This window comes from Trichosurus vulpecula, chromosome 3 (genome assembly GCF_011100635.1).
Source record: "Trichosurus vulpecula isolate mTriVul1 chromosome 3, mTriVul1.pri, whole genome shotgun sequence".
Taxonomy (NCBI): Eukaryota; Metazoa; Chordata; class Mammalia; order Diprotodontia; family Phalangeridae; genus Trichosurus; species Trichosurus vulpecula.
The window spans coordinates 434,843,016-434,987,194 of record NC_050575.1 but is presented as its reverse complement, the minus strand read 5'-3'; the positions used below and the strand labels follow the sequence as shown (position 1 = coordinate 434,987,194).

The window sequence follows — 144,179 nt, the reverse complement described above, 5'->3', positions numbered from 1 at the left end:
ATCCTTTGTTTTTGAAGAGGACCATGACATCAGGGAAGTGATGACATGACTGGCAGTTGACCTTGATTTGAGTGAGGGAGCTGTGCAAGGTCACCAGCCTCACTTTCTCCTCCAGAGCCATCTGGGTCCAGTGACCTAATATTCATCAGGATGACTGGAGATGACCCAGGATGCAGCGGGCCCTTTTAGGCTCTTTTAGGCTTAGGCCTTTTCGTGTACTCACTTAGAGTGAGGTAACAGCCACTAAGTTGAGCTTGGGCAGGGACCTATTGTGGTCCAATCTATGAGCTTCAGAGTGAACTGGGTTTAAGGTTGTGAGAGAGAAAGAAAGAAAGAAAGAAAGGAGGGAGGGAGGAAGAAAGAAAGAGAGAAACAAAGAAACAAAGGAGAGAGAAAGAAAGAGAGACAGAGACAGAGAGAGAGAGAGAGAGAAAGAAAGAGAGAGAGGAAGGGAAGAAGGGAGGAAGGGAGGGAGGAAGCAGCTAGGTGCAAAGTAGATAGGGCCCTGGGCCTGAAATCAGGAAGGCCTGAGTTCAATTCCTGCCTTAGACATTTTTTTGGCCGTGTGATCTTGGGTAAGCCACTTAACCTCTGCCACAGTTTCCCCATAACAGTAAGATAATAATAGCTCCTACAACCCAGAATTGTTGTAAGGATCAAATGAGCTAATATTTGTAAAGTGCTTATCACAGTCTGGCATATAGTAGGTACTATATAAATGCTAGCTTTTATCATCATCATTATCATCATTGTCTATGGATAGGGAGAGAGTTCATGACTAAGCAAGTGATAGAGGATGACAGAAGAAAAAAATGGGCAATTGTGATTATATAAAGTTAAAAAGTTTGCAAACAAATATAATGTAGCAAAAACTAAAAAGACAACAGGTGACTGGGGGAGAAATCTTTCTTTTTCTGATTAAGATCTCATTTCTAGGATACAGAAGGAATTTAACCAGAGTTCTATGACAAAGAACCATTCCCCACTAGATAGATGGCCAAAAGATATGAACAGTTTTTTAAAAAAGAAACCAGACTCTCTGAAGCCATATTTTTAAATGTTCTAAAAGACTAACAGAGAAATGCAAATTAAAGAAATTTTGAGGTTCTATCTCACAGACAGGTAAATGTGACAAATGCTGAAGGAGCTGTGGGTAAGCAGGCACATCAATGCAGTGTTGGTGTGGTTGTAAATTGGTCCAGCCATTCTGGAAATCAATTGGGAACTATGATCTTGAAGTTAACAAAACTGTACATACCCTTTGACCCAGCGATACCACCAGTAAGCACAGACTCCGCCAAGCATATCGAAGAAAGAGGAAGAGAATCTGAAAAGAAGCTGTATAAAAAATATTTATAATAGCTCTTTTCATGCTAGCCAAAAATGATAAACTAAATCTGTGTCCTCATATTGGAGGAGGGCCAAAGAAATTGTGTTATGTGAATGTTGTGGAATGTCACCACAAGAAATTAAGAAATGGACAGTTGCAGAAGAAACTATGAAGACTTTTATGAACTGATACAGAATGAAATGAGTAGAGCATTGAGAATAATTTATATTTTAAAAACAATATTATAGAGAAAAGCAATTCGTTCAGTCAATGCAGTGATAAACGATGATTCCAAAAATGTAAAGATGAAACACCGCTCATCTCCTGACAAAGAGCTGATAAACTTAAAGAAGCAGAGACATATTTTTCAGACATGGTTAATGGGGATTTGTTTTGCTGGACTACATTGCTGTGAGCAATTTAATTTTCTCAGTGGGGCAGGGGTTTGTGAGAGGATAGATTGATTTTTTAAATGTTAATTACTTGAAAAATAACAAACTCTATAAAAATTTTGTAGAGTTAATGGTTTTCTTTTAAAGAAGAGCCTCTTTTAACTACATAATTTGCATGCTAAAAGTTCAACAATTTTTCCCCTTTTGTAACTTCTCTAAGAAACCTTATTGGGCATCCCCATCCATTCTCCTTCATTCTAAGTTAATTATAACTACTTCCAAGGTCATTCTTAGGTTAATTATTAGTAAGCAAACTGGGAAGATTGCCCACCTTTAGATTACAGCTGCCTCATAAAGTTACCAAATATGGGTCATCCTTACACCCCATCCTTTTTTTAATGCTCAATAAACATTTATTGAACTGAGTCATCATATGCATAATTAGAAAATGATGGCACCTTCCTCAGTGGGTGTGACAGTGCAGGTGGCAAAATGGAGTGATTCCATTACATAAACATCCTGTGCTGTCAACTAGGCTGATTGACAAGAAATATACACGGACTTGTAAAGCCTGAGGTATTAGTGACTAAGTGAATAGGGAAGAGCAACTTCTCCAGATCGGCTAAAACATCACTAATATGTGCATTGCGATCTTGCTCTTTGCGTTTGATAGGTGACTCTGTGCAGGTTGAGAACCTCTTCTCCAAGTTCAGTGACGATATAATGCTGCACATAACAAGCCCCAACCAACGAAAAAAGGTAGATTAGATGAATAGGTGTGGGACAGAATAGCTGAATGTTTCTATGCCTAGCTACACTGGCCAAGGAGAATCTGTTTACTCAAATAGGATGAGATTGGCTAGAGACCAGACAGTGGAGCTGGTGTCTGACTGCAAACAGGAAATTGGAGCCTCCTAGTACTATGTCCCCCCAGTTAAAGGAAATGACAGACGTTTAGCAAAATAAATAGTGAGGCTGACTCTAGCTCAGTATCAGTCAGTACCTGTAGAACAGGGATTCTCACTATAAAACCCAGCAACCGCTGTAACCCTGTAACCCTTTAAAGTTCTCCATATCAGTCACTCTTTTTTACCTCTTGTATATATTGTGCAGTCTTTTGAGGTATCTCCTTTACCTCTTGAGAATACTGTTATGTTTTTTGATACGCTGATTTTATAGCTTCTCTTTCCAGCATCACATGTTGTTTAATCACATCTAAGTGTTCACTCTCTCTTCTTGTATCCTTTGTTGCAAATTTTGATCCGTTTCTTTAATGTCTCTGATCATGTCACACACGCACACATTTTGGTTTTCTCCTCGTGGATCTTGTTGAAGGTTTTGCACTTTGTACTCAGTCTCTGCTTTAAACGTCTTGGTTGCTATAGTTACCTTATATCCACTGATATCTTTTGCAGACAAACTGCTGCCTAACCATGTTCCTTATCCTGTATTGTAAAGATGATTTTTTGAACCCAGGTATGAGACTTGACATTTATGCTTATTATATTTCAGCTTATTAGATTCAGCCCATACTTCTAGCCTGCCTAGACTTTATAACTTCCAATTCTGACACCCAAGGTGTTCTTTATCCCTCCCATAAATTTAGGTCTGCCAGAAACTTTAGAAATCTCTAGTACAATATCTTCATTTTACATACGAGGAAACTAAGGCACAAGAGGGGTAAAATAAATTGCCTAAGATCAGGCTATAATTAGCAGAGTTGGAATTTGAACCCAGGTCTTCTGACTCCAGATATGGCGCACTTTCTTCTGCATCACACTGACCACTCAAAACAAATGCAGAGACTAGAGATTGCACTCCGGACCTAAGACACGTAAAAGCCGTGCTCCACCTTTGGGCTACAACTCCAAGGTAAAAGAAAGCAATGAGAGTTCCACAGAGGAATCCACAGCTTTATGTCCTCTGCAAATCTGACAAATATCTCACCTCTCTGTCTTTATCTAAATCCTTGACTTGACTGTTAAACCACATAAAGTCAAGGACAGGTTACTGAACGCTCCAGTAGAAAGCTCCCTATAAGTTGACATCAGTACAGGGGAGGACCGGCACCTCTGGCGTGAGGGCTGCTGAGCCCTTTCCAGGGCTTCTCATCCACTGTTGGTGTCCTGTTCCCCCCGCCCCCCGGGCTATCTAATTCTCACCTGTGGTTCCAAGAAGCTATAGCATGTGCAGGGTAAAACCAACTCAAAGTGGGGCTAACCAACGGGCCTCAAACCCATCAGTGAGTGAGGGAGATGTCTGCTCCAAGCAAACAAAGAGTTTCCCCCAGTAGAATGGGCAGATGAGAATGATTCATTCCAATGGCCATGAAGGTGGCTGAAGCTTAGAGTGTTTAGAGTACTTGGAGCTTGGTCAGATGTCAAAGAAGTGAAGGCCATCCGCTGTATTCAGGTTGTCTTGGCTCTTGTCCTGCAACCGAACTTCGATGACTCAGGAAGAGGAAGTGAGGTTGATGACTTTGCACAGCTCTGCCTCCTCTAAATCCAATTCATCACAAGTCAAGACATCACCCCATGACGTCATTGGTCCTCTTCATAAATGGATAAATAATTATTCTCTTTCAGATCCTATCATTCCAAACCTAGTTTTCTAAATCCAACTCTATAATGAGCTAGCTCAAAACTTTCCATTGTGGTACAGAGCACTGAGTCTGCAGTAAGGAAGATCTGAGTTCAAATCCAGCCCCAGATACTAGCTGTATGACTCTGGACAAGTCACTTAACCTCTGTCTCAACTGTAAAATGAGGATCATCATAGCACCTACCTCCCAGGGCTGTTGTGAGGATGAAATTAGACAATATTTGTAAAAGCCCTTGACATACTGAATATATTGTATAAATACTGAATTCCTTCCTTTCCCCACAAGATTCATACACAAGATTTGGTTTTTAAAAAGTACTTTGCTGTATCTAAGGAAACCACAGGAAATAGCCAACACGTTACCACTTTCCCATTCAGTAACTATGCAAAAAAAAAAAAAAAGGAAATAAGATGAAACTTCTTCTTACTGGAGCCAAACTGGCTTTTTGTGATCAGCACCCACTTTTCGAAACAGTCACTGGCTGTTTCTAGGGAGTGTGGTTCTTCAGTTGCAGGGGGAAGCTGGAGAAAAGGTCATCAGCCCTGCTCAGTCTTCTGTACCACACAGTTGTGTATAAACCACAACTGGCATCATGAGAAAGCTAAGGAAATGAAAGAAGCTAAAACAGATTTAATTAAAAGAGGAAACTATGGAAATTACGCTATGTATCACCAACATTATTTAATATTGTTTTAAACCACTTAAAATAGCTAGATGGTATAAAATATCTGGCAAAAAAGGCACAGGAACCACATGAATATAAACATAAAATACTTTTTATACAAAGTCAGATTCAAATAATTGGAGAAATATTCATTATTCATGAATAGATAAAGCCGATATAATAAAAAATGACAATTTACCTAATTAATGTGCTTATTCAATGCCATCCCAATTAAACTACTAAAAAATGGTCTTATAGAGTTAGAAAAAATAATAACAAAATTCCTTTGAAAGCACTAAAGGTCAAGAATTTCCAAGAAACTAAGGGAGAAAATGTAGAGGAAAGAGATTCAGCAGTATCAGACCTTAAACAATATTATAAAGTGAGAGTGTTGTTGAAGTATAAAATGAATAATTTCAATTATTTTAAATTAAATTTTTCTTGTAAAAATAAAACCAATCTAACCAAGACTAGAAGGAAGACAAAAAATGGGGGAACTTTCATAGACAATCTCTCAGATAAGCTTGTGATGGAATACTGCTGTTGTAGAAGAAAGGATGAGCTGGTTGCTTTCGAAATACATGAAAAGATTTGGACCTATGAAGGAAAGTGCTGTCCACCTCCAGAGAAAGAGATGACAAATAGAAATATGCATAGTATGGTCTTATATACATCATATGTGGGGGGTATATGTACATATGTGTGTGTATATTATAGATATGTATACATATATATATTCATGTTTAATTGAAGCCTTGGTGGGGGGGTGGAAGAGGGAGAAAAAAATAAAATACAAAGTGCACAGCAGAGAACAAAAGAAAACCTAGAAGGAAGCTGTTAACGGTAATTAGGATAAGACTTTATTTTACTGTTTTCTCTTTTGGAATACTGAGTAATCAAGTACCTTTGATGAGTTTTGCTTTTCAAATGTAGTGGCAAGCAAAGTGGGCTTTTGTTGTCTTTGCTTTGGAGTGCCACTCAGTACTAAGGAATCTTTGATTGAATCAGGAGTCTTTGATGACCTGCCTATGTCAAGGAAAGGCCTAGTTCACATGGATTTGAGTCTCATGGCTGTGATGCCCTTTGACCCTGAAGAAATGTATATAAACTCAGAGGTTAGCATTTTGCCTTTGGGGCATACTCATTGGAAGAATGTTGGTGCGGACACTCTGGGTAGCCATTAAGGAGCCCCCCAGCTTTGAAAAACCCAGATGGTGCTTCTCTGGTAACTGTGTATTGAGATGTTGAACAGACAGCTAGAAGCCAGTCTGCTGGTTTGTGTTATCTGGTCTGTTTATATAATCTCTGCTTGAAATTTCTGTTTATATTCTCTCTGAAGTTCAGGGTGCTGGCTTTTCCCCCTGAACTAAGTGAATGATATATGTGTGTTTAATTAAAGTGAGACTGTTAACCCCTTAAAGTTGCTTTCCTTAGAAAAGCAGATCAAAGAACCTGTGCTAGCAGCCCTCCTGTGTGCTCTTGTGGTTGATCTTTCACCCCCCACAACAGCTGCTAGCAACATTGTTGTTATGGAAGCACAGAAAAGCAGAGTTGCTTTGAAAACAATGGGTAGGATTTATTACATAGTTTTTCATGAAATGGAAATTTATTGTTTTATGCTGAATCCTCTCTTATATTCTCCTGTGTATACGGAAATGGTTTTTTTTCTTTTCTCATTTTGTATTTAAGTTTAAAATGAATAAAAGTGTAAAAAAAGAAAAGGAAATGAAGGGAATTTTCTGGCTTCAAGTCAAATAAAAGTTTAGCCTGAAAGAGTCCAAAAGACAGTCCTAAAGGCCTCAGGGCTTCCATAGAGAAGCTGACTATATAGAGCTTACCAAAGTCTGATTTTTTTTTAAGAGTTAAAATAACCCTTTGGTTATAGGCTAAAAGAATTGGCAATACCCATTCTTCTATAGTATAAATCCTTAAACTGGGGGCCATTAACTGTTTTAAAAAAAACTTTTTGAAAACTATATTTCAATATAATTGGTTTCCTTTGTAATCCCTTCTATCTTTGAGAACAAAGGACAAACAGCAGTCCTTATGTAGTTAATTTGTTGAGGAAACTGAGGCCCAGAGAAACTATATTATTTCCTCAAGGTCGAATAGGAAGTAAGTAAAATATCAAGAGGTCTATGATAAAAAAAATGGTTAAGAATCCCCACTTTGGGGGAAAGAAGACATCTGTAGCAGATGACCAGGAGTTGGAAGCAAATAGCACCAGCTGCTAAACAGAAATGGCCAGCAGAGGGCAGCAGAGAACAGAGCAATTTCAGAATGTCTGCAGAGTAGAAGCTAAGAATTACTTCCACAGTGTCTAGAGACACACATGCTCTGGCCACATATTTATTCTTCAAGCCTCCCCTCTCCAACTGCTGGTGTGATCAGTTGTGGAAGAGCACAGCCCTGTGTATATGGGGGGATTTTTCTAGTCAAATATCTTGCTTTGCTATAGGAGTAAAAGTCTTTGGCTTTAAACTTGTGTGTCAAGCAAAAGAAGCCCAGCCATGGAAGCTTCTGAGCCATGGTTCTGAATAGATATTGACCTGCCCAGGGCCTCAGGTCAGGGGAGGCTTTTTGGGTTGGCAAGCCCCAGGCACTGTATATGCCCTTAACAAGCATTCAAGAATATCATGGAGAATCAAAGTCAAACATCTGGAGACTTCATTGTCTTCCTTTTCTTGACAATCAGTATAGTATTTAACCAAGGGTGTATAGGGTATTCAGGAAGGACTGGTGTGAGGGCTTGCCAAGCCCTTTTCAGGGCTGCTCGTCCACCTTTGGTGTCCACCTGATTCACCCAACTCTCACCTATGGTTCCAAGAAGCTGTAGCACGCAGAGCATCCACACACCCAGGTAAATCATCTCAGCAGAGGGGCTAAACCAGGTTGAGGACAAGCAACAGGACTCAAAACCCATCAGCAAGTTGCAGGGGATATCTACCGCAAGCATGTGAAGACTTTCCCCAGAGGATTTTTCCAACGGCCATAAAGACGGCTGAAGCAGGCGCTGTGGAGAGCTTACAGCTTGAACAGACATCAAAGCTGTAGAGGCCATTCACTGCATCCCAAGCCATCACCAATCATCCTGACTTTCGTCTTGCCACTGGACTTCTAGGACTCTGGAAGAGAGAGTAAGGCTTTGTACAAGTCCGCCTCACTGATATCCAATTCTCTCAAAGTCAAGACATGACCCCATGATGCCATTGGTCCTCTTTGAAAATGAAGGACGAACAACCATATTTAACCATCCTCAGTCCTGCCTCAGCCCTTCCTTCCTCTGCTGTCCTTCAAAGATCACTGACCTTGGCTCAGCAATCCCATGCCTTGGTTCTTTTCATTAACCTGGATTTTAGCTAGTCTGGGCCTGGTGCTCCCATATCTCATTTTATCACCTAAGATTCAGTCTCTGGGAAACAGTGTAAGGAGAGCCACACGCAAGAGAAAATGGCAGGTTTCAAGCTCCTTAAGAGCAGTAAGTGCTCTCTTGCTGTATGGTACCTTGAATGGTATAAAGAGATACATTTGGAACCAGACGACCTGGGTTTGGGGTTCAAATCTCCCTCTGCCACCCAGTTACTATGGGACCCTGAGAAAGTTACTGAGCCTTTCTCGGCCTCGGTTTCTTGAGTGAAAAAAACAAGGATTTGGACTAGATGGTGCCAAAGGTTCCTACCTTCCTCTAAAAATCAAGCTGTTGGACTCAATTAAAATTTCTTACATTTATTTAAAACTTGTAAGTTTATTTTTAAAAGTATATTTTCACAATAACTCACCGACCACCCACATTTCACTAGCAAGGGAATGGAAATTTAGAAGTGAACTGATCTGCCTTCAGTCATGGAGCTGATAAATGCCAGAGCTTTATTTTGAATTCAATTCCCCCCCACACACACACCCCATTTTAAATTCGAACCTCTTTCTGTCATATGGCCTGTAAATAAGCATTCTCAGCTCTAAAATGCTACAATACTGTCTTTCTTCTATTATTGTACTTCTGTCTTTCTTGATCCCTTTGAGAACACCCCTGAGATTAATGTGTCTCTTTTCTCTAAGTTACCTGACCAGGCTGGTGCACTGGACACAGGGTAAGCCTGCTTGCTGAAAGGAGCCAATAGGGAGCCTGCAGGGAGCCAAAGTCTTGCTCACTCCCACACACCTTTGCTGGTGGTCACTGGCTGACCTTGACAAGCTGTGCACCACAGCCTAAAGCATCCTTAAAGTCCTTGCTGTTCCTACAAATCATCCCGCTTCTGTGTCCCACCTGTTCCTAGGAAAGACTGTCCATTCTTTACCCTAACCTCTCCCCAAACCTCCCCTTTGTGCTTTTCAAGCATAAATTGCCCCTGCCTACCCTAGGCCGTGAGCTCCCCAGCATGTGTCTGATTTTCTTTTTCATTGTTTATTTTTGTTTTTCCAGTTAATAGTGTCTTATTTTTCCAATAACACGTAAAGATAGTTTTCAACATTCACTTTTATAAGATTTTGAGTTCCATACTTTTTTTCTCCCTCTGTCCCTTCCCTCCCCCCTCCCCAAGGTGGCAAGAGATCTGATATAGGTTATAATCATATTAAACATATTTCCACATTAGTCATGTGGTGAAAGAAGAATCTGATTTTCCTCCTAATAAAATTTTTCTGCTTCCAACTCACCTTGGACTCCCCTGCATTTGAGGGGTGGCCTTGCTTTGACATCCCACATATCCTGTCACCAGGGATCATTCAGTCCCTAGATAATGTCACAATAAGGGCCATGTGCAAGAGAAAATGGCAGTTTCAAGGTCCCTAGACACAAAAGACAGAGGTGATAAGGAAAAATAGAATAAAAGAACCACAGACTTGGAGCCAGAAATAGAGAGGTCGTCTAGTCCAATCTCCTCATCTTTCCACTGAGAACACCAAGTCCTAGAGAGATGAATTTGCCCGAAGTCTCACAGGTCACAGAGTCAGAATTTGAACCCAAGTCTTTGGACTCCAAAGCCAGTAACCCTTCCACTACACCCCATCTTCTAAACCACCCAAATTACACCTGACTCAAAGCCCAGCCCTAGACCTGGCCCTCATTTGAGGACAATGATTCTAGTCAGTGGTGGGATTCAGCCCATTAGCACCAGTTTGGTAGAACCAGTACCTAATTTTCGGTTTAGTTTTGTGAACCAGTTGTTAGTAGGGGCAGGGCCTGCACCTGCCACGTTAGCGGCAGGGGCTGCGCCTCGGCTCGGTTCTGTGGAGAACCAGTTGTTAATTCATTTGAATCCCACCACTGATCCTCCTAACCCCTCCCTAAGATAAAGGCAACAAGAGAGACTCAAATCTGTGGAGGCATTTTCTATTGGTGAGGCAACATTGACCTAGTTGGCCAGCAGGTGGCAGCATAAGGCTGTATCCCTGAGTGTATTAATGGCGAGCTCAATTCCAGCCACCGTCCAGACCTCCCCTGGGCTTAGAAAGGGAGGGCCCCTGCCCAGAGCAGTGTGCTATGGGAATTGATATCCCTGGATTAATCCACGGAACAAGCCCAGAATAATTCTGATGCTAATCCTTTGTAAACAACCTGCGGTTTGTTTTTCCTCCCAGCTCTTTTCCAGCTCTTCTCTCCTCTCACTCTGGAAAGATAGTCAAGTAGGGCGCTGGCATATGGTCCATTTGTGAGCTCTTCTGAGTGGGTGCCATGAGTGCACATAGCACACATAGTGGGTGTGCCCATAGGTCTTGGCAAAACTATGGCACCCAATCACTCAAAGACAAGTCTTTGTTAAGTACCAACGACCCTATATCATCAGCATTATCAAAAGTCACTTATTAAATACTTAATATGTGCCCTAAAGCTTTCTCTCCTCTCAAATCCCCCAGTCTCATAGGTTTAAATATGAATGAATGTGATTGATAAAACAATGCATTAACGGTGTAACAAACAGTTGCAAAGACACTTAAATACTAGCATCTAGGTGGTGCAATAGGCGGGGAAGACCTGACTTTAAATCTTATCTTTGACACTGGTGTGACCCTGGGCAAGCCATGTCCAACTCTTTGGGACCCCATTTGGGGTTTTTTTTTGGCAGAGAAACAAGTGGTTTGCCATTTCCTTCTCTAGCTCACTTTACTGAAGAAATTGAGGCAAACAGGGTCAAGTGACTTGCCCAAGGTAACACAGGTACTAAGTATCTGAGGCCAGATGTGAATTCAGAAAGATGAGTCTTCCTGATTCCAAGCTCACTGATCTATCTATTTTGCCACCTAGCTGCCCATAAAAGCATTTCTAATAGCTCTTTTTATGATGGCAAAGAACTGAAAACTCAAGGAGTGCCCACCAACTGGGAAAAAACTAAACAAATTGTGTCTTACGAATGCAATGGAATGTTACTATGCTCTAAGAAATGGTGGAAGCGATGCATTCAGAGAAACCTGGGGAAACTTGGGAAGTTAGCAAAACCAGGAGAGCGATGTGTGCAATAACACCACCACTGATTTAAGAACCCTGATCAGTGAAATGACCAACCACAGTCCCAAAGGACCCGTGATGAAGCGAGCTCTCCACTTCTGACAGAGGTCCAGGAATGAAATTAAAATATAGGATGAGACATGTATTCCAACATGGCCAATGTAGGAGATTGATTTTGCTTCACTATATGCGGTTTAAGAATTTTTTTCTTTTAGATTGATTGGAGATGAGTGAGAGGTAAAAAAACAAATAAATAAAAACTGAAAAGTAAAAGAGAAAATAAGTAGGGACTATTTCATCTTTGTCTACATATGCCTAGCACCTCCTACAATACCTGACATAGAGTGGTGAATAATAAATAATTCTTAAATGATTGATTGATTGCACACAGACTATGAGAAGGTGAGTAGTATGAGAAAAGCAATGCCAGGCAGACTGGAGCCAAGATGGTGGGTAACCTAGAAATCCATGATCAGGAGTTCAAAGCTTATTCGGTAAGCCAGAGGGAGCTACTGAAGCTTTTGGGGGGTAGAGGGACCGATCGTAGTGATGCATTAAGATAATTCAGGGAACAGTGTGGAGGATAGATTATAAAGCAGGAAGACAAGAAATGAGATGCACAATTAGGGGTCTACTACATTGGTCTAGGTGAGAAGAGGTGAGGGTCTGAACTAGAGTGACTGCATTGGGAGTGGAGAAGGGAAACTGAGTTCAAGAGCAGCTAAAAAGATAGAAATAATAGGACTTAGTAAACTGGGTGGGTGGAGGGTGGGTGGGGCAGAGCACAGGGAAGAGTGTATGGGTTATTTTAATTATGTGATTACATACATATATCTGTGTCTATGTGCAATGTTTAATAGTTGTGTAGACGTGGGCATGTCACAGATTATCTGAACGTCGATTACCTAATGTATATGTACCAGCCACCCCCATCCCCCAATGCTGCGTCCAGGGCTTCAGGACCCAGTGTGGGGTTCATATTAATGTTCCTAGTTCCTATTATTTTCATCTCTGAATCTCTTCCCTACAGCGATATTAATCATTATGTATATGTGTATGTAATGCATAATACACACACACACACACACACACACACACACACACATATATACCATTGCAACATAAAAAGATGATTTTCTTAAAAATTTAAAAACAGGGTACGTAACAGAAAGATGAGAGTAGTAGGAAATTCTTGCAGTTCTCCCAGAATACTCCTTCCAGCCTCTAGGTGGGGAACTTGCAGCCTCAAGGCCACATGTGGCCCTCTAGGTCCTCAAGTACAGCCCTTTGACTGAATCCAAACTTCACAGAACAAATCCCATTAATAAAAGAATTTGTTCTGTGAAACCTGGACTCAGCCAAAAGGCAGCACCCAAGAACCTAGAAGGCCACATGTGGCTTCAAGGCCGAAGGTTCCCCACTCCTGCTGTAGGTTGTTAATCCCATCCACCTCCTCTTCTCTACCACCATTTTCAACACATGAAAAGGACCCAGACAGTCTCTCTACCCCTTCTGTCTATTCCCAATATGGTAAAAGAGGGAATAGCTCAGTTACTGAGGGGAGGAGCCAGAGACCTCAATTGCTGCTCTTGGCTCCATGCTCACTGTGGGCAATCACAGAGACCTAAGATGCTCCACACATCCCATTCTACCTACCTATGCTTTCTGCCCCAAGGCAGTCCCATCTTTTCCCTCATACCTTTGTCATTCTACCACTTCAAAAAATGGGAATCATTGTACAGGTGGTATGTACTTCACAAACATCATGGTCTAGTGTATAGAGAGCCTAGGCTCCTGCCCTGACTCTGACACCTGCTGGCTGTGGGGCTGTGGGTAAGTTTTTTATCTCTCAATGCCCCAGGCAACTTTCTAAGACTGTAAGTTACAGACAACATGCCAATATGCAGTGACAAAAGCAGTTTCCTCAGTGAGGGGTCCTTGTGCCAAAGAAATCACGATCATTGTATCTCACATGGTTTAAGCCTTTGATGAGACAGTGATGTCAATAAATTCTTTGTAAATCTAAAAGAGCCATGTAAATGTCAGCCATTGATATCATTATTGGGTACATCAAGCAATGTATTCTCCTACACACCCATCTGTGTTCTTAGATCCTTCCTTCAGAAAGATGGTACATCAGATCCATTGGCAATCAAATATTAGTCCAACAGCTCCGCCTGTGGAGTGGCCCCTTCTGCCAGGCAGATTGTCTCTGATGGGGCTGAAATGAATGAAGGGCAGGAGGGAAGAAATAAGCATTTTTTAAACACCTACTCTATGCTAAGCACTTTACAAGTATTATCTCATTTGATCCTCAAAACTACTCTGGAAAATAGGTATTATTATTATTATTCCATTTTACAGATGAGGAAAGTGGGGCACATAGCCATCAAGTGACTTGCCCAGGGTCACACAGCTGGTAAATGTCTGAGTCCAGATTTGAACTCAGGTTTTCTCGACTTCAGGACCAGCACTCTATCCACTGTGCCACCTAGTTGTCTTTAAGGTAAAAGACAGTTTTGGATGTGGCCACCCTCCTCACCATCCACCTTAAGAGTTTTATAGAAATTGATCTTTCATCAGAGGAAACCTGCCCCTGCTGGGTGGCCAAGAGGATAGAGTATTGAACCCGGAGTCGGAAAGTCCTGAGTTCAAATCCAACCTCAGACACTTAGCAGCTGTGTGACTCTAAGCAAGACACTTAAACTCTCTATCTTTTGGTTTCCTCATCTGTAAACTGAAAATAATAGTACCTACTTCTCAGGGTCTTGTGAGCATGATAAGATAATATTTGTAAAGTATTTTGCAAACCCTAAAGTGCTATATAAATATGACTGAGGAGGAGGAGAGAGATTAGTAGGATGAGGAAGACAAAAAAGGGAAAGGACAAGGAGAAGAAATTGGAATCAGAAAGTCATTGCCCAAATATAAATGATAAAAGGATATGAAAAAAAGAAATCAAAAACCAAAAGAAAAAATGTTCCAAATTACTAATAGAGAAATACACACTAAAGCAAGTTTGAGGTTCCACTTAACACTTCCCATCATATTGGCAAAGATGCTAAAGGAGGAAAATGACAAATGTTGGAGGGACTGCCGAAAAACAGGCACACCTGTGCACTGTTGGTGGAACTGTGATTTTGTGCAGTCATTCTGTCTTGGCTCCACCCCTGGAAGTCCCTGGAAAACAATTTCTAAACCCATAAAGTTGCCAAACTGTGCATACCCTTTGACCCGGCTATACCACTAGTAGGCCTATGCCCCAAAAAGATCAAAGAAGGAGGAAAAGGACCCACATGTACCAAAAATATGTATAGCAGCACCTTTAATGGTAGCCAAACACTGGAAACTAAGGGGATGCCAATCAATTGGAGCTGTTTTCTCATTGGGATCACAAGGGGGTTGGACGAGACTGCTTTTAAGGTCCCTTTTACCTCTGATATTCCATGTTCTGAGTTTCCCAATAGCTCTAGGTCTGTATTTAAGGTCCCTTCCATCTCTGACATTCTTTGGTCTAAGGCCTCTTCCAGCTTTGATAGTCTGTGTTCTAAGATTTCTCCCAATTCTGACATCCTATACTCCAAAGCTGTGCCATTCTGTGACGAAGACTCTTCCCTTCTCTGATGTTCTATGTTCTAAGATTTCCCTCAACTCTGACATTCTATATCCCAAGGCACCTCTCAGTTCTGTAAAATGGGTACAAAACTAGCACCTACCTTAGAGGGTAATTTATCTGGCGCTGCCCTCCCCCCATGCCCGTAATGCACTGCTTCCTTATCTCTATGGCTCAGAATCTCTAGTTTCTTTCAAGACTACACTCAAGCTTTACCTTCTACCTAAAACTGTTCCTGATCTCACCCTGCCCAAAAGGGCTATTGCCTTGATTCCAAGGTTACTTTGTATCCATTTTGAATATTTGTGTATATAGCTATGTACCAAATACTCTATAGGGTTGATTGTTGTTCAGTCACATCCAACTCGATTTTCTTGGCAAAGGCACTGAAGTGGTTTGTCATCTCCTTCCCCAGCTCATTTTACAGATGAGGAAACTGAGACAAACAGGGTTAAGTGACTTGCCCAGAGTCATACAGCTAGTCTGAGGCCAGATTTGAACTCAGGAAGATAAGTCTTCCTAACTCCAGGCCAGATGCTCTATCCACTGTGCCACCTAACTGCCCTATAAGGATAACAACCTCTATGCATTTCCCATGTGCAAGAGCTATACTGTGTACCATTTGATAACTAAACTAACCGTCATTCAATTCTAAGCGCTACTGGTTTATTTCCTTATTAATTCTTTATCCAGTCTCTAAGGCAATCAAGGGGTATGTCCTGATGTTTTTCTTATCAATTAATAGAAATGCACAGTCTTTCTTGTTAATCAATTAGCTCTAAGCCTTCTCCCTAGTTTACAAATAAGTCAGAGAAGCCTCTTTTCCCATAAGCTTTCACCTCTCTCTCCCCTTCTTTCTGTCTCTCCATATCTCTTTCTCTCCCCCTCTCTCTGTCTATCTCTCTGTCTCTCCCTCCCTTTCTCTCTGTCTGTCTCTGTCTCTCTGTCTCTCCCTCCCTTTCTCTCTGTCTGTTTCTGTCTCTCTGTCTCTCCCTGTCTCTCTGTCTCTCCCTCCCTTTCTCTCTGTCTGTCTCTGTCTCTCTGTCTCTCCCTCCCTTTCTCTCTGTCTGTCTCTGTCTCTCTGTCTCTCCCTCCCTTTCTCTCTGTCTGTCTCTGCCTCTCTCTGTTTCTCCCTCCCTTTCTCTCTGTCTCTCTCTCTCTCTCTCTCTCTCCCTCTCTCTCTCTCTCTCTCTTTTACAACGTGTTATACAGCAAGATGTTATTTCTCATATAATTTATTAGAGTAGCAAATGACAATACAAATTAAAATAATCATTCACAACTTAACAGCAAAGAGAAAAATTCAAAGCCTGGGCCGTTTCTGTGCTCCTCAAATGCAGCGAAAGAGGTATGAAATGGAACATTCTCACCAGTTGAATCCCCTTAACCCTACAAATAGCGTTCTATCAGGATGATAATTCAAGTCTCAAGGAATCCTCTTCAGAATATCTCTTCAGGTTCTTTCAAATAGCTAGCTTTCAGAGTTCTCTTATGGACTCCTCACAGATGATGGTCAACTCAGTATTTTCCTCAGGAAATGACAGCTTAAACACAATTCTCTCACTGTACCTGTCATGGGCTCCTTCTGCACCACAGTTAAGTATCATTTCTCCCAAGACTTTTCCCCTCTTAAAGACCCAGTAACAGTAACCACAGTCTCAGAGCTAGACGCTATTAAAGTTGGTGCTCCACCCACATGTGCACATGGTGTCTCCCTACAAACTCCTCAGAGGCAAGGACTCTGTTTTTGTCTTTGTACACCCATCATCTAGCACAAAACCTGGTACATATTATGTGCTTTATGAATTCTTATCGTTTTGTGGAAAGCAAACAGAACCAATTAAATGCATTTCAAAATGAAAATATAAGTTTTAGCTAGGAGGGATGTCATTAGTCCAACCACCCTTCATTTTACAGACTAGGAAACTGAGGCCCAAGGAGATAAAGTAGCTTTAAACTTGAAACTGTACTTGCAGGAATGCAGCAAATTCCTATTTATGTATATAAAAATTTTCCTGTCAAGGAATCTTGCGCAGGGTCACACAGGTAGTGAGTAGTAGGGCTGAGATTCGAAACCATCTTTTGACTTGAAATTTTGTTCTCTTTTCACTACACAACATTTATCTTTCTATATACCATGGTTTAGATTTAGCATAAAGTATGCTTTGTTTTATTTTTTATAAACCAGAGTCTTGGGCAAATCAAAAGCCAGTGATAGACGAGGCAGGTCATTGAGCATGCTTTCATGAGGGTGAGAGCAGCATAGTGCACAGAGCGCTGGGCCTGGAGGCAGGAAGACTCATCCTCTGGAGTTCAAATATGACCTCAGACACTTTCTAGCTGTGTGATCCTGTGCAAGTCACTTAACCCTGTTTGCCTCAGTTTCTTCATCTGTCAAATGAGCTGGAGAAGAAAATGGCAAACCATTCCAACATCTCTACCAAGAAAACCCCAAATGGGGTTATGAAGTCAGACTGAAATGACTGCACCACAATAATGAATTATGAGAATGAGGTTTGCGTGTATCCCTAAATTACTCTAACAAATTATATGAAGATATGTGGCTCACTTGAAATTATTTCTTTAATTTTTTTAAGTTAAATTGGTTAGTCCAAAATGCTGTCATTTCTACCGATGATAAATGTCAGGGATTCTAAAAAGCTTTTAGCTCTTGAAGGGATTCTCTTCCCTCTCCTCCTTCTTCCTCTCTCCCAAACAATTTTTCTAATTGGGTGTTCATCCAGTTGGCAACATATTTCTGATGGCTATTTCCTCAAACCCAGCTCCTAAGGACAGAGGAAACATCTTAGAGGTTTTCCTCCTGTCCTGCCCTGGATTGGATGCTCCAGTCTATTCTAAGCCTGGTCTTCTGAGCACTGTTGACCTCCCACATGGATCCCTTTCTTCCTTCTAAAGCCAGATATGCTTTGCAAACCAGCTCACTGGTTAGCTCCATTCTAACTGTAAGTTGCTTCTGAGTGTGTCCTATAGTTATTAATTATAAAGGCCACTCAATCCATGCTGCCCAAATGCAAATGGGAAATTGTTATATACTATTAGTTACAGGTCTAAAGCTGCTTTATTTTCAAGAGAAAGCATAGCATAGTGTACGTGTGTATTTGTATGTGTTTGTGTGTACTATGTGCATGTATACACAAGTATTTATGCATGTGTATGTATATCCATGTGTATATATGCATTGTGTATTGTGTATGTGTCCTGTTATATGTATTGTGTATAAGTGTATGTTGTTACTGTTTAGTCTTTTCCAGTCATGTCCGACTATTCCTGACCCCATTGGGGTTTTCGTGGCAAAGACACTGGAGTGGTTTGCCATTTCCTTCTCCAACTCATTTTATAGATTTTATAGACTGAAGTAAACAGTTAAGTGACTTGCCAGGATCACACAGCTAGTAAGTGTCTGAGGCCAGATTTGAACTCAGGAACCAAGTTCTAACTTCAGGCTTGGCACTCTAACCACTGGACCACTTTGCTGCCCCATATATGTGTGTATATATGTATACATGCGTATGTATCTGTACATGTATGTTTATGTGTGTATATATGTGTAAAGCCAGTTCTCACTTAATGGACCATTCTTCAGACCTCTCCCTCCACTCTGTGCCCCTCCAACCCCATGGAGTGAAGGACCTGACATTAGCACCCCTGCCAAGAGCCAGTGCCCAGGCCGGTGCAAGGTCCTGCCACCAGCCAGCCAGGGAGTCTGTAAACTTACATAAAGCAAGAACTGTGTGTGTGTATATATGTATGTATGTATGTACATATGTGTGTATATGTGTATGTGTATTGTGTATATATGTATGTGTACTGTTGTGAAAGGAGTCAGCAGTTTTGATTTAGGAGAAAGAACCCTGGCCCTTATTCGTCTCCATCACGTTGTGTAGGTCACTCCAGCCTCTCTGATCCTCAGTTTCTTCACCAGTACAATGGGAGTAAATAACTGTACTACCAACCTCACGGGCTGTCATTAGGAAAGGGCTCTACAAAATGAGATCATTTGTATGTAATCATTTGTTCAGTCAACTAACATTTATGAAGTATCGATTGTGTGAGGCAGCTCAGTGGTTAGGTGGACAGAGCACTGCACCTGGAGTCAAATACAGCCTCAGTTACCGTCTAACTGTGTGACCCTGGACAAGTCACTTCACCTGTTTGCCTCCATTTTCCCAACTGTAAAATGGGGGTGATAATTATAACACCTACCTCACAAGGGTTGTTATGAGAATAAAATGAGATAATATTTGCAAAGTGCTTTAAAAGCCTTAAAGCATTGCATCCTTGTCAGTCACTCTTACTACTGTTACAGCTGTTGTCGTTGTTATAACACTGTGCCTAAGGCTGCAAAGTTTAAATAGAATCCAACCTCTAGCTTCCCAGGGCTCACGATCTAAAGGGGGGATGAGTCAGAGCGCTATAGAATGGGATGGAACCCGACTTGGGAATCTCCTAGTTTAAGGAACTCCAATCAGGAAACGACCCCTACAAATGCAAATAGATGCCTTCTGAGCATTTTAGTTTGAGAGAGTTACCTGGGGAATTGAATGGTAGAGGAATTCACCCAGGGGCACACAGACAGTATGGGTAAGGACTTAAACCCAAAGATTTCCTACTAAAAGGTAGGCTCTCTTTCCACTACATCCCATGCCTCTCTACAGATAACTTAGACTGCACGGTATGACACGTACATAACTTCACCAGACAGAATAAAGAATTTTGGTCCTGGAGAACAGAGGATATAACAAATGCCTCCTGTTGGTAGAGAAGTGGGGGTCTACAAGTGTGGAACGTAGCATACACTGCCAGACGCGGTTTCTTAGTCAGTTGCCCTTAACTAGTTTCCTCTGTTACAAAGGAGGGTTCATTTGGGGACAGGGTACAGAATAATTGGAAATGAGTGGGAAAATACTATTGTGGGTTTTTTTTAATATACCAATTTTAAAATATTTTAAAGTACATTAAAGAGAGTGTGTTGCAATGTGAAATGCAGCTACAGTGGTGGGGGTTTAGGCACTTTAAGGGGTCATGAGGCTGGGTGACCTAGAGCTGGAAGGGACCTCAGAGGCAATCTGGTCCAACCGCACATTTTACAGAGGAAAGAAGCAACAAGATGTTGCGTTTGGATTAGGAGTCCCCAGTTCCTCCTCACACCCTTACTACCGCATGACCCAAGGCAAATCACTGATCCTGTCAGAACCTCCATTTCTTCACCTATAAAATAGTGATAGGAGTGCCTATTTCACAGAGTTGTTGGGAGTCTCAAATGAGATCATCTATGTACAGTGCTTTGCAAATCTAAATTTTCTATATAGATGTAAGCTGTTTATGAAAAAAACCAAGGCCCTGGAAGGCTATGACTTGTCTAAAGACACACAAGTGATAGTGAATTTCAGAGGTAGAATGTGAAGCCAAATCTGCCAGCTTTTTCTTGGAGGAAGAAGAGGCACCTTCCTAGTGGCACCTATGTGTAGGGAAAACTCTGTGTCTTGTCTTGTTCGGGGGCAAAAGAAGTTGTGTCAAGATCCCAGGATCCCCTACTATGGCACAGCCTATCCATGCCAACCCTTCCTTTTAATGGAATGATAACTAACTAACCCTGGCTGCTCTTTCCTTCTCTGGATTCAAGAGATTAGAATGTAGGTGACTGCTCCTATTGGCACCACCACCAACCTCCAACCTGTGATGGGCATTAGGAGAGTAATGGAGGGGAGGGGAGGTAATGAATCATTTGGTGGGACATGTGAAGATTTCCCTCAACAATTGCCACTCCCAGGTTATTGAGGGTAGGGAAGGCTTCCTAGATCAGTCTTGTTTCTTTGTTGGAACCCCAGCCACAGTCCCAGAATTGCAAACTCCCCCCACCCTTGCCTCCACCTGGCAGAGAGAGGATTAGAGGAAATAGTCTCCTATCACATCAGAAGGTCTGGTTCTGCTTTGTCTAAGGTCACTGAATCCTTCTTGACTTCCTAGGAGACTTTCATCTCAGGTTCCCTCCCTTCCCCATCTTCTTTCCTTCTCAATGTCACTCCTTCCCTTTTCCCTCTCTCCTTCCTCAAAATATTGTCTTTTTTCTCTTCCCTTATTTCACCTTTTTCTCATTGTCTCTTTTTGTCTTCTCTCTCTCTCTCTCTCTCTCTCTCTCTCTCTCTCTCTCTCTCTCTCTCTCTCTCTCTCTCTCCCTCCTGCCCTCCATCCCCCCTCCCTCCCTCTCCTCTTTCCCTCTCTCTCTGTCTCTCTCTCTCCCTCCCTCCCTCTCTCTCCCTTTCTCTCTCTCTCCATTCTGTCTCATTTTCTCCCTCTCTACCTGGCCATCTCTATCTCTTTTCTCTATCTCTCTGTATTCCATTTTCTTCTTCCTTCCTTCCCACCATATGCCCTCTCACTCTGTTTATCTTGGGTCTTTTTCTCCTTTTTGTCTCAGAATGTCTTTCAGTGTCCTTTTCCTCTTTTTTTTCTGGGTATTTTCCTATTCCTTTCTCCTCCCTCTCTGTTTCTGTGCTTTTTTGTCCGTGTCTGTTTCTGTTCTCAATCGCCTTCTCCTGGTCTGTTTCTTTCATTCCTCTCTTTCTCCTTACCAAAGTACAAAGTATCTCCCTCTCTGTCTCTGTGTGTCTTTCAGCCTCTTTTCTCTGTTGCTTTCTAATCAGGTATTTCTAATTCTCTGAAATTTTTTTAAAAATATTTTGATAACTCCAATTTAATATAACTGATTTCTTTTGTAATGCCTTCTATTTTATGCATTTAAAAAACATTTTGAGAAGGTAACATCATCAGACTGCCTTTAGGGGTCCAGAGCACACATAAAAAAAATATTTAAAATCCCTACTTAACTCTATCCGCTCACCCTCTGTCTCTGTGTACTTAAGCCTTTTTCTCTATCTGCCTCCTCTCAGTCTCTCTTTGCTCCTTTCTCTCCCCCCTCTCTCCTCCCTTGCTCTGTCTCCGTATCTATCTTTCCTTTCTCTCGGTCTATGTGCTTTTTCTCCCCTTCTTTCTGGGTGTCTTTCATTCTTTCACTCCCCCCTCCCATCTGTTTCTTGAGATGTGTCTGTTTCTGTCTGTCTTTGTCTCTTTTTCTCAATTCCAACCTCCTTCTGCCTTCTTACCTCTCTCTTCTCACAACCTGACACACCTCTCTCCCTCTATTTCTTTATTTCTCTTCCCCCTCCCTTCTCTCCCAATACCTTCCTCCACCTCCACTTTTCAATTTCCCAAGTGTTTGCAAACACCATTATCACAAGAGGGCTCCAGCCAACCCTACATTTGAACTCCTCTTGGTCCCTTGGGGGGGAAAATAACCTAACAACTTTCCAGGCCTTGTCGCAGTTTTCCGGAGCATCTTACCACCTCACCACCTCCCCCGCCCGCCCCCCTCATGGGGAGTTAACCGATTCCACGTGTGTCTTCTCTTTGGCCTGAGCAGCCACCATCTCCTCCGCCCAGCCGCCTGCAAATGCTGGAGGATGGTGGAGAGAGAGCAAAGCTGGGGACCGCGCTGATTTGACTCAGCTCCTTTCTCAATCATTGTCCTCTGGAAAGAAATTGGGAAAGAGGGTCTTTAGCCCCAAAGAGACTCTGAGGCCAGCAAAGAATGTAAGATTCCCTCGTTGTTGGTTTGGGGATTTTTCTCCCCTTCCAATTCCTTTACAATCACCTTTCGATTGAAAAAATGCTTCGTTTTTTTTTTTTTGCTTTCTGATTCTCTAAGAATTCTTGGAAAAAAATCCTTCCCACGTAGCTCCGGGCAGATAGATGTCTTCTGCATGTCGGTCTGAAAGGCACTAGAACTCCATTTGGAACCTCCAGATCAGATCCAGTCTAAAATGATAATCGCTTCTGTTTGGATTGAAGCGCCTAGCTCCTTCTAACAGGAAGCTGAATGAGTAGAAATCTCTGAAAAGGCAGACGTTTCCAACCTCAGAGCACACTTTAGAATTCTGAGGCTTTTTTACAAATTCTCGGGCCCATTAGAACTTTTAAACTCCCCTTGGAATTCTGAAATCCCTTTTCGAACTCTTGGGCCCATTTAGAATTCTGAGGCTCCTTTGGGAATTCTCGGGCCCATTTGAGACTTTCGAACTCCGTTTCGATTTCTGAAACTCCTTTTAGAATCCTCTTGCAGTTCAGAAGCCTCTCGACCCAATTTAGAATGCTTGATCCCGTTTAAAATTTCGGGGCTGCTTTTAAACCCTCGGCCCAGTCTAGATCTCCCCTGACCCCATTTAGAACTCTCCGACTCCCCATTTTGAAGTCTCTGATTCGATTTAGAACCCTGACCCCGTCTAGACCTCACCGACTTGCTTTAGCTCTCCCTGACCTGTTTTTGAACTCTCTAATCCCGTTTCGAACCCTAACCCTCGCTCCGATCCCTCTAATCCCGTTTCAAGCTCTCTTAATTCCTTTTGACCCGACAGCGCCAAAACTGCCTTTCTGCGTCAAATCGGTTTTGAAAAGGTGGCGGGTGATTCCTGTTTTTAGAATGAGAGTGTGAAACGCGGAGCCCAAGACACCGCCCCCGGCACAGTCCCCTTGCCCAGCACACACGGAAGGCTGAGGAAGAAGCTTGTTTTCCAAATTCTCTCCTCTTCCATTCTTCTTCTTCCCTTTTTTCTACTTTTTTCTGTGTTTTGGTTAATTTCTTTGTTTAAAGGCACAAGCAAGCACACGCACGCAAGCATGTCTTTTTACACAAAGGAAAAGATACGAGTATATGCCCCCATACTACGCACACACTGACTGTGTGCGTACATTCGCTTAACAAATGCATACTTTCACAGATAATCAAACGTACAGGCATAGTACACACTCATAACCGTACACCACATGCCAGGTGCAAGAATGAGTGAAGCTGTTGTTGGAAGCAAACAGACTGGCATTTACCCATTCAGCCCAGCTTTATCAGTGTTAAAGCCCGGTCCTCGACCCTGTGTCCATGTCTTAAAACATCGCCGAGACTCCTCCGGAAGGCTAGCTTTCAAAACCATGAGAAAGTCGCCTCGCTACTCGACAGCCCTGACTTCGTTCGGGACCTTCTTCAGAGCTAGCAGCTCCGAAGCTTGGCCAATTTACCAGGCTTGGCCATCCACTTTGGCCACTTTCCGAAAATTAAATCCTTCCTCCGCCTTTGGGGCTCTGAACCCCCTTGGAAACTCCAAAAGAAAGTTTCGCGGGTTCTAAAGGCCATTATCCTGGTGCTAGAAATTTACTAGGCTAGGTGTCTGGGAGAAGTTCCCAAGGATCCCAAGATGTCTCAGCCTTTGTTTGGGCTCAGAGACATTCGGGTTATCTCGTTGGCCCTACCTTGGTATAGTTCGTTCATATACACACACTATAGACACAGATATGTGTGTATAAAACATACACATATATGCATATGCATACATATACACGCATATATACACACATAGAAGGGCATTCTAAGGATCCTGAATTCGAGTCGAAAGAAACATCCGAGACCTAATCCAACTCCTGATTTTACAGAAGAAGAAACTGAGGTCCAGAAAGGCTTGGGGTTACATAGGCAGAGCCTGCAACTGAACGTAAGCGTTCTGACCCCGATACCAGGGCTCTTTCCCTTCCACCTTCCACTCCAAAATACAGCCGCCTCTAAAGTACAGTTAGTTGCCTGCGTTCATCCAGGCCAACTCATGTTCAGTCAATTTCCCTATAAGTGTCTTCTACTATGTCTCTGAATCGACAAGTGGGAAGATCTATCTCTAAGCGCGAGTGAAGCTGCACCCAGCCTGCTCCCTTGCCCCGAAGCCAGGAACTGGGAGGCCCTGAGACACCCACCTAGAGCTACCTTCTTGAAGTTAGGGAGCAGCGAAATGAAGAGAAGGAAAGCTGGGGACTAGGAGATCCCTCCTGCCACGGGCTGGCCGAGGGAAACCTTTCTGGTAGACCAGGCGGTCCCGGGAGCCATCGGGAGGAGAGTTTCAGGGGCCCGAGTGACAACAAAGCTAGGAACCCAAGGAGAATTGTCCTCTGGGTGTGTCTTCTCACCACTGGCCCTCAGCCCCCACTCTTCTCCCATCCTCAACCAGCCCCAGCTCTCAGTAAATTTCTGCGACTGGTGATATTGGTTACAGATGATTTTATCTTCGGGTTAATAGATAAAAGGTGACCATTCGAATCCTGGTTGTCATTTTCTCCCGGATTCCGGGTCCCTGGAGATGTTAGATTGCGAGGTTAAATCTGGTGTGATGTCCCTCCGAGACTGGACCTTGGGGACTAACGTGTCTAAACACAGTCCGGGCAGGCTGAGGCTGGTTTCTCACCGGTGAAGCGTAAGATCTATTCCAGCTTTTCTTCCACCTCTGTTTGGGGTCTGGGGTCTTAGGCCTAGAGAATCCGCTCCGGTCTAGAGAAAACTCGAGAAAATCGAGCAGCCGCAGAAGAAACATTGTAACGGCCAGAGGAATCTCTGTAATCGCTTGAGACAAAATGGAAACCCTGCCCTTTCCGTGCTAAAAAACTAGCGCGGGAAACAGTCGTTAGGGGAAACCTTATTACAAACCACACATTAAAAGGCACAGGTTTCAGCCACCATAAAAATCAAAATAGGAAAAAATCCTGTCTTTCTTGGTCCAGACAGCGAGACCGCGAGACAGCTCGGAGAGCAGGGCTCCCTGGCTCTGGCACGCTGGCAGTAAAGGGCCCAAAACAATCGGCATTTCCTCGCGTTTCCATCTCCCTTCTGTCCTTCCTTGGAGTGTGGACTTTGGCTGTTTCCTTCGATCTCCTTTTATTTCTCTCAGCCTCTTCCTGTTGCCCTTTCTCTGCTTGCTTTGTGATGCTTATCTGTCTCCATTTCTGTTGGTCTCTTTTCCTCTCTGGCTTTTTGTCTGTCTCCCTCTGTCATTTATTTTATGTTTGTTATTTACTATATCTATCTCTCTTCCAGCGTCTCATTCCTACCACTCTGTGTTTGGCTGTTCGCCTGTCTCTGTTTCTGGCTTTTTTTCTCAGAGACTGAGATCTGTCTTTCTCTTCACCCCCTCTTTGGATCCTTGGTTCCACTCACACACACTCCCCCACGCCCCACCAGACTTTACCCTCTTGTCTAGGCACCTGGGCCCCGCTATTTTGGAGAAGAGTAGTAACTCTGGATCTTTGGAAGGGTACAGAGTTGGGAGGGGACAGGTCCATGGGGAGTCAGCTTGAGAAGGGTTTTTTCAAGTGTTTAGGGGTTTTTGGAGGAGGAAAGAGGCAAGGAGAGTAAAGATTGAGGAGGAGGCTCGCGATTAGAATAAGTGGAACGAAATTTTTATTTTTGATCATTCTACCGAGAATAACAAAAGGGGGGCAGAAAATGACTCTGGGTCATTTCTAACAGAATGTTAAACAGGCATCTTCACGCCCCACAGACTAGGCTTAGATTTTGTTGCCCCTGTAGGACAGGAAGCTCGAGAGACTCGAGATAGTTGGACTCAAGGGGCGCGTATTCGATAGTCGGCTCCGATATTACCTAGCTCTGAGACCCTGGCCAAGTCATTTTTTTACCTGAACCTTCCTCCTCCTTCAAATGGGAATGATCCGTGCCCTCCAGCCTTCCTAAAAAGGGAAAAGGGCTTGTGAAATTCACCATACTTTCATTTTTGGTATTAATAAAGAACCAGAGTGGGTTACTGTAAAATTGATCGGAGTTGGGGAGCTAGGGGACTGGGGAAGGAAATCCTAGTGTCTACTTCCTTATATCACAGAGCAGTCCTTGTCCCTCTACAGAAGCGCCCAGTCGCTCTCCGGGACCTGCTTGGATGAAAACGGAAACGCACGACGGAGAGCCAACCAGACAGGCTGCACCAAATGGCCAGGGGCCGCCTTCGGCCCACGCCGCCCTCTGCATCCTTGCTGGACTTGGGTAAGGCGTGCCGCCGTAATGTGGAAGAGCCCCCGCGCCCTAGCTCGCTCTCTACCTTCCTTCCGCCATCTCTTTTGGGTCTTGTAGCCTCTGTTCCCCGGCCGAAGGAAGTGAGAGAACAGGACCCTGGGGGACTTTGGTTGGCACTCCTGTTCTCAGGCTCCCAAACCAATTCTACGTAGTCAAAAGTCAGTATGGAATATTAGAATGGGGGCGGCCCCAAGGGTTATCTTGTTCGACCTCCCTCGTCTAATGCATCTGAATAATTCGATTTTAAAATTCGACACTGGTTTTGGCCTGCTTTCTCTCACCATCTGTGAATGAGGGTGATCTCGGGTCATTGCCGGGATCCGTCCTTTTTTCCCTTTGGGGTATAGACGCAGCCACTAAAGCTGCAAGATTTGGGGGAGGCATGAGCCTGGGGCTTGTGTGGGTCCTGGGTTCTTTCTTCGCACTCATGCACAGCTCAACCACGGAAGTTTAGGAAAGTCGGTTGGCAGAGGTCTGGGGGCGACAGTTTGGTCTTCTGCGGGGGACAAGGGGAAGTTTGAACAGGCTTAGCCCTCATCAGCGGTACTTCAGGGTGCTGGGAGAGAAGCCTCATCATGATCTCCTTGCTTCCGCACCTGAGGCCCCCCTCTCACGGAGCAAGTGGGGTAGAGGAGTAGGGGTGCCGTATGGGAAGGCGTTCTAGGAACAAGACAGGCGCCTTATTCATTCTCATAATCAGAATCCCAACATGTCAGCTTGGAGTTAACGTACTCCAGTCCCCCCCACCCCAAGATATCAGGAAACTGAAGCCCAGAGATATGGGCTGACTGGTCCCGCTCTCGGCTGGAGACCTAGCGTACTTACTACATTACTTATTTCCACTAAAGCTCTAGGCAAATTTTGAGTCGCACTTTCTTTTTTTCCCTAAGCGGCAGTGTGTGGTGAATAGAGCGCTGCTCTTAGAGTGAGGAAAACCTGGGTTCGAATCCTGTCTGCAGCACTGTGTGAAGGGGAACAAGAGATTTGCCCTATTGGAACCTTAGCTTCCTCGTCTGTAATAAGAGCTTTGGACTCGATGATTTCTAAGGTCTCTTCTAGCTCCCAAGGCTCATGGACCTGGTCATTCTCTGGTCCGCCTCTCTTTGTCAGGTCTGTCTCTATTTTGTCTTGTCCCTCTCTTGTGTCTTCCTCTCCTTTCTGCCTTGTTGTTCTCTTCCTCACTCTTGTCCTTCTGCCTTGTCTGTCTGTCCGTCCCCAACTGTCCTGGCCTCCGTTCTGTCTGCCCATCCTGTCGGTCTGTTTCCTTTGTCTCTACTCTCTGGCTTCTTCTCTTTGTCTTGTTTCTGGTCTCTTAGGTAATTCCCTCGATCCGTCCACTCCCTTCATCTCTTCGGGCTCTTCTTAGCCCTTCTCTTAGTCTCTTCCACACTTAGTTGGGCCCTGTCTATGGATGGGGGAAATTCTCGGCTCCAGATTAGCAGCGTCCGACCTTGATTCCTTGATTTGGGGCGCCCTGGGCAAGGCCTGCTCCCGCCTGCATTCCCAGCCCTTGGCCTGGGGATGGCTCACCGTCAGCCCTCCCGGTCTCCGCCCCCAAGCTTTTCCTCCCTCTCCTCCATCGCAGATTTCCCTTCTCTGGGCTCCGGAGTCACTACTCTGCAGTAGCAGTGGGAGGCTGGAAGCCTGTGGTGGAGGGGGGAGAACCGGAGAAGACTGATAGGTGAGGAGGGTGGGTATTTTTAGTGACTGAAATTGAGTGTGTACCCCCACACACACACACTCCAAAGCAATGGGGAAAGCGAAAAGGCAGGAGCGTGGTGCCCGCTGGTTATACCGGACTTAGTCTTTCGTGTGGTCGCAGCTGGCCTTGGTGTGGCTGGGTCTTCGCTGCCCACAATAAACCGGTAGGTCTGAAATAGCTAATTCCTACTGATTCCGTTAAGGGGGCGGGGGCATCCTATACTCTCTGCCAAGATCGCCGCCATTCGGGTCAAAGGGAAGCACGCATTTCACCGCCGCCGCCGCCACCACCACCCCCTCTCCGCCTTACACTCGCTGGCTAGTGGAGACTGGGACTGAGTTATCCGGGCAGTTCAATGATCGTTTTCGTCTCTAAGCTTCCCCTCATCAATTCAATTCAAATGAATATGTTTCCACAAACACTTTCGAAGTCCCGAAGTCACCGATTGAAAACTACAATGCGAGGTACCGGAGAGGAGAGAGTTCGTAGATAAGACGGTCTCTGTCCTCATGTAACTTCGGTCTAACAAGGGAACACGACATGCGGGTGGTTGGTTTTGCTAAAAACGGCCCCCTTTTCTTTTAAATCCTTGTTGCAAGTGTAACAACAGCTTCAATTGTCCCCCTCTTAAAGATATAATGAAAGCAAGTAAGCCGGGGTTACTCAGAGAATGACTGGCTAATTGGAAGGCAGATATTCACAAATGAAGACGCAAAGCCAAAAAATGCAAATATAACACACACACACACACACTTAAAAGACACATTGGCATGGCTTTAAAACACATTATTGAATGGGAGATGCATTAGAGAAGTGTGCACAGTGCTAAGTGAGCTAGAAGACCTGAGTTCAAATCCTGCCAATCCTGCCACAGACACTTATGTGTGACCCTCGGTAATTCATCTAATTTCTTTGAGTCTCAGGTTCCTCAACTACAAAATAAGGGATTTGGCCTTGATGGCGCCTAAGGTCCCTTCCAGCCCTGCATCTGGGATCTCATATCCTATGGGTTACTACCAACAGTGGGGAAGGCTTCCCAGAGAAAGTGGTGTTTGAATCAAGATTGAAAAGTTGAACAGAAATCTGTCAGAGGGAGAGAAAAAAGGATGGACGCTCCCACCCCAGTAACCAATGAAAGCGAAGGTTGGAGGCAGCCCCAGGGTTGACCAGCATGCACTGAATAGTCTCTACCCTCAAGGAGTCTATATTCTAGTTGAGGAGAAATTTTACTTTTCCTTTTTAAACTTTGCTCTGGAGCTGCATAGTTGACCCCCCCCCAAAAAAAAAAACTAACAAACTTGGAGTCAGAAAGACCTAGATTCAACCTGCCTGGAAAACTGGCTAGCTATGTGACCCTAGACAAGCCATGATCTGCTAAATCTTTAGATAGGCTCTGATCTGCCTCAATACAAGGAATTCCCACAAATATAAATGGAAATCACTGCATTTTGTGAGAAGAGGGGGAAGATCTCGGATTGGAACCTTGAAACTAGAGAAGAGTCTCTACCTCTAGAGAGAAAAGGAGAATTGATACAGTCATCCAGGTCTTTTAGAGAATTGTTTTGGTGGATGGGCTTTTTTGGTTGTTTGGAGAATTTAGATCACAGATTAAGAGTTGCAAAAGGCTTCAGAGGGCATCTAGTCCAACTCTCTCTTTTTTTACAGATGGAGAAACTGAGGCCCAAAAAGGTCAAGTGACTTACCCAAAGTCACACAACTAGTAAGCAGCAGAGATAAGACTCAAACCCAGGTCCTCTGACTCTTTCCACTGCACCAAGAGAGAAAAACTGCTCAGATAATTCCTGATTCTACATTTTCCAAAACCCAGTCCCAAACACTCAAACTTCAGCCCAGACGCAAAGTTTGACTAACAGGTGAAATACACTCCAAATAAGAATCCCCAAAAGGAGATGCTTCAAGAGCATCTGTTGGCAAGGCCTACTGATTTCACCCTTGCAACATCTCTCCAATACAGCGTGCTTCCCTCCTCTGACACAGTCACTACTTTGGGGCAGGCCCTCATCATCTCAAGCTTGAACTATTGTAAGAGTTTTCTGGGGCTCTCCTTGCCTGGAGTCTCTCCCCACTATAATCCACCCTCCATTCTGTAGCCAAAGTGATTTCCCTAAAATGTAGGTTCAACCAAGGCATTCCCCGACTCAGTAAGTTCAAGTGGATTCCTATCACCTCCAGGACCAAATACGAAATCTTCTATTGTTCAAAGCTCTTCATAACATTTTTTTCAGTCATGTCTAACTCCTTATGACCCCATCTGGGGTTTTCTTGGCAGAGATACTGGAGTGGTTTGCCATTTCCTTCTTTAGCTCATTTACAGATAAGGAAGCTGAGGCAAACACATAGCCCCCTCCTACCTTTCCAGTCATCTTATACCTTACTCCCTGTCATATACTCATTGATGTCATAACACTGGCCTCCTTAATGTTCAGGGAACAAGATTTTTTTTCTCTGGTTGTGTCCCAAGCCTGGAATGCCTACTGACTTTCCTGGTTCCCTTTAAGTCCCATTTAAAATCCAGCTAGTGGGTGCTGCATTGGATAGAGCACTTGGCCTGGAGGCCAGAAGATTCATCTTCCTGAGTTCAAATCTGGCCTCAGACACTAACTGTGTGGCCCTGGCAAGGAATTTAACCCTGCTTGCCTCGGTTCCTCATCTGCTAAATGAGGTGAGATATGTAAGGAAAAGCATAAAAGAGGGAAAATGAAAAGAGGAGAATAGGAAATAGAATAATGCAAAAGGGGGGATAATTAATATAAAAATCAACAAGGACAGAAAAAGAAAGAAAAAAGGAGAATTAAGAAATACAGAAAATTTAGTAAAGAGAAATATAAATGCAAAACAGAAAGAAAATATAAGATTGAGAGAGGAAAAAGGAAGAAAGAATAAAAACAAAATCAATGGAAGAAAAGAATGCTGGAAAAGAGGCAAGATCGAGAGGATGGAGACTTGCTCCCCCCTCCAATAATATAAAGAGGCTCCATCCTTTCATCTCTACCCCTCCCATCCACCTCAACTACCATCATGTTTGCTACCGTGTATCTCCATCATCCTCCATTGGGGGGGGGGGGGGACTGTTACTTCCTAATTCGTTTGTGGCTGCTCCCATTTTGAGATGTTATAACCAAAGACCAGGCAATGGACCACAGGTGTCCCTCCGTGTGGCTCAATGATGGCCCTGACTTTCAAGAGCTCCTCAGGTCTCCTTTGTTTGCTTTCCTTTCCAGGCTAAGGCCAGCTGCCCAACCAACTCCTTTTCTATTCTTAGGCACTAGGTTACCCTGGGCCACCCAAAGGCTGAGAAAATAGAGTCAGCAGAAAGGCAGATCTCATGAGAGGCCTGTGTGAATGTCTGTATAATTCAGTGTGTTGGTGTGTTTGGATTTATAGATGTGTGTATGCACCTGTGAACTATATATGAGTGCTCTTCCATGCAGATATGAATGCCTCAGCACATGTGGGGTGTTTGTATATGTATGTGCATGTATATGCTTCAGTCGGCTTATCTGTGAATGTGAGTGTTTTTCTGTCTATGATTGTGTCTCTGTGGGATGAAATCTGACCACAAGCATTTATTAAGTTCTAACTATGTGTTGATGATACAAAGAAAACTACCTTCTCCCCCACCACCATTCCCCGCCAAAAAAGCAATCCCTGCTTTCAATGACTATATTCTAACTTGGAGACAACCTAGGTATTCACAACATATACATAGTATGTCTCTGTGTGAATCCTCTCCGTGTATGTGTGTCCCTACACCTCATAGGATCCTAGATATAGAGGTGGAAGGGACCTCAGAGGCCTCATGACTGGGCCAAGGCCACTCAGATTTTAAGTGATAGACTGAGGATTCAAACTCAGGTTCTCTGATTCCAAAACTAATGTTCTTTCCACCCTTCCATACTGCCTCCTTCATCCACCCCAATCCCCATGTGTCTGGCCTGTTGCCCTAACCAAAACCCAATCATCACACAGAGAAACTCCCCTGGATCTGTTTCCTGATTTGAAAAATGAGGGTTTTGGACTAGAAAGCCTCAATCTGCCTGTTTGGGGAGTGAAGCCAGAGAACAAGAGGACCTGAGGACTCCAGGAATGGGGAGGGGGATCCAGAATATCCTTTACCACTCAGCAGCCAAATTTCCCTGAAATGAGGAAAGAGAAGCTCTTCAGTTCAGGGTAGAAACCCCAGGTTCTGTCCTGGCCTGGGGGACTGGTAAAATTCCAAAAAGAGTCTAGAACATATGATTGTTCAATTCCAATTCAGAAAGCATTTATTGAGTACATACTGTGAACCTGACTCAGCCCTGGGAGATGAGAGAACAAATGTCTTTCTGTTGAGAAGCTCACTGTCACCTTGGAGAGACAAATATGAAACAGCCAGATAACCATACAAGTCAGTGTTGCCAAATGTCAAATGAATGAATCAGACAGTAAGAGAGGCAGCTATTTAGAGGAGAGGAGGAAGAGGAAAAGAGAGACAGAGACAGAGAAAGACACAGAACCAGAGAGACAGAGAAGTAGTGAGAAGGAAGAGAGGGAGAGGAAGAAGAGAAAGAGATGGGGGCCAGGGTAGGGGAAGCTGAGGGTGGTCAGGGATGGCTTCCTGAAAGAGACAAGAATCAAACTGGGCTGGAAGAATAGAGGGAGGAAAAGCACAAGAAGGCATTTCAGACAGTGGAAACAGACTGAAAAGAGGTGGGAATTCCCATGGGTAGTAGGAGTGTAGTATGTGGGAAATAACACTGGATTTGTGTTAGAGGTCTGGCTGAAATCTCACTCATTCCCTTACCACCTTTATCACCTTGGACAGCTCACAGAAGTCCTCTGGGCCTCACTCTTCTCATCTTTAAAAGGAAAGGATCCCATTCTCGGACTTTTTTGGTCTCTTCCAAGTCTGAATTTCTAATCCCGTGAGTAGAACACTGTAGCTGGAAGCAGGGGCTCCTGGAGCAAAATAGTGAGATAGGGAATTGGGGGAATAGGTAGAATCGAGGTGATGGAATGCCATGAATCCATCAAATATCAAGCATTTATTAAGTGCCAACTGTTTGTCCAAAGTGTGCTGAGAAATAGAGATGCAAAGACAAAAATGCAACAGCCCCGCTCGAAGAGAGTTTTCTAACAGGAAAGACAACGTGTTCCTAGGAAAAGGAACTGGACACATGGTTTCACTGGAAATGCTTTACGCGGATCCTTTACTGCTGCAGAGTAGCACCTTCTTTGCAATTTATAGCCTTCAAACTGTTTACAGCAGGGGTGGGGAAACTTCCGCCTCATGACCACACATGGCCTTCTAGGTCCTTGGGTGCAGCCTTTTGACTGAGTCCTGGTTTTATAGAACAAATCCTTTTATTAAGAGGATTTGTTCTGTGAAGTTTGAATTCAGTCAAAGGACTGCACTTGAGGACCTAGAGGGCCACAGGTTTCCCACCCCTGGCCTAGAGCAATGAGAGATTAAGTGACTCCTGGACCCCACAGTCAGTACATATCAGGTGTTATGGTCAGATCTGTACTCTAGGAGAATCATTTGGCTGCTGTTTGGAAGAGGAAGTGGAATGGGGAAAGACTTGAGGCAGGGAGACTGAAAAGGAGGCTATTTAAATAGTCCAGGCAAAAGGTGATGAGACCCTGAACTAGGATGGGGAGTGTCTGAGTGGAGATATGGTGAAGTATTCAAAAGGTGGCCTGGAAGTAGAAAGGGCAAGATTTGGAGGAAATTAGTCTGCATTTGGTGAGCATTTGGGAATGGGCACTTGAATACTTTTGTGTCTATAGGGGACCAACCTTTGCTGGAATAATGGATGGGTAGAATGTGAGGGCACCCCTACCTAAAATGATCTGGTCAATCACTCTGCCTAAAATTCTCCCATTAGCCTTTTACTCCTTTGGGTTAAACATTGCCCTCTTTCTATTAAAATGGCAAACCCCAGGGTGGGGAAAGACCCCTTTCGTATGAGTAATTTTTTTGTCACACACTTCAATAAGAAAAAAATGTTTGAGAGCCAGAAAGGACTGCAGAGGTCATCTGGCCCAACTTAGTCCCTTTGGAGATTCAAATCAATTCAACAAGCATTTATTAAGCTACTACTGTGTGCCATGTATTGAGACAGATGCTGAGAATACAAAAACTAAATTAAAATATGTCCTGCCCTCAAGGGCTTACATTCTACAGAAGAAAAGCAACATGTACAGATGTACAGGGGATGGGCATCCATAGCAAAGTGGCAGGTGGGTGGAGAACAGAGTGCATAGAACTCCCAGCCTGGAGTCAGGAAGACTCATCTTCCTGAGTTCAAATCTGGCCTCAGACACTTATTAGCTGTATGACCCTGGACAAGTCACTTAAAGTCATCTGTAACATGAACTGGTGGAGGAAATGGCTTGACAACAATCCACAGAGAAGAGAAGGAGAAAAAGCCTTCATTAAATGCCTATTATTTGCCAGCACTGGCCAAGAATTTAACAAATATTATCTCATCTGACCTTCACAACTACCCTGGGAGGTAGGTGCTGTTATTATCCTCATTTTAAGGCAGAGGAAAATGAGCCAGACAGAGTGAAGTGACTTGCCCAGATCCCACAGCTAGTAAATGTCTGAGGTCAGATTTTAACTCATCTTCTTGACCCCAGGCCCAGTGCTCTACCCACTGAACCACCTAACTGTCTCTAAGAGGAACCAATGAGGTTATCCTAGATGTCCTCTCGAAGGGATCAAGTTTGTTCTGCCAAGCCCCAGAAAGCAGAACAAGGAAGTTGGGGGGAAAAATGAAAGTTGGAAGGAAAAAAGGTCATACTTGCCCTCCAATGCAAGAAGAAGCTATCCAACAAATGAGCTGCTCCAAAGTAGAATTAGGCACCTTGATTTACTGAGTTCCACAAGTGGCACTTGGATGCCAGTTGGAAGGTTGTAGAGGAGTTCCTGTTCAGTCAATAAGCATTGATTAAGCTCCTACTGTGTGCTAGGTACCATACTAAGCGCTGCTCAAGTCTGAGGTTGGACTGCCTGGTCTCAGAGTTCCCTACCTTCTCCAAGTCTGTCTGTGCTTCCCCACAGGAGATAGCTGGTGTAGGGCAGGGGGAAAGCACCATGGGAAGAAGACACTTTAGAGAGGGAAAGGAAGATAAGGACAGACTATGGATAAGAATAAAATCCTAGAAGCCCAGGTTATCAGAGCAGTATGGGACCTTTGAGAATCTAAGCTACTGTACAACTATGGACCTTGAAAAAGGCATTCAGGATCTATGTGTGAATGTAAATGAACTCTGGGAAGACTGGCAGACACTGAAAGACACTGAGCCACTGGGACAAGATGAAGCTGCTTCTGGAGACCAGGTGAACCTGAGAAGGAAGCTGAAAAGAGGAGCCTATTTCCTGGTCTGGAGTAGCAGACAAGCAGAGGGGATATAAAACAAATGCAGGACAGAGACAACAAGATGGTGGCATGTGCGATGAATGTGAAAAAGAGTGGATCCCGTAAAGGGAAAGAGGAAGAAGAGACATGGATAGATGGATAAATCCTGAAGACAGAGAGCCAGGTAACAGATGGCCAGTTAAATGCATAGCTGGCTGTCTAACTAGCTGGGTAGTGGATGAATGGTAAGCAGAGGGAAGCATTGGAAGCTGGCGCTTGAAGTTGGGGTGGGGGATGCTGAAAGGCAGCCATCAACACAGAGAAAACTGGTTAAGCTGATGTTTTTTGTGGAGCAGATAGATTTTGAGATGAAATTCCTGAGCTGCAAAAGCTGGGGGTAGAGATGGGCAGGTGGAGATCTCAGGTTTTACAGACTGGGCCAGAGGGTCAGAGTATCCCTATCCCTCCTTCTCCACACATTTACAAACCCATACCATATACCAACATGCACACACAGGCTGCCCATCCTTCTGTGACCCAGAGACAGGAAAAGACCAGGCAGACTATTGCACAAAGCAGGTACTCTTAGCCATCCAGGCACCAAAGCAAGTAGCCAGGCACCACACGTATGGCACAACCATGGGTACACACACACACACACACACACACACACACAATCACAGGATTGCTCTCTACAACCACAGGCACCTACTTTTTCAACACTTTTTCAATGGGTTTCTCTAGTTTTTCTTAGTCTAATAGTTTCATCCAAGCCTAGAAATTAGTGTTTCTGTGACTTTGTTCATCAGTGTCTGTGGTTGGAAAAATTCATTCTCCCTCATCCTCTGACAACCCGATGATGAGCCTCTCAGAACAGCACCTACCTCCCACATTTTTGTGGGGATCAATAATATGTGTAAAGCACGTAACACATAGCAGATGCTTAATAAATGTTTGTTTCCTTTCCTCCTTTTCATTTTTTGAATCTTTTCCAACACACGATCCTAGAATAGAAGGTGGAAAGGGCTGTCCAATGCCTTCATTTTACAGAAGAGGAGACTGAGAATTAAAGGAAGAAAATTACTTGCCCAAAGTCACACTGGAAGCAAGTGGCACAGCTGTGATTTGAAGCCAGGTCCTCTCCATCCAAAGCTAATGAATGTTTCTATTTTCCTATTCCACCCCAGGAAAGAGACCCAATAATACAAGTCAAAATTCCCCAGTGTCCAGGCACACTGTCAGAAAGCTTATGATCACCTCCAAGCTATGGCATGGCATCGTAGGAAGACCTGAGTGGAGGCCTACCCAAAGGAAAAAATAGCTGACCACTCATATAGTCAGATATAAGCCCCACACACACACACACATAGGCATCACATATGCAAATACACCAACAGTATACTCCAGACAAGAAAAGGCCCAAGCTCAAGCCCAACACTCTCTCTCTTTTTCACACACACACATACACACACACAAACACACACACGCCAGACAAGAAAAGGCCCAAGCTCAAGCCCAACACTCTCCCTCTTTCACACACACGCACACACACACACACACAATATTCACCACACACTGAGACATACCAGTATATAGGCCCACAAATATCACATGCACAAGGCTAATCATGTACAACCACAGGCATGGCCAGTGCACAACCACAGCCCTAAAGGGGTCTACCCCAGATAAATATGAGAACCAGCCAAGTCCTTGGAGCTGTTTCAAAACCATCAGCTATCAGAATAGGAACATGTGTTCCTCTGAGAGACATTCCAGGTCACAATGACACTGCGATGTACCTACCTAACCCTGACTCACACACAAACCCATGTGCACACAATACAGAGACTCCCATGCACTACGCACTGTCCCAGGCCCTGTGCGGGTGGAAGTGGGGGTAGGTTGGAAGGCAGAGCTTAATGAATAATCTAAGGCTAACAGTTCTCTGGAGTGTGAACCCCTGGAAGCTGGGTGGGGAGAAGTGTGGAAATGAAGGTGACCACCCTGGTCAGGGGCACACATCCAGAATGGCAGCAGAGTAGGAACAGAGGGCAGCACAGGGTCGTGGGCATGGAGGGCCAAGCTTGGAGCTTACAAAGTGAGGGTGAGAATGGAGAGGAAGACCCAGCATAGTCCCCCAAACCCTGGGCACTAAGGAGGAGGAGCCCTCAGGGAAGGGGGAAAGGGCCACGAAGAGAATCACTCTCAGGGATGACTCTTCTTTCCCCAGCAAGCCGTGAGAGCGGAGGACTCCTCCTCCTGCCCACACCGCTTACCTCCCTCTAGAGAACCGAGCATAGAAAGAGAATCGCGGAAATGGAGGGCTGAGGGAAATCCCTGTGGACGGTGGACCTCTCGACTGTCACCGAAGGATGTTCGGAACATGTGAGATCGGTCCTTGCCCTGCGAGCGAGTAGTAAGGGAGACCAGGGCCTTGTCCAAACCACAGCTTCAGGGAGCCCCGTAAAGAGGCTTGGATGTGGATTCGGGGGACCTGGACTCGACCATCGGCTTCCCGACCGCGGTGGGAGGCGGGGAGGGAGAGAGAGAGGGATTTGGACAAGTCTTCTCGCTCTCTGGGCCTCAGTTTTCCCAGCTAAAAAATGAAGGGACTGTTTTCTTGGAGAGGGGAGATCATGGATGCAGAACGTTGCATTCGCCGTCCAGCAGAGCGGCTACGTCGATTGGTTTTACTTACACTGTTCTTTGCCACAGAGAAAGTTCCCTGGGTGGGGTGATGTAACCGGAAATGACTATGATATCGACAAAAGGTATCAATAAGACGCTAATGAAAAATAAAATAAACTGGAGGAGTTGGAGGAGACCATTCCTAAGCTCTCTTCACGCTCTAAATCCCAAGATTCGATCTAAGGATCTCTGCCGCAGCGGTCTGGGATCCAGGACTGGAGAGAGCTGGGGTGGTCCCTGAGCGACGTTCGGGTTTTGTCCATATTCTTAACGAATACTTCACATCCAGAGACTTTGGCATAAGTGGAGCTGTTTTCTTGTGCTGTGGGGCAAGTTTCCGCGCTCAGAGGCAAATAAATCCACGGAGAAAAACTGCGTCTACACAGGCAAAGCGAAGCTGAACAAGAAAACGGGTCTTCTATAATCCGAATGAGAGAAATCCCCAAACCTTGGAATGATGAAAAAAAAAGATCATCTGTGGAGGCTGTAAACCCGGAGACCTCGCGCGAGCGCAAACACAGACACAACATCCTCACTCCAAATGCCTATCTATGTACATGTATTTACTTAGCCGAGACCAAGTTTGTCGCTCCATTTCCACTCCAGTAGGATATAAGCTCCTGGAGGGCCGCACGAGGTTTTTTATTCGGTCTTTGTATCCCTAGGACCTAACTCAGTACTGTTTCTGCATAACAGCTGCCAGCCATTTCATAGATGAGGGGAAAGGCCCAGAGAGTTTAATCGCCTCGTCCAAAGTCGCCGGATAGGGAGAGTTCCTGGACCTGAAAGACAGAGCTCCTGGCCTTTGGTTTGGGTATGTTTATCCTCACGCATGCACGCGCGCGCACGCGAACTCTCTCTCTCTCTCTCTCTCACATACACACACACACACACACACACACACACACACACACACTCTTACACCAGCAGCAAGCCGAACTGTACACAAGTACACACTTGGCTACAGCCAGCCCCTGGCCAAAGCACCAAGTTCTCAGTCGAATTCGTCCGACTCGGACTCATCCAAATCCGCCCTCCTTGAACTCACAGGACGCCTCTGGGGCCTAGCGCAGCAAGGGGCTGAGCTTCCCGGGAGATTTGAGAAGGAAAACTAGACAGGATCAAACCGAAAGGAATTGGTTAGCTGGGCCCCTACAACACACACACACACACACACACACACACACACACACACACACACCAGTCATGAAACTTTTCTGTTGCTCAGAGACAGATCCAGGGAGAGACATAATCACAGAGAGAAAGAAACAAATCGGAGAGAGATTAGATCGGCCGAGAGATAATTCGTATAACTTTTTTTATATTTATTTCTCCGTGTGCCTCCCCAGTAAAACATAAGCTCCCTGAGGGCAGGCATTATTTCTTTTGGTTTTGTATCCCCAGAGCCTACCAACATAGTGCCTGGCACAGAGTACGTACTTAATAAATACCGGCTGAACTGAACTGAATAGAGGCGGAAGTAGGAGATTCAGTTTGAAACGCTGAGAGTCCAGGCCAGGGAAGACAGAGGGGACGACGGACAGGCAAAGAGGCTCTAAGCAGAGGTATACACAAACATGGGACAGAAATGCAGGTTTCACGTGCTGTTTTCATTTGATTACTACAATCAATTCCTCTCTAGGTGAAGGATAGCACAGTGGATATATTAGGAATGTAGATATAAAAACAAAAGCAGTATTTTTAGAAATACATATTAGGAAGATGGTAATTCTCTGTCCTTTGGTAGTGGTAGATACTGATTCCTAACAACTTGAACATCCACCTACCCAACCATCTGCCTGTCTATGGAACGACTCTATTATGTAAAGCAATTTTCCCAAATTTGTCTGTAGAGTCCCCCAAGCTATCCCCTAGAATTTAAGTCTCTTGGAAGATAAATGACTGATCTAACTCAGGAGCCCTGGAACCTGTGTGTTCAATCTGCTCTCCTGTCACACGTTAGATAGGATCCCAAACTGCACAGAATTTTCTAGGTCTCTCTATTTCTGTCTGCACTTCTGTCTCTGTTTCCTTGCGTCTCTGCTCTTCCTTCTTCACCTTTCTGTTTTTGGGGGGAGGGGGGAGTAATCTCTCTTTGTATCTCTGTTTCTCTCTCTGGTTTCAGGAGAACAACTATATCTATTCCCGCTTGGGGCGAAGTAGCGAAGGGAATTAATGAGAGCTAAAGGGAGCCTGAAAGAGGTCGGAGCTGGGGGAACTGGGGTAAGGGGGCGGGGAAAGGGCAGCCCCCAAACGTCCATTCTCTTTTATTGCCAAAGACACTAGAGTTCATTTCCCATTCTTCACGCCCATCTCCCATTTTCGGCCTCACTCGCCTAGACCCTAGATACGTTTAAAAAGTCCACCTTGCATCCTCCAGAAAGGACCAGATTCCACTAACAAGAGCCAGGAAAAACAGCAAAAAACCGGATGCTAGGGGAGGGGAAGGACCCCCAGACGTTGTCTTTTTCCTCTCTCCTCCTCCTCCCTTAAAACCTGGGAAAGCATTTCTGGCTAGGATTCCTTAGAACTTGACCTCATTCTTTTTGTTCTGTTTGCCGTCTTTCCTCCCTCTAGTCAGCCCCAAAGGAGCTCCATAGTGTGAGGCTGAAACCAGAGCCTTCGAAGGATACTGGCTCTGGAGACCCTTCCCACCTCACCCTATGCCACATCTTTCTATTTCACTGTTTTCTATCTCTGAGAGTGGCTGGGTAGAAGGGAATTCTTTGCTTAACCCCAGAACTAACGCCTACCCCCCCCCCAACTATTTCTGTCTTCTCCAATTCAAATCTGAGATGGAAACTTTATTTTCAGAATCTCTAGTGTTTCCAAACTTTTCCTTCAAATAGAATGGATACTAACAATTAACAATAAAGCCAAATTCCCTTGAGATGGTGGGATATAGGTGTCTTTCTGCCAAGAAAATCAGGTCAAAGTGAAGGTGCCCCTCACTGGCGTCAAGGCTAAATGAAACAACTTTTCTCCTCTCTGTTTTTCCTTTGATTAACTGCTCTATCCTCCAACCACCCCCCCCCTACCCCAAAGCTAAGAGCTTGAGGAAGACATACCAGCTCACTTTTTAAAGCTGATAAGTTCAAGGCAGGAGTCCATGGAGATAGGGGCTAGGGGATTAAATGCCCGTGGGGAGGGTCTAGGGGCCTCATTGTCTCTGTAGAAGCTAGGGCTAGGGGGCTGACATCTGAAGGAATTAGAAAATGGAAAGACTGGAGATTGTAAAGGCTGAGAGACTGAGAAAAGAATGGATAGTTTAGGGAGCTGATAGATAACTGAAGATTTAGAGGGTTGGAGGACCAAGGGGCTGGGCACTGAAGGCCTATGGATTGGGGTTGGGGACCAAGCAACTGAGCTACTAGAAGACATGTTGCCTGAGGGTTTAGGAAGCTGAGAGATTGGGAAATGGGGCGGGGGTGCAGTGCTGAGGGCCTGAAAGTTTCGGAGAGAGACTGAAGGTCTACAGGCCTGGGAGACTGTCTAGAGGCTGTGAGAAAAGTACATTGTAAACTGTTACTATTATAATTATAATTAGTATTATTATTAGACTGAAGGGTTTGAGGGCTAAAGTTCTAAGCAGCTGAGGGCCAAAGAATAAGCCCAGTCCCCTCCCCACCCCTACCCCACCCCACCCCCAAGAGGCCTGTTCTGAGAGGAGGAAAATTCCAGGGCCTTTCCCCCAAAATTGGAGGAGAGAGGGCAGGAATAGAAGAAGAAAAATTGTCACTTACCTCTTTTAATTTAGGAAAGTCAAACGCCTTGAGTGCCAGAGGAAGTGATGGGGACGAGAGAGTCCCAGGAGTCCTGGGGAGTCTGCTTCCAAATCCTCAGTGTTATGGAAGGGGGTGGGGTGGAGGGGAGGGGAGAAGATCCACACGTAAAGAACACCCACAATAAAATCCGTACAAACACACAAAGGACACTCAGACATGCCCATACAGTCCACCCACGAGTCTTAACATCCCCACAGTTATACAACTACACAAACCCCACGTTCACACCCTCCAATGGCTCACAGAGAATAACCCCCCCCCCCCTGCCCAACTAGCTCTGAAGCTCATATCGGCACACATACACACAGAGCCAGGAGACTCAGTCCCAGTGCTTACCAAATAGCCTTCTCCTAAGCTGATTAGGAAAGAGTGAGTCCGGAGGCCGATGCCCCCACCACCACCACCACCCCCACTCAAGAAGAGAAAGCATCCTTCCCCTCTCTTCTTTTCTTCCTTTCTTCTCTATTTGCTCGGGTTTCTTCAATAGGCGCTCCAACCGGGCAGCCCCCAGCCCGCGCAGCCCCCCACACTGCCAGACGGGCTGTGGCCAGACGTCAATCACGCAATTAAGGAACGAGGGTTTGCAGATCCCCTCCCCTTCACGCCGACCCCTCGGCCTCGGTGTGTGCAGATCTGGGAGTTCATAGCACTCCCCCACCCCAAGAACCTGCAACTTAGAAACTAGACCGTGAGGATCCAAGCCTTCCGGACCGCTTATATTCGCCCTTTGGAGCTGAGCAGGGGCGGGGACCAGGCAGGGGCCTGGGATAGGGGCTAGAGAGAGGGAAAGAGAAAGGGGGGGGGGGTTGGGCCTAGGGAGCCTTTGCGCCAGGGGTAGAGGTGGCCAAGAGTTATCTCCCCCTCCCCTAAGAGTTTGATAAGTGGGAGAGGGGGGGCCCACAGGTCTAGGGAGTGGTGGTACTGAATGAAGTACAACAGATTTGCTGTCTACAGGAACCAAATTCTCCTGATTCTCAGCCACCCCAGGCCCCTTCCAGACGCATATATACCGCTTTGTGTGTGTTTATAAGTCTAAAGCACGAGGGCAGAGGTAAAGGAAACCAGGCAGCTGGAGGCTCAACATTCATGAATACCTCCTTTTCTTTTCTTTCCTTTTCTTTTCTTCACCCCCATCTCCTTTTCTCCAAGGGGGAGGGGGGAGGCAAGGAGTGACACCTTTTATTACTACTAAGATTTCTTTTTTTCTTCTTCTCTTTGTCCCTTCTTCTCTTTTGTCCCTGCTCTTTGTCCCCTTTTCCTCTCCCCCTCTACCTTTTTCCCCCTCTCTATTCACCCTTTCTCCGGAACTCTGTCTTATGGACCCAACTTATGTTCGTTCCTTCCCATTCTTTTCCCTCCCTTCCTGTTCCTGCACACACACACACACACACACACACACACGGCATCTCTCTGTATCTCTGATGGGCTGTGTGTGTCTCTCTCCTCCCCCACCTCTGCCCTCCCCCCAACATTCAAGCTCTTGATCTTGGACCGGACCAAACCCAACGCCTCTGTGAGGCCCTAGGGATGGCACTGGCGGGCTCCAGGCCCAAAGTGGGCAGCTTGAGCCCCTTAGTTGGACGGTGGAGATCAAAACAAAACAAAACAAAAAAACACCATTACGGGAGGGTGAGGCGAACTTGCAAAGTGCAGGCTGTCTCCGAAATCTCAGACTTCTCGAGGGTAGAGGAGTATTCCATCCCCCTAAATGTTTACTTTTCCTCTTGCAGAGGCTGGACTCCACCTTCTTGGGAAAGAAAGGCCGTGGCTTGGGGTGGAGAGGCCTCTTACCATCCCCCTACTTTTTTAAAATTAAATAACACTCTCCCACTCCTGGACCATTCCCTGCTCCGGTGCTTGACCTCCAGCCCTATCTCCGGTGCCTAGCGTCCCCGTCTCCCCTCCCGGTTTCGCCGCCCTATGTCCTCGCCCCCCGCCCCGGTCTGATCTCCATTTTCCCACCATACTTTCCCCAGACTTCTCCTCCGGTCCCTCCGTCCCCGGCTCCCCCCTCCCCAGCTTCAAATGCGCCTGCCAGACCCCTCCCACCCGGTCCGGGAGCAGAACGGCGGGCGCTCTAAGAGCGAAGACCGGAGTCTCTGGGCTTGTCAGCAGCCCCTCCCTCCTGGATCTGCTAGTGGGGAGAGAGGCGGAGGAGGAGCCGAGGGGAGGTGCCGGCGGGGGTGGGGAGGAAGAGGGGGCGGGGATCTTCTCTCGCTGTATGCTAGCACCAGCTGCGGCGGCTGCTGCCGTCGGCATGGGCGATGGAGGAGCTGAGCAGGGATGCGGCCCCATTGGGTTGGCGGCAGCCGAGCGAATGCGGGAGCTGGGGAACCGGGCGGAGCTGGGGAGCTCAGGACGCGCCGGAGACTGGGCCTGTGGCGGGTCAGGAGGAGGAGGAGGAGGAGGAGGAGAAGGCGGTAGCCGCGGGCTCAAGGACGTAGCGGGAACCTCGGCCACCAGCCCTCCAGCCGGATCTAAGGCAACCTGCACTGAGAGCGAGCGCCAGGCGGGAGCCAACGAAGCGGATTATTGTCGCCGGATCCTTGTCCGAGGTAAGAGGAGAGATAGATTCACAGCTCCCCTGCTCCCAAACCCTCTACGTTCTCTCCTCATCCCATGCAGTCCCCGCTCTCAACCCCTTCTACTGATTAATAACCTTGAACCTCTGAAGCCCCTCCACCTCAACTCTTTCTCCTATCCCCACATTATCGACCCTTCCCATAACACCCTCTAATCTACTCTAACTCTCCTCAAATTTGCCACTTTCTTTCCCCACCTCTCATCACCCCAAGTCTAGAAAGCCGGCGCACCCTATAACTCTCTGACCCGGAGGCGTTCTCTTGGTCCAACCCAGACCAGCCTTTTCACCTTCTTTAATCCCCTAACCCTACCCAACCCTCCACCGCCTCTCCTCGCTTTGGTTACACTAGCCCCTAAAGGTTTCTCCTGCCAACCGTCTCTCATCTGCTCACCCCCTCGCCATCCTACCAACCTTCTCACCCTCCCCAAACTCTACATGGTCTTTTTCAAATTCACCCAGGCCTTCTGGCTCTTCCCACTAACCCTCTAAACCTCTCCCGGCTAACCCTGTAAGCCTCTCTAAACCCGGCCCGGTCTCTCCTCATCCCTTATCATCACAGCTCTTCTGACCCTGCCTCCAAAGCCCTCTGATATGCCCCACAAATCCCTCTCAGCCCCACTGCCTCGATACTGAGGTCGCTCCAGGATCAGATAGAGGGGAGTCTAACAAGAAGTGGATGTCCAGGGCCCCCCCAATCCCTAGTTTGCCCCCCGTCTTCTCTGCTCTCCCTGGAGTGTCGGGGTACGAGGGCTAGCGGTTGAGAGCTTTCAGAGATGCTGACTGTTTCCTCCCACTGTCAAAGTCCACCCCCTCCCCTGGCCCTGAGCTCACTGCTTAGGAAGCTGGGAGACCCAGACTGCTGGGGTTATTGTGACGGAGGAATCTTTACTCTCTTCTCCTCTCTCTCTTTCTCACACACACACACACACACACACACGCACGCACGCACACACGCGCACACACACAAACACACAGGCGCGCACACACGCACACGCACCCCGCCGGGGTTGTCGCGGAGGAAGAGCGTCACGCAAGCATCACTAGAGGGGTTTGGAGCCGTGGGGAGAGAGGAAGGGACTGCAGCTACTTAGATTGAGAAAGGGGAAAAAATGTGCACTAAACCCCCCTCCCCCGCCCAACACACATACTCCACCCCATTCCCCAACCCACAGCCTCCCTCCTCTCCCAGGCCTGCCGGGTCTTAAATCTACAGTGGCTGGGACCCCAGCTCGGGTAGAGGCTTGGGCTCGGCTTCCAGAGCCCAGGCCCACTCAGTCCTCAGGCCGCGGGGGATTTTGGTTGTAGCTAGAGGTACCAACTTGAGCAAAAATAAAACAACTCAAAAAACCACTCTCATTCTTCCCTTTCCGATTGACTCCTCCTGGCTCGCTCTCTTCAGCCGCTCTTTCTCCCACTTTTAATTCTTCTTTGCGCCTCTTCTCTCTTTCCTTCCTTTTTTTCTTTCTTTCTTTCGGTCTCCTTCCTCCTTGTCTTCATCTCACATCTCCTCGATTCCCTGTTTCTTTTCCTTTCCTCTCCCCTCCTTCCCCACTGTATCTCGGTCTCTGTCTCTCCATCCTTTCCCACTCTTTCTCTCTTTCTCTGGCCCTTCCTCTTATCCCCCAATCCGGGGTCGAAAGCGAAAAAGTCCATGCAATGGCCCAAACCCTCCCCCCAACATTTTTGGGCGAATCTCACCCTCCCACTCCCTCCGAGCCCAGCAATGGAAGCCGCTCGGGTGCTCCTCCCAGGCGGGGGTGGGGGGTGGGAGAAGCACAGTTAGCTTAAGAGCCGAAGGTGGGAGAAGTAGAGCCGAGCAGAAACAAGTGTAAAGACCTTTTCTCACCCCTTTTAACACCTGATGAAGTCCTATCGGCCAGACCCTTCTTTATTCGACTAAGAAAAAAAAAACCCTCCCAAACAACCGTTTCCGAATGAAATTTCGGCTCTTACGGACCCTGTCTCTTATCTGCACCATCTGTGCCAGACCTGACTGTCTTTTCTCTCTGTCTCTTTTCTGTTGGACTTTTCCGCTCTCTCTTTCTAATCATTTCCTTCCTTCCATTCCTTTTTTCCTTCTATTTTCTCTTCTCTGCTGTTTCTTTACTTTTTCTCTTCTCTTTAATTTCCTCCACTCTTGTTTTTATTTTCTCTTTCTCTTCTCCCTCTTTATCTTCTATTCATATTTCTACTCTTCATCCTCTCCCTCCCTGATGAAGTGCTAGCTCCTGATCTCGGATGCCTGGATTTCCCTGGAAGGCTCCAGGGCCTCTTCTGAACATCCGTCCCTGACTGTTTATTTTCTTGCTTCTCCTTTCCCCCAACTGACCCTAACTCCTTGAGGCCTATCCGTGCCTAGGCTGTGAGTCTCACAAGTAGGATAGGTTAAGGGGACGGGTGGAGAATTGGGAGTGGCTTGGACCGAATTGTGTGCAGGTTGAAGCCCTAGGGAGAAAACCATGCCAGCCTGCCCTACGATGTTTGCCCCAAACGGGACGTGGACTGCTTAAATGAAATCCTCGGCCACCTACATATTTGCACAAACAGACCTGGGGATCTGGAGAAGGGGGCGGCGAGAAGGCGGGTGGGGAAGAAATAAGATGCGTGGGGATGTGTACCTCAGAATCTGCGTGTCTAGCCTAAATTTAGATACAATGCCTGAATTTACTCAGAGGTAGGAAAGAGTTGCTCTCTTTTAGATCTTAGAGGAAATGCGCCTAGCGATAGTTTACATTCATATTTATTTTAAAATAATGAAATGCATCCTATACATGGGATTTTCCTAAATTTTCTACTCATACTTAGTATTAACACATCCCATTTCGGAAAATGCGGGAAAAGCCCCAATGATCAATTCTCCGACAACTAACAAAGCTGCAATCTCCCCAATCTGCTGCTACCTGCTGCCTTTGATATGGGAGCCAGGGAGATTAGACTGGAGATAAAGATGGAGAGATGGGTGGACAGAAAGATAATCTGGAGAGAGTAATAAGTTGGTTGGTTGTAATAAGAAAACTAAAATGGGTGGGTAGATAAATAAAGATGGATGGCTCCATAGCCATAGGCCAGGTGAATGGATTGATAGATAGGGGGGGAGAGAGAGAGAAAGAGATAGAGAGAAAGAGATAGAGAGAGAGAGAGAGAGAGAGAGATGGATTTGTGGATAGGTGGACAAATAGCTAGATGGATGGATAGACATAAAAGGCCTTACTCGTGGGGAGTGCAAGGGAAGGAGGGAGATATAGTGTGACCCAAAGACCATAGAGGAAATGATAGGTGGATAGAAATAAGACAGCCCCAGAATCAGGTAATCCTTAAATATCTCTCTTTCTCCCTTACTGTCCTCCCACAAACAAAATCTCAATGGAGAAAGCCTAGAGTTCAGCCAGTCTTACTCCAAGGGGCTGTTGTTTCTGTGGCCAGAGGTACCTGCTGAGGTGGGTGGCAAAAGTTTCATTCCTTCAGCTCAGGACTGCAGATTACCAGCATTGAGCCCCAGGGTAATAGGGTGGGGTTAGATCTGGTTCAATTCTGGGAGGCTGATGCATAAACCTCAAATGGACCCAAGCTGCCTTCTTAAGCAATTGCATTTCACAGGCTTCACGGCAATTCACAGGCCTTCATGCCTTCGCAGGCACCCACAGACATGTTGCTTGTGGGCAGTCACATGTGAGTGAATGTGGCCCTTCGTAAACATGAGTTAGTGTGGGTTCATCCAGAGGGACAAAGGCAGCAAGAAGAAAGAGAGGAGCTGTCCTTTGGAAGAATTCAGGTCTTTTCCCAGAAATAAGCAGCAGAAGATGAATATTAACGAGACAATCAGAATTCCATTGAGCTGTGTAGGGGCCCCACAAACCCTGGAGAGTACATAGAAAGACAGATAGGGCACATATCTAAACAATATTCCTGTGTACAGAGATGCATGCTTTAATGTGTCTATGCACAATATTTACAAGTATACAAACACCACAGTGCATCTAGAGATCTAAATATATATATGTGTGTATATATGTGTGTGTGTATTCACATATCAAGAACACAGAGCTCTAAGAAAGCATCGTGTATATGATATTTTTGTTTGTTATTTCATTAGTATAGGAATTTCCTGGTAAGAAAGGTCTTACCAATTATAAATCAACACCTGCTCTACAATTTATCTTAGAGTTGCATGGGGTGACTTTATTATCTTAAATTGTGCTGCTGCTCTGGAAGCACAATGGATAGCACACCTGCCTAGAATCAAGAGGAGCTGAGTTCAAATTTAGCTGCAAACTTACTAGCAGTGTGACCTTGGGAAAATCACTTAACCTGCTTTCTGGTCTGAAAAATAGAGATGATCATAACAGCCCCTCCCTCTCATGGTTGTTGTAAGGATCAAATGAGATGGCATTTGCAAAGTCCACAGCACAGTACCTAGCTAGTTGTTGCTGTATAAATGCTAGCTGTTGTTATTATTATAAAAAGATCTGAAACATATGTTATTAAAGTTGCCTGATTAAGTGACTTGCCCAGGGTCCCATACCCAATATTTATCAAATGCACATTTAGGCTCTGTGGGTAGTTCTCTGTCCATTACAAAATGATGTAAATATGCATGTCTATATAGCACAATTAAATATATACCCATCAAGATATCTGAGCACATATTACATTCAGTAACTGGATCTGTGGTGGGTCAGCACTTTCTCTACAATTTAAAGTCTTAGAAAGTTATGTGAGCTATGAGAGTTAAGTGACTTGCCCAGGGTCATACAGCCAGCATCAGCTTCTGAGGCCACTTCTCTCTCCTCTATGCCATATTGCCATCGTGTCTCTAAAGACACATATAGTTATGTGTCATATAATTTATATTATGGGAAATAAAGACAGGAAAATAGGAGACATTTATATAGTGCCTTAAATTTTTATAAAGTGCTTACGTCCATTCACTTCCTCCTCCAATGACCTCCAGTGGCCTCAAGGAGAGGAGAGGTGTTTTGAGATAGCTGTGCCAGCAAAGAAGTAGTTCAGGGATGTTATACCAGGCTGGAAGCCTTCATTTGAGTAGGGACCTAGTGATGGACTGTGTCTATTATCAGGGCATCAAACTGGCTAAACTCAAGAATAGATAGATCAAGGTGGATTACCCAGGAGGATCACCTGGATGCATGAAAGGATGACCTACATGGATTAAATTAGGGATCTTTGAAAAAAGACATCTACATGTCTGCCAGGATCCTTAGAAGGATCTCTGATTTTATCCGTGGAGTACTCTCTCCATAATCCATATACTCCTTCACTTAAAAAATTATTAAGTGCCTACTATGTAGAAAATCATCTCATTCTACTCAGATCCCTCTTCTAAAAATCCTTAAAAAGATAGCTATGATTTCCTCAGGTTGGGGACCTCTCCATGGGAGAACTCCCTCCATCAAACCAGACAGTGACATCACAGGTTGATAAATCTAGGACTGGAATCAAACAACCAAAAAGATGTATTAAGCTGCTACTGGGTGCCAGGCAGTGTGCTAAGTACTGGAGCTAGAGATAACCCCCAAAAAGGGGGGGGTGAAAACAGTTCATTTCCTCCAAAAGCTTATATTCCTGGGGAGAGGGGAAATACGACATAAACCTACAAATAAATATAAACAATAAACAAAGTAAATACAAGTTAAAACCAAGTAAATACAAGATGGGGAAGGTACTAGTAAATGGGGGAGGGAGAGGGATGGGAAGAGATCAGGAAAGACTCCATGAAGGAAGTGAAGCTGAAGTTGGGCTTTGAAGGAAACTTGTGGTTCTAAGAGGCAGAATTGAGAACTGAGCACTTTCTAGATACAGGAAATGTGTGCGTGTGTATGTGCGTATGTGAGAGAGAGGCAGGGGGGAGGAGAGAGAGAGAAAAAAAAAGAAGGAGAAAGAAAGAAGAGGGGAGAGAGAGAGAAAGAGAGAGGGGGAGGGAGGGAGAGGGGGGAGAGAGGGAGAGGGAGAGGGAGAGAGAGATGGCTGGGAGATGGGATTCCTATGAGAGGAATGCCAATCCTCAGTTTGAGGATTTATTTGGTAATAAACCAGGAAAGGCAGACTATAACCTATCGAGCAGGGGAATGCCATGGTCCGACCAGTGCATTAGGAAAATCATTTTGGCAGTTGTGTGGAGGATGGCTCAGAGTAGGGAGAGACTGGAAGCAGAGTCTGATTAGGAAGCTATTGCAGTAATCCAGACCATAGGTACTTTTGGCCTGAGAGTGTTGACCTGAGTGAGGGGACATAAGGTGATGGAAGAGAGGAGCATCAGAATGATAGAATTAACAAGACTTGGCTAATGGTTAGATGAATGGGACAAGGAAGAAGGAAGAATTGAGCTTGACTTGTGGGTTGAGAGCCTGGGTGGATGATTGGAAGGATGGTGGTGCCCTAGACAGAAATGGGAAAATTAGGAAGATTAGGTTTTGGCAGTCTTGGGACTGAGTTTGGCAGTCTGGTGAAGCCTATGGACCCCTTCTTAGAAGATGGTTTTTAAATACATAAAATAAAGTATACAGGATTAGAATGGAAACTAATTTATTGAAATGAAAATGTATTTTTTTTCCCAGTCAAGTTCACAGATCCCCAGAAATCTAGTCACAGGCTTTAGGTTAAAACCCTTTCATACAATGCCTTCTTTTCTCGGATTGCCTTCCTTCAATTCTGTTTATATCATGTCATGTGCCTACTTGTTTACATGTTGTTTACATGTTCATTAGAGTGTATTATGATCTTTGAAATTGGAAACTGCTCTTGTCTTTTTTGGCACCCCCAGCATTTTGCACCTCACCTGGACCTTTATACATGCTTGATTGGCTGGTAATATATTTAGTAATCTGTGCATATAACATGGTCTTATCTTAACAAGGACCTTATCCTTATTTTTTTAATAATTTTTTGTTATTCTGCACTTGACAAACACTAATATCACTCATCCACATTTGCCCCAAATTCCCTCAATGTCAAAAAAACATTCTTTGGTGTCAAATAAGCATATTTAAGTAAAACAAATTTACACAATGACAAATGTGTATGTGTGTGTATGAAATTCCATACCTCGTGACTATCATCTCTATCTCTAGGTGGGTAGTTTGCCTCATCATCAGTCTTCTGAGTCTTTAGTCATCGAATTAATCACAAACTTTAGACTCCAGTGGCTTTCAAAGTTGTTTTTCTTTACAATATTGTAGTCACTATACACATTGTTCTACTGGTTCTGTTTACTTCACTCTGCATCCATTTATACATAATCATTCATAAATCTTCAAATTTCTCTTAAGCCACTCTTTTCTTCATTTCTTATGGCACAATAATATTCCATCATATTCCTACATTCTATCTTATTTGTACAGCTGTTCTAAAATTAACAAGCCCTGCCTTAGTTTCCAGTTTCTTGCTACAATGAAAAGTGTTGGTATAAATATGTTTGTGCATGTGAGTCCTTTCCCTTTGCCTTCTCTCTCTCTTTGGGGTCTATGTCTACTAGTGGTATTGATAATATGGTCAACAGGTCTGAACAGTTTAGTGACTTCTTGGGTAGAGTACCAAATTGCTTTCTAGACTACCTGGACCACTGCCCTCTTGAAGCCTCTCTAATATATTATTTCCCTTTATCATAATCTTTGATGATCTAATAGGTACTACGTGGAACCTCAAATTTGTTTTAATTTGCAAGTTCCTTATTAGTAGTGATTAGTTGCTAAGATCCTACTGCATGATTATATTATCGAGATTTGGATAGAAATCTACTACACCTTACACTAAAAGCGATTCCTCAGACTGGAGACAGACAGATCCATTACAGGCTGTCTAACTATACTCTTATTATTTCATATCCTGGGACAATGGGGGAGTGGGGCTTCCATAGAGATTGTAAATTCTGCACTGGGCTCAGCAGGACAAAAGGCAGTGTTTGGGGTGAAAGGAAGTTAGGTTCTCGAAACTTGCTCTTCTCAGGGCTGTTTCTTTCACAACTTATACCTAAGTACTGCCGTTTGGAAGGCGAGACATCATTGGTTTTTAAAACAACCCAAGGACTCTGGGAGGACCATGGATTAGTCAGCATCCTAGACCTTCCAAAGGTGTGCACATTCCCATGATTGACCAGTTCGCAATACAGAAAGTCTCAGACCTGGTTTAGCTTAGGAACTATTCTGCATGTATCTTTGGATTCTTCAAAGCCTTGGCAGGATTCTAAAGGAATGAAGTCTAGATGAGGCATAACAGCACTCTGGTACTATTCCCCTGAGCACCTCATTCTCTAAAGTTACTGTGGAGTCTTTTAAACCAGTCCCAAGCTCACTCTTTACCATCAGGCCTGTATCAGGGAAAGTGCCATCCCCTGGCAATCCTCCAGATGCTCTAGGGCGAACTGAGCCTACTGGAGAGAAGGGGCTGCATGGGACATCCCCACTCCTCTCTAGGAGGGCTCCTCCAAAGCCTAGAGGGTGGGTAAAGGGGTCTGAGACCCTTCATTTTCCCAAGAAATTAGCACATAAGGGCATTTTAGGTCAGTAAGTGTGCCCCCAGAAACTCACCCAAATATTCTGCCCCTCCCTCCCCTCACTTCTTAACACACACACACACACACACACACACACACACACACACCCTCAGAGACTAAGATTGACTCTTGTAGAGAAGAGGCAAGATGAGGCCGAGGCCCAAGGAGAAGAGCTAAGATTGGAAAGATCATTCTTGGTCTCCTCCCAGCAGATCTTCAAATAAGGCAAATGGGCCACAGGAACGGCAAGCTCAGAGGAAAAAAGGGGACACCATTTTGCTGCATCTCTCCCCTCCCCCAACAAAATGGTGGTGCACAGAGAGAACACACACATGCACATCACCCATATCTCACCCTCACACACACAGCACCCAGTTACACGTACTCACATAATGCCTACAAATCACAAATTTCACAGATTCATATCAGACATGCACATCACACCCCCCCACCCTTTTCCAGGGAAGGTGGGGGGGGATGGGAAGGAAGATTTGTTTATTTTTAAATGATCCTAAATCCACAGCCAATCCTTGATTGTGCACCTTCCCCCAAGCTGCCCAGATACTGGATTTTTTTTTTAAAGGAAAAATAGGTAATTTACAGAGAGTTTAAGAGTTGGGGAGGGGAAGCCTCAGAGAAAGTCCTGCTGCCAAGTAAGGAGTGAGGACTTGGAGGGGCTATAATGATCAGTCGCCTTTCTGTGGCAGAAAGCACCTCCCCACCCCCAAATCTGGCTCCATTTCTCAGTCCCTGCAGCCACATGGTAGAATAGCACCTCTAAAAGTTGGTAGAGTACCCCTCTTACCTGAGCTCCTCCCCACTCCCAATGGTTCTCCTGTCCCCCAGCTCTGGCATCTAGAGACAATAGGCATGAATTTGATCCTTGGATTCCCCTCATTGGGGTGAGAGGGGGGAATTAGAAATTAGGGAGCTTTAATTTTTAGGAGGAGGAGGAGGAGGATGGTGGTGGTGGAGATGATGATGATGATGATCCCAGCAGTCTTCCAGGAGGTAGCTGGGAAAGAAGGAGGCCTCCCAGCCACTTAGATCTAACCTTTTGGTTACTAATGCCATTGGAGCTGAGAGTTGGGCTATTGGAGGGCCAAACAAACAGAACCTCTATTTGGATAGAGATAGGGGCCCCATCATGTCACACACCCTCATGAAATCGTTACATTCTCAAACTCAAATACAAATACCCACAGAGTGTTCTCACATATGTAATCAAATGCATATTCCCACCCACACTAACGGGCAGACATTCACGCATACACCTATCCACAGAATATATTCTCCTACATAAACACAGACACATATAAACACTAGCAGAAACACATTTGAACATGCCTTCGGGCACTCACAGCATAGCCTCATCATACAACATACACAGTCAAATACACCCCCGTACTCAAGCACGTACAATCTTGGACAAAGCTAAGTCCACATACACTCACCCACAGAATATCCTCTCAGAACCTAAACACAAACATACGTACACAAAAGCGGGCAGACATATAGCCCACCCTCTTACATGCATATTCAAATTCACACAAAATACACATTAAATGCCCTCACATACAAACGTCTCACTTGCACATGCACACAATCACACACAAAGGAATCCCCGCGGCTCCCCACCCCCTCCCCCCATCCCCTCAATAAATGCAGGCTCGGTTTGTAGATTCCTTTTGTTTTTGTTTTCTATTGTTTTATGGGAGGGGGGCGGGGGTGGAGGGCGGGGTATTTGTTTATTTGTTTTGCCTTAAATCCGTAGCAGCTGCTGGGCAGCCTCCGGATATCGGGTGATATTTGTTGACGTCAAAGCGTCTCTTAAGAACGCAAGCCTAGGACTACCGACCTTCAGCTTCTCTGTCTCGGCCCTCTTTCCTCATTCTTTGTCTTTTTATCTGTCTCTTTCTCTGTGGCTGTGAATGTGCTTGTATGTGTGAGTGTGTGCGTGTGTGCATGTGTGCGTGTGTGTGTGTGTATGGGTGTATGTGCGTGCGCCCTAATTTTTTTTTTAACGGAATCCTACTTAGCGTCCTCCCCCACCCCCCCCACCCCTTCCCAGCCTCTAGCCTAAAGCGTCCCTAAGGACAGTGTGTCCCGCTCGCTGGTCCAGGCACGTCGGCTGTTCTCCGTAGGTTCATCTGCCCAGAGCCCCCTCAGCAGCCCGGCTAAAGGTGGCCACAGACCTCAGTTTTTATCTCCAGTGACAATCTGACGTCTGCCCCGGCTGTGTCTTCTCTCCCGCCGCCTCTTGCTTTCCTGAGAGATACACAAATATACACAAACACACTTATGCTCGCGCGTCGCACAAGTACACACTTGCATAACACGTGTTAAACACACACCTGCACAACACATGCCAAGCCCCGCAAATAGCGCACGCATGCACGTTTGCCTCACACTAATCTACGGATCACAAGAGCACACGCCATGCACACCCGTACCACACACATCATACATACACATACGATTCAAGCGTGCACGCACACAAGCCTCTCAAACACTCACGCACACATACACCCCATCTCACTGCCACGGGCATACGCGTGTGTCTGGTCCCGCATCACCCATGCCTCATGGTTGTGCATTGTATCGGATAACAAGCATCCGGGTAATCTATAACAGCCCCGGGGGATGTGAGGCAGAGGAGGCCTCGGCTCGTGCCCCAGTTCGGCCCAGCTGGGCGCTCCTGGGCCGGAGGCCAGGGCTGACTGGGCCAGGCTAGGTCTGCTCCCCTCTCCCCTCCTCCGCCTCCGCCGAGCTCCGGCTGCTGGCGGGGAGGGGTGGCGCGGGCGGGGCGGATAATGCCAGGCTCACGCGCGTAATAATGACACGCTGTCTCCCGAGCGGGAAACATGTTTACTGAGCCTCTTGACAGGTATGGAAACGGCGGCGCCCGCGGCGGCGGCGGGAGGGGGAGTCTGGCTGGCACAGCCCGCGACCGTGCCAGTCCGAAGGAGCTGGGCCCCGGAAGCGGCCCGCAGATGGGCCCGGGGTTCGAGGGGGACAGCAGTGGGCTCCCCCGCTGTCCTCCTGGGCTCGGGAGGGTTCCATAACCACCACCCGACCCGCCTGCCCACAGAGACCACCCACCCGCGCGGCCTTAACCGCGTGCTTGCTGAGCTGGTGCCCACACGTCGTGGGGCTGTCATTGCCTGCCTTATCCTTCCCTGGCCAAGTCTCTAGAAGTCACTGACTAGAAGAGGAGGCGCTTGTAGGTCTCTGTTAGATGCCTTGAGTACCCAGTGTCTAGGGAGCGGTGTTTGAGCATCACCCCTCCCCGTAGCGAGAGTGGGGAACCGGCAGTCAGACTACACCTATGTGCGTATCCTGCAGCTAACGTTTATAGCTAAATAGTGTGACCCTGAGCAACGTTTCACCTTCGGAGACTCAGCTGCCTCACCCGTGAAATGGTGATCATAAAGGGAGTCCGATAGGCTGATGTAACGCTTGGTAAACCTCCCAGGTCTCTCTGTAGCCCGGTAGATGTGTAGAACCTACCACACAGCCCCCTGTTCTCGTCCGGGTGGACCCGCCCTCCCGCAGTAGAGCTAGCAAGCTCTCTGCCCATGACCCTCAAACGATCTTCGAGGGAGATCTCCGCCCTCCAGCCCAAGCCCTGGAAGCGTGGCACCTGCCCCTAGCTGCCCATTCCACGTCCTTGTCCTTACCCCAGGACCGCTGCCTTCCTGTCCTTATCAAATATGCCTTCGGTGAAGCTTTCTCACACCATTCAGAGTCGGCCAAGTCTGCCTTGCCCTTTAAGCGCCCCCAAAATGTGATTCTTCGGACATCATTTGGGATTCCGTCATGCGTGTGGCCTCAAGGAGAGAATCCTGTCAAAGATGTGGGGCAGCCACTGCCATACAGTCCTGGGCATATCTGTGTCCTATGTGTAATACATACACCATACAGGAATAATAATACAGATGTAATAAGCTGCTATAATGTGTTAAAGTATGCCTATGTGACATACATAGTATATGTAATTATATATGCTATACCATAGGCTCCTGCACACTTTTGTATATGTGAGTTGTGCATATGTGTGTTTATTATTGCACTTAGAGAAAATAAATTATTTTAGCAAATGCCCAACCTGTGTGATGTTGGGCAAATGGCTTCATTTCCCTGGGCCTGAGTTTCTTTATCTGTAATGTCAAAGGAGTTGGATTAGAAGACCCTTCCCGCTCTAGATCTATGATATAATTTTTAGAAATGGTGAAGCTAAAGACATGTTTATCTCCTGTACCCTGATGGAAGACTTCCCCAGCAGGGGCAGTGAAAAGTTAAATGCTTTGCAGGCCATATTGCCAGTACCAGGATTTGAACCTAAGTCTCTCTCTTACTGGGGGAGTGTCGAAGTGAAAAGAGCACAGGACCTGGAGTCAAAAAGACCTGAGTTTGAATGTGGCCTCAGAAACTCACTAACTGTGTGACCCTGGACAAGTCACTTAACCATCTTTGCTTCAGTTTTCTCATCTGTAAAACGAGCTGGAAAAGGAAATGGCAAACCATGCCACTATCTTTGCCAAGAAAACCCAAACGGAATGCCAAAGAGACAGTCACAACAATAACAATTCTCTTACTGATTGAGACCAACCCTCTGTCTGCTGAGCCACAGTTCCTTCTTCCCAGCTGACCTCTTCCTCTCCCTTGTTATGCCGTGGTAGAGGTAAGCCTGGGTTATGGATGGCTGCACCGTGGAGTCCAGTCCTTCACAGGAAAGCTGGAAAGGCTTAGGATGGAAGGGCATGATGGGCCGTGCATCTGTTGTCTCAGGATCATCCAACTAAAGGTGGAGAGGCTCTTCCCAGGTTGAGTGCAAGCTAGTGGATTTTTTGTTGGGGGACGAGGGCAGGGGGAGGGCTCACTGCTGTTCTGGAAGGCAAAAGTATGTTGGGCTGCTCTTCAAACTGTGTGGGGGAAGGAGGACCTATGAGGACAAAAGCTGGGATCCTTCTTAAAGAGTTGAAAATATGTAATAATCGATGACTCAGTCAACAAGGATTGATTAAGCCCCTGCTGTAGGTCTAGAACTGTGTTCAACTCTGGAGTATACAGACTGTCCTTCCTCCAATGGAGTTTATATTTAGTTGGAGCTTTTATCCAAGTAGATGCTTGGTTTCACTGATGTGGGTAATCCCATTAATGAAGCAGATGACAGACCATTCTTGACCTCATCAGGTTGGACTGTTGTCTGTACCCTCCCATAAATCATCCACCTTTGAGGTGGATCCATGGTGGGTCAGAGCGAGTTGTAGACCTAGATCCTGCTCGCTTCTATCACCTCTAGAGTCCAATTTAATCGATCTCCTCAGTTTGGCATTCCTGTCTCCCTATCTTTGTACAGGCTGTCCCCTGTTCCTGAAATGTACTCACTCCTCTTAGCATCTCTATCTTCCTTCGAAACTCAGCTCAAGCACCACCAGCTCCTCCTGCCCCAAGTTGCTACAGTCCCCATCCAAATTACTTTGTTTCTATTTCATATTTAATTAACTTTTCTTTTAAAAATTTTAGATGCTATAGGTTTTGGTGTGTATAGGTTCAGTGTGCATTTGGAGGGGTGTAGAAGTCTTCTGAACTTGTATTTAATTAAATGTGTTGACAGTTCTTAACACTATGACAAGTTCCGTTAGGATGAGGACACTTTCTTTTTTTGGCTTTGTTTTCCCTAGGAGGAAGTAGAAGCTTAATAAATGCTTGTTGGTTGATGGATATTAGCATGTAGAAAGAGAAAGTTATGGCTTTACATCTGTGCATATAGAAAAGGCTATACATATCTGGATACAGTGATAATAGCTAGTATTTCCATAGCTGAAGCATTTTACAAAAATCACCTCAATTCATCCTCAAAACAACACTGAGAATTGGTACTATTTTTAACTCCATTTTACAGATGAGAAAACAGAGGCAGACAGAGGTGAAGATATTTGCCCAAGGTCCTACAGCTAGTAAATGACTAAGGCTATATTTGAATTCAGATCTGCCTAACTCCAGGGACAGCACCCTATCCACCTTGTATGTAGCCGCCTTGTATAATAGAGGGAGATCTGTAAGTCTATCAGTGTAGGAATTCTCTCCATAGAAACCCTAAACTCCTTTCAGACTTTATTAAATAATTTCTGAGACCGACCCATTGACCAGAGACTTGGACCAGAGAGTCTTTATTGGCAGCTTTAAAGGAGGACCTGCCACCCATGGCCCTTCTCTGGAATCTCCTTCAGGAGCCCAGGGAGCCCCGAGTCAGCTCCAAGTCTCAATGAGGACTTGAGCAAAGAAAAGAGTGATGTGGAGGTCGTGCAGAAGAGAGAGCTGTCCCCCAGAGTTTGGGGAGCCGGGAGAGAAGACCCAAGTATAACTTACTAAAGGGATAGGGACCAGACCCATGACATCACTGATATAGGAAACTTCCAGGCAAGGAAATTCCCCGTAGCAAAGCATGTTGGTACCTTTTCTGAAACCTACTAAAAGGTTAAGTGACTTGACTAGGGTCACACAGCCAGTATGTGTCAGAGGGGACCTGAGGTCAGTTCTCTTTCTACCTCCCAAACTGCCTTTCCTAACGATATAGAAAATTGATCCCTTTTATTATGGTTGTTTTACGCATAGATCAGACCCTCTGCAACTGGAATGGAGAAGAGTCTGAATCTGTGATTTCACACACGTGGGGATCTCTTGGTACAGAAACCCCCTCCGTAGAGGCAGGCTGGCCACTGTCCTTATCTTAACGTTCCATAGAGTTGCCTGGGGACACTGAGGTTCTCAGTGACTCTCCCAGGCTTCCAATGAGTATGTGTCAGTGGCAGGATTGGAACCTGAACCGGAATGTGAATCTGGGCCTCCTAGCTGCTCTTTTCTATGATGCTTCATTTCCTCTCAGTCACTGTTAATTATCATTATTATTTTAGTTTCTATAAGGTTATTACAAAAAATAGAAAATCCCCCGATGTGCCATGAAAGCAGGCAAAAACCATTTTATCTGGCAGTGAAATACAAAAGAGGGGTTGGGGTTCAGAAGGGGCCCTGGGCTCCAAAGCCAGAACCTTAATTCTTGACTTGGTATAAAAATGGCATATTTGAATATGGGCAGCAATCTGAATAGAGATCCAAATAGCTCTTGTGGAAGCACAGTGTTTGACTGGCAAGCAAAACAAAAAAGCACCAGATTTGGCATTCTAAGCACTGCCTCCCATTCGGGGATGAGAGAGAAAGGGGGGAGGAGTGGAGGAGAGAGGTGGGTACGTGGGTTAGGTAGGTAGGTACAGACACGCGCCCCAAATGAAGTGCTCCTGTTTTATAGGGCTATAGAGAAAGGTGCGACTCCGAGGCAGCCTGGCAGCCTGTTTCATAGAGAACCGGCCTTGGGTTTCGGAGGACCTGGGTTCACATTCGACTTCTGACATGCTGTGCAGCCCTGTTCTAATCATTTAAAGTCTCGGTTCCTCCAGGCAACTAAATTTATCAATTGTAGATGAGGTGCTGCTCTGCACCCGCGGAAGGCTTTTTCTCACTGCAAGTTTTCCGCACGGGTGAAGCACAGGTTCGGCCTGAGAGAGGCACAGAGAAATGATAGATATTGACGCGCGGCCAGAGACATGGGGATGCATTTCTGCCATCTTGTACCTACCCAGAGGGTCTGGATAGTCAGTGAGGGAGAAGGTCCTCTCGCACTAGGCCAGACACTTGCTTCCCCGGGAGCTCGAGGACTTTTCTCGGGGTGTCCTAATCGATCTTTATTCTTTCCTTGGACTGCAGTGCCCAATCGGATGGAGTGGCGTGGGTGGGAGACACCAGGGTTCCGTGTCGGGTCGCGGGGGAGGCCGGGTCTCCTTTCACCCTTGCCGAAAAAATAGTCCCAAGAGGAGATTACGAGGTGTCAGCTAGAGACAGAGAAGCAAGAAAAAAAACATCACCTGATTTCAGCGGCTCCAGGCAGAGGTGGGAGTCGTTGGAGCATGGGTGCGAAGTCCCGCACTCCGAATGCACTTGTTCACCAGGGCTCAGAGCCCCGGGCTGTGCGATTGGATCTCCTTTCTTTTCCGATCTCCCAATAAAGAGTTCGCTGGCGGGGGCGGGGCGCGGGCAGAGGATTCCTCACCTTCCTCTCTCCCCATTTGCCAACACAGTGCTCCGCTAACTCCCCGGGTCAGACGAGCGTTTCCCAGTCTGCCTCACCCCCCGCCCTTCATAGATCTCCTTTCTCCTCGCCCTCCTTCCCACCACCGACGGGTGGCACACTGGAGGCTTTCGGGGTACCCTAAAATTCAGCGTGAAATCGCTTTGGAAGGTTGGTTTGGGAGAGCGAAGCGACGCCCTGACTTTTCGGCCGCTTTAGTCGGTGTTCTCCATCTACACCAGCTGGTAATCCTCCCAGCAAATCACAGCGAGGGAGGAAAAGATGTGATTGGAATAAGAGAAAGTGTGCCCTGCCAGAATTCTCACTACCGCAGAGGCGCAGAGCAAACCCTGAGCGGGAGGGAGTGCTCTCGGGCCCTTTTCTTCTAGTGACTCAAAATTGGGGGCCGGGGTGGGGAGGGGAGAAGCGAGTAGCCAACCCCCTGCTGGAAAAACAAGCAAAAATCCATTTTAAGTTCTTCGCAGTACATCTCGATCCCAGCCTAGGTGAGATGTCCACGGAAATGTGTCAGTTTTCAAACATTTATCAAGCACTTATTATATGCCTGGCACTGTGCCAAGCTGAGGATATAAAGAGCGGCAAAAAGACGGTCCCTGCCCTCAGAAAGCTCGCGTTCTACTGGGGGAAATCACTGGGGGAACAGCTACGTTGGTGCAGCATACAGAAGGTGTAAATGGCGGCTAATCTCCGAACCCGGAGTCAAAGGAGCTGAGTTCAAGTGCAGATTCTACTACTGTGTGATGTTGGACAAATCAACAAATCCCTCTAGACCTGTTTCCTTTTCTGTCAAATAAGATTAGATAGAAGGCCTCTCAGGCGCCTTCCAGCTCTATAGGAGAGATGTGGAGCATAATGGACACAGGACCAACCAACCTGGAAGTCAGAAAGAATTCTCAAGAAGCTGTAGAGTCTTGTGGGAAGAGACCTGATCTAGAACTCAATAGATTCGTGTTCTAGGCCTGCCTGTGCTGTTAACTAGGCTCAATCAACCACTCATAAATTTAGAGCTAGAAGGAGCCTTGGAGGTCACTTAGCCTAGTGACCACTGTTCCCACAGTTCCTCCCCCTTTGAAGTGACTTATTTTTTAAAGGTGTTATTGGATGCCTTTTTTTTTTACATGACTTCCCAATGACATCGAGATTTCAAAAGTGTAAAGAGTACTGGGCCTGGAGTCAGAAAAATCTGAGTTCAAATCCAACCTCAGATTTTTACTAGCTGTTGATCTTGGGCAAGTCACTCAACCTCTTTCACCTCAGTTTCCTCAACTGTAAAATAGGGATCATAACAGCATGGTTAGCTCACAATGCTTAGCACAGTGCCTGTCACATAATAGGCACTTAGTAAATGTTTACTGATTGACTGGTTTTGTCAAGATCAAATAAGATAATATTTGTAAAACACTTAGCACAGTGCCTGACATGTGGTAGGCACTACATAAATGCTCATTCCCCAATGATTTCCCAAATCATCGCCCCCCTAGTAGAGATAACAAGTAACAAAGAGATATAGAGACCCCCAACACACTGATCATAGCCCACAGGGCATGCTTCATTCCACACCCTGAGCACCTCTGTCTGATAAGAGGAGGAGGCCTGCTTCCTCATTAGTCAACTGACCACAGTGACCGCTGTGTTGGCCAGACTTCTGGCGTCTTTTTGAAGCTTTTTCCCTTTGCATTATTATGCTCATTGTGTAACTTGTTCTCTAATTTTCCTTATTTTGTGCTATGTCTTACATACGTATCTTCCAAAGTTTCTCTAAATGTTTCATGTTCATCATTTCTCGTGACACAATTTTCCATTATATTCACATACCATAATTTATTCAATCATTCCCCAATCACTGGCACCCATTTTTTATCCAGTTCTCTGCTATCACAAAAGCTGCTACAACTATTTTTGAATAGGATATCTTTATTTCACTTTAATTTATTTTACTTTATAAATTACAATAATTTAATTTTTAATTTGAATTTTTTCAATTAGCAATTGTCTCTCTCTTCCACCACCACCCACCCGCCCCACACACATCCATTGGGGAAAAAAGAAAAACAGACTCCTTGTAGCACATATGCATAGTCCCAAAATGTTCAATATGCAGCTTGACTCCATTTACCTCTCTGTCAAGAGGTATGTTGTATGCTTCATCATCAATCCTACAGGGGAATATTCCAATTAGATGATTTCCCAAGGCTTTTCCAGCTCTGGCATTTTAAGGAATCTTTTTAAATTTGGATTTGGTCATCTAATGAATTAGCTAACTTTTTCTGGTTTTCTGTAATCTGAGGAATCAATAAATGAACTTTCTATTTCATCATCCAAATAATTCATAAACATATTAAACAGGATTGGGCTAAGGACAGAATCTGGGGTATGCATCTTGAGACTGTCCCACTGGGCCAGACATTTTCTTCACCATTTACTGGCTGGCAAATGATTCAGTAATGAGCACTCTTTAGGCATAGGGTGGCTCACATGGTATCTGCTCCCTCTTAGACTGTAATCCTCATGAGGGGAGGAAGTGTATAAGTTTTCATCGTTTTCATCAGGTCTTCATCCATCATCCCAGAGGCTTGCAGTGCTGTGTATAGTTCAGAGTTCATAATACCTATGAATCTAATTGAATCGAGAGGCTTTGTGGCATAGGGAAGAGTATGGATTCTAAGAGTCAGAGGATCTGGATTCAAATTCTAACTATGAGACTTACTATCTATGTGACCTTGGACAAGTTCACTTAACAACTCTGGGTCTCAATTTCTTCATCTGTAAAAGAAGGAAGTTGTACTAAAAGGCCTCTGGAATTTCTTCCAGCTTTAGATCTATGATATTATGAATTGAATTGAATTAAATTGAACTGGAGCAGTCAATTGACCGACTATGAATCCACTTAATCTGTACTACCATCAAGCCTGCTCAAATCCATTTTGTCCAAAAGGACCTTGGAAGAGAGCCTCTGGGGGGTGTACAGGAAATAGCATTGTTCTTGGGTTAGAACACCTGGGTTTGTGTCCCCTCTTTATGCCTTCTAAGATGTAGGACTTTTGGCCAGTCACTCAAGTTCTCCAAGCCTCAATTCCTTCATCTGTAAAATGGAGACAATACACAATCATAAGATTCTAAGAAAGAAGGGCCTTTCATGGTATTTGCATCACATTGCAGAGTGTTGGCTGGAAAGTGCTTTGGAAAATGGAAATGCTCTTGTGAGCTTATGATTGTCACATGCCTTGTTGAAATGCAGTTATTCTAAGTTTACCAGCCAAGAAGCCCTATGAAAAATAGAGCACAGATTTAAAGCAGGAAGGGAGCTTAGTAACACCATCTAAGTACAACTCCCTCATTTCACAGATGAGGAAACTGAGGCCCATAGAGGTTGAGTGACTTGTCCAGAATCATCTAGGTAGTTAAGTGTCAGATCAGAATTCAAACCCAGGACTTCAGACTCTAAAATCCGTTATTTTCCCACCATACTATACTTCCTGCCAAAGAAATTGTTATTCTGGAATGGCTTCGGGTTTTTCTTGCTTGTTTTGTCTTGTGGCTGCTACTGCTGCTGTTTAGCGAAATCGAGGCGCTGACTCTCATCCCTGGTTACCTCCTGACTCCTGGTCCAGTCCCATAAAGTATGGGATTGGAATGAAAGAGATTCCATTACCTAGTGCTAGGGGATATCTGCCTGGCAACCCATGCATAAATCTGTCCCTTTGGGTTAGAATGGGGCAGGCAGCTACTCAGCTATATCACTAACCTCACCCCCCTACTGATATTGTGGAGATCCAGTCGGTCATCATATAGAAATTTAGACTCAGGCAGGAATTTAAAGCTTATCCAGTAAGAGGGTAATAACCAGGGTGGAGCGAAGAGAGCTTTGTCCCAAGGTGTCAACTTTAATGGGTATAAAACTTAGAAGGCATTCCCCCAGGCAGGGAAACTTTGCAACAGCCTCAAACTAGCTGCCTCCACCCCTCAACTGGGGATAGTTTGTGGTACTCAAGCCCAGAGCCAAAATTCCTGCTTCTGGCCCTGCATCGTCAACCCATCCACTCATCCAGGACTGTTCTTCAGCATGCTAAGTTCATAAGACCTTATTTGTAGAGCTAAAAGGCACCTTTGAGGTCATTTAGTCCAATATTTTAGAGCTTAGGGATCTAATACAGAATCACAATGACTTGTCCAAAGTCCCACAAGTAGCAGGAGAATTCTCACACAAAGTGGTCATTCATCCTCTACTAGCACACTCCTTAAGAGTTCTTCCAGATGTTTGGCCCAAATGAAAGGTGTGTTGGGAATTTCCCCTCCCCCTTTCTCCCCCCTCCCACCCTCCTGAGAGCTTCTGTTTCCTCTTTGTCATTTTGACTCCCATGTCAAGCTCTCTGCCACCCTGGTCTTAGACCTCCTACCTTGGGTTCCTATCCATGAACCAGATGGTCTTCAAACATACCTGTCAACTAATTAACCTGCCTTCCTTCATGCTTCCTGCAGATGCCAAGGGAACTATCCGGGAAATTGTCCTCCCCAAGGGTCTAGACCTGGATCGACCAAAGAGGACTAGAACATCCTTCACAGCCGAGCAGCTGTACCGTTTGGAGATGGAGTTCCAGAGGTGTCAGTATGTGGTGGGGAGAGAACGAACTGAGCTGGCCCGCCAACTGAACCTCTCAGAAACCCAGGTAAGAGTCCCTAAGGAATACTCTCTTTCTTCATCCTCCTTTGGTCCCATCACCCAATATTCTGAATACACATTCTGCCTTACTCTTCTGGAAGCTCCTAGTCTGATGAGAAAGTTCCAGAGATGTAAATGAACAAGAATCTTGTGGATAATATTCCAACAAGTGGTCATCCTTGCTTTGTTTAAAACTATCCAATAACAGGGAACCCACTACTTTGGAGGTGGCCCATTAGACTTTGGGACGACTTGGATTGTTAGGAAGCTTTCCTAACCTAAATCTCCCTCTCCATAACTTCTACCCATTGCTCCTTGTTCTGACCTCTGCAGTCAAGCAAAATAAGGGATTTCCCTTTCCATATGACTTCCACAATTCCTTCACCTAGTGCTCTATTACATAGTCACCAACTCCTTTACTTTCCTTATTACTCACTTTGGCATGTTTTCTACCTTATCCATATTATTCCCAAAAAATGGTCCCCAGAGCTAAATATAAGGTTCCAAGTCTGGTTTCCCTGAGTGATGAAGTGTCAGCCTTTATCCCTAAAGAGCCTCCAGTTGGGAAGAGGACCCTAGATCTCAGAGCCACAACTAAGGTTGGGTGTTCAGAGCTTTGACTCAGGATACCAAAAAATAGTGCTTCAGATTTAAAAGGCACTGAGTCCTCTAGAAGTGGAGTGGATTCAAACCCCTGTCTGGCTCTTAATTCAAGGCACTTTCCATTTTATCACATTGCCTTCTCCAGGGGACAAATCACAAGAAGTCAATACTATAGATTCAGTAGGAGAAGAAGGAAAAGGAAAGGAAGAGGAATAAAGGGAAGAGGAAGAGAGAGGAAAGAAAAAGAGTAGGAAGCAAAATCAGAAAGGGGAAATGAGAGGCAAAGAGGGGGCATAAAGAAGAAGGAGAGAGGAAGAGATAGGAAGGAGATGACTCAGTCCACTTGGAAAGCTATTTTCCTTCTTCAGAATGGCTGTCACTGATCAGTCTTCAGAAGTGATGGTTTGTTTTCCCTGACTGCTCCCATAGAGCCTAAAATAATCCACACAGATGTACCTGGGCTCATGAGTCTCCACTGTTCTCCTATTGGCTGGCCCAGCCTTAGCAGCTAAGAAGCCAGCCCCAACCTATGGGCGCTAAAGGATACCAGAGGTGGGAGGGCAGAGTTACTTGAGGGCCAAGGTCCTCCAATCCACCACCATGGGGATTGTTAGTGCAGGTAAGCAACCTTAGGACTTGAATACTCAGAATTTCCCTTTTTCAATTCTGCTTCCACGATATTACTCAAACTGCCTTCTAGAAGGAGGCAGATAGCATTGATTGTCCAAACTGCAAGGCATCCTCAGAGATCATGTTTTTTAGAGGGGAGAAAATCAGGCCAAAAGAGGGGAAATGATTTGCCCCATGTCAGATGGAGAATCAGTAGCAGATCCAGGTTTCCTGACTCCTGCTTCTACTCAGCTCCAAAGCTGCTCCTCACAGTGGTTGAATCACTAAGTCCAATGACCTCTTCTTAGTCCTTATCATATTGCTCTCCAGCCAGCCAAGGGAGATCAAATCCTCCCCTTCTCCTGGGAACTTTCTCTGATCATGACAGCCCACATGTATGCAGCCTTTCTCCAAAATCCTGTAGAAAACTTCACATATTCCTGGACTTAGAGTCAGGAAGACCTGAGTTCAAATACTGCCTCAGACATTGGCAAGATGTGAGACCCTCACCAAGTCACTTAACCTCCCTTGGTCTCACTTTCTTCATCTGTAAAATGAGGATAATAACAGCATCTACTCCCAGCATTGTTGTGAAGAGCAAAGGGAAACGTGCGTGTGTGTGTGTGTGCATGTACATAAAGCATTTTTCAAACCTTTAAGTACTATTCAAATTTTAACTATCACCATCATCATCATCATCACCACCATTCTTCTGCACTATTTTGTTCTGTCCTCTACTTCCTCCATATGCACATGTCTTCAGAAGGCTAGGGACTGTGTCTCTTCCTATCTCTCCTACCACACACAGCACCAGGCTGGGCACATAGGAGATCCTGGATAAATCTTCACTGACTTATTGATTCATCCTCACAATCATTGCATTGTTATTACTAATTATTACATGGTAGGCACTTAATAAATACTGATTGGTTGCTAATGTAAGGATATTAACATGCTGAACTGAATTCATCACCATCCCCCTGTCTTTGCTCATATAGGGCAGGAGGAAGGAAGGATGAGAGAGGCCAGGGCAGGCGTGAAGTTGCTCTCACTTTGTTCATTCCTTGTGTTTCCCACCCTCACCCCCATCATCTCCCCCTGCTGATGACATCCAAAGCGGCTGTCCAGGAAACACTTGTTGCTTCTAGCCTAGCACTTCTCCCATTCTCCCATATCCAGTGTGAATGAAAGATAGATGCTTTCTCTTCCCACACATTAGCCTTTGGACAGCTGGCTGAAGGGAAGTGTAAGCTGAAGGCTGTGTAGGAAGGTCTTTTATTAAGTAATTGATTTCAGCCCTGCCCCTTCTACCTTGAGTGAAAACAGAAAACAAAGGGCAGATAAAACAGAGATCATGAGGTGTTTAACTGAAAGCAGGCAACCATAGCCTGTGAAGCTTTATGAAGTTTGAACAAGTTCTTTGATTGAATTGAATGGAGAGCTTTGGATTGACTGGGTGGAAATTGGCCATGACCACTAAAGACCTTCAATAGTGAAGCCTGCCAGTCCTATGCTCAGTCAGTTCCAGTCAGTCCAGGTTGTGAGCAGCTTTATGGAAGGTGACCCCTACACTGGCAGACTATGGCATTGGGGGGAATTCGTGCGGCTATAGCAACTAATGTGCCACAGGGCTGTAGGACCGGTTGTGTCCTCACTGAATCAGCAGCTTTCTCCTGCTCTTGCCTGGGCATCTCTAGTTGCTTCTTGGCATCTATACTGCTGCTCTCTGCTAAAATCCACTGGTATTTGACGGCTCTGTGACTATTTAGCTATTATGGCACTCCTTTCCTATAGAGGAAAGAACTACCAGCTCCTTAATGTAGGGAAATATTTCAGTTCTTTGGAGTGTAGACCCCAGCCAGCAGAATGCAGCCAGCTAGCTACTTGGAAAAATCCTTGTTGTTTTTTGGTTTTTTGCTTATTTGGGGGTGGGGGTGGGGTTCGAGACTATCCTTTAAACTTGAAAGATAGTGAGTACAATGGAAAAGACAGTGGGTTAGAAATCGGGAAATGTCACTTTGAAGCCACCTGCCTGACTTTGGGAGCTTTTGTAAGCCTTAGTTGCTTCATATGTAAAATGTGAGAATTACTCTGACGTCCCTTCCAGTTCCAAATATACACTTCTTTTTTACATACAAATTATTTATTTTTAGTTTTCAACATTCACTTCTATAAGTTTTAAATTTTCTCTACCTCCCTCCTCTCCCCACCCCCAAGACGCATGCAATCCGATATAGGTTCTAGTCTTACTAAACATCAAATAAACTCTTGTCCCAGTTAGGGTCCAAAATTCCTTTTTCATTGCTATCATATCTCTGTGTCTGAATCCTGGGACTCCACTTAGCAAAACTGATAAGGAACTGAGTAAAGCTGAGGTGAAGGACATTTTTTCTATCCTCCATAATGCCTCTGGTTGCCATACAAATTAATTCCTGTAGAAGGGTGCAATGGAACTGGAGAGCTTTGTTCAATTTCCCAGCAGCAGGCCAAATTATTGTACTCCACACATGTCATTATTTATGTCCCGTGCTTGCATCACCATCATCACCATCAGAATTCACACTTGTATACCATCTTCAGATTTATGAATAATAACTCACTTTAAGGAATACAAAATGCTTCCCTCACAACAGCCCCAGAAGGCGGCTATAGAGCAAACTGGACCTGGAATCAGGAAGACGAGTTCAAGTCCAGTCTTAGACACTTACAAGTGACCCTCAGCAAGTCACAATCTTCCTAAATGTAACGTTCCCCAACTATAAGATGGGTGTGATGATAATAGCCCCCACCTCTCAAGACTGTTTTGAGAATAAAAAAATATTTGTAAACTGCTTTGCAAGGCAAAGAGAGATACATAAATGCTAGCAATTCTTAATTAACATCATTCTCATTTTACACATGAAGAAGCTAAAATGCAGAGAAATGAAGGGTCTGGTGTTGTGAGGACTCTAATCCTGGCTTCTGACCCAAGGGTTCTTTGTTTAAAAAAATTATTTTTAAAAACTCTGAACCTAACAAATATAAACAAATGTGAACATTTCTGTTATGCAAAGAAGAACATAAAAAGGGGATTATGTGGGAATCCTCAGACCTATATTACATTCACTTAGGTTTTTTTTTTAAAGTATGTATTAAATTTAACACTAAAGCATCGACCCTGCTCTCTGTGTTTGTACTCCATTCTGAACTCTCTTATGCTCATGTCTGTGTATTTTTAATGTTTTATTGAAGCCCTTTTATTTTTTTTCTTCCTGTTTTTTTTAAACATCAAATACTACTCATCTCCCCCACCCCCAACATCTTTTCTCTCCTCCCTAAATGTAAAAGCCTCACCTGGTAACAAATAGTCAAGCAAAAAATCTGCACATTGGCTAAGTCTCAGAATGTATGTCTCTTTTAGCACCTACAATCCACCATTTCTCTGTGGAGAGGGAGGTGCTCTGGAGTTATGGTTGGTCAAAGTCATTTGTCTTTACAATGTTGAGACTATATTAGTTGCTTTCCTGGTTCTGCTCACTTCACTCCACATTAGTTCATACTAGTCTTCCCAGGTTTCTTTGGTCATCTTCTTTGTCGTTTTTTAAAAATAGTGCAGTAATATTCCATTGGGGAGCTAGGTAGCACAGTGGATGGAGCATCCAGCCTGAAATTAGGAAGACCTGAGTTCAAATCAGGCCTCAGACACTTACTAGTTGTGTGACACTGAGCAAGTCATTTAATCCTGTTTGCCTCAATTTCCTCATCTTTAAAATGAGCTGGAGAAGGAAATGGCAAACTGCTCCAGTATCTTTGCCAAGAAAACCCCAAATGGAATCACAGAGTCAGATACAACTGAAACAACAGAACAAGCATGACAAAAATGCTCCATTACATTTAGATTCCATAATTTGTTCAGCTATTTCCCACTCGATAGAAATCCCCTTTGTTTCCAGTTCCTTGCTACAATAAAAAGGGCTGCTATAAATATTTGGGGTCTTTATTTTTTAGCAGTTCTTTGATCTTTTGGGGGTATGTGCCTAGGCCTGGTATCACTAGGTCAAAGTGTGCACAGCTTAGTTTAGTTGGTTAGAGTTACAAATTGCTTTTCAGAATGGCTAGATCACTTCCGGCTTTGCTCTTAGTGGATTCTTAGGTCTTCATTACTTTTAGGAAAGCTATGGCTAAATAAGCCTGGGAATGCCACAAGAAGGCCACCATTTCAAGCTCCAGCAGAGTGCAAGTCTTCACAGCGCCCCTCCAACAATGAGCATCATTCTTCTTTGTCACTTTCTCCCATCTGATAGGTTTGAGGAAGTTGTTCTCATTTGAATTTTTCTATCCAAAAGCCTACAAAGGCTTCCTTTTGACTTTAGGCTGAAACACACAATCCTTAGCCTTTCATCTGTGACTTTCACTTTCTTTCTCTTCAAACACTCTCTCTGTGATAGTCAGATTGCCCTGTAGGCTCTCTTTACACCAGACTTTATTCCTCCCACCTGCAGCCTTTGCACCGGTGTATTAGGAGGGCAGAGTTTATAATCTCAAAGAGGATCATATACATGTCTGAAAGGTTCGGAACCGCCGGATATAAGAAACTCTCAAAGTAGAAGGCAGAAGAATCAAAACATATATTTAGGCTCCACAGTAACCAACCCATGAACCAGCAACCCCATTTTGATATATTGATCAAAAGCTTCCAGGCCCAATAAGTACGCCTCGAAAGAGTAACCAGGAGGCTACAGAGAAGCATGATTGCGTAAAGCAAAATCATGCTTCCCCCTCTATGGTAAAAAGATTACCCACTGGCCTGAAGTCCTTGTTCAGCTTCCTCCTGTAGGTCAGCTCTGCCACTGGCAGTTCCTGCTTCAGCTGTGGCTGTGGCTGTGGCTGTAGCAGCAGCAGCCTCTGGCTCCAACGGAAGCTGTTTTTAACCATCCAGCTTCTGCGGGGGTGTAAGGTACGCCGGGGAAAGCACAGGTTCTTTCAATCTGCTTAAGCAAGGTGAAGGGGTTGACCGGGAAAGCACAGGTTCCTTCGATCAGCTTAAGCAAGGGAAGCAAGGTGAAGGGGCCGACAAGCTTACCCTAACCCAACATACAAACAGCATTCAGTTCAGGGGAAAAAGCCAAACTAGTCAAGGGCACTTGTTGACTAAGTGCTAAGGAACCCATTTTTGGTTACCAACACACTTCTCCACCCCTTGTTATAGGATACATATATAATCTAATCAGTCATGTATCCTAGAACATACATTGTGATCCAATTACAAAGGAAACTAAAACATATCATTCATAATAAAGCAAAACATATCATTTGGTGACATTCTTAAATATTGATTTATGATTCAAATGTGATCCACCCCTAGGTCCTAGCAAGATAATCTCTTCAATCAATCATTCCCAAAATAATTATTAATAATTCAAATGTCCACCCCTAGATCCTTGTATCCATTACATAGGATTAATAATATCATAACAATAAAACAACATGGCAAGGATAACACAAAATAAGTAAACAGAACACTATCATCATTCCCACCCCCCTTGAATGATTGGGGCTCAAAATCTTGGGGTAAGGGGTGAAGGTCTCATTTTCCATAGCTTCTTCTTGCTGAAATTGGATGTAGAGATGGCCCTGCCCCAAAAAGTCCCATTCCAGAGGTCAGTTCTTTAACTAGCTGGCAGGAATTCCAAGAATGCTACGTGCAGGGAAAGTGCAGGGTGCTTAAGCCTAAAGGAAACAGAACTAGCAACAACGTTAGCCAAAACAAAGGACAAAAAGAGTAGACAAGTATGGGCTATTATTCTTCAAATAAAATCATCTCAAGTTTGGTTGAGATTTCAGTTATGCAAAGATCCAACATCAGAGCCAAACTCAGGTGGGAAATGTTTCTTTTCAAAAGGACCATAATGAGGAAGCCAAGAGGATGCCACCCTAGATAGAGACTAAGATTGTCCTCTCAGCCTTTCCCCAGATGTACAAGGTAACACAATGGGAAAATTAAACTAAGAGGATCCCATCCTAGATAGAGACTAGGATTGTCCTCCCAGCCTTTCCCCAGATGTACAAGTTTTCATCCATTAATCACACAAGGTCACCTTTCCTCTGAGTGGCTTATGGCATTTACCAGCATCAGCCATACCTGTGGAGTCCGTGAATCTATTATTATAACCTATTCACGGTAAAATATATGGTTCAGGGGTATGATTTGGTAATTATTTTCCCCTGAATAGACAACTGTTACAGTGTTGTCCTTCCCATGGGCTATAACTTCTGCAGCCTTTGGAATATCATCTGGCTTCCGTTTTACCCATACCTTAGCTCCTGACTTTATTCTATCAATGGAGCAAGACCCTTTTGCCCCTCTAGTAGTTATTTTGGGAGGAGGGTCAGTTTTCACAAAGGGTATTTTTTCACAGGGGATAATAATCACTTGAACTATCCTATCATTTCTACAAAATTGTACAGGTTTTTTACCCATATTCTGGAGTGTCACAACAATTTCTTTTTGATAATTAGAATCTATCACTCCAGCCAATACATGTATTCCTTGAGCCGCTAATCCTGGTTTAGGTAATATCCGTCCAAAATAATTCTTGGGGATTCTCATACATACTCCAGTAGGGGTTTTTCTTATCTCTTTCCTATTCAACCTAAAATTCTCTATACAATGTAAATCATATCCTGCTGAACCAGGTGTTCCTGGACTTGGTAGTGGGACATCTTCCCTCACAGTCCAAAATTCAATGTTTTGGATCTCACATGTTTGCTGTTCTCTAATCTGCAGATTTGGGGGTCATCATTCTGGCTAGAGGTGTACTCCCCCCTAAGAGCCTATTATTCAAATTACGTAAGGCAATAGACAAATTATCCTTCCAATGTTGATATGAATTATTAGAGCTTAATTTTCTCAGCTGTTCTTTCAACAATCCATTCATTCTTTCAATTAGCCCAGATGCTTGTGGGTAATATGGAATATGATATATCCATTCTATATTATTCAACACACAATATCTTTTCACTTCTTTGCCCTTGAAATGTGACCCATTGTCACTTTGAATCTGCATTGGGGTTCCATAATACAAACTTACAATATCTAGAGTTTTACAGGTGTTTTTCTGAGTTGCGTCTTTATAAGGACAAGCCACTAGTACACCTGAATAGGTGTCAACACACATACATACATACTTACATCCTTTATCCTGGGGTAGTGGGCCAATATAATCTATCTGCCAAATTTGGGCTGGAACTTTTCCCCTTGCTATTTCTCCAGTAACTATCCTAGGAAGAGTTCGTTCTTTTTCTAATTGGCATATACAACACTCCTCTGTTATTTGTTTTAACAACACATGAGAAATACTGATACCTCAATCCTGTGCCCATCGATGGGTGGCCTGGACCCTAAATGGCCAGCAGTATGGTGGACTCATCTTGCTAAGGCTGGGTCATCAGTTGGAGTAGGAGTAGGGACAATACATTCAGTAGCAATCTTTGCTAGTCGATCCGCATGTGCATTGTACTCACGTTCTGGTGTGTTCAGGGTCTCATGAGCATCAACATGAAAAACTGACAGATCTGTAACCAAAGACATGTCCCATATATTTTCCCATAACTCTTTACCCCAAACTTGTTTGCCATGAATCTCCCAATTCTGATTTCTCCATATAGGCATCCACGTAGCTAATCCATTAGCTACCGCCCACGAGTCAGTAAATATATGACACTGTCCTTTCTCTGCTCTGATGGCCTGATGCACTGCCATCAGTTCAGCATATTGGCTACTTCCACCTATCCCAGAACTTTCCAGAGTTCGCCTTGTACAGGGATTATAGGTTACTGCTTTCCAATGTCTCTTCTGTCCTAAATATTTTGCTGTCCCATCAGTAAACCAAGCATGTTTCTTCTGTTCTTCATTTAGTCCGTCATATCCATTATTCCATTTCACTAAGGATGGTACCATCTGTTGCTTAGATTCAAGGGGCTTTTCATTCCTCTCAGTATCAATGTTCGCCACAGATTCATGTAGAGCAGAAACTCCACTTTTGCCTGCTCTGGACCTATTCTGAATATACCACTTCCATTTGATTATGCTTGCCTCTTGTGCATGTCCAATTCTGTGAGAAGCTGGGGTACTCATTACCCAAGTCATAATTGGAATTCCAGGCCTTAATACCACTTCATGACCCAGAGTTAGTTGCTCAGTTTCTACTAAAGCCCAGTATGCAGCTAACAGCTGCTTCTCAAAAGGTGTATATTGCACTCCAGATGAGGACAGTTTCCTTGACCAAAAGCCTAAAGGTACACTTCAGCTTTGTTGTTTTTGCCACAGACTCCAATTTGCATAGTCATCTTGTACAGTCACTTGTAACTGCACTGGCCCATTTTGCATAGGCCATAAGTCTAGAGCTAATTGGATAGCAGCCTTTGCTTCCTCAAAAGCTCTACTTTGTTCAAGTCCCCAATCAAATTCATATTTCTTTCTGGTGACTTTATACAAGGGTTTTAAAATCTGTCCCAAATGTGGGATGTGGTGTCTCCAATAACCAAATAGCCCTATGAACTTTTGGGCCTCTTTCTTATTGGTAGGGGTGGGAAAATCCTGGATTTTTTGTCGAGCTTGTGGGAGAATTTCTCGCAGTCCTCTATTCCACTGTATTCCCAAGAATTTTACAGTTTGAGCTGGCCCTTGAACCTTTGCGGGGTTGATTTCCCATCCTTTGCTTTTCATATGGTCAATTAATAATGCTAAACTCTCCTCCACTTCCTTTATATTCTTTCCCTGTATCATGATGTCATCTATGTAATGTGTAAGCTGTACACCAGGTAACTTTAATTCATCCAAATGTTCAGCTACAATCCTGTGGCAAATAGTTGGGCTATGAATATATCCTTGCGGCAGGCGTGTAAATGTATACTGTCGGCCTTGCCAAGTAAAAGCAAACTGATTCCATTGCTTGGGGTCTATTGGGATTGTAAAGAAGGCATTGGCCAAATCAATAACTGCATACCAAGTCCCTTCATGTTTTTGTATTCTCTCTATTAAAGTAACCGTGTCTGGAACAGCAGCATACAAGGGAGGAGTCACTTTGTTCAGCTGTCTATAATCTACTGTCATCCTCCATGTCCCATCTGACTTTCGGACTGGCCAGACAGGGTTGTTCCATTGAGTAGTTGTAGGGACTAACACTCCTGCCTCAACACATTCTCTTATAGTGTTGGCAATTTCATCTTGCCCACCTGGCACACGATATTGCCTCAAAGTAATTATTTTAGAAGGTTCGGGCAAAGTGATTGGATCCATCTTGATTTTCCCCACTAAGACTGCATTAATGCCCATTTTCCTCACAGCAAATTGGTATTTCCCTTAGGGTAAATTTAAGGTCATACCCTTCAATATGTCTATTCCAATGATGTATTCGGGAATAGGCACAATAACCACACTATATTCTTTCTTGGGCAACTGTCCAATTTTCATCATTAATTTAACTTGCCTGGCTGATATTTCAGTCCCTCCTAGTCCTGTAATGGTAATAGGAGTTCCATGGCTGAACTTGTCTGGATTTCCATAAATAAGGATGGCCTCAGCCCCAGTATCTATTAATGCCTCAGTTACCGTACTTGACCCATTTTTCCAACATATGGTCAAGTTAATGTGAGGTCTGCAATCCAGCCTGTGTATTTCCTTAATTTGGACTGGGGCTCGGCCTGTTCTCTAGTATTCCCTTTCATGTGATTCACTTGGGTTTGAAGGTTCAACATCTGTAGCATTTGCAGGAGCAGTTCTTATTTCCCTATCTCTCCTGTTATCAAGTCCTTTATCTCTGTACATTCTGTATAATTCATTGGTTGGAATGCCATCTATCATTTCAAAACCTACCCCTGCTCTCAATAGAGCAGTAAACATTTCTTTCCTTGTTACTGTCCTTTGGCGCCAAGTTTGCTGGTTATTCACCCTTCTCTCTCGAGGAGATCTATCCCTTCCCCAGTCACCTAAGTCATGTAACTGTAAAATCTTATTTATCACTGTTGTAAGACGGCTCCCTACTTCCCCAAGTAATAAATTCAAAGTTAGTTGTTTATAAGCAGGGGGAGCTGTCCTAATTATTAAATTCCTATGAGGCAGTCCCATTGGATCATTGTAATATTTGTCTGCAGTTCCTATCATAATAGCAGTCTTCATTACCTCCTCCTTTAGTCTCATGATACAATCTCTAAGTGAATACCAGGGTCTGTGCTCAGTGGGCCACATAGAATCAGTAGCATATCTCTTATTGCATCCCACAGTGGCTAATGCCAACAGAGTAGTACTGCTATCACCATCTCCTTGCTGATGATGTTCCCTGAAAGCTTGTTGAACTAGAGGATCATGGCTGATACCTATGAATTTCATACAGTCTGTCCTATCTACTGATATTCCACTGGCCCCTTGATCACTGAGTCTTACCATCCAAGATATTAATGGTTCTCCTATTCTTTGGCTGAATCTACTCAAAATATCTGTGACCTCTTGCGGTGAGAAATCTTCCTGAATTTCCCTTGTAACTGAGTCATCACCTCAGGTTTCTGTCTTCCTCCTTTGTATGGGTCGAGCCCTTGTCTGATCATTTAACCATCTCCCATTCTCTGTGTGAGGGACATCCTGAACCCTAGTAGTATTTTGTGCCTCAGCCCCTAATGTTGTCTCATTTTCCCCCCACTTGCTTCCCCTGCCACCATGGCAAGGATGAAGCAGGCAGTCAGGCTCAGTCTGGGCTGGGTTGGAATGCACTCTGGGCTTTTTTGGTCTCCTGTTGCTCCTAGCCACATTAATAGAAAAGTTCTCACTTGAGTCAGTTTGTTCTCCTGCTATCTGAGATTCCCCTTCTTGCCGTGGGGTAGGAGTGCCCCCATCTCTTTCACTTAATCTCAATCTTTTGTATACTAGCCGGTAGGCTGATAACACTATCCAGCTTTGCCTAGATAGTGATGCCCCTGACTGAATCCCAACTTCTTGGAAACACCTTTCCAAATCCCTAGGATCTCCTCTCTGTAGCCTTGGTTCCCAGTTTTCATAGGGTCCAGCTTTTTTAGCCAATTCTTTTGCTAGGGAGGAATAAAATGGATCCTCCCACCCTGGGATATTCATCTCCTCCTCTAAAGTTCTTCTGCTTCTAAATAGAGATCTTATACCTAGTGATCCCATCCTCGTCGCCAAATGTATTAGGAGGGCAGAGTTTATAATCTCAAAGAGGATCATATACATGTCTGAAAGGTTCGGAACCGCCGGATATAAGAAACTCTCAAAGTAGAAGGCAGAAGAATCAAAACATATATTTAGGCTCCACAGTAACCAACCCATGAACCAGCAACCCCATTTTGATATATTGATCAAAAGCTTCCAGGCCCAATAAGTACACCTTGAAAGAGTAACCAGGAGGCTACAGAGAAGCATGATTGTGTAAAGCAAAATCATGCTTCCCCCTCTATGGTAAAAAGATTACCCACTGGCCTGAAGTCCTTGTTCAGCTTCCTCCTGTAGGTCAACTCTGCCACTGGCAGCTCCTGCTTCAGCTGTGGCTGTGGCTGTGGCTGTGGCAGCAGCAGCCTCTGGCTCCAACAGAAGCTGTTTTTAACCATTCAGCTTCTGCGGGGGTGTAAGGTACGCTGGGGAAAGCACAGATTCTTTCAATCTGCTTAAGCAAGGTGAAGGGGTTGACCGGGAAAGCACAGGTTCTTTCGATCAGCTTAAGCAAGGGAAGCAAGGTGAAGGGGCCGACAAGCTTACTCCAGCCCAACATACAAACAGCATTCAGTTCAGGGGAAAAAGCCAAACTATTCAAGGGCACTTGTTGACTAAGTGCTAAGGAGCCCATTTTTGGTTACCAACACAACCGGTGATCATCTTTATCAGGAATGCACTCCCTCCTCATCACCCAGCTTCCTTCCAGACACAGTTCAGGTATTCCCACAGATAGAGGGCTTTTCCAGAAACCCCCCCCCGTCCCTAGTTATGAATATGATTTTCCTTTTGAGATTACTGTGGATTATTTTGTGTCTGTTTTGTCTAGAGGCATCTAGGTGACACAAGGGATTGAGAGAGACACCTGAAGTCACAGAGACCTGACGTCGAACCAGCCCTCAGACACTTACTAGCTGGGTTGACCCTAGGCGAATCACTCAACCTCTGTCTCCCTTAGTTTCTTCATCTATAACATGGGGGTGATTACAGCATCCACCTCACAGGATTGTTGTGAGGCTCCAATGAGATGATGTTTGTAAAGCATTTGCTTTGCAAACCTTAAAGTACTATTACTGTTGTCACTTTCTGTGGACATCTTATGTTCTCAAAGTACAACCTAAGTCCCAAAGTTTTGTCTTTGTATGTACCTTATACCCAGCAGGCCTGTCTGTTGACCCTAATAATGTGAAATTTAACAGATAACTGTAAAGTCTTGGGGCAGCTAGGTAGTGCCATTGTGCATAAAGCACCCCCCCAGAATCAGGAAACCTCATCTTCCTGAGTTCAAATCTTGCCTCAGACAACCTGAGCAAGTCACTTCACCCTGTTTTCCTCAGTTTCCTTATCTGTAAAATGAGCTAGAGAAGGAAATGGCAAACTGCTCCAGTATCTCTGCCAAGAAAGCCCCAAATGGGATCACAAAGAGTCAGACTCAACTGAAACAACTGAACAACAATGAAATGAAGTGCCAGGCACTGTGGTAAACTAAGGTGGAATGTAAGATCTTACCAGTTATTACTATCCAAACATGGAATGGTGTGCCTTAGGCAGTAGGGTGTTCTCCTTCACTGGAGGTTTTGGGTTGGATGACCATGTGTTGGTTATGATGTAAAGGGGATCTTTGTTCATGAATGAGTTAAAACTGGGTGACTAGAAAGGCAGAGATCTAAAATCAAAGGATGTAGGTTCAAATCCCACTTTTTCCCCCTAATACCTGTATGACACTGGGCAAGTCACTTCTCTGAGACTCTCTGAGACCCCTTCTGTAAAATGAGAGGGTTGAACTAGACAGTCTCCAAGGTATCTTCTGGCTCTGAATCTGGCCCTATGGTAAAAGGATCATATAACATGACTACTTCATTTCCTTCTAGCTCTCAGATTCTGTGGTCCTGATCACCTCTCATGTACCTAGACTTGTGCTAGGCTATGCTAGAAAGGAGCAAAGGAGATGAGGAAAGACCAGGCTTTTACCCTTAGGGAGTTTGAGTGATAATGATTGGGAGCAATGATGATGGAGGTGGTAATAAGGGTGATAGAATGATAGCAAAGAGATGATGACAGTGATAATTGAATGAAGATAATGCGTAGCATTTTCAGGATGTAACATGGATCTGGATTCATTTATATATGCCTCCTCTAGGAACAAGAGCTCTGGCTGTATTCCTACATCTGCAAGTCTCAATGCCAGATGCCTTTCTAGAAAATGGTCAGCAGAGGGAGCCTCTAGTAACCATGGTGTCCTGTTGTTGACGTCCTTCAGACTGGAAAGCAGGAGGCCAGAACCATATAATTCTCTGCTTTTCAGAAGGAAGCCCAGAGAGGGCGGGATGGGGTTGGCCATAGGATCACAGACTCAGAGCTGGAAGGAAACTTAGAGACCACTAGATCCAGCACCCTCCTTTTCCAGATGAGGAAACTGAGCCCCAGGCAAGTTATGTGACTTGTCCCAGACCACACAAGGTAGCAAGAGGCTGAGCCAAAATTTAGCTCATATCACCTGACTCTCAAACCAACATGATTTCTAGGGCTGACATTAAGGTTAGGGACAGGTCTGTATGATGTCAGATGGGTCCTTTCCTTCCTGCAGGGCTTTTTTTTCCTCATTCATTAAATGATGGAGCTGGACTAAATGACCTCTAAGGTCTTTCCCAGCTCTAGATTCTATGAGTCTTTGAATCTCTGCCCCGACAGACATAAGAGATTTGAAGCAGCTCAGTAGTTCTGGCATCTACCTACCTCTTTCCATTGAAGAAATTTTTAAGGATAAAAATAGGTAGGATGTATGGACTGACAGAGGGAAGTAGGGGGACAAGAGTTAGGGAGACCTCTGGATGCTCCACCCTAAAAGGTCATTTGTTGACTGTTTAATAGAATTTGTCTCTCTTCTCCCTCCCTTCCTTTCCTAATCCCTCATTCTTGCTCCCACCACCACCTTTTGCCATCCCATGCTTCCCATATATCTTCCCACTGGCTTGGCCAAAACCATTGCTTCTCCTCACTCTCCTCATTTCTGGTTTCATTTCTCCCACTCTCTCTCTCCTTCTCTTTTGTCTCTTCCCTATTTCCTGCTGTTCCTGACTCCCATCTTCTCTCTCTCTCTCTACTCTGCTTTCCACTTCACCAAGGTCAAGGTCTGGTTCCAGAACCGCCGGACAAAGCAGAAGAAGGACCAGAGCCGGGACTCAGAGAAGCACTCATCAACTTCCACCTCTGAGGCCTTTGCTACATCCAACATCTTGCGACTGTTGGAGCAGGGACGTCTTCTCTCAGTCCCTAGGGCCTCTAGTCTGCTGGCCCTGACCTCTACACCACCAGGCCTGACCACCAGCAATGGGGCCACCACCCTGGGGCTCCCCCGGAACTCCTCTTCAAACCTCACTGGGAGCAGCCCTACTGAGAGCCCCTCCAAGACAGGAGCCCTCTTTGGCCTAATTGGGCCCCAAATGACCTCAGCCTCAACCTCTCCTCGGCTCCCACCCCCACCACCTCCTCTGTGTTTCACCACACTCCTGGAGTTGCCCAGTGGGTATGAATTGGGCACTTCGGCCTTTGAACCGTACAGTCGACTGGAAAGGAAAAACAGTGGCCCTGGCAGCAAGAAGGCCAGCACCACTTAACCACCTCCTACCCCACACTGACACTCCCTCCCTATCACACCTCCATTTGTCCCTCCACCCCATTATCCCAGCCAGGGAGTAAGAAGAGAAAGACTTTCCCACTCTCCATTAGTCTCTCTCTCCCAGCTAAAAAAACTCATCAACCAAATGTCTGGGCAGTTTGTGTGTGTGTGTGTGTGTGTGTGTGTGTGTGTGTGTGTGTGTGTATGTGTGTGCTCATTCCAGTGAGTGTACGAGTGTGTGTCTCTCACACAAATAAAAAGAAAGGCACAAGAATGAAAGAGATTAAAAAAAAATTGCCCCACCCTTCCCACCAGATGACTTCCAATCCTCAGGCCTTCCTTCCACATTCTCCTCATCCTCTCCAGGCCCTGGAGCCAGGAGGCCTGGGAGGAGTGAGAGGGACAATGGTTGAAAGAAGGACCAAGATGCTGGACTTCCTATATTGCTAGAGGTGGGCTTCTGTCTGTTCAGGGCTCCTCTTAACATGTAGATGCCAAAGCTGGCCTCCCCTACAGGTCGCTCACACAAGGTGATATGAGGGAAGGTTCTCCCTATCCAAAAATCTCTCCCCCATTTGGGTGCCACTGTGACTGAAATTCCACCATTAGCACACAATCCCTTTGGGTTCATCATTACTCTTTCTCTGTTATAATGATAACTACCTAGGGAAGTAGGATGGGGAGGAATGCATCCAGTCCCTAAGTTAATGTGGGTGGTAAGGGTGATAAAATGGTAAAAATGAGCTCAGAAAGGGAAGGATGGAGGCAGTGAGGACAGAATTTGCTAACTTGAAAGTTTTGGTTGGGGCAGGTTTTGCCAGTACTTCCCATGTTTGGGGAAATGGACCCATAGTGGGGACCCCTTTCCTGAACTTATCAACTGGCCCAAGTCAGGATCCTCCAGAAGTGGGCGATAAGAGATTCTTCATTTTTATTCCTCCACTCTAGGCAGGAGACCAGGCCTGTCAAAGTGTTCCAGGGGTGCTAATATGGTGATAAGTGGGGTGTAGGAAATGGTGGCAAGTGTGGAGAGGGAGATTGCTTTGCAATGTTGTACATTACATGGAAGGATCTAAGAACCAATAAGAAAAGTGCAGATGGCATAACCAAAAATAAGTGGCTGAAACTAGTCCATGGTAGACCATGGATCTAGAATCCTGAGAGATGAGTCTCAACCTCAGGGAAAGGAAAAGATAATCATTGCATCATTCTCTGCCTTTCAGAGAGTACCTCCAACTAAAGAGAATGTGAATATACTCTGCCAAGTGGGGAGTCACAAAAATCCCTGGGGTCAAAATATTGTGTCCTCACTCACCACCACCATTATCATCACCTCTATCATGACATCACCCTCACTGACACTCAGTCTTCACCATCAGACATTATTATCCCCATCTCCATCATCAATAACACAGTCAGTAAACACACTAACATTATGAAGTAAGATTCCCATCACAGTCATCACCACCATTATCACCATCAGCACCACCAACATCACCATTATCACCATAAATATATTATCATCTTTGCCATCACCATCACTACCATTATCACTACTACCATTATCATAAATATACCGCCATTATCACTATAAATATACCACCACCACCACCATCATCATCAGTACCATTACCTTCTTCATTACTATCATCACTTTCGTCCCCATTGTTCTTACCATTTTCAGGAACACCATCACCCTTGTCATTCTCAATATCCTCACCAACTGAGTATCATCATGCCCAACAATTATCAATGTCAAAATCACCATCACCATCATGGCGCATCCTGATCACAATCATAGTTATCATAATCCTCATCATCACCTCTAGCATCGTCATCATTTCAAATTGCTAGTGTCACCACCCCCACAACCATAATTCTTTGCAGGGCACAGGGAAAGTTAGGAGGAAGGAGAGAACAGAACCCTTCAGTTCTGAGAAGGGGATACAGTCTACCCCACACACACACCCTCCACCCCCAACACACACCCTAGGAGGGCCCCAATCCAGCAGAGGAGGTCCCAGCCCCTGGGGGATCTCAATCTAGTAGAGAGACAAATGGTACCTTAACCCGACTAAAGAAGGAGAGGACCTCAACCCCAGCACATCTCACCCCATCTCCTCAGGGCTCATCCTTCTCTCCCTAAAGGAGTTCCTGGGAACAGCCTTCAAACAGTCCCCCTCCCTATATTTTCCTTTTCCCTTTCTCTAGCTACCTTTGTCCTAGGCTTAGGTCCTGTCTTTCTCGAGATCTTGTGTGATTTTAGAAAAGTTGTTTAATCTCTCTGGGCTTCGGTTTCCTCATCTGTTAAATAAGGAGGGTTGATAGGATGACCTTTAAGTTGCCTGCCAGGGGTTCATCTATGATCCCGGGATCCTATCCAAAGGGGTAGCCCTTGGGGATAGGGTAGGAGCTAGGCAGAGGGGAGCAGATAAGAGATTCCCCTGGGGCACAGAGAACAGCAGTCTTCTGAAAGCCGAGGATTTCCTATTTACTGTCAACAAGTGTGGAAAAGAGGAGGAGGAAGGGGCTGAGCTAGACAGGCAGGAGGCAGCCCTCTCCAACTCCAGCCCAGACTCTCAGTTAAAGAGCTGACTGCCCTGGCTTCATCCATCTCCACCACTGAGAGCAGACCAGCTGGGAAATGGCAACCAAGGTAGAGTCTAGGCTGAGTGACATCCTGAGCACCTTGGGAGCAGCAGCTGGAGCTCAGGAGCACATCCAGGCAGTTACGAGAAACTACATCACCCATCCCCGAATCAGTGAGTTATTCCCCCATAACATGAGAAGGCTCACCGGGGAGGGGTGGGTAGGTTCCCATTTCCTTAGCCCCCTTCAGGTGACGGGGATACCATTGGATGGCCAGGATGCCTCAGTTTTTTGAGGACCAGATGGGGTGGAGGGTTGGGGAGAGGAAATGTCCCTCATGCCGCCTGGGATCCTCCTGTATGTCTGTCCTGTTCCTGTGCCTGTCTTCATAACATGGAGTAAGAAAGTACTTTACAGACCTGATGGTGGGATGGGGATGGGGCGGGGGTGGGGGGGAGGACCGTGAGAGACTGGCAGAGTTAGGTGCTTTACTGTCAAAGGAAGGGGGTTATGGGGCACCTTTTCTCAAAGCCCTAGATTACAGGGCAGTAGGAGGTGGGATTGGGGAGGGAGAGTATCTCCAAGTTATCCATTTCCTGCCTCTCCCTCTTCCATCTGGCTGCCATCAACTCTGGCTCTGGGTCTCCCTCCCCACCAAACTAGCAAGGACCCTAGAACAAAGAGGGCTATTCTGTGTCCTCTAGGCTGCCCTCACTGTCAACCACACCCACACCCGCAGACAGGGCCAGCTGCTACCGAAATTGTAGACAGGTTCTGGGCTCCCCACAAACACATCAGGCAGGGGACAGCCATGCAAACCATGTGTTTGGGTGTCAGAGTGTATGGAGTGTGCCAGTGTGGGTACCAGCCGTGCCCATTGTGGAGGTTACTTGGGAGGGGGCAGGCATACAAGCAGCACTGTGTGTCTATTTATGGGTGTTCCCAGCTCCAGAGATTTCAGGGCAACTGTGATCCTAAGGTCTGAATAGCAGACAACCTTCCTTCGAGTCCCCCCTCTTGGCCCAGATCCATATCCCTCTCTTGGTCTTACACACACACACACACACACACACACACACACACACACACACACACACACACCCTACTTCCCCTCACCTTTATCAAGTTATCAAGGTCACACCTGCCATTCGGCTGGCTTGGGGCACCTTCTTCCTGGAGAGTAAATTGACAGATCTAGCCCCTCCCCTCAACCCTTGAGGGTTCAGAACTTCCCGGAGCCGGCTCAGACTGAGAGCTGGCCAGATAGAGACAGAAGTGAGACCTGGCTGGCCCTGGGGAGGGAGGAGCTGAGAGAAGAGGGGGTGGTTTGGCCTCCACACCTCCTGAATGCTCCAGGAAGGGGAGAGCCTTGGGTTGGAGACTTAGATTCAACTAAATTCAGCAAACTTTTGTTAAATGTTTACTATGTTCGAGTGACTGGGCTAAGAACTAGGCATACACGGATGAGACAAGACATTGTCCCTACTCTCCAGAACCTTATAGACTGGGAAGGAGGGCTGAGAGGGAGGGGATAAAATGTGGAAGTAATTAACTATGAGAAAAGCCAGAATATGGGAGAGGCAAAGGAGAGAGACCATGTACCATGAGAAATTGGAGAAAGGAAAGATTTAGAGGTCAAGGAGGCCTTAAAAGTAATCCAGTCTAACCCTTCACCTCCCAGGGAGAATTTACAGTCAACAAACATTTGGTAAGTACCTATTATACATCTGGCACTCTGACGAGTGCAGAGGATACAAAGACAGCAGCTAACGTTAATAAGAATAGCTAACATTTATATAGAGCCTACGTGGTGCCAAGGGCTGTGCAAAGCACTTTAAAATCATCTTATTTGAACCTCACAACCCTGGGAGGTAGGCATTGTTATCCCCATTTTGCAGATGAAGAAACAGACAACCCAAGGCCCTGCCCTGAAAACTCCCATGCCAGTGGGGGAGACAAGAAGCAGTCAGCTATGCACAAACAAGATTTACATTGTGAAAAGGGCAGAGAATCTGAGGGAAGGCTCCAATTCCAGAAAGCATTAGAAAAGGGAATTAGGGGTAGAAAGGGTAGGTCCAGACAGCTGTGTCGGATGTGTTCCCACAGAGGGGTTTTAGGGTTAGAAAAATGAGATCAAAAATGAAAGAGAGACAGAGAAGAGAGGAAATGAGGAAGGAAAGAAGGAAGGCAGGAAGGAGGGAGGGAGGAAGGAAAGAAAGAGAAGATTCAGTTCTGGTTTCAAATATACATTCCAGGAGGAATAGACTTTTAGAGGCCATCTGGTCTGACCATCCCATTTTACAGATTCCCAACCTAAAGTCCAGAGAGAAGTTATATGATTTCCCCCAAGGTCCCACTCAGTAAAAGTAGGATTTGGGCTTAGGGGCCCAGACTCCAATCCCCATGCTCTTCACACACCTCTTATTTTGAGTTAAGATTGGAGTGAGAAGGGGGAAGAGTACAGGGTATGCTTAATGGAGATTATAATGCTAGAGTTGACCTTGAAAGAAAAGAGGGTTTTTGTTTTGGAGTCAGGGAGACCTAGGTTCACATCCTGCCTAACACACTAAGCTAGGGGGTTCTGGGTAAATCCTCTCACCTCTCTAGAACTCATTTTTCTCATCTTGAAATGAGGAGGTTAGCCTAGATGGCCTCTAAGGTCCCCACCAACTCTAATCTGGGACCCTGAAATCCTGGGACCCTAGGTATAGATGAAGGGAGACAATCTGTTCCCATAAAGTATGTGACCAAAGAGCAGAAGGACCAGGAGAGGGCAGGACAAGAAATGGAGACCAAGAAAAGTAAAAGTTGACCAGAAATAGAATATGTGAGGGGACATCATGTGAGAAAAGGTGGGTTGCAGTCAGGGCTGGATGGCCCAACATGCCTGGATTGGGAGTTTATACTTTATCTCCTAGGCAATAGGAAGCTTGGATGGGGCTGAGCAGAGTCATGAGACCAGCAAGGGGCAGTGAATGGTGAAAGGAGAATTAAAGGAGCAGGTGAGGATCCCCTAGTCTGACAGGGGAGACATAGTCCCTGGTCCTGAGGATGATCCAGAAGGAGGGAGCACCAGCCTCTAAGAGGTTGAGGGTCCTGACGAGATCCTGCCTTCCAGGAATCCTGGAAATCTGATAGAGTTGAGAAAGAACATATACAGAGAAATAAGGACTGAGCTGGAAGCATAGGCACTAGTGCTGGAATAGGGAGAGGAAGGTGCTGGGTGGAGCGAAGTGACCAGGAGGTCTGGCCATCATTGGGTCCAATGTCCAGGACCTGCCGCTCCATGGATCTCTACCCCCAGATAGAGTGAAAAAGGAAAGGTGACATCCTCTCCCCATCCACCTTCTCAACCACTTGGCCCCAAGGCTCACCCACAGCCTCACTTAGACCCAGCCCAACCAGCTTCTTTCTGATCACAGCCACCCTCCCAACAGTTTACTGTCAACAGTCAGGGAAGGTGCTGTCCCCATACTAAGTCAAGGTCATATGCTTTTCTACCCCAGGAGAAGCCAAGAGACATTCTACTTCCTCATCCCATAGCTAATGCAGTGATAACATTCCTAGGGTCTGGCAGGGCCTGCTGTGGCTAATGATGGGATGAGCATGGCTATGCCCCTTGGGGAAGTGACATTAAAGTATACCACACAGATTACTAACAGCTTACATTTACATAGCAGTTAAGGTTTAAGAGTGCTTTCTTCGGGGCATCTCTATGAGATGGAAAGCAAAATTCTCATCCCCATTTTTTTGGTCTGGACCTGTGGTTTCACTCAGCAAGTTTTCCATCACTTAGCTGCCCTTGACACTGAATGATTTTGCACAATGTCACCTACATCTAGTAGGTGTCAGAGAAAGGACTTGACCTCAGGTCTCGCTGACTCCAAAGCTGGTCCTTCATGCACCATATGACACTGACTTTCCCTTCTCCCCTCTCTTTCCCATTAGACTGTGAATTCCTTTTTTGTTTTGGGTTTTTTTGGGGGTGGGGTGCCTTTTTTGTATCCCTAGTGCTTAGCCCAATGTCTGGCACAAAGTGGGTGTTTAATAAATGTTTGTTGACTTGATGGAACAAAAACTGAGTCTTAGAGAGAATAGCATGCCATGTTCACCCAGCTAGTATGTGCCTGAGCTGTGATTTGAACCCAGGTCTCCTGAATGAAGCAATCTTTTCACTACACCACACTTTGTTCAGTCATTTTCAGTCGTATTCAACTCTTCATGAACCCATTTGGGGTTTTCTTGGTAAAGATACTTGAGTAGTTGGCCATTTTCTTCTCCAGCTCATTTTACAAATGAGGGCAAACAGGGTTAAGTGACTTGCCTAGGGTCACACAGCTAGTAAATGTCTGAGGCCAAATTTGAACTCAGGTCTTCCTGACTCCAGGCTTGGCCCTCTATCCACTGCAGCGCCACCTAGCTGTGCCTCCTATCATTGTCAGTCTCATGCATTGATAACCATCTTTGCCTACCACAAGTGCTACAGCTGTGCTTCTGCCTCCTTTGTGGTAATGGGGTCTTGGAACAATCCATAAAGTAATGGTGGTAACTAACAGCCCAGAATAGAGCCACTGTGTGCTGGAGCACTGGGGGGCACTGCCCAGGAAGCAGCCAGCTGGAAGACCCCAACCTTGATTAGGTACATTTGTCAAATGGCCTTTTTTTTTTTTACTGGTATGGCTGGTATTTTAAGAAGCTTTTATCATGCAAAATCTCTGCTGCATGGCACAGTTCAAATCTGAAGCCACACACTTGGATTCCAATCCTAGCTCTGACTGTAATAACCTGTGTGACCTTGGGCAGGACACTAAAATCCCTTAGCCCCCAGTGTCTTCCTGGAGGGTTGGACCACATGACCTTCAAAGGCATTTCCAGCTTGAGATCTCAGGTCCTAAGATATCTTGTGTTGTGATCGTTGGGGGCGGGGGGAAGGGGGGGCATTAAGTCTTGATTTTGGTAACCTGACCCTTGTGCCCCAGTTAACTCTAACCCTCTAAGCACCAGGTAATAGAATGAGCCCTTGATTCGGAGTCAGAGATCCTGCATTTGAACCTCACTTCTAACACTCACCACCCATACAACCTTAAGTCCCTACCCCTCTCTGGGTCTCAGTTTCCTCGTTTGTTAAAAGACCGGGTTGAACTAGGTGACCTATAAGACAGCTTCAAGCTCTAAATCTATTTACTCCTCAACTACAAAACAAAGTTATAGGCATTATGAGAATTATTACCCCCTTTTTCATGAGGAAACTGAGGCACAGAGAAATTTCATGAATTTCCCATAGCAATACAGCTAGGAAATCTCAGAGGTGGGGTCAAACTAAGGTTTTTCTGACTCCAAGTCTAGCACTCTATCCACTAGACTGTGCTGTCCCTCTCCTAACAACATGATGGCATACCACAAAACCAAGGGGGAAGAGACAGAGATAGACAGGCAGGCAGAGAGGAGAAAGCAAGTGAGCATTCAGGCTGTAACGGTGTACCACAGACTTTCAGAGCCATGAGGCACCTCGTGGAGCACACAGGCCAGCTAGTCCTGTTCAGCACTCCCCTCTACGACCTGATGAGTGGTCATACAGCCTTGAAGAGCCCCAAGGAGACAGAATCGACTTCCTCCCAGGTGACCCATCCACCTGAGGCAGCTCCAACTATCAGCTTTTCTCTCACATCAGCACTACATCTCCTCTGAAACTACATCTGGTCATTCATTCATCTAGCATTGATTAACTGGCTACCATGTGCCAGGTACTGGGGTTACAAAAGCAAAACTGGAAGAAAAAAAAAGCCCTGCCCTCAAGAAGCTTACTTCCTATTGGATTTTCACCCTTTGCTTCTCCTTCTGCCCTTCAGGACCAAGCAGAACAATCTGACCCCTCTCCCACCTGACCATCCTTGTCCTTCAGATACTCTAACCCAGCTCTCATGTTCCCCTAAGTCTCCTCTTCTCCAGGCTAAACATTCCCAATTTCTTCAAGTGATGTTCACATAATGTGATAAAATGTGCCCAGAACTGAACACAGTGCTCCAGCCACGGTCTGAGCAGGATGAATTAAGTGGAATAAGGGTCATTCCCTTCATCCTGAACATCAGTTTTCTCTCAGTGCAGCTTGAGATCCCATCAGCCTTTCTCATTTACCACATTAGGCTCAGATTGAGTTTGCCAAACACGAGTACCCCTAGGTCTTTAGATGGAGGTCTGGCCACACCTTCCCTGTCTTATACTTAGCCCATGAAGGCTAATCCCTTTCCTGCATGCTGTGTGATGTGGCTTTGGAAGGCATTTAGGATACAAGGGTGAGAGTACTGTGGGGTAGTAAGGAATAGGAGGTAGAGGGCTCCTGATGGCGCAGTCCCCAGCTTCTGAGGACCCAGGGCTCAGTTCCTTCCATAGGAACAGCCTCTAGATTGCCTGCTCCCATCTTGCCTTCTTTTACCCCTGCTGTTTTACCCTAATCCCTTTCCTTCCCTGTCTCTGGCCCCTTGCTCTTCACCTCTGACCCCTGGCTCTGCCTAGTGTGAAGGGCAGGGCAGGGCCTTCACAGGAGGGAAGTGGGAGGAGAAGCCAATTAGGCAGAGAGGCTCATTAGGAGAAACACCTTTTACAAAGGGCAGGGACTAGAGCTGGAAGGAAGCAGTGGGGGCACAGGGTCGCCCATGGAAAGCCGGGCTAAAACCCTGAGGTCTCTTTAGTATTGGAGGGCATATCGGCTCTTAGAGAGGCCAGAGATGGGATGTACTCCAATCTCCAGACAACAGTGCACATTCAAAGAACAGCAATCAGGAACCCAAGAGGTCAAGAGACTATGTCACAGGGTATCTGCTGAAGGAACCAGAGATGTTTTGCCTAAAAACAGGCAGTGGCAGGATTCGGGGGAGGGCAGTGATAAGATTTTAAATATTTAATGGGCTTTCATTTGAAAGTAGGGCTAAACTTGTTCTGCTTAGTCCTAGATGAGAGAACCACCTGCCAATCACCAAGCATTTATTAAACACCTACTGTGTGCCAGACACTATGCTAGGTGTTAAGGACACTCAGATAAACTCCCCTCCAGGAGCATTCATTCCTGGGTCCAAGGAGTTTATCTTCCCCATTAAATAAAATTTCGTCTTTCCATCTGACTCTTCCCCTAGCACATACTGGACATCTCCCAAAGTTCCTAAGCTCTTCTACTATACTTCTCTCATCCACCAGGATTCCTTCTAAGGCCATTAATTATCAGAGACCTTCTCTTCTTGGGCCTCAGTTTTCTCATCTGAAAAATAAGTGAATTGGACTAACTGATCTCTTGGTCCCTTCTAGCTTCCATCTAAAGCCATGAATAAATGTATGAATGAAAAAGTAGTTACTATGTATGAAACACTGTGCTAAGTAACTGGAGATCAAAATAGAAAAAGCAAGAGTCTCTGCCCTCATGGAGCTTCCATTCTAATAGGGAGAGACAACCTACAGGAGAGTCCAGCTTTAAGTGATGGATAGTTCCCATGATCCTTAGGGTACAGCAACAGTGCAGATGGTTATACGCTTCTTTAAGGGAATTTCCATTGACAAAATCATATCTATTTCTGATGTTGAACCATTTGATAATGTGAAGGACTTCAGTGGTAAGAATTTTCTTTTCTGGGTGTTCAGTAGCCACAGTTGGCAGCACCCATAAAAGAAGCTACCAAATGTTGTAAAATAAAAATAAAAAATTTTAATAATAATAAAAGTACAAGTTCTGGCATAAAAATAAAAAAAGAAGCTACCAGGCTGAAACTCCACAATGGTTGCTCCTCCCATCAATGGCTCTAAAGACCAGGTCGATGGGAGGGCTAGTGTTCTTGGTGGAAGGGTTAGTGTTCTTGAAGGCATTGCTATTTCTAGGACTCCTGGGCTTATCTACCTGTTGGTGGCAGCTGGTCTCTGGTTAATGGTGGTGCTCGTGGAGGGACATTGGGTTCCTTCTCCCGAAGAGTTGTTCTCCTCCATGATGGCTGAGGGGGCCAAGCTGGAAATGGGACCATAGTCAACAGAGCATAGCAATCTCTGGAGCTTTTGGAATTTGGGTCCTAGCTGTCTCTACTAGGGTCTAGAAAGAGGTAATAGTCAAGGTGGAAGCACGGTTGGACCTGAATAGCACATGCTGCCTTCTGTCTCTCCCTCAGGAGTGTACCTCTCTGATTTGGGACTGGTCTAGCCACTGCTGTGAGTGAAGTTCATTTCCAACAGGTGACAAATGCAAGGTTCATTGTTAGCCAATCAGGAAGCTTCTTGAACAATAGCCTGGTATAGAGTAATCAACCTCACCTTCCTTCTTAAATGTCATCTGGTTAAGCAATCCCCTTGCCACTCCCTGGAGAAAAGGAGGGGGGTGCAGCCCATCAACAGAACAATAGGTAGGTAGGTAGATAAACAGATACCTTAGATAGATGGATGTAGTTAGATGATAGATAGATAGATGGATGGATGGATAGATAGATAATAAAGGTAGGTCAATGGAGGATTAAGCACTTACTATGTGCCAGGCATTGCGCTAAGCACCAGGGATAAAATATACAAGCAAATAAGATCGTCCCTGCCCTCAATGAGTTTACATTTTCATGGGGGAGTCAGCACTTAAAGGGGTGCTGGAAAGAAGAGGATTGTGCCTGCTGCAAAGAGGTCTGGTTCTGGGCAAGATAAGGAAAAAGCCCCGCCCCCCATTAGAACCTGCTGTTGCAGGGGCAGAATCCAAGGTTCTGGCTGAGGGGAGAAGAGGACGGTGGCTGGGGTAGACATTGAGGGGACAGATAGTACATAATGCCCAAAGTACAGAAGCCCTGTCTTCACTCAAAGACCTCCCTTTCTGCATCACAAGAATTGAGAAGTTATAAGCGGGTTGAAGTTAGAGGGAGTCAGATTTCAGTTCAACAGAACTTCCTGGCAATCATCAAAGCCATCCAATTCTACCTGATTGAATTCAATGGGTGTTTACATCACACTTGCCATGTGTTAGGGTGTTGGGTGCAGGAGATACAAAGACAGATGAAAAGATCCCTGCCCTCAGTGAGTTTACATTCTACTGGGGGAAAATAACAATGTACATAGAGAAGTCAATACAAATCACAGGAAGTTACTTGGGGGTGGGGTACAGAGTATAATACTTGGGCGAATCAGAAAAGGCCTCACGTAACAGGCAATGCTTGAACTGAGCTTTGAAAGGAGCTGGAAATGAGGAGGAAGAGCATTTTAGGCATGGGGCCCAGCCTGGGCAAAGCCTTGGAGGCAGGAGATGGAATGTTGTATACACCATGCAGACCAGTTTGGCTGGAAGGTGGGTACATAGAAAGGGTAACAGGAAATAAGCCTGAAAATGTAGGAGGGAGCCAGGTGGCCTAGGACACTTTTGGGGGGAATCAACACCCAATCCCTGGGAGAGCCCAAGTAGTTCAAACAGAGAAGCTTCATTATGGGGGGAAGGGGTAAAGTGGACTTGATAATGTCTCAAGTTCTTTCCAAATCTAAAGCTTCATGGTACAGGAAAGGGGTTAAAGCTAGAGTCAGAGGACCTGAATTCAAATCTCTGCTCTGGTATTTCCTGTATGCTTTGGGGCAAATCTCTTAAGCCCCCCCAGCTTCTTCCTCTGTAGAAGGAAGGGGTTGGACTGGATGCCTCTGAGGGCCTTTCCAGCTCTAGACCCATGATCCTAGGTTTCTGTGCCAGAGGGAAGGGATAACAGAAGGGGTGGAAGAGGAAAATTAGAGGCCGGATTTTCTGGTCCCCTGGAAAGACTGGGACAGAGCTGGTAACAGAACTTGGGAATCCTGGTTCTTCAGTAGTTAATGGTCCATTGCAACACCTGAAGGATGGCTAGGATTGACACACAGGAGAATGAGGGGATGGGCTGGTGGTGCCAATATTCCAGGCTCGGGAAACATCGGAGCCGAAGTTAGCCTGTAGGCTCCACATGTGTTCATTCATTAGCTGTAGATGGGGCTGGGAAGGTGGGTCTGGACCACTGGAGAGGATGACCTTGAATGCCAGGCTGAGGCTCTTTTTCCTTTCTTCCATCCTCCCTCCCAGGGGCCTATGAGGTCCCTTGGAGCTCTGATATTTTGTAAGTGTATCATTCCCAATCGTTTCCTGCCCCTCCAATCTCTGTGCTGTCACCCCTGTCCCTCCTCCTCCCACTTTCCTATTGTCACCCTCCCTAGCCCTTCTTCCCACTGCAGTCCAGCATCCAGAATCTGGCCAAGAGGTAACAGCGATGTGTCCTGTGCCCCCCTCCACCCCACAGCCTCACGCATGGGCGACCCCAGCCTTTCTCTGCCGTCCCTTCACATGATGCTGCAGGTGTGCCTGGTCTGCTGGTCCCCAGGCCCTAATTAGTGGGCTGGTGGGGGATCCCCTGCTGGGCCTTTGACAGGGGAGCCAGCAGGGGGCTGGAGGGGGGTAGGGGTTGGGGGTTAGGAGGGGGGGCTTGCCTGGGACTGACAGCCCTGTAAAAACTGTCAGATAGTACAATGAGCAGGTTGCACAAGAGAAGAGGGGAGTGGGGGCTGGAGGCACTCCGGGGCTCCTTGAGGGAGCGTCTAAAAAGATCTGAGAAGTCCTGCTACAGACCCCACCGAGGTCATCTGAGCTAGGACCCTGCCTCCCAACTAACCTTACCCACAAACGTGGGTGAGCAGAGCCCATGCTCTTAAAATTCTCCAAGGGAACAACAAACGATTCTGATGGCCAAGGGGGAACCAAGCCTCTGAATCCTGCCTCCTGTGGTCCCCACAGGCTCTGTGGCCGAGGTGCACTGCCCTGAGGCTCAGCTGCCCATATCCTCTGCCTCACCCCTCACCCCCTCCAGGCTATGGAAAAACTGAAGAAGCCATCCTTGTCTCTCCAAGGCTTGCTGACTGGCCAAGGCAGACAGTTCATTCAGAGGGTCCTCCCACATTCAGTCTGCTGAGTCTGGAGGACACAGTACCCACAACCCCAGGAAGCTCCCAGTCTGGTGGGGAAGCCACAGTTCCTATCTCAGCTGCCTAAAGCACCGTGATCCCCAATAAGCTTTGTGGGAGGCAGAAGTCAGGAGACCTGGGTTCAAATCCTATCGAGGCCACATCATGCTCTTTCTGGGCCTCACTGTGACCTGAGTAGGTTAGACTAAATGACATCTAAGACCCCTTCCAGTTCCAATCTCCAGGATGCTCAGGGTTGCACTATCATTCAAATCCTAGATGTGATCTAGGTGTCAAGAAGGTCGAGATCCTGAGTGTGAGGAGTCAGCAAAAGCTTCCCAGAAGAATTTTGGGCCTTGGGCCTTGAAGATTGTGAAGGTTCAGAAGCAAGAGAGACAATTCATCGAGGAAGTTCTATTGGAGTGAGGTATCCAGGAGAAGGGAGGAGGAGAGGTGACCCAGAAGCCTTGAATGCCAGGCTCAGGAGTTTCGTTCTGTTCTAAAGGAAGGAAACAAGCATGGATCAAGTACCAAGCACTGCACTAAGCACTTTACAAATACTATTTCATTTGATCCTCACAACTCTGGCAGAAGGGCACTATTACTATCCCTATTTGACAGTCAAGGAGACTGAGGCAAACAGGGTGAAGTGACTTGCCCAAGGTCACCCAGCTAGTATCTGAGGCCTGATTTGAACTCAGTTCATCCTGACTTCAGGTCCAGCCACCCAGCTGCCTAGAAAATGGAACCCTGGACCATGTCTCCACCAAGCTGGCCCTTTCTCCCATTGGCCAGTTCCTCCTATGGCCTCCATTCTGAGAAAGGGCCCAGGGACTGCCGCTGTTCATCCATCTGACTCTGATTCTCCTAACTCAGACACCCCTTTGCAGGCTCATTCCCTTTTTTAGCCCTCTTTTATGTGCTGTCTTCCTCCATTAGATTGTAAGCCCCTTGAGGGTAGGGACTGTCTCTCTTTTAGCTTAAATTCGTATCCCCAAGGCTTACCACATTTAGTCATTTCCAGTCATGTCTGACTCTTCATGGCCCCTTTTGGGGTTTTCTTGGCAAAGACACTGGAAAGCTTTGCCATTTCCTTCTCCAGCTCATTTTACAGATGAGGAAACTGAGGCAAACAGGGTCCAGTGACTTGCCCAGGGTCACACAGCTAGTAAGGTTCTGAGGCCAGATTTAACTCACTTCCTTCTGACTCCAGGCCTCATGCTCCACTCACTGCACCACCCGACAAAATGTTTGTTGATTTATGGGTGACAGGACCTCTGAGTGATTTCTCAGTCAAAAGGGGGCCTGAAGAAGATGATACAAAGGAGAGAGTACTGGCTCTTTCCCAGAAGATCTGAGTTCAAATCCTGTTTCTGCCATTTACTATCTCCTCAAGCTTATTTTCCCCCACTGTAAAATGAGTTGGTTGGACCAGATGGCCCTTGAGGTCCTAAGATCCATGATGGAGGCAGGAGTGGGGAGGTAGACTATAATTCTGGGACCCTGAGTCTCAAACACAAAACTAAGGAATTTTTTGCAATGAATAGACTCTTTGCAGTGAGCCCCTAAGCTTCCTTGGCCACGATCCCCCACCGGAAAAAAACCCTCCCCCCGGCTGGGGGTGGGGGCCACTGATGGCTGGTTTTTGTCTTTGTCCTCTGCCCAATCCCTTCTTTTCTCCTTCTCCCCCCCTCCCATGGGAGGTAATAGCGGCTGATTGTCAGGCTTAATGGGGATTTCATGTGACAGGAGCTGTGAAATGGGGGGGGGGGATGGCAGGCCAGGCGGGGGTGAAGTTGAAAGACTTTTCTTCTGGGACAAGAATTGTCAATTTCTCTCCCTCCGCTCCCTACCCTGTCCCGGCCCACCCACCCTGCGTCTTTCCACCTCGGAGTTCAAGGCTTTCTTTTCGCCCAGCAGTTTAATGATGATGGGGTTGGAGTTTTCCGATGGGCTGGCCCTTGCCTTTCTCTGGCCAGCTCTGAATGAACCTCTTTCCCTGCTCAGTAGATGCTGACATCTCTCTCTCTCTCTCTCTCTCTCTCTCTCTCTCTCTCTCTCTCTCATACTGTGTGTGTGTCTGTCTGTCTGTCTCTTTCTCTCTCTGTCTCTCCCTCTGTCTCTCTGTGTCTGTCTGTCAGACACTGTCTCTGTCTCTGTGTCTGTCTCTCTGCCTCTGTCTCTCTCTCTCTCCCTCTCTCCTCTCTTCCTGATTGTCTTTCTGTCTCTGACTCTCTATAGTTCTCTTGCTCCTATTTGTTTCTCTCCCTTCTCCCAGTTTGTCTTTTTCTCTCTATATCTGTTACTTTTTTACTCTCTGTGTTTCTGAGTGTTTCTCTATCCCTTTCTCCATCCCCCTCCTCTTCCTTTCCCTAATTCCACATGGTTGATAATATTGGCCAAAAAATATTTATTAAATTTGTGTCACTATTTGTTTATACATTCTAAAATTCCCTCCCCCATCTCTCTGTCTCTTTCCCAGAGAGCTATCCCTTATTTAAAAGAAAGAAAATTAAAGAGGAAGAACAGTAAAAACCAGCAGAACTAATTAATACTAAAAACATTTTTTCCGTATGTGATTTTTTCATTCCTGTGGACCCCGCCCCCCCACCTCACTTCTGTGAAACAGTAGAGAGATGTATCTTCTCTTGTGTCTTCTTTGTAACTTTGTAACATTCACTATCGATTGTTTTGTGATCATTCTTTCCATTTACATTGTTGCAGTCATGGTGTCTCTCTTGTTTTCTTGGCGCTGCTGCCTTCCCTCTGCATCAGTTCATGTCAACCTTCCCATGCTTCTCTGTACTGATCACATTCATCATTTCTGACAACACACTAATAGTCCATTTCACTCATGTACCTCAATTTGTTCAGCCATTTCCCAAATGATGGGCATTTGCTTTGTTTCTAGTTCTTAGCTACCACAATTTATAAAGGGCTTTTCTTTTTATCTATGACCTCCTTGGGGCATGACCCAGTGGAATCTCTGGGCCAGAGGGTATGAGCACTTTAGCCACTTTGTTCTTATAATTCCAAACTGCTTTCCAAAATGAATGCACTCACTCTGACAGATCCATGACAAATGCATTACTGTGCTTGTTTTTCCACAATCCTTCCAACGTTGGCTATTCTTGTCTTTTGTCGTCTTTGAGAACATACATTTTCTATTGAGAATGGGGCATGATGAATAAGGGCCTTTTTGCATTTCCTCATGGATGTTTCCTAAGAATACAGATTGGTGGCACTGAGTTATTACGCTCTCCATATGGTCAGGGATAGGGTTCTTGTGGTGACCAGGGTCTGGGGTCAGTGTAGAGCCTGGCTTAGGCCCTAAAGCCAAGGTTAAGGGTCAGTCTGTTGTGTTAGTTTGGGGACAGTGTGGCTGAGGTCAAGGGTCAATCTATAGTCAGAAGAGGGATGCGTTTAAGGCCAGGATTAATGGTAGATCTATAAACAGAATTAGTGGCCATTCTATAAGTAGGGGCAGCAGGCAGTTTGTGACCACAGATAGAGGTCAGGGTTGATGTTCAGTCTGTGGTTGTGGTTAAGGGTCAGCCCGTGTCCAGGCTTAGGGCTTCAGTTAGGGACACAATATTATTTGGAGGCTCATACATAGTGTTAGTCCCCAACCTCTGGTTCATTTGATCCTAGCTCCAAGTCCCAAGTTGAGCTTCTGGAGGCCTAAAGAGTGACCATAGTTACCAGTTGTGAGGCAAAGCTAGATCCAGGAAAAGCTGATAATCCAAACATTGGTGCTCCTTGGTCTTGGCATAGAATCCAATCTGTAATCTAGTTTTGCTAGTGGACAAACCTCCATGATTATGTCATCTCTAGGCCTCATGTTAAAGGGTTTCACATTTACATACACAAATCACATGATGGGTAAAGAAGGGAATTTTTTTTTACTATCCATTGCTTTCAAATTATCTAGGCCCAGATTCTGCTCCCATTTGTGCAATCATAGCCCCCATATCCCTTCTCATTGTGACATATTTTTAAAATAGCTAGTGTTTACATAACACTTTAAGATTTACAAAGTTCTTTACATATATTTTCTCATTTGAGCCTTGCAACAACTCTGTGAAATAGGTGCTATAATTATCCCCATTTACAGATGAAGAAACTGAGGCAGAGGTTAAGTGACTTGTCCAAAGTCATATAGGCAGGATTCATACTCAGAACTTCCTGACTCCAAATACAGCACTCTAACCACCATGCCATCTAGCTGCATCCCTATTTTTTTTCTTTCCAGTCAATGTGGGGTGAAGTCCTTAAGCTACCTTGGCCAAGTACTGTTCTTGTGGAAGAAATCTTTTTAAGTCATCAGTTTTAGATGTAGAAAGGCCCTCAGAGATCATCTCATTCAATCCCTTCATTTTAGCCAGGGGGAAACTGCGGCCCAGTGAAAGGAAGAGACCTACCCAAGGTCACACAAGGTTAGTGTTCAGAAGAGACAGGATTTGGACCCAGGACTCTTGACTCCAAATCTAGAGCTCTTTCTACAATAAGGGTGTTATTTGTGGAGGAGGGAACTGGACCGGGGGAAACCTGGTATGGGAGGTGGGGTCATGTGGATTCAAGGGTGGTACTGAGTTGGTTCTTAGAGATCAGTGAGGAGGCACAGTCTCAGTCATGTGACTGATGCTAATGAAGGTTTTCTCTGCATCCACTTACTGTCTCACTAAATGGAGCCATCATATGTAGCAAAGCAGAACCCCTCAGACAGGTAGGAGAAACACCAGGGCAGTCCAACCCCTCATTTTATGGGTGAGGAAACTGGAGCCCTGAGAAGGCATTGGATTTGGCCAAGATCATATATCCATCTTGGATCCAGAATTTAGAATCTAGGCCTCCTGACTCAGGAATCACACATAATTATAAAATCTTGGTGGTATAAGGGGCCTCGGAAACCCCCCAGTATGACCCACACCTAAAAAAGAATCCTTTGTATACCATGTCTGACAAGTAAGTAGTCAGCAAGTTCTTGCTCGAACACTTCCATTGACAGGGAGCTCATTACCGTTTGAGACATGCCACTGCACCTTTGGACAGCTCCAGTCGTGGGTGGTTTCCCCTCTGACATCGAGTCTAAATATGTCTCTTTGCAGCTCCCACTCCTGGCTCTTAGCTCTCCCTTCTGGGGCTGAGCAGAACAAGGTTCATTTCTCTTCTCTGTGATAGCTGTTCAATGCCCCTCCCTCCTTTTTCCTGTTTCTTTCTTAGTACTCAGGCCTCCAGCAGCAAGTACTCTGTCAGTGAATCTAGTTAGAGAACCCTAAATGCACACTTTGCCTCCCCCAGGACAGGAGGGCTTGAGGTCCAGACTTTCTCTTGGCCCAGCCACCTCTCTGAGCTGAGGGGAATGCAAATGAGTGTAGACCTAGCCTTGGGGTCAAGAGACCTAGGTTCAATTCTAGGTTCAACTGCCTACTGAGTACCAGACTTGTTCCATGATGAGGGATTGGGGCTACGGCTATGATTTCATTGGCATAGGGAATTCTGGGAAGAGGAAGTTCCCTCTCCCAAGGAAGTCTGCATCTTCTCTGAAATTTCTAGTCTTAAAGAGCTGTTGGGGGCACTGAAAGATAAAGTGACTTGCCTAGGGTCACACAGCCTGTATGGATTAGAGACAAACTTGAACCCAAGTCTTCTTGGCCAAGAAGTGGGCTTTCTGTCTAATGCCTAACTTTGTGACCATGGAGCAATCACTTCACCTTTCCAAGCCTTTTTCCTCACTTCTCTCCCCCAGCCCATACTGGAATCTTGGACTGCCCCTAGGAGCTGGGCTCTGTTTAAGTGAGCTTTTACCTTCTCTTTCCAGGAACCGTGCCTCCACATCACCCCCCTCCACACCTTGGGACCTAGAAGCACGTTCCCCCACACTCCTTTCCAGCTCCTCTTTCCCTTTTAGGAAGCATCTTCCCCATTAGAATGTATTCTTCTTGAAGGCAGAGATTATTTCACTAGCCCCAGCACTTAGGCAATAGTAGGGGTTTAATATATAATGCCATCTGCTTATCTATCTCCCTACTACCTCTCCATCCATCTATGTATTCACCTATCTCTATCAGTCTGTCATCTGTCTACCTATCACCCATATCAGCTATCTATTTACCTATCTCTATTTATCAATCCATAGTCCATCTACCTATCCATCAACTGTTGTGGTTGTTCCCTTGTTTTAGTTGGCCCAACTCTTCCCAATACCATTTGGGGTTTTCTTGCCCAAAATACCGGGGTGGTTTGCCATTTTCTTCTCCAGCTCCCTTTACAGATGAGGAAACTCCCATCATCTATATCATCTGTCCACCTACTATCTATCTATCCATTTCTCTGCCCATTTCTATTTGTTAGTCTATCAGCTCTCCTCACCTATAAAGTGGATAAAAGAATACTTCTCTCTCTGCATCCCAGGGTTTTGTGAGACTCCAAAGAAATAATTTCCGCAAAGCGTTTTGAGGTTGTAAGTGTCCTCTATTATTATTAGGGCCCAACCTGTGCTGTGATTGACATAAAGAACTCTCAGTGTGGGAAACTCCCGCCCACTGACACTGATCTGCGATTTGCCGACAACACAGAACATCAGAAAGTTCTCTGGCAACACAGAGGGGTTAAGTGCTTTGCCCTTGGTCACACAGTCAGTATACGTCAAAGGCAAGACTTGAACCAAGGTTTCCCCAGCCTGGAGGAAAATTCTCTGTCCATTGTGCCGTGCTGACTTGCCATCTGCCATTTTAACGTCATTATTATTCAGTTTGATTCAGCAAGAATTTGTTGGGGGACTACAACGTGCCAGGCTATGGGGTAGGTGCTGGTATACAGAGGCAGTAGTCAAACAATTAGGAATGAAATGCCCGAGTCCAGTGTCAGAGGCTGAGCAGGGCAGGGCTGGGAGCCTGAGTCATTCCCACAGTGCGGAGAGGGAGGAGGAGCTGGCTATAGCTGCTGAGGCTGGAGGGGGCAAGGGAGGGCAAGAGAGGAAGCAAACCCCCTGGGGATTAAAAAGCCCTCTCTAATTCTGGAAGTGGTGAGCTGTGAAGGGCCCAGCCAATGAGAGCTATGGGAGGCCTTGTCCCCCTTCCCCCAGCCTCCCGCAGGTGTTCAGGGTGAGGAGGGGCCCTGGTCAGGGGCATGACCCTTACAGCAATGGTGGCTGCCCCTGTCACAGCTAATGGTCTGGATGCACCCGATCTGTCAGGAGTAGGATGGGCAGGGAAGGAAGAACTGAGGGAGGGAGGGGGCTGGAGGAAAGTGGAGGAAGGAGGGAAGTGAGGGAAAAGAAAGGGAAAGTGAGAGAGAGGAGTGGGGAGGAGAAGGAAGGGAAGGGGAGATGACTGAGAGAAAGAAGGAAGAGGAGAGGAAAGAGAAGAAGGGAAAGGAAAGAAGAGAGGAGAAGGGAAGAGAGGGGAAGAGGAGAGAAGGGAGGGAAGAAGAGGAAAGGAAAAGAGAAAGAGAGAGTGGAGGAGAGGAGAAGAGAAAGAAGGAAGGAGAGAAGAGGAAAAGAGAGGAGAGAGAGAGGGAAGGGGAGGAGAGGAGAGGGAAAGGGAAAGAGAAAAAGAGAACAGTGGAGGAGAGGAGAGGAGAAGGAAGGGAAAGAGAGGAGGAGAAGAGAGGAGAGGAGGGAGGGAAAGGGAGGAGAGGAGAGGAGAGAGGAAGAGAGGAGAGGAAGAAGGAAGGAGAAAAGATAAGAAGAGAGGAGGGGAGAGAGGGAAGGGGAGAGGAGAAAGGAGGAGAGGGCAGACGAAGAGATATGCAAAAGGTAGAGAAGAAAGGAGAGAACAACAGCAGGGTGTGATGGAAGAAGTATCTAGATCTGGCATCAGAAACACTTAAGTCCAAATCCTGGATCTATTAATACCCTCGTGATCCTGGCATATCACTTCAGTTCTCTGGTCTTTGGTTTCTTCATCGTGGGTGGTAGACCAGATAATCACAAAGTTCGCTTCCAGCTCTAGACCCAAGATTCTATGAAAGAAGAGGCAGAGAAACCTGGGGGGTGGGGGAGGGGAAGGGAAAGGAGGTGAGAGTCTGAGATTTCAGAGGGAGGAGATGAGGGGTCAGTGGGTAGGAGTCCTTGGCCAGTGTACATAAAATTCATATTTGAACCTGAGCTTCCCCTGCACTTGGGCTTTCATTCCCTCCAGCCTCCCCTAGAACCTTGCTCTGTCCATCATCCCCTCTCTCCTGTGCATCTTCAGCCTCTAATCTCCACTGGCTTCCTCCCACCTGAATAGAAATATGCTTAAGCCTCTCTATTCCTTAAAAAGCCTTCCATTAACCATTCTACCCTGAACTATCATGCCCTGACTTAACTACTCTTTTCGGCTAATCTTGAAAAATTTGTCTCTACCTGAGGCTTCCTCTCCCTCACCACCCACTTTGACCTCAACTCAGTGCAATCCAACCTTCTGCCTCTCTGATGCTCCAGAAGCTGCTCTCTCGGAGATCAGCCATCACCAAATCTCATGGCCCCTTTTCAGCCCTCATCATCTCCTTGACCTTTCTGAGGGCCACATTATCGATGCAGTGGATAGAGCCCTGGGTCTGGAGTCAGGAACATCACTTACATTGATCATTCCCTTGATAAAATAAAAGCTCCTTGAGACCAGAGCCTTATGTCATTTTCTTCTTCCTACCCCCAGCTGCTAGGACACTGCCTGGTACACAGTAGGCACTTTATAAATGCTTATTGTTTCATTCATCTATATTGTTTTTGAGGCCAATTCATCTATCTTCTATCTTCTTCCTCAGCCTACAGGACTGTGTGCAGCGTCAACGGGCCCTTGGTTGTTCTGGATAACGTAAAGGTAGGAAGATGAGGGAGTGACCATGGAAGGAGAATTTGAACCCCCGACCTGAATTTGCATCCCTCTCACTCGTTCCTGACCTCCCCAAACTTAGTCCCCCCATTCTTTATCCTACCCCCAACACCTGCTACTGCTCCTACTAAACTCTGCCTTTCTATCCCCCAAACCCATACAGCCACATTCTAAGGCAAGACATCTTTCATCCCCAGCCCCTGACAAACACGCAAAATACTTCCCTTTGTCCTCCATTTGATGCCAAGGTAACAAGTCATGAGGAATAAATCTATCATGGTGAATAAGTCTTTTATAATGTAGTAGAAAGAGCCCCGGGCTGAGGGGTAGGGGAAGGGTCAGGATTTCTACTCCCTGCTCTGACACTGACTCCATGAGTAACCCTGCGTAGGTCACTTAACCTCTATGGAACTCCATTTTCTCCCCTATAAAAGTTGAGTCAATACTGACAATCTCCTAGGGCCCCGTGAGGGATTAAGTGAAATAGTGGGTGGGCACAGCCCAGCGTCATATATTCCAAGGATTGTTAGGATGGTTATAACAGTCTGTACAAATATGTAATTCAATGGAACAATGCAACTAGATTTCAGGAACCCTTGACTTGGGAAGAAAATAAGTCTCACCACCAAGTTCCCAGGAAATAGCCCTACCTAACCAAGGATAACCCAGCTCTATTACCAGCCTTCTACCCCACCCCGCCCCCAAATTGCTTGTATATGCTTTATATTGACTTTTCTGTGTTCCTACTGTTACACTGCTTCCCCCCAATACATCGGAATATAAGCTTCTTGAAGGCAAGCACTGTGCTCATGAGGTCACCTCCTTGGAATGTACCAATTAATCAGTCAGCAAGCATTTACTGAAGCCTGTGTACTAGGCTCTGTACCAGGCACTAGACATACAAATACAGAAAAAGTAGTCTCTACCCTGAGGCAGCTTCCATTCAGTCAGAGGAGACATTCTCCTATGTATTTACATACAGAATAAACACAGGGTAATTGAGGGAAGGCCCGGGGGGGGGGGGGGGCGCCCCGCGCCGCGAATCCAATAAGGTTCTGAGTAGGTAACATTTGAACTGAGTATTGAAAGAAGTAGGCGGGGTTCTATGGGACGGAGGTGAAGAAGGCATTGGAGCAATCGGTGCAAAGACACAGAGACAGACAGTGGAATGTTGCACATGATATAATGTAGAAGGAATTCTTTCTGGCACAGCAGAAAGACTCCTAAACTGAGAGGCAAGGGACCTAGGTTCCAGTCCTGTCTGCCTTTGCTACTGACTTGCTGTGTGGCCTTGGGAAAGTCTCTCTTCTCTGGCCCTCAGTTTCAAGAATCGAAGACACCTTCCAGGTCCAGCTTGATCAGAAATAGCTAATGCTAGATCAGTTGGGGTTGGGTGTGGGGGCAGGTAGACACTGGGCTCCAGAATCCATTGCCCTTTCATTTCCATACGCCAGGCTCTTCATGTCTGGCCCCACAGCGCCATCTCCTGACAACCCCTGCACGGTGAAAAGAGCTCAGTCCCTAGAGAGTGGGGAAGCATGCCCAAAATGGCGCTATCCTCCCAGCCGCCCTGGGCCTCGATTTCATTCCATTTATCAGTGAAGGGTGGTGGGAGAAGCTCCAGTTTTTACAGTGAAAGGGACACGAGCAGGGGCAGAGTGAGAGACAGTGACAGAGACAGGAGCAGGGAGGAAGATGGGAGCAGGGACAGAAAGATGGACAGGAGCTGAGACAGATGGGAAAGGGAAGAAGACAGGAATAGACAGAGAAAGGAACAGAGAGACAGGACAGACAGACAGGAACAGGGAGGGAGATAGGAACAAGGATAGAGACAACGATGGGGGCTGAGAGGGGGATAAGGACACAGAAGAGGACAAGGATGGACAAAGACAGGAGCAGGGAGGGAAATGGGGGCAGGGAGAGAAATAGGGACAGGAACTGAGAGGGACATAGGGACAGGGAAGCCAGGAATAGACAGAGGAACAGGATAGAAACAGGAGCAAAGAAGGAAGGGAAATGGAGAAAGAGAGAAAAGGAGGGAGGGAGAGACAGAGGGAGAGACACAGAGAAAGAGAGAGAGAGAGAGAGAGAGAGAGAGAGAGAGAGAGAGAGAGAGAGAGAGAGAGAGAGAGAGAGAAGAGAGAAGGGAGATGAAACAGAGAAGAAGATGGGGACGTAGAGGGACTATAGATAGGTGGGGGACCTGAAGTCAGGAAGACCTCTGTATAAATTCCACCTCAGAAATGTATTGGCTATGCGGCACTGGGCAAGTCACTTCATCTGTCTATGCCTCAGTTCCCTCATTTGTAAAAATGAAGGGGTTGGGCTTGATGACCCTCAGTTTCCCTTCCAACTTTCAAGTCTGAAATCCTGTTTGGGGAAGAGAAGGTGTCAGGCACAGAAGCAGGGAGGGAGACAGGGACAGAGAGAGAGTGGCAACAAGTAAAGGAGACGGGGCAGAGAGTGGGGCAGGTACAAGGACAGAGATATGGACAGGAGTGGGGGTAGGCGCAGAGGCAGAGGAAGAACCAAGTGCTAGAAAAGTCCTTTGACTTCAGGGTTTCTGCCTTGCTCTCTAGTCCTTGATCTTGTCTACCCTCTTGTGGCCAAGAGCTAGACCGTTGGGAGCAGGAGAAGAGGTGATTAGAATAAGCAACAGCCCCTGGCTTCAGCCCAGCCCCAAGGCCAAGGGGCACACACACATACATACACACCTACACACATACACATACACACAGACATATATACACACATACAAACATACACACACACACACCCTCACCATCCTCACGGCACTGACAGGTCCTAAATTCCCTAGACACCCCTCAGAGCCTCAGCAGGGGTCTAAACCCTTCTTGGCTCTGCTTCTCTCCAACATGGGGCCCCTTGGGGGAAACAGGGGCTCCACATAGCAGGGGAGATAGTTGAGGCAGGCGACCTCGGCTCTAACCCCAGCTATGTGACCTTGACAAGTTGCATCTCTTCGGTTGTCTCTCTTCCTCTATAAAATGAAGTAATTAGAACCACACATGTATGTAACTGGGGTTTCATCTTTTCTGTCTTTCTCAATCAGGAAGGGATCACAGAAAGAAAAGAAGGTGAATTTTCTCTGATAAAGAATAAAATTTCATTTTAAAAGGAAAGAGTCCTGACCCCAAATTATGAAGAGCAGGTGTGATTGTAGGGGAAGGAGATCTAAATTCTATGGGAGAGGATAACGGGAACATCTGGGGAATCAAGATGAGTCTGTGATCTCATCGATTTGGAGGGTCTCTCCAATGATGCAGCCAATCACAATCCATCCCACACCCACCCCTCCCCCAAAAATTGTTTGATGAAGGAGACCAGATGATTTCCAAGGTGGCTTCATCAGTGTGCTGGTAAATGTTTAACAACCAGCTTGCTCTCTAGGGGAGTGGATGTGTGAATAATATGCTTCTCAGCTGAATTTGCGTTATCATCATGATCATCATCATTGCATTTTCTTAAGTCTCCACAGTCAACAAAACAGTAAATCAATCCCTGATTTGTAGCAGAGTTAGTGAGCTGGCTCCCGCATAACCTCAACACCTATGAGCTCTAACTCGATGACATTTGGCAAGTGAGGAAACCGTGGCTCATAGAAGTAAATGACTTGAGCAAGGTCACACACTAAGTCAGTACCAGAACCCTAATTCCAGACTCCTCTTCCTACACGTTCTTCTCCATATCACGGGAAGGAGTAGGTGGCTCGTCAGTGCCTTCCTTGCTCTCACATCTGCATCCTCTCTAGTTCGCCCAATATGCCGAGATCGTTACCTTCACCCTCCCAAATGGCACTCAGAGAAGTGGACAGGTCCTGGAAGTGGCTGGCACTAAGGCCATCGTTCAGGTAAGAAGGCAGACTCCGTGTTGGTGGGGACAGAGGGTTAGGATCCTGCATCTCTGCTCCTTATTCTGGCCCCTTCCCTTGGAACACCCTCCTCCTTTCTCTCCTGAAGGCCCAGCTCAAATACCACTTCCTCCAGGAAGACTTCCCTGATTCTACAGTAGCACCTAGAGTTTACCCCCAAGATCCAGCCCTTGTCTAGACTGGTCTGAGCTGGCTCTCATGTGGTTTCATTGGTGTGAATAATGTCTCACCAAACAGACTGAGTTTGCCAAGGGCAGGAACTATATATTCCTCACTTGCCTCACCACACAGCATTTTATAAAGAGTGACAACATGAACCCTTAAACATACATACAAAATACATACAACATTAATAAAAAGCAATTATGGAGGGACTAGTAGCTGGAGGATCAGAGAAGGTGACATTTGAGCTGAGCTCTGAAACAAACTAAGGATTCAAAGATGCAGAGGTAAGGACAGAGAGCATTCCAGGCTGGGGGCACAGCTGGGGCAAAGGTCCAGAGATAGGAAATGGAATGTCATATCTGAAGAAGATTAATAAGACCAATTTGGCTGGACCACAGATTTCATGAACATGAGGCATGCATAATAATAAGGCTGGAAAGGTAGGTTGGAGTCAGGTTGTAAAGCTTCTTGAGGAGGGAGCTTCATTTTTGTCTCTCTAGCCCCCAGTGTTGGGCAGAGGAACCAATTAATAAATATTTATGGGATTAGATGACTGAATTGGATCATGGTGCTCACATTTAACCATTAGGTGACACATCCCTTAAACTCTCTGAGCTCACAGCACCTCTTAGGACCTTCCTATTAAGTAACAGATGAAGAATAGTTTGGGATCTTCCTCAGTGAAAAGAGCCCCCACCTCCGTAAAATCGTAGACCCTTGACATATCAGCCCATGGCGCAGCCAGAAAGAATGCTGGCCCCAGAGTCAGAAGATGCCTGGCTTTGAGTCCTGCCTCTGATACAGCCAGGTTCAAGGCCCAGCCCAGACACTTCCTCATTGTTCAACCTCGCCAAGCGACTGAATCGCTCCCAGCCTCAGGTCCCTTGTCTGTAAAACGGGAGTCACAGTACTTAGAAGAGGCATCTCACAGGTCTGTCTGAAGATCAGACAGGTAAATGTATGAGAAGCCATTAGGAAAGGTTGAAGCTGTGATGATATTATCTACATACAGCAGTATACAAATACATGAAATGTGATATGTAGATTGCTAACGGTGATGAGGATAACTGACGCTTACACAGGGTGGCCCCAGGTCCTCTGGGCCACTTCAAGCCATTAAAGCTCTGCTTGCTATTTAAGCTTTTACAATCCAGTGACTTTGGGGACAGTTGCCTGTGTAACTGTTAGCTGTCACTGTCACCACCACCCTCATCGTAACTTTCTTGTCCCCTCAGGTATTTGAAGGGACTTCGGGGATCGATGCCCAGAAGACAACCTGTGAGTTTACTGGTGACATTCTCCGCACTGCCGTATCAGAAGACATGCTAGGTAAGGGAAGGGGTTCGGAAAGTACAACTCCAGACGTAGGCAAGATTGTCAGTGGCCTCGAGATGCTGTAGAGATGCCATGGGCTGGTGGAAAGAAAGCTAGAATTGGAGGCTGAGGACACAGGTTTGAATCTCACAACTGCCACACATGGCCTGTGTCACCTTGGGAAATTCACCCGATTTTTCTGTGCCTCAGTTTCTCCATCTGTAAAAGGAAGGACTAGTTGGCTTCTAAGGTCCCTTCCAGCCTAGAATGTCAAACTGAGGAAGGACCTTAGAACATAGAACGGCAGCGCTCAAGGGACCAAGAGCATAAGTATTTCCCCATTTAATAAATAAGGAAACATGCTCACAGAGAAAGTGACTTTCCTGAGGTCACCCAGCTAATAATTAGTGGAGCTGGGCTTGGAATCCAATTCTCCTGAATTTGAGTCATGTGCTCTTGATGCCTCTTGTGAAGGGCACCCGAACACCTCGTCTGCTCCCAGGGGACTCTCGACCACCCTTCCACAGCCCCACTTCTTCCTCTTCCATGCCCAGGAATTCCCCTCTGTTAGAGCTGGTTTCCTCAGTTAGAAGGCAAAGGTGGGAACACTGTTCTCTGAAGCCCCTGTGGAAAATGGGACAGGAATTGGGAAAAAAAAAAACTGTTGGAACAATCTCTGGATAGCTGGAGGGCGCCAGGACAGGGAAATGGATGATTAAGTGATTAACAGTTAACTTGTATCCTAATTTTTTCTGAGCTCCAAACATTTCTGTTATTCCCTCTTCCTTCCTCTTAGGTCGAGTTTTCAATGGTTCTGGCAAACCCATTGACCAAGGGCCAGAGGTTATGGCTGAAGACTTTCTGGACATCAATGGTGAGTGACCAGTGTCTGTGAATGGACTTCAGGATCCCTTCCCATCCCTAGGTACTATATCCACCTGCCCTTCTGATCTTCTTCATGTCCAAATATATCCCTCCACCCAACAATCCATTCCCTGTCACAAAAAATAGAAAGGAAGAGAGAAAAGATCTGTTCAGCCCTCTAAAACCACACGTCAGTCACGTCTGGTGTCATTCAGGACATGCTGAAACCAGCTCACACTAGCTTACCGGCATCAATTATTCAAGTCTAGGCCTGAGCTTTTACACCTTGGAACTCAGCAAATGCTCCCAATCAGGGCTTGACTTATTGTTCTGTTGATTGTCTAGACCAGGGGTGGGGACCCTGTGGCCTCGAGGCCACATGTGGCCTTCTAGGTCGTTCCGTGCAGACTTTAGACTGAGTCCAAGTTTTACAGAATAAATCTTTTTATTAAAGGGACTTGTTCTGTGATGTTTAGACTCAGTCACAGGGCTGCACTTGAGGACCTAGAGGGCCACATATGGCCTTTAGGCTGCAGGTTCCCCACCCCAGTCTAGACTTAAAAGCGTGATGGAGAAACCATTAACAATGCAGATAAAGGGGCAGGTAGGTGGTGAAGTGAGTAGAGCACCGACCCTGGAGTCAGGAGGACCTGAGTTTGAATCCAGCCTCAGACACTTGACGCATGTACTAGCTGTGTGACCTTGGGCAAGTCACTTAACCCCAATTGCCCTACCAAAAAAAACAAAAGCAAAACAAAAAAAAAACCAATGCAGATAAAAGTGTGGCATTCATAGAGTCTGTTGTTCCAGTCCCACCATAGGTCTCCCCACCTCCAACCTCCACAGAAAAGGGAAGGGCATGCATTCTCTAGGACTGTCCTTGGTCCTTACAATGACACAGAAAAATATTGACTCTTAGACCCAGAAAGGCCTTAGAATATACAATATCAAGACTGAAAGAGGCCTTAGAATACAGACTGTCAGATCAAGAAAGGGCCTGGGAATGTCAGGTCTGGGAAGGACCTTAGAACAGAATGTCCAAGCTAGGAGGGACCATAGAACATAACATGTCAGATTTAGGAGGGGCCTTAGCACACAGGATGTCAGATCTAAGAGAGATCAGAGAACACGTCAAGGCTGAAAGGGGTCTCGAAAGACAGAATGTTGGAGCTGAGCAGACATCTGTTACTTAATTTTACAAATGAGGAGACTCGAGGCTGAGAAGGAAGGGATTTTTCCAGGGTTGCACAATGGGTCAATGATGCAGGCCCAAAGCAGGGCAGGAGATCAATGCAGAACTTAGTGACATTTCTATTACTAAACCAGTCCCATTGCTGTGTATCAAACCACTGCATCCCCAAGTATTTGAGCGTCTTCTCAGGACTATTTCATCCTCCTCAGGCTGGCCTCCCTCCCCTTCCTTTTCCTAGGGCTCCTTCCTCACTCAGGGGTCTGGGGACTGTGGTTTTAGGGAAATCAGAGGCTCAGAGCCTAGCAGACATAGCAAGTTCTATCCAAAACCTATCCCATAATGTGTTCCCCCTCCCTGTGTTCCCCCCACCTTCTCTCCCCAGGTCAGCCAATCAACCCCCATAACCGAATCTACCCTGAGGAGATGATCCAGACAGGCATCTCACCCATCGACATCATGAACAGCATTGCCCGGGGCCAGAAGATCCCCATCTTCTCTGCAGCTGGACTCCCCCATAATGAGGTAAGAGGAGAAGAGCACGGTAGTGACACACAGCATGTCATGTCATGATGCCATTGTGGCTAGAGAGCTGGCCTGGAATCAGCAGTCGTTGCGATCAGAACTGACATTTACATGGCGCTTTAAGGTTTGTGAAGTGCTTCATGCCGCCTCATCGGACCCTCGCAATAACACACTGTAAAGTTGGGGTTATTATTTCCCCCATTTTACAGAGGGGGAAACTGAGGTGGGCAGCGGTAAAGGGACTTGCCCAGGGTCACACAGCTAGTAAGTGTCTGAGGCAGCATTTGAACTCAGATCTTGCTGACTCCAGGTCCAGCAGATACCCACTCTGCCACCTAAGCTTCACCTACTGTTTCTAAGGACCATTAGGGAACATCTAGTCCAAATACCTCAATGTACAGTTTAAAAAAAAACTGAAACTCAGAGAGGAAAAGCGACCTTCCCAAGATCAGAGACTTCGTATGTAGCAGAGCTAAGGTTTTGGGTCCTCAGCTAAAAGCCAGAGCTCATGCTCCCCTCCCCTGCCAGCAGCCGGGTGCCTTTCTTTGAGAGGAAAATGTCAACTTCCCCCAAGGCAGGATCCGTTCCATCCTTTGAGCATGCCTCAGTTTCTCCATCTGGTCATTTAATCATTCTTATTCCCCAAATACCAACCCACACGTACACACACACACATGCATGCACACATATGTGCACCCACATGCACATGCACATATATTTTATTGTTGTGTGGTTTATAATGCTTGGTTTCACTCTGAGCTTCAGTGTTCCCAGCAAAGATGAGGAGACATGATACAGAATATTGAAGGGGCTCTGAGCTCTCTAAAGTCTCCTAGGATGGAACACGGACTCCCCACATTCTGATGCTAATACTCCATCTTTCTCTGTCTGTCTCTTTCTCCCTCTCCCTCTCTTCCTTGTTTCTCTCTGTTTCTGTCCCTCTGTCTCTGTCTCTTTCTCTCTCTCTCTCCTTCCCTCCCTCCATCCCTCTTTCTGCTCCCTAATAGATCGCTGCACAGATTTGCCGCCAAGCAGGGCTGGTGAAAAAGTCCAAGGATGTTATTGATTATCATGAGGATAACTTTGCCATCGTGTTTGCAGCCATGGGGGTGAGCAAATCAGAAAGTGGGTCTGAGACTTTCATGGGGCAGGATGGGAGTGGGGGAGGCCAGATGGAGTCAGTGGGGAGGGAGGCTCTGTGATGGGTGGCTCCATCTTCTACGCCAGAGAGAAAAGGAAGAGGACAGAAGCTCTTGGAGGTCAGGGAAGTTAGCAGGGAAAGGCTTCCAGTATGGCCCAGGAAGATAAGAGAGGAGATAATTGTAGGCGGTCAGCTCAACCTGAGGGCTGGGGAAGCTTTGGGACTTCAGCCGTGGCTCTCAGCAGAACTGTAACTAAGGTGTGGCAACGGGGCTTCCAGGACAGTGAAGTTAGAGGCTATTGAGTTTAAAGTGGGCAGACAGCACTAGCGGTAGGTCCTTCGGCGGCACAGAAACCACAGAACTTGGTATCTAGGCAGCAGGAACAATTGGTAGGCCAGGGTGCCCTGGGAGACACTATAGCTCCAGCTCTCAGTTTAAGCACCAAGGCTTGGCTAAAGACCATAGGAGATAGCTGGGCAGGCATTGCCCTGCCCCCGCTTCACACACCCCACTATCCCAGCCACCCTTCTCACCTGCCAAACCCCACACCTGCTTCAAGGCTGGCTCAGCTACCCTCTGAGGAAGCCAGAGGAAAATGTCCATCCAGTGCCTGTCCTTCAGAAAGTCATCTTAGTTTAACAGTCCCATGCCATCCATCCAGTGGGGGTGGGGGAGCTGTTGTTTTTCTTGTCTCCACCTCACCTGTGACCTTCCCCACTCAATGACCAGGTAAACATGGAGACGGCTCGATTCTTCAAGTCTGACTTTGAGCAGAATGGCACCATGGGCAATGTCTGCCTGTTCCTGAACCTGGCCAACGACCCCACGTGAGCCCCCTAGCTCCTTGGAACCCTTTCTCCCACCCTGCACGCATGTATTAAAAGGCTCTGACTCTGAAGTCTCCTAGGATGGAATGTGGACTTCCCACATTCTGAAGCTCCCTGTCTCTCTTTCTTCTCTCTGTCTCTGTCTTTGTACTGTCTCTGTCTCTGTCTCTTTCTCTGTCTCTCTGTCTCTCTGTCTCTCTCTCTCTCTCTGTCTTGGTCCCCCTGTGTATGTGTGCGTGTGTGTGTGTGTGTGTGTGTGTGTGTGTGTGTGTGTGTGTGTGTGTTTCTTGGTCTCTCTCTATCTTTATCTCTCTCTGTGTCTGTCTGTCTGTCTATCTGTCTCAAAACTCACTCATTGAATGTCTCCTATGCTCTCAGCACCACAAAGGAATACAAAATTTAGAGAAGATGGGGTCCCTGCCATCCAGGAGCTAACAATCCCTTGACAGAAATAAGACCCACAATACAAAGTCAAGTTGAAAATGCCAGGAGGCATCTCATGAGGGTGTTAGCACTTTCCTCCGGAGGGAGGCTGGCAAGGGAAAGGTCACTTCCAAACGCAAGGCTTGGGCTATGACCTCTGGTTTCCAAGAGCATCATGAGCACCATGGAACCATAGCACGTACGTGCTGGAAGAAATCTTTGGGACCCTAGGTAGTGAGAGGGACTGAACTTAGGACTAAAGCCTCGACAAAGGGAACTCCCAGGTGAGGAAAGTCCCTCTGCTACTGCAGAGAAGCTCGTTGTCTCGGAGAGTTGCCCAGACCACTGGGAGAGAATGAGTCTTGCCCAGGGTCACCCGGTCTGCATGGGTGACCTTGGACCTGGGTCTTTCTGGGGCTGACGGTGGCTCTCCTTCCATGACATAACGCTGCCTCCAGGGATCATGGGATCACAGGTGGAGAGCTGGCAGGAACGTCAGAGGCCATCAAGCTCAAACCTCTCGTTTTACAGAAGATAAAAACGAGCCCCCCACCCCCCGGATCATCCAGCGAGTCAGGGCAAGGCTAGACTTGAGCCCAGTCTCGGGAGTGACTGTGACCTAGCGATGCTACCAGCACCTGAAGCAGCTCCCAGGTGGCATGATTGCTGGAGCACCCGAGTCAGCCCCTTAGTAACTGTGTGACCCTGGGCAAGTCACAGCCTCTCTACCTCAGCTTCCTTATCGATGAGATTCCACTCATAATATCATCCATTGTGCTACGTAGTAACAAGACTGAGGATCCAATGAGATCATATACAGAAAGCATTTTGTAAACCTTACAACACTGTATAAATGTGACTTGTCATTATTATCCAGAACTGTGAAATTTCCTTCTCTGATCACAATGTCCCGTCAACCAACCAATAAGCATTTATTAAGTGGGCCCTTGAATCAGGGAAACAGGTTCAAATCCATTCCCAGATACTTACTGTGTGACCCTGGGCAAGTCTGCTTCAGTGTCCTAAAATGATAACCTACTTCCCAGAGTTGCTATGAGAGTCAGAGGAGATCCTATGTGTAAAGTACTGAATGGTGCCTGGCACACAGTTGGCACCATCTAAATGCTGGGCTCCTTTCTCCCCTCCCTTCACAGTCAGACAAGACACTGCTTTCCACCTCTGAATACGTGTCTCCTTGTCCTTTGGACATTCTAGCCCTGCTGATCCCCAACCCTAGGTCACCCCCACTCTCCACCATCTATTGGTGAGAGGCAGTATGGTACAGAGGTTAGGGTGATGCGTGTGGAGGCAGCGGCAAGAACTGCTTTCCAGTCCTGGGGCTTGAGGGAAACCCCTGGGAAGCAGAGGAGTTTCCAGAGACTGGTGGTGCCACACAAGAGGGTGAAGGTCAATGGCCAGTCCCTGCAGCTACTGACCCTCCCCTCCTGGAGGTGGGCAGAGGATTCCCTGGCCTCAATAGCAGTGGTTTGTGCCCCTCTATCAGAAAATAGCAAACACATCTTATCTGCCCTCTAGGTGGACTCACGTCCATGTCCCTCTTCTCTAACACTCACTAGTTGTGTGACTATGAGCAAGTCACTGAGACTGTCCAAAGCCTCAGTTTTCTCATCTATAAAGTGGGGGCAGTGATACTCATAGCCCCAGCCTCACAGGGTTATTGTGAGACTGAAATGGAGCAATATGCCTAAAGTACGTCATAAGTTCCAGTTGTTATCACTCCCAAGGCCCTGAATGCTGCTGGAGCAAGCCAGAAAACCTCAGTGCCATGCTCCACTACAGATCCGTTTTTATCTCCAGTTCCAAACTCTTTCCTCCTCCCTCATCCTGCATTGGGAAGGCAAGAAAAACAAAGGCCATTACTAATACGTACAGTCATGCACAACAAATTCCTGCATTAGCCATGTCCAAGAAGAAGGGGGAAGGAGAAAAAGACAGAGAGAGAGGAGAGAATCTGCTTCAGCGTGTCCTGTGAGTGCCTCAGCTCCCTGTCTGGAGGGGCTTGCTTCATTGTGAGGAGGACGCTATATTTAACCTACTTCCCATTTCCCAGACTCCCTAGTTTGGGGGTTGGGGAAGGGGCGTGTCTGTACCGTCAAACTGACCTTTAGCCCACATGAGACATTCCATCATCAAGCTCCACGTCTTGACGCAGATGGTCCCCCATGGCTGCTGCATATTCCCCCCTCCTTTCTCCCCTCTTCCTACCTGCAGCCTTTCTTGGTTGCCCTGTATTCCTTTGGAGTAACCTAGAGAGTTACCATGGCAAAGTGGATAAAGCCAGCCCAGAACAAGGAACAGTGATGGCTAACGTGTGCATAGCACTTTAAAGTTTGTAAAAGGTTTGTGCACATACTTCATCCATCCTCGCAACAACCCTGGGAGGTAGGTGCCTCATTTTACAGATGAGGACACGGAAACAGACAGAGGTTAAGTGACTTGCCCAGGGTCACCCAGCTGGTAAGTGGGATTTGAACTCAGGTCTGCCTACCTCCAAGTCCAGCACTTACCTGCCCACCCAGGTTCAAGTCCCACTTTTGATAGCGATGGCTGTGTGACCCCAACCTCTCAATAGCTCAGGCAACTCACCAAGATTATGCGTTGCAGAGCAGGGGCTAGTTAGCATGGGTGGAAGGTATGTTGTCTACCAATGAAAACACATCCAAAAGAAAGCCCATCCATGCAGAAAAGCATTCCTTTGCAGCGTTGTATCCCCCCTTCTTAAAGGGTCAGTGTCTGTGTATCTTAAGCCTTAGCACTGTGCCGGGCACATAGTAGGTGCTTATTCTGTTCAATTGAATTGGAACTAAGGAGGTAACCTCACCCAGTTCTCGGATCTGAACTGCACATGCTCAGAAGCCCAGCTTAAACCTGAGTTCATTAGCTCCCTTCTCCATTCCTCATACCCCCAGGATTGAACGGATCATCACACCCCGCCTAGCCCTGACTACAGCTGAGTTCCTTGCCTATCAGTGTGAGAAGCATGTGTTAGTCATACTAACAGACATGAGCTCCTATGCAGAGGCTCTGAGAGAGGTGAGGCTGGGGACTAAGCGAGGGGGGAGGGGGCAGGGCAAGGGCATGAGGGGGATGGGGGGGAACAGTAGGAAGGCACCATTCCAATCCCTCCTTGGATCCAGAAGAAGAGACAGCTGGTGGACCACAACTCCTCTGATGAATTTTTCAATCCCTGGTTCTCTTTCTGCTTTTCTGTTGTATCTGCCTTGGTCTATCTCTCTTCCTGCCTCTCTATTGCTACTTCTGTCTCTTGTCTGTCTCCATTTATTCCCATGTCTGCTTTGTCTCCGGGTGACTCTCTCTGAGTCTCTGTCTCTCTCCCTGATGCTGGTGGCGGGCACACCTAGGTCTCAGCTGCCAGGGAGGAGGTACCTGGCCGGCGTGGTTTCCCTGGGTACATGTACACAGATCTGGCCACCATCTATGAGCGGGCAGGCCGAGTGGAAGGCCGGGCAGGTTCCATCACACAGATCCCCATTCTCACGATGCCCAATGACGGTGAGGACTCCCCTGCAGGCTTCCTCCCCACCCCTAACAACTTCCCTTGCCATCTCTCCCCTTGCTTCAGTCCCATCCCTGACTCCTACCCAGAGTCAGATATCTCCAAGGCAGCCAGAATGCCTGAGAGTCTATATGACCACTGACAAGTCCCTTAACCACTCTGTGCCTTGGTTTTCCTATTTGTAAAATGAAGAGGGTTGGACTAGGTGTCTTCTAAAGTTCCTTTCAACTCTAATAAATCTATAATCCTTTGATATTCATTGGAGAGGACGTGGTTTCTTGGCATGATGGAAAGAACTTGGTTCCCAGTCCCACTCAAGTCCAAACTCTCTACTCCAGATATCACCCACCCCATCCCTGACCTGACTGGCTTCATTACGGAGGGACAGATCTACGTGGACAGACAACTGCACAACAGACAGGTACCGCCAGTGTCCCTCCCCTTCACTTTCTTCCTGCTCAATGGCGCTTTCTCTCCCAGCCCAGATCTATGGTCTTTGAACCACTCAAAGGGATAACTACAAGCAGAGGTCTCATTTCCTTAGTCGGCTAAGAGAACGGATATAGTCATAAGGAAGATTTGACACTCCCTCCTTTTACAAGTGGGGAAACCAAGGCCAAGATGAGTAATCACAGTTAGTAAATGGCAGAGTTGGGATTCAAACCCAGGGCCTCTGGCTTCAAATTCAGCACTCCCTCCACTACTGAAAATGGTCTCCTTCCAGCTCCCCAAAACATCAGTGTGCTCTAATGGCCTAGCATTTAGAAATAAGGCCGGGTTTCCTTCCTCTTTTCATTCACCTTCCCTATCTCAGCCTGATTAGAAAAAGGGAATGATGAGGCCAAAAAAAAAAAATAAGCCACTCATAATCTGTCCAGTTGGTTCTTATCTTTCACCCATGGGGAGAAGGCATTCCTGGAGCTATCAGCCAGTCAATAAGCATTTATTAAGCACTGACTGTGTACCACATGCTGTGCTAAGCTCTGGAGAGAAAAAAAAAAAGGCAAAACCAGAGTCAGGTTCGAGGCACTCCCCTCTTCTAAAGGGGAGATGGTGTGCCAACCACTCTGTACACACAGGGTATATCCAGAGTGATCAGAGAAGGCACCAGCAGCAGCATCCCCAGATCTAGAGAGGACCCTGGAGGGTGGCCACTGCTCATTGGCCCACTACCCTTTCTGCCCTCCCCTAACTCCTGTTATCCCTTTCTACTCCCTCAGATCTACCCTCCCATCAACGTGCTTCCCTCCCTCTCCCGTCTGATGAAGTCGGCCATTGGGGAGGGCATGACGAGGAAGGACCATGGTGACGTCTCAAACCAGCTGGTAAGGAAAGGACGCAGGGGAGCAGACCAAGCGCGGAGTCGCTGATTGTGCCATTTCAAAGTGTGGGGAACTCAGCTCCGCTGCCTGTCCCAAGGCTGGATGCCCCTTTCCAAAGTCACCCATTTGTTTAGGGTGTGGAGCTGACCTTTCACTGATGGCTTCTTCCTCTGAGATCTCACTTCTTAAAGGCTGCACCAGCACAACACAAGCTGGACAAGCTTCTAATACTGACCTGGAGAAAATACCTTGTGTCCAAGCATCAGCCCAGCTAACTTCAGAGAGTCTCCTCAGGGGCAGTGAGGTGGTGGAGGGGAGAGTCCAAGACCTAATTAGAGCCAGGAAGACCTGAGTTCAAATCCCGCCTCAGACACTTACTAGCTGTGTAACCCTGGGCAAGTCACTTACCTTCTGTGTGCCTTGGTTCCCTTATCTGTAACATGGGGATGGTTATAGTACCTACTTCACAAAATAGTTTCAAGGGCAAAATGAGATAGTATTTATACAACTCTTAGCACATAGTAGGCACTTTATAAATGCTTGTTAAAAATCTTCAAATCACCAGATTAGCCAATAGGGGAATGACATTTTTGGCCAAACTGCTGCTTTTAGATCATCTGCTAAGCTATAAAAGAGCTGCAATCTAGCTCAGTGGAGGTACTACCCACACAGTGATTTTTTTCACAGATTCATTAAGTACTAGAAGCCTGGGACTAACAAGGGCAAGACTGATCCCGGATTCTTACCCTGAGCTCCCTGGACTTGTTTCGTCAATATTTTAGCATGTCATATTTCAACATAATTGGTTTCTCTTGTAATCCTCTGTATTTTATGCATTTAAAAACATTATTCCAAAAAGAGAAGGCTGCCAGAGGGGTCTATGACTGAAAAAGGATGAAGTGGTGTATCTGACCCCTTCAGTCTTCTCAGAGGTGTGCCACAGTGTTCATAGATGGGACTGGGTAAGAGTATCAACAGGGGCAGCTAGGTGAATCGTGGATAGAGCCCCAGACACTTACTAGCTGTGTGACCCTGGGCAAGTCACTTTACCCTGTTTGCCTCAGTTTCCTCACCTGTAAAATAAGCTGCAGAAGGAGATGGCAAATCATTCCAGTACCTTTGCCAAGAAAATCCCAAATGGGGTCATGAAGAGTCGGACACAACTGAACAACAAAGAGTTTGGACAATTCAGTGAAGCCCAGCCCCCTTTCTCAAGCCATAACTCAGAGCCCATGTTCTACCCTAATGTTAGAAAGACTTGATATTTCACCAGAGTGGGCATTCCCTCCACTGAGCCAATCCTGAATTCTCCACAATTTAACAAATTGAGCCCGTTGGTGGTCAGCTGCCTGTGGAACTTAACAAGGCAAGGAATGGGGTGACAGACCCCCAGACTGGATGAGAAGCCTATTCTATTGAATTGTATCTGCTGATATTTGTGCTTTACTGGCATAGATTTTGAAGCCCCAGGGTGACCCCACCACCACCATCACCACAATGAGGTTTCAGAGGAAATGGAGCCATGTCCTATGTGTTACTTATGTGCCCCTTTTCATATGAAGAGGAAAACTACCAGGCCTGTAATTTCACTGGTCTAAGGAACTCCCATGTGAACAAACTCACCGTACCAGTGCCCATCAGCATCTCCTCTGCAACCCACAGTCTAAGACAGTTGCCTAGAGCACTGAGAGGCTGTAACCTGTCCAGGGGCACACAGCCAGTATGTGTCAGGAACATGACTTAAACCCAGGTCTTCCGTCTTTGAGGCCAGCTGTCCACCTCCTCCTCCATACTCAGTGTTTCTCATTTGAAATGATTTCTTTTTTAAGGAACTAGGTTTGATTAGCAGCTTTGCTTCTTAGTATCTGTGTGAGCATAGGCAAGTCACTTCCCCTTTAGGTCAATTCCATGCCCACCCTCAGGCAGAATGAGTGCATCTATAGAGATAGATCTCTCTTTTCTTTTTTTAAAGTTTGATTGATGCTCTTTTTTTAAAAAAAAATCACTATCTCTTCCCCATAACTAGCCCCAAATAGAACCTTCTAACACTTGTTTGGTTAAGTTCAACAAACCAACAAATTGGCCGTGTCTGCAGATGTAGGAGTCACGCACCCCACACCTAGAATCTACCACCACTCTATCAGGAAGTGAGAAGCATAGCTCCTGTTGTCATAGGTCACTAAACTGATGAGTTCTGAAGTCTTTCAGAGGCGTTTTCTTTTCTTTTATCATCGTCGTCCTTTTCCCTGGTTCTGCTCACTTCGTTCTGCATCAGTTCTTATAAGTCTTCTCAAGTTTCTCTGAATTTTTCATATCCAGCCTTTTCTGAAATTATTTCCAACTCTAAATCAATGATTCTGTGACTAGTATAGTACTTGCTGCCCCCACACAGGGGCCCATCAAAAAATAACATCGCAGGTTCACTATCTGCTCACAAGCCCACCAATGTATTTTCCTTTTACCAGCCAACTATATGCCACATTAGTTCAAAGCAAAAGACATTTAATCAAACAATATAGTAAATTCAGTGTCAAGAAAATATACCCTGCACAATGTCCACATGGTGTCTCTCCCCACATTACCAATGGAGGAAGGCACATATGCAGAGTACATACATTGCCAGGGAATATGCATGGAAGGTATTTACATGAGCACCTGTGTCCTGGGAATAGATAGAGAGGGCACACACCTGGGTAGCGTATCAGTGCGTGGAGCCTCATGCTAATTGACTTACTGACTGACTGATGGGCTCTTGCCGGGAATGCATGCATCCGGGATACCTCCATGGAGAACACATACATAAGCACATGCATGGCTTAGGGCACGTGGAAGGCTGGGCCAACTCACCTCCAACTCCAGCTGTGAGACCTTGATTGACATGATAGAATGGAAGGGAAAGGCAGTACAATGCAATGGAAAGATTCCCAGAACACAAAGTCAGGGGACTTGGGTTTGAGTCCTGTTCTGATGCTTAGTCACTGTGTAAGCTTGGGCATGACCATAAGTGTTCATTGACTGACTGACCTCTCAGAACTTCAGTTTCATCATCTGTAAACTCAGGATAACGATTAACTTAGATTACCTACCTCGGAGCTTCTCTGGGAAGTCTCTGTCCAAGGTGGAGTACTTCTTGGCCTTTTCTCATCCCCCCAGGGCTTAGCACAACTTAAATACTTAAATGCTTGTGTGACTATGAGCTGTTCTTATTCTCCCGGCCTCAACTTTTCCACCTGAAAATTCAAGGGAGCTGGGCTAGATCAGCCAGGATCATCGACTTAGAGCTGGAAGGATCCTTAGATGTCATTTAACAGAGTAGACTCAGAGAAGTTGTGACTGACCCAGGGTCATACAAGCTAGTAAGTGAGGCAGGATTTGAACCCAGGTTTCCCTGACTGCACAACATGGCTCTAAGGTTCTTTCCAGCTCCCAATCCTGTGATTAGCTGACTTCTGAGAGTAGTCCAAATTCTGTGAAACCCAAGGTGAGGTAACAGGTGTTGGGAAAGGGGAGGGAGGAGAGCCAAAGCACTAAAGCCAGGGTCCAGGCCTCAAGTTGCCCTGGGTTGGCCTCCCTAAAAGGCTGGGGCCCAGGCCCCAAGCCCCATCCGTCTGTTCCCTCCCTACAGTATGCTTGCTACGCCATTGGAAAGGACGTTCAGGCCATGAAGGCAGTGGTGGGGGAGGAGGCCTTGACCTCAGAAGACCTTCTGTACCTTGAGTTTCTGCAGAAGTTTGAGAAGAATTTCATCAACCAGGGTAGGAGGATGTGGGGGGCAGAGGGGTCCCATGGAAGAATTGAGCAAGAGGAGAGGGAGCATCTGTCCGAGTCTGTGTCAGCCCCTTTCTTGGTTTCTCCTCCTCTTCCTCAGGCCCCTATGAAAACCGAAGCGTATTTGAGTCCCTGGACCTTGGCTGGCAGCTGCTGCGCATCTTCCCCAAAGAGATGCTCAAACGGATCCCCCAGAGCGTCATAGAAGAGTTCTACCCTCGAGAGACCTTGCATCAGGCCCTGCCCCCAAGCCCAGGCCCCACTGACACCTCTGATGCCTCTGACTCCATGCTCTAAGGCTGCCCCTGGATCCCACCCTCAGCAATAACACCTCAGTGGGCCATGCCTTATGCCCAAGCCCCACTCCCTCCACTGACCTCTCCCTAGCCCTAGTTCTGGGGCCTCTGATCTGCTCTGGTCCCACCCCAGGCACTCCCACCACCCAATCTGAACTCCATCTGCATCTCCCTCCAGCCAAACGCTTTGGGGGTAGCTCTGCCCCTAGACTTCTGTCCCCCCTCCCCTCCATCACTTCACCTCCCCTCCTTCTGACAAATAAGGAAAGCTCAAGCCCTACCCTAGATCCTTCCCCAGAGGCCAAGTTTCTCCATCATTTCCCTTGGATACTAGCAGGGAGGGAGAAATGAAGAAGAAAGAAATGGGAGAAGAGCTCCCTACCCTGCCAATGCCAGCTACTATCTTCTATTAAAAATCCTATTGCTTGAGAAGAGTACACAGGTGTGCGTGGCTTGGCAAATCACTCAATAAGCATTTAGTAATTGCCTCCTAAATACCAGTCATTGGGCTTAGTGCTGGGGATACAAAAAGAGGGAAAAAACAGGCCCAGGCCTCAAGAAGCTTACAATCTAATGGGAGAAATAACATGCAAACAAACATATACCCCTAACTGTTTGGCAGGGTTCTAGTGCTCACTTGCATCTGAATCTTAGACCACTCACAAATCCTAATTCTCTACCAGTTCCAGATCCCCCCTGGCCACCCCTTTCCCTGATTTGGGGAAAATGAAAGTGTAAGTTAAGGGGTGGGGGTGGGGGTGGAAGGGGAAGTAGTTAGAAGAAAATAAAGGGAGTCATTAAATGCTAGAGGTGTCTCTCCAGGCAAGGACATTTCCTTTATTTTCACTGAAGAAGTTACTGAGCACCTGCAGTATTCAGTCATTGCATCGCAGCACGGAATCGACTGGGTTCTCCAAAGTCTGGGCCATCAGGGCCCAAGGTCTCCAAGACCTACCATTACTCCAAGTAACAACTTCCATTAATGTAAAGGTTCTTTCTGATGTCTCCAATGCCTTCCTCAAGTTTTCTTCCTTCCCTTCCCACCACCATTTCTCTTCTCTTTGAAAGTTGGGAACAGGTAAACGAACCTGTTCGTTGTAGGATTGCCAAAGTAGATGGAGAAATTTTATATAGGTGCTGTAGGAACCAGCTTCTATATTTATTTTATAAGAAATTATGTTAGGAAAAATTAGAAACTGCTTGTACTGGATTACTTCAACACCTTGTTTTTGTTGCCTTTGTTTCTAAATCTTCTAATAAGCTCTTTTTTCTCACCTCCCTTGGAGTCCGATTTAACATCTATCAGATATCAATTTTGGAAGCAGGAAAAGCTGATGAGACACAACTTACATCAGAGATGAAACTTTTTCCATACACGAGGAGAAAGGAAAATAGCTATTTTTGCTGCTGTTATCCTACAAGCTGGCCTCCCCACTTGTGTTTCATGCAGGCTGGGTCACCAGTGGAACAAGATTTAAAAACTCCACAGAGAGACATAAGAGCATCTTTTACAGAGGGAACCGCTGAGAGAATAAGTAGCCATATTCTTAGCCCCATCACACACAGTCCAGTTATTTGTGACTCTAAATGAGGCTCAAATTGGGTAAGTTTTGAGTGCGGTATGTCTTTGTTCCTCCTGTGAGGCCACTGTGTGATTGCAGATTCACATATTTAGAAAGCATTTGCTAAGAAGATGAGGGTTACCTCTGCTACCCCCAACAAGCCCATGTGAACCCCCAAACTCAGGACATTGGACATACCTGCCCCAGGGAAGGGTGCCCATTCCTACATTATAATAATGTATAATAATATCCTTATAATAAGGATACCCAAAAATGGCAGCTGATGACATCTTCAGACTATTTTGTAATCAATCTTAAACTCTGGATTAACATCTAAACTATTACGGCAAAGAAGGGGGCAGCAGACCCTGACAATCAGGGGAAAGCGACTTTTACTCTTCCATAATAGCGGATCAGAGAGGTTTGTTTGAGGTCGGGTTGGAACAGTTGGTACTTCCGTATCCCTAACTGATGCTTAATGGAAAATTCCCTCAACGCAGGATTCTGGGAAGTCTAGATCTCCAGAAGTGAAAATTCTCTGAACACAGGATCCTGAGAAGTCTAGATCTCCAGAAGTGAAGGTGTGAATTACTCTTCTGGGGAAAGGGCTTTTCCTACAGAGTTAATCTTCAGAGAGAGAGAGAGAGGATGAGGTAGAAGTAATGGTTCCCCCTGGGGAATTTTCAATGCCATAAATGTCCCTATAATTAATTATAGAAATAGCTACTGTAATCTTTACTCTCTCAATGCTCATTTAATCCTCTCTCAGCCCACTGGAAGAAAGAGTTAATTTCCTTGGATTTTATGCTGTGATGAGTCGAGCAAGGACGGTGGCTGTACCGGTGCCGTCTCATTCTTCGGTGACTCTGTGAGAAGTGTTGCTGCTAATTCCCTGGTGGTTGGGGGGTGGAGCGGGTAATGTTCATCTTTTCACACCTCTAACTTTGCCTTTTGAGATAACATAGGTGTTCACACTGACAAAACTGGATTTGTGGGTGTTGCGACTGTTACAGGACGATAAAGAGGAGAGCTCACAGCACAACTCACCATGGCCATTTTCAGATGTTGATGGTAGATGATTCTTCTAGATTGAATGGGATGGGAAACGTCTATGGTGTGCAGCTCAGTAATGACTGGTGGGAAATACTGAAATGCATGGACACCACCAACCTATACCAGGTAGAGGTAGGAGAAGAGGAGGAAGAGAACTCTGATTGACCCTAGAAGTCTCTGGGCCAACACACTCAGATCAAGAGGGAAGAAGCTTCACCGCGGGCCCTGTTCCGTAGTCATTATTTGGAAATGTGGAGATTCTGGCACTTGTGTTCGTATCAATTCACTTGTGTCTTGCAATCTGGGAAACCGACCCCTCCATTCAGCTTTTTAACACTTGTGTGTCTGTTGGGTCCTATTGGTCTTCCCACGGTGGGCCTCCCCTTCAGTACAAACTTATACACAAAATGCACATCCTGAGGACTAATCCCCTGGAGCTATTCTTGGATCAGGCAGGGGACAGCCAGCAGGCTCAAAACTAGGTGGCATGCCTTACAGGTCAATAAATGTAGCTAGAGATTTGATGGCATTTTTGCCATCTATTCACAACATGTTTGTCCTATGCTGCAGGTATGGAACTATCAGAAAGCAAGAATGGGACTGAGAGGTCTAACAGATGATCAGTGAAGCCAGTGGAATGATATCAATTAAAAAGGCTGAGCCTTTGGGGGAAAAAATCTGGTAATGAGTATCTCAAAACAGATCATTTTAGCAGATGAGTGGAGTGGGGAGAGTGGTGAGGCAGGCTGATCCATCTGCAGTGCTGTAATGGTCCTGTTGTGAGGGTCTGCACCAGGCTGGCAGTTGTAGATGCCAGAATGTTGTGTCCAGTTTGGGCCCCACGGTTTAAGAAGGATATTGATAAGCTGGAGAGTGTCCACAGGTCAACCAGGATAGTAAAGGGCCTCGAGTCCATGACATATAGCAGGTTTACAGAGCTGGAAGAAATGGTATCTCCCACCATAACATATAGCAGGTCCCAGAGACTGAGACAGAGCCGGAAGGAATGGTATCTCCCACCATCCCTAAGGCACAGAGGACAGCGGCAGTGGTCAGGACACCACAAGGGAGGAGGAAGGGCAGTTCACTAAGGAACAAAGACATGCACCGAATGTACTGAAACTCTGGGAGCAAGGTAGGGAGAAGCTAGGATCATGACACTCCTTGGGGTCTGTCCAGTCTCTCCAAGTCAGGATCACAGGCCTGACAAGGTCCCCAAAATATAGTTCGGGTGAGGCTCCAGCACAGGAAGGCCCTGAACCCCACAAACTTCCCTCAGTGACCAGGGACCCAAGCCTGTCTTTTACCTTCCCCGCTTTTATTTGGACCAGACCTAGGATTCTAATAGTACAGGGAGCCCCAATGAGGGTCTTTCTGACTAGGGAAGAAAATGATAATGATGCTAAAAAGAAAAAGGAAAGAATATTAATTAAATATTTTAAAATGTAAAGCATAGAGCAGAAGGTGCTGCTCTAACAGTGCAAACAGGGCAGTGTTAGTACTCCATGCCAAATCAAAAAAACAAGTCATATATATAAAGAGGATTTATATTTGACCTACAATGCTCTTGTTCTGTTCTATGTATATGGAAACATTCAAGTCTGTTATTAGTCAAGTTGGCCTTTTTTTAAAAAGTAAAGATCCTGAATCCTAGAGATAGAAAGTGATGGGACTTGGCCAAGATCACACCACTTATAAACCGAGTTGAGATTTGAATCCAGGTCCTCAGTTCCAAATCCAGGGTTCTTTTCACTGTACCTAAGCCCTGTGGGTCCTACCCACAAATCAGGAGCAGTCTCATTTCCCGTTTATGCCTCAGTTTCTCTGGCTGGTGACTGGGCCTCATTATAAGCCAATAGCCAAACCTCACAGACCCACACACTTGGTTGTTATGTTACTTCAAGCCTTTGGACCACAGTCTCCAAAGCAGCATCCTGGAAGTGGCCTCAGATCTATGGATTCATAAGGGAGGTTTTATTTCTCTATCTCTATCTCTGTCTCTGTCTCTCTCACACACACATACATACATACACACAAACACACACACACACACACACACACACACACACATGCACACCCCTGCCTTAGAGTCCACTCAGGAACAGCTCCCAGGTGGGGCGGTGTGAATAAGTCCCAGGATATGAAAGATCACTGTGCTAGGGACTTTCCCATGGGGTTTGCCACCTTGGGGAAGTGAGCAAGTCTGAAAGTGGATCTGAGACTTAGAAGGAATGGGGGTGAGGGAGGAACTGGGGCCCCAGCAGCTTCTGGAGAAGGAAGGTCAGAGACAGTAAGGTCTGTGACACCGTCCCACAGCCTCAAAATCACAGAACCACAGAACTTCATAGCTGTAAGAAGCTCTGTCAGTGAACAATCCAATCCCCTAAATTTACAGAGAAGGAAACTGAGGCCCAGAGAGCGTCAGTGCAACCCAGGTCTTAGAAATGAGCCGCCTTATGTTTTAGCATCATTTGAAACTGCTCCAAAACTCAGGACTCTGAAACTCCTCCTCAGATCAGTCTCCTGTCCTTCCATCTCCCCTAAACAAGTCCTGGCTTCTAAAGCTACTCTAAGTCCTTCCTGTTTCCCTGGTCCATCCCTTACTTTCTTCCTTTCAAAATGTTCACCCTCTAGTTAAGCAATTCAGCGAAGTAGTGCCACCCCCCTTGACATGATGCCCCCTTGTCCTTTGGAAGTTACAACTGCACCAGCCTCCAACCTGGGTCACCCCCACTATCCATCTTCCAACGCACAGCCTCCAACTGCTGCCAGAGGATGGCAGGAAACCATGCTAAGGGATGTCACCTTCCTGTGATCTGGCATCTCCTGGTCAGACAGCAATCTTCTCTCCAGATTCATCATGCCCCTTCCAGTTGCTCCTTCAAAGACAGTGAGACCCAGAAGCAAACATCTGCCTAATTTACCTTAGTTCAAAGAAGACCCACATTCCTATTATTTAGTCTCTCTAGGCCTTCATAACTGCTCTATAAAATAAAGGTGTGGGACCAGATGGCCTGGAAGGGCCCTTCCACTTGAAACTAGAATCCCTTGATTCTGGGGGATGTCCCAAGCTGGGAACCTCTCTTTCCTTAGAATCTTTTTAAAATTTATTTCTTTTTTATTACCAACTTACTAAGCCTCAACAAATATGATCATTTCAATATACACAAAAAATTCAAAAGGGGACTTTAAATGAAATTTCTGTTATGTACAGTTTGTTTTTTTCTGCTGTATACAGTTTAGTGGAGGTTTGGGGGGGCATAGTTCAAATTTTATGTGGCAGTTTTACCACTGTCCAGATTATCTGTATCCTTGTCGAAACTTCCTTCTGTTTTCCTCGACTTATTTTTAATGATTCATTGGACTCTCTTTTCTTTCTTCTCTTCCTTTCCTCTTGGTATCAATGTCCCCCTCACTACCAATACCCCCACATTTCCTCCCAACTCTTCTCCCCACCCTCCAAGACAGAAAAGCCTTTACCTTGTAACAAAAACTGGAATCACAACACACAAAAATCTACACATTGACAGTATCTGAAAATACTGGATGTCTCATTCTGCAGGCCTACTCCATAGCTCTTCCAAAGGAGGCAGGTTCTCAGTCTTCTGGGGTCATGTTTGGTCACTGCCTTCCTCACAGGTCTTAAGTCTTTCACGGTTACTTTTTTTTTATATTGTTGTCAGTGTTGCTGCTGCTGTTGATTGTTTTCAATTGTGTCCAACTCTTTGTGACCCCATTTGGGGTTTTCCTGGCAAAGATACGGCCATTTCCTTCTCCAGCTCCTTTTACAGGTGAGGAAACTGAGGCAAACAGGGTTAAGTGACTTGCCCAGGGTCACGTAGCTACAAGCATCTGAAGCTGGATTTGAATTCAGGGAAATGAGTCTTCCTGACTCCAGGCCTGCTGCAGAAACTGCCCGTGGTCGTAGTCACCGTTTAAACTGTTCTCTCGATTCTGCTCACTTCACGCTGCATCAGTTCATGCAATTCTTTCCAAGTTTCTCTGAATCTCTCTTTTGTCACTTCCATTACATTCATACAATATGATTTGCTCACCCATTCCTCAATGGTGGGGCACCCTACCCTCCCTTCATTTCACAAAAAGAGTGTTGCTATGAATACGTTTTTACCTATGGGTCCTTTTGTACTTTTCTTTGTCTCTTCAAGGGTATATACCTCCTAGTAGTATTGGTGTATCAAAGAGTACACAATCCAAGCGACCTTTGGGGTATAATCTCAAACCCTTTTCCAGAATGGTTGTGCCAACCCGCAGTTGAACCAACAACCCATTGGAACACCTTTCCTCCCTTCTCCCCTCCAACAGCTGCCATTTTTTCTTTTGTCATTTTCCCCAATCTGACGGGTGGGTGGAGGAATTTTAGAATTGCTTTAATTTATAGTTCTCTTATTGCTGAGCGATTTGAAGCACTTTTTTCATATGATTGTTGATAGCTTCAATTTCTTCCCTTATGGTTTTCCATTCTTCCATCTCATTCCTTCCTGGCTCCCTCTACTACCTAGCTCTTTCTGTCATCTATCTTCAGTCTCTCCCTATCTAATAACTCTCTCCCAACCTCAGTCTGCCCCAGTAGGCTCTTTCCCAGCTGCCCAAGTTAGCAAAGGGGCTGATCTGCCAAGAAACTAATTTATATTGTAATAAACTTCACATTTTCCAGCTCCTAGATTCACTTTTGGGTTGTTGCAGAAGGTTCTAATGCCAGCACTCTCTTAGTTCAGCTTCAGTGTTGAGACAACATGGGGCACTCAGAGTCGGTGAATAGTTAACCAAAGGAGGTTTACTTTGCCCTAACACAACAAGGATATTTGACAAGGATACCATGGCACTTAGCTGTTCTTCTACACACTCCCTGGTCATAAGGGCAGGAGGGTGAAGGGTATGGTGAGTCACATGTTCCAGGTCCAGGAGGCCCCAACTACCCATGTTCGGGACTTTCTGTGCCAGTTAGTGACCACCAGGAAGCTAAACTGAGGGGGCCAATCAGGTCATAGGGACAGCTTTGTCTCCTTTTAAGGAAAACTAATCCTGACCAGAGGAGGATGGGTTGGGGCTGTTGTGAATGGGTGGAAATGTGGTTAAATTTAAGTCCTATCACAATTACGTTTTTTAGTTTCTATATCACCTTGCTAATTCAAACTGAATTTTCAGTCCACTAAAACTCCCCAGTGTTGTTTTTTGGACGAAAATATTAAGAAGTACTCAGCCATGGCACTTCAGTCTATTCAGGGTAATTACTTTGAGGCCTCTGGAGAGCAGACCATCATGAGCCCCAAGTGAGGAGGCACACTGGGATCTGTCCAAGCTTAGGGCCAGGTTCACCACACTCCCTGGGCTGGAGCAGGCACGTGGACAGAGAATGTCAAAGGCAGAAGTTCCTAGACTGTGATGTCGAGATCTGCAAGTCACATGGGAAAGTACCTGCCACTTCAGCAGGCTGAGCTATTATGCAGACATAAGAAAAGGCCCAGCAGTGCAGAAGAGAACCCAGAGAGGAAGTTAGAGGACCTGGGTTCAAATCCCAACTCTCCCACTTGCTAGCTGTGGAGCCTTAGGCAAACCACTTAACCTCTCAGGCCACTGTTTCCTCACCTGGAAAATGAGGGATCCTATGAGAGCTCAAAGGGCTTTGGAAACCCTTCCATCCAATGCCATGATCACAGCTCGGTCCTCAGACTCCAGATTCACTAGGGATGGATAAGATAACCTCTCAGATCTCTTCCAGGCCAGGTCTAAACCTAAGGTTCTCTGATTCAACAGGAAGTGGCCATGGGTGTGGGGGGTGGAGGACTCATTACCCTGAAAGAGAGGTCCCAGACCGGAGAAGGAGACAGAATCAGGAGGGGTTCGGACAGATCCCCAGATAATGAATTCTTATGTCACTGAGCAAAAGGATAGGTGTTCTGAAGACCATTCCAACTTTGGATGGCGTCATGGAGGGCAACCATCCCCCCCAAACTCTATCACGGAGATCCCAACATTGCCAGAATTCTGGGTCAGACTGCAAAGGAAATTAGTCCAAAGTTCAAGTTATCTATGATTCTATGATATAAAAGGCAATCTATGAGCATTTGTCCATTTTGTTTAGGGAGAGACTGAAACAGAGAAAGAGAGAGGGGCGGGGGGGGCGAGGGAGGGGGAGAGAGAGAGAGAGAGAGAGAGAGAGAAGGGAGTAAGGGAGAGAGAGAGATGGAAAGAGGGAGAGAGAAGAAGGAGGAGGAGGAAGGAGATGAGGAGGGGGAGGAGGGGGAGGAGGGGGTAGGGAGGAGGAGGGGAGAGAGGAGGAGGAGGGAAGGAGGAGGGGGGAAGGATGAGGAAGAGGGGGAAGGAGGAAAGGGAGAAGGGGGGAGGGAGGAGGAAGGGGAGGGGGGGGGAGGAAAAAGAGAAGAGAGAAGGAGAGAGAGAACTTGAACCCTCAATCAGCCTGTGGTGCATGGTATCTGGTGGCATAAGAACATAGGAAAATACGGCAGAAATCCCCCTAGTGGGATAAGATTGGGTAGAATGAGTGGGATAAGAGCAGTGCGTGGGAAAGACCACACTTCCACACCCACTGAGTGCTTTTGAAACAAGAAGTGAACCCCTTAATCTGCTGCCCTGTCTCTCTCCTAAGGAGAAAAGTTTGACTTCTTCATTTGTTCTTTGTCATAGAGAACAAGTATATGCTGTTGGAAATTTCTGTTTGCATCTTGTGTTTGCTGATTTAGGCAGGACACCTTGACTTCTCTTGATCTGATCAACCATGAGAAAAGAAATAACAACCATAGTCACCAGGCATTTGGCTTTTGGATTTTTAAAGCTTCACGCTGGCATGTTATATGATAGCACGCTAAATGAAATTTGTAAATTTGTGTATTTCTCTCCATAAAGAACTAATGTGCCCCTCACACACCCAGAGCCCAGCCCACCCGTCCTTATCCTGACAAATATCATTTAGTAAATTCTGCAACAATTTACTCTGAACAGTGATTGAAAACAACGCTCCTCACAGACACTGCCATTAGTTATAGGTTTGCAATTCTTGTAGAATCTTTGCATGGTTTTAGATATTATTTTCCTCTTTTCACATCACAAATTGTAAACTGTTGTTAGACTCCAAAGTCTCTTACTTCCCCCACTCACTCTTCAAAGCCATGTGAGTAGCAAATTAACTTTACATCTTTCTGCGTAAGAAACTTCACAACTGCCATGAGACATTAATGTTGTGTGAGCAGGTTTTCTTCCCTAGGCCTCCAATCTGCCAGCCTGCCTTGGGAAGCAGAGATTCCTCACCTGGAAACTCCCTACACTGGTGGAATCACAGCTTCAGTCCCTGGCCCTATTCATCTGTATCATTACGGTTTGCATCCCAATATGTTAACTAGGAAGAGAGGCTTTGTGGGTATGAGACATGAATGTCTTCAGTGACTGTCTTGTGTTATGCTACAACTATGATCTTCTTCCTGACAAACAATTTTCAGCCTTCTTTACGTCATAAGCAGTGGCATTTATTCTATGAGGTAGAAACTCTTGGTACCATAAGACTGGTCTGATTTCAGACTGGATGCAGGTAAAAGCATTCATGCTGCCAAATCAATAACCCACCCTTCCAAGAAATCTCTACACCCAGACAGGAGCATTAAGGGGGATTGGAAAAAGCATCTTGCAGAAGATGGGATTTTAGCCGGGACTTGAAGGAGACCGGGGAGGCCAGGAGGCAGCCATGAGGAGGGAGAACACTGGAGGCATGGCGGCCAGCTAGAGAAAATGCCTGGAGCCAAGAGCTGGGGCATCCTATGCAAAGAGCAGCCAGGAGGCCAATGTCACTGGATTGAAGAGTGGAGGGTGAGAGGGGAGGGGAGTTTAGGGTATAAGAAGACTGGAAAGGTGGGAGGGCAGCAAGGTATCAGTTGTGAAGAAAGTTGAGATAACCATGTGGAAATAAAAGCAGTATCATCCTGAATCCATTGTGTTATTTTTTTTAACTGAGAAAATTTCCCACCTGTTAGAATGTACAGATACCTTCCTATGTTCCTATATTCCTAAACAAACAAACACAGCATTGGGATATATGAATTGACCATTCCAGAAAGTGTCTAAAACAGCTGCCTGGACTCTTGTCCCTTTGCCATGCCAGCCCCAGTCTCCCACTCTTAAGTTCCTTCCGAGGGCCTCTACACAGGGCGTCATTCTCCTCCCAGATGAACTTTTGACCCTTAGACTTCACCCCATGACACCCTCAGCCCATTCAGCTCCCTTTTGTGCTCTGTCTTTCCTATCAGACTGTAAGCTCCTTGAGGGCAGGGCCTGTTCTTTTTGCTTGTATTTGTATTTCTAGTGCTCTGTACAGTTTCTGGCACCTGGTAAGTGCTCAATAAATGCTCATTGTCCGCCTGCCTGTGTATGATATCAAGGTCAACCTGTGACTTTCAGGTCCAGGTCTGACAGAGCAATTCCCGTGCTATGACCACTATGAACCTCTTCCTCCTTTAACAGCAGATGTGTCTGACTGCGGCAGAAGGAATACAAACATCTGAGGACACTTCTCACTCTACTTCTGGGCTTCCCCCAGTCCAGTGATAGGAATGCAGGGGTGGAAAAACACAACTCCTTGTATTTCTAATGCTCTGAATCTGCATATGCCTTTGTGTTATTTTTACACCTTATTATGACACCCCATCCTGGAGAACAGAAGCTTATCAGAACCACCCTAAACCATGGACAACTGGCTTGAGGAGGAAGAACGCCAACCCAAAGATTCTTAAATGGCAGCTCCCAAAAAGAAGGCCTGAAGATGCCAGAAGGACTATAGGGGATAGAATTCTAAAAAATGCTGACACTCCTTTTCTTTTGTCCGTTCTGTCAATTACCACTTTGGAAGTCCCAGATTGGAGCTGGCAGATTTCCAGGCAGAGGACATGCCACACATCCCCCAAACTACCCAAGAGATACCATTCCATTTCAAAATTTCTTTCCTAGTTGGACTATTTGGTTAGCTCAAAAGCAGATGAGCTTTAACTAAGCAGAAGATGGTTATGGGAGGAGGTACCACTGACCCTGACTGCACTGCTTATCCAGAGAAGGAAACTTCACATGAGAGTCTGGGATTGGTTAGTCCAGTTGGTAGCACTGCCCAATCCATGGGTAAGAGTCACTTATTTAGGAAGTGACCAGTAAGGGGCCTCTGAGTAAGGCACACGTCCTCTCTGAGGCCTCAGTTTTTTCCCAGGAACATGAGAGGATTGAACTCAATTGCCTCTAAGGTCCCTTCCAGCTCAAAATCCGGAGATCCTATTATTAATCCATATGAAATAGGGCACATCCTATGAAACACATTTGTAATAATAGCTTCCCAAGTTCTTCCGAGGTGGGGTTAAATACGGCAATGATGATAAACACCCACACCCATACAGATTGTGAGCCCAACGACACTGAAAAGGAAGTGGGGGCACTAACTGTGGATGGCTTTGGACATGTAAACGTAGAACTCAAGGAGCTTGGCCCAGAATGGAAAGAAGGATGTAAGATGACAGAGAATGAGGATGTACAGACCAAGTGAGGGGTTTTTAAGGAGAAGATAGATTTGCGTATGTTGTAGGTAGCAGAGAAGCAGTCAGCAGACAGAGAGACCATTCCATCCCTACCCCCCTCTTCCAGCCATCATCCCCCACAATTGTCCCCAACTCTAATTTTCAGTCTCTCCCTATCTGGTGGTTCTATCCTGGTTCACCACAAACATACCCAAGTCAACCGATCTCTATTAAAAAGCAAATCCATTCACTCCAGCCTGCCATGCCCTCAAGCTACCTTCCTGTATCTCCCCAAGCTTTCTCCACCAAAGTCCTACAAAAAGCTGACTATCCTCACTTCCCTCCACTCCTTATCTTGCTCTCTTCTAAACCTTCTCCAATACAACTCTTGACCTCATCATTCAGCTGGGACTGGTCTCTCCAGAATGACCAGTGGTCTTTTAATTGCCAGATCTAATGGTCTTTCCTCATCCTTCATGACCTCTTTGCAGTATCTGACATACCCTCTCCTAAATTTTCCTGATCCCAATCTCTCTTAGTTCTCCACTTACCTACTGGCCCACTCCTTTCCAATCTTCTTTCCTGTGTCAACATCCTTGTCATGCTCACTAACTCTGGGGATCCCCCAGGGTTCTGGCCCAGGCTGTCTTTTCTTCTCTTTCTACACTCTCTGCTGGTGAACTTGTCAGCTCCCATGGCTTCCATTACCATCTTGATGCAGATACATATCTAGCCCGAGTCTCTCTCCTGAGCTTCAGTCTCACTTCACTATCTATTGGACATTTCTAACAGGTGTCACAGGGGCATCTCAAACACCACATGTCCAAAGCAGAATTCATTTTCTTTCCTCCAAGATACTCTTCCTATGTTCCCCATTTCTGTTGAGATCACAATCATCCTTCCAGTCACCCAGGTTCATAATCATGGAGTCAAGCTCAGCTCTTTCCTCTCCTTCACCCCTTCCTCATGTCCATGTCTGATCAGCTTCACCTCCCTGTTTCTCATCTCCATCACCTTCTTTCCACCATGACTCTAGTTAAGGGCATCTTCACCTCTCCCCTGGACTACTGCAAGAGCCTCTGCCTCAAGTCTCTCCTCACCCCAATCCACTCTCCTCATAGCTGCCACACCAATCTTTCTAAAGCACAGGTCACTTTCCTGCTCAAGAAGCCCCAGTGACTCACCATAGCCCCTGAAATAAAAGGCTGCCTCCAGCTTCCCTTTCCAGGCTTATCCCACATAATTCCCTGTTACAGCCTCTACATTCCAAAGCAACTGGCCCACTCACTGTTGCCTGTACCTGACATTCTAAACTAGTTGCCTCTGAACAGGCAGGATGAAATGTACTCCCTCCTCGCCTGGGCCTCTGGGCTAGCCTCATCAAGGCTCCCTAGGTCCCTAGGATGATCGGGGGAGGACAGCGCTGTTGAAAGTGAATGATGGCCACCCTCTAAGTAGGATAGATAAAAGACTGAGGAAAACATGTTCCTCCTTGTTTCAGGCGGCCTCCTTTCTGGGACGCAGCCATTGTCAGCTCTCCCTTGGACTTACAGTAAAGGGTGAGGAGGCAGTTTCTGTCCCTCCCACCCTCAGGAGCAACTGTAGCAGCTACATGAACATGGCAGCAAATCTATGTATTGGCCCAGGGGATCCCAAAACTGAACCTCAAGACCAAGATTCAAGTCAAGATGCATTGAAGTGTGAGCCAAGAATTGTGCGGAGTCCTAGCTGCCTCTCTGTTTTGCGTTTCTTTCCCTAAGAACAAGTGGCCCACTGAACATCGGTCCTGAGATGGCTGGTTCTAACCCCAGCTCCTACTCTCTGAAATGAAGCATCCTGAATCAGAGGCTGGCTGCCCCTAGGACATACTTCTTACAACTACATTGTTCTTGGCAGATGTGATCATTTCCAAGAGAATGACGCCAGGCATAGCCAAAAGATAGGGATCTTGAGCTGATGCTCAGACAATACAGATCCCACGTGAAGGTGAAATATCTATTTAGTTTCTTTTTTTTTCTTTTTTTTTAATTTATTTAATATATTTAGTTTTCAACATTGATTTTCACAAAAGTTTGAATTACAATTTTTTTCCCCATTTCTACCCTCCCCCCACTCCAAGATGGCGTATACTCTGGTTGCCCCATTCCCCAGTCAGCCCTCCTTTCTGTCACCCCACTCCCCTCCCATCCCCCTTTTCCTTCTTCTCTTGTAGGGCAAGATAAATTTCTATGCCCCATTGCCTGTGTATCTTATTTCCTAGTTGCATGCAAAAACTTTTTGTTGTTGTTGTTGTTTTTGAACGTCTGTTTTTTAAAACTTTGAGTTCCAAATTCTCCCCCCTCTTCCCTCCCCACCCACCCTCCCTAAGAAGGCAAGCAATTCAACACAGGCCACATGCGTATCATTATGTAAAACCCTTCCACAATACTCACATTGTGAAAGATTAACTATGTTTTGCTCCTTCTTAACCTATCCCCCTTTATTGAATTTTCTCCCTTGACCCTGTCCCTTTTCGAAACTGTTTGTTTTTGATTACCTCCTCTTCCCCCGCACCTCCGTCTGCCCTTCCTTCTATCATTCCCCCTTTTTTATCTTCTTCTTCCTTCTTTCCTGTGGGGTAAGATACCCAATTGAGTGTGTATGGTATTCCCTCCTCAGGTCAAATCCAATGAGAGCACCTCACCTGCCCCCTCTTCCCTTCCTACAGAACCACTTTTTCTTGCCACTTTTATGCGAGATAATCTACCCCATTCTATCTCTCCCTTTCTCCCTCTCTTAATATATTCCTCTCTTATCCCTTAAATCGATTTTATTTTTTTAGATATCATCCCTTCATATTCAACTCACCCTGTGCCCTTTGTGTGCCACTTGCTCCAATCTCATTTTTAAGGTAGTATTTTCTTCAGTGGTCGTTTGGACCTCCTTTTCCATTTGGCTAATTTTGCCTTTCAAGGCATTCTTCTCCTCATTGGCTTTTTTGGAGCTCTTTTGACATTTGAGTTAGTCTATTTTTTAAAGTGTTGTTTTCTTCAATATTTTTTTCAGTATTTTTGGGGGTCTCCTTTAGCAAGTCATTGACTTGTTTTACATGGTTTTCTTGCATCATTCTCATTTCTCATCCCAATTTTTCCTCTACTTCTCTAACTTGCTTTTCCAACTCCTTTTTGAGCTCCTCCATGGCCTGAGACGAGTTCATGTTTTTCTTGGAGGCTTCTGGTGTAGGCTCTTGCACTTTGTTGACTTCTTCAGGGTGTATGGTTTGGTCTTCTTTGTCACCAAAGATTCCAAAGTCTGAGACTGAATCTGGGTGTGTTTTCGCTGCCTGGCCATGTTCCCAGCCAACTTACTTGACCCTTGAGTTTTTCATCAGGGTATGACTGCTTGTAGAGCAAACAGTACTTCGTTCCAAGCTTGAGGGGATGAGCCGTTGATTTCAGAGCTATTTCTATATAGCCAGCTCTGCCATCCCCGCACTCCTCCTTCCTCAAGAACCACCAACCCAGACCTGACACAAATCTTCAGCAGGCTCTTCACTCCTGCTCTGATCCACCACTTAATTCCTCCCACCACATGGGCCTGGGGCTGGAAGTAACTGCAGCTGTAGTTCTGTAGCTGCACCTCCCCCGCTGCCCTGGGGTGGTGGCCAAACCGTGAACTCTGTCCCCTGCAGCTTTTCCCACTAACCTTCTGTGTTGTCTTTGGTGTTTGTGGGTTGAGAAGTCTGGTAACTGCCACAGCTCACTGATTCAGGGCGCTAGGGCCTGTCCTACCCAGTTCCTGGTCTGGTTGGTCCTGCTGCCTCCCACGCTGAGCTCTGCTCCCCTCCACTCCCTGCATGATAGACCTCATCCAGTGACCATCCAGGCTGTCCTGGGCTGGATCCCTGCTTCCCTCTGCTATTTTGTGGGTTCTGTAGTTCTAGAATTTGTTCAGAGCCATTTTTATAGGTTTTTAGAGGGACGTGGTGGGGAGCTCATGCAAGTCCCTGCTTTCCAGCCGCCATCTTGGCTCCTCTATTTAGTTTCATAAGCGTCCTGGGAATCTTTAACTCCTAGGAAAGCATAATAGAAGAGATAGGTTACTGTTTTAGGTTTTAAGTATTTGTGTATTGGGGTGTGTCCTGCCTACATAAGATATGTCTATGTCCAGAAGTCTAAACAGCAAGAGACCAGATGCTCAAGGAGAGACGTAGATACATATCATTCCTACTCCTCTCCAAGAGATACTATGATTTCAGCCTGGAGAGGAGCAGGATAAGGAGCTACAAGGCTGGCTGCTCGGTTCCTCTCAGAGGAAGAGGGATAGCACACTATAATTATAACCATCCTCCCTCAATCCCTTAAAAATTGCAGATTTTTAGGTTCAAGTCTCTTTCCTAGATGCTATTTCTTATAGAAAGAAGGCATATCAAGCTTATTTCTTCCTACCCACTTGACTCCTACCTATCAAATACACAAAAGACCATTGTGTGGGATGAAAGACCCTCACCAATTAAATTTATAATAAGGAGCCATCTCAAGGTGGGAACAGAAATAAATTTTATTCAATTCTTGAGAATTGGGCATCCCCTGCTAGAACAAATCCAGCAAGGGAGGCACTTTACAAAGGGCAAAGCACCCACAATTATACCTAACACAAGAGAATTCCCGCCCACCTCTGACCCTTCTCACCATTGACTGGGAGGTGAGCTTACAATCTGAGCATGAAAGCTAGACAAAGACCCGGGAAACTGAGGCACAGAAACTCCAATTCCCATTCCCTTAGTTAATGATTACAACTGAGGTGACATCTATAAATCTAAAGAAGGAGAATAGGATAAGGGGAGGGGGAGACCCTCTCCTTTCTTTACAGTAGAGAAAAACAGGCCATTATGACTCTGTTCTTACTGAGGAAATCTTTGAACCAGAACCAGAAGAAAGAACAAAAAGTTTCAGGGTAAACTTTCCCAGAGGCTGAGCCATCAGACTCTCACGGCCTCAGAATTTTTCCACTTCCCTATTTCTTGATATATATATATATAGATATAAATATATAGATATAGATATATAGATATAGATATATATGTAGAGATAGATAGATAGATAGATAGATATATATATATATATATATTTATACATATCTTCCCTGTGCACATTTTATTTACCTCACATAACCATCACAAATAGTGATGTAGATAAGGAAACTCATTTGTCCAAGTAGACAGCAAACAGAAATCAGTCAAGTTCTACAAATTAAAATGTACCAGAAAATGCACAAGAGTGAGCTCTTTACAAAGAAGAGAGCTCAGAGCCTATTCAATCAAAAGAGAGAGAAAGGACCCAATCTCACCCAAGAGAAAAATTCCCCAGTGTCTTAAGGAGACAAGCTGGAAATCCTGGACATGTTAAAGCACTGCTCTCCCCTACATGTTTGCCCCTTCCAGAGCCTTTTTTCTCCTCCTTGGAATCAGTTCAGAAGAGTCTGGAACCATGCGTCCACTCTTGAAGAAGGAAAGAAGAATGTCTCTCTGCCCCTCACACAAGCACATAATGAGTTAACATTCTCTCCACAATTAGAAAAAATATTATGAAAACACTACAGGCTTGGCTGGAAACTCAGGTCACATTCCAAAACACTTGAGTGATTTCTTTGGTAGTGGCAGAAAGAGCCAGCTGCCCCTCTACCTGACACCCGTTACTTTATACCATAAGTTATCGGTGCCTTTTCTGGAAGGGACCCTGGGACAGCAGCCCAATCTTAGTGTTACACACACGTTTTCCCTGGGACACGAGGTGTGGGGTACGCCGACCTCATGAGACCCCTTTCTTGTCTTTTATTTCTTGGGGGGGGGGGGCGGCAGTCAGCCTTCTCCAGGGATTGAAAGTGGTCTGAGTCCAGAGCCAAGTTCCTTTCAGGAGGGGCCTCCAGAGCCCTGGGGGATAACCACGCCTGCAAATAACGTCTTCTCTCCAAATGGAAGCCAGCATGGGCGCACCGGGGGCATCTTTTCCTTGTTCAGTCAACTCCGTGACCCCATTGGGGGCTGTCTTGGCAGAGCCGCTGCAGTGGTTTGCCACGTCCTTCTCCAGCTCATTTGACAGCTGAGGAAACTGACGCAAGAAGGGTGAAGTGACTTGCCCAGGGTCACACAGCTAGGAAGTGTCTGAGGCCGGATTTGAACTCGGGAAGTTGAATCTTTCTGATTCCAAGCCCAATGCTGTACCCGCTGTCCCTTCTGGCTGACTGACGCCCCCGTATATCTGAGTTCAAATCTAGCCTGAGACCATTACCCGCAGTGTGACCCTGGGCAAGTCACTTAACTTCTGCCCGCGGGGTTGTTAGAATCGAATGAAATATTTGTAAAACTTTCTGTAAATCTTAAAGCGCCATCTAAGTGCTAGACATTATTTTCATTATTATTATTTTCAACCAAGCCTCAGAAAGGTTAAATGAGTCGCCCAGGGTCACACAACCTGTGTCCGAGGCAGAATTTGAACCCAGGTCGTCCTGCCTCCAAGCCACTACACAGCCCAATTGGGGCGGGGTTCCATCATCACGTGGGGCACGTCCCGGCCAACCCTAGCGCCCGGCACCAGCTCCCAGGCCACGCCTCCTTCCCGGAGAATCGCGAGGGGATGCAGCTCCAAGACTTCATTTCCCAGGAATCCCTGGGGCTCGGAGGGAGCGAGCCCCGCCCCTTGACTCGCGTGACCACGCCGCGTGATGACGTCACGGGCGGGGTCGCCACAAGCTTCAGTTGCTGAGGATGATTCTAACCTGGCCCAGGAGGGGCGGTGGGAGTGGGGAGCGCGGCCGAGGAGGGAAGAGATACCTGGAGACGACGGAGAGACCTCCGGTCCGGGAAGAACCGGAGGCGGCCCCGGGCTGCCATGTTTGAAGCATGCACACGACGACCTTTTTCGAAGCCCACGTGACTCCGAGACCCGCGAAATGCCGCTCGCGATCACGTGACGGGGCAGGGGGCGGGGAGCGGAGGAAGAAAAGCAGGCCAAAAGCCAAGAAATGGAAACGAAGGCGCGTACACGAAAGGCGGAGACCAGAGGCGGAGAAGCGGGGGCAGAAAACCAGGAGACAGAAATAAAGGAAGACTCAGAAATGAAGGCCAAAGATGCAGTTAGAAACGTGGAGAAGCGACCGCGGAGGAGGGACAGAGAGGCCCCTGGTGGCGCAGTCACACGACGCCTGACAGGAGCCCCACCCCTGGGTTCCCAAGAAAGGGCGTCGGGCGGCCAGAGCGGAGGAGATCAGAGCGGAGAAGGAGATCAGAGCAGAGAAGGGCCCGCGGTGTTTGTAGCAGAGAAGGGCCCGCGGTGTTTGTAGCAGAGAAGGGCCCGCGGTGTGGTGTTCGTAGCAGAGAAGTGGGGGGAGGGAGCCAGATGATGGGACACGTGTGCCCGGAGAAGCCCTCGAAGACTTGCACGAACTGATGCAGAATGAGTTCGCGCAGCAGCAGCGTCGCTGTGAAGTTTTCCGTCGCCTTCGGAACCTTGGCCAGTGCCGCGGCCTGCGCCTGTCCCATGGGCCTGAAGGTGAAGCCTGCCGCTTACCTCCTGACAGAGAAGGGATGGATTCAAGAGGAACAATAAGACAGGCCTTTTGGGTCCTGGCTCTTGTAATAACCCGTCTTGTTTGCCTTTGTCACAAGCCTTTGGTTTTCCTCCTCTTTCCCCCGATGGGAGGTGGGTGGGAGGGAGAGAAAATAAATGCTTGTTAATTAAAAAAAAAAAAAAGATTGTAGGGAAACTCTTCATATACAGTCACTGGCCGTTACAGACTTAGGGACTAATCTTTCCATGCCTAGGCAGAGGATACCGGATACATGGACTCCATCTTCTGTCTAGATCCGGCTAGCACTTGCAGCGTTTCTATTGCCTTTCTCCTGTCACTATGAGGTTTTCCTTCCATCTTTCCATACTTATTCCAACCTTGGAGGCTGTGAGATGATAAGAACATTTCTCTTCCTCCTGGGTTTATGACCCTGTTTCCAGCATCTGTCCATCTAACCCCAAATTATGATTAGGGAGGGT

At 46.0% G+C, this 144,179-nt stretch overlaps 2 protein-coding genes across 2 annotated transcripts; both read left to right on the top strand.

Moving 5' to 3' along the window:
• The first annotated feature begins 44,753 nt into the window (after positions 1-44,753).
• On the top strand, positions 44,754-82,424 carry VAX2 (ventral anterior homeobox 2). The gene is made up of 3 exons (XM_036748276.1): positions 44,754-45,051; positions 66,218-66,405; positions 81,933-82,424. The coding sequence occupies exons 1-3, from the start codon at positions 44,754-44,756 to the stop codon at positions 82,422-82,424; spliced, it is 978 nt and encodes a 325-aa protein (XP_036604171.1).
• A 2,552-nt stretch (positions 82,425-84,976) lies between these two features.
• ATP6V1B1 (ATPase H+ transporting V1 subunit B1) lies at positions 84,977-124,450 on the top strand. Its single transcript, XM_036750966.1, has 14 exons — positions 84,977-85,188; positions 104,681-104,736; positions 108,521-108,619; positions 110,041-110,134; positions 110,916-110,993; positions 112,558-112,697; positions 113,705-113,806; positions 114,569-114,666; positions 118,020-118,143; positions 118,473-118,623; positions 118,966-119,048; positions 119,848-119,952; positions 123,575-123,704; positions 123,818-124,450. Exons 1-14 carry the CDS (start codon positions 85,071-85,073, stop codon positions 124,012-124,014), a joined length of 1,575 nt encoding a protein of 524 aa, XP_036606861.1. The 5' UTR covers positions 84,977-85,070; the 3' UTR covers positions 124,015-124,450.
• Positions 124,451-144,179: the final 19,729 nt, after the last annotated feature.

Bases quoted from the DNA above. Each gene is read 5' to 3' on its own strand.
- VAX2 (XM_036748276.1), top strand. From the start codon at position 44,754: ATGGGCGATGGAGGAGCTGAGCAGGGATGCGGCCCCATTGGGTTGGCG. The intron at 45,052-66,217 runs GTAAGAGGAGAG...TGCTTCCTGCAG, and splicing joins TCGCCGGATCCTTGTCCGAG to ATGCCAAGGGAACTATCCGG. The intron at 66,406-81,932 runs GTAAGAGTCCCT...CACTTCACCAAG, and splicing joins TGAACCTCTCAGAAACCCAG to GTCAAGGTCTGGTTCCAGAA.
- ATP6V1B1 (XM_036750966.1), top strand. From the start codon at position 85,071: ATGGCAACCAAGGTAGAGTCTAGGCTGAGTGACATCCTGAGCACCTTG. The intron at 110,994-112,557 runs GTGAGTGACCAG...TTCTCTCCCCAG, and splicing joins AGACTTTCTGGACATCAATG to GTCAGCCAATCAACCCCCAT. The intron at 112,698-113,704 runs GTAAGAGGAGAA...GCTCCCTAATAG, and splicing joins CTGGACTCCCCCATAATGAG to ATCGCTGCACAGATTTGCCG.